This window comes from Vidua macroura, chromosome Z (genome assembly GCF_024509145.1).
Source record: "Vidua macroura isolate BioBank_ID:100142 chromosome Z, ASM2450914v1, whole genome shotgun sequence".
In the NCBI taxonomy this organism is placed as follows: Eukaryota; Metazoa; Chordata; class Aves; order Passeriformes; family Viduidae; genus Vidua; species Vidua macroura.
The window spans coordinates 26,374,105-26,496,000 of NC_071611.1; the positions used below are offsets into that span (position 1 = coordinate 26,374,105).

The 121,896-nt window shown below is 36.9% G+C and overlaps 1 protein-coding gene across 1 annotated transcript; it reads left to right on the top strand.

Moving 5' to 3' along the window:
* The first annotated feature begins 45,039 nt into the window (after positions 1 to 45,039).
* On the top strand, positions 45,040 to 120,291 carry SV2C (synaptic vesicle glycoprotein 2C). Its single transcript, XM_054003168.1, has 12 exons — positions 45,040 to 45,619; positions 62,204 to 62,384; positions 75,795 to 75,946; positions 95,557 to 95,690; positions 95,846 to 95,935; positions 100,162 to 100,272; positions 102,074 to 102,162; positions 102,517 to 102,681; positions 105,374 to 105,507; positions 106,774 to 106,977; positions 107,880 to 108,039; positions 120,058 to 120,291. The coding sequence occupies exons 1-12, from the start codon at positions 45,040 to 45,042 to the stop codon at positions 120,239 to 120,241; spliced, it is 2,184 nt and encodes a 727-aa protein (XP_053859143.1). The 3' UTR covers positions 120,242 to 120,291.
* The last annotated feature ends 1,605 nt before the right edge of the window (positions 120,292 to 121,896 follow it).

A 121,896-nucleotide genomic window follows, 5' to 3' on the forward strand; every position in this document is an offset into this window, starting at 1 on the left:
GTGAGTCAAAGCGATGCAGTGCCAGTGGATGCAACCAGTGATCCCACCAACCAAGGGGTTGCATCCAATTGCAGGCGCTGCAGAGAGAGAAGGGATTCAGCATCTCCCTAAATAGCATTCTTCATACAACTACCTCAGTCCAGTTGTGCCCCCAGTCCACATGGTTATAAAAAAGTTGTTGCCCCAGTTCCCCTATCCCCAAACACCCAGGGAAAAAACAGCTCCAGCATCATCTCCAGGCCCTCTCCACCTGCAAAGCAGCCACCACAGTCACCACAGCAAAAGAAGCTGGGAGAAGAGGCCATCGCATGAAGATCCAAACCAAAGCAACTGTCTTTTTTATATATTTTAAAGCGGGGAATTGTTGCATCCTGGGTTTGGGGTTCTGGTCTTTGTTAGTTACCGGTTCCATATGTCCTCGTGTGTCCCCCATGTCTCCCCCCCCCCACGGAAGTTAGCCCCAGGCTGCTGGCCATTGGGTCTTCTCCTGTGCCACTCCTGTGACCACTCCCCTGTCCGGTCCCCGGCAGTTCCGTGCTCATCACCTCATTCTCGCAGTCTCACTGGCCCTGAACCCCCGTGTCTGCCCCTGTCATGTGCCCATTGGCCATTGTGGCAATGTCACAGCCACGGCGTCTGTGTTCATTGGGTGGAGAGCTCCCGTCCTCCCCTGTCCCACCCCTATATCCCTCCGTGGCACCCCAGCCTCGGGGCCAGATTCATCCAAGCAAAGCTGGGAGCAGCCGCGGCTTCTCCATTGTGGCTCCTGCGACCAATAAAGTGCCCAGCCGCGATGCGGATGGGTTTGGACAATTCCCTGCCTCTTTGTTTCCTTCCCTCGCGCTGATGACAGAGTGCGGTCAGCCCACCCGGAGCGCAGCCACAGAAGCACCCGGAAGTAGCGGCAGCATCAACCCTGACAAGGAGCTGAGGTGCCAAGCAGCGTTCTCGGGAGTTGGTCAGGGCGGGAAAAGTGACGCGCCGCCGGACACCTCCTCATGTTTCATTGGGCTAACTTATTAAATTTTCAGAGATCTACTAAATTTAATGTCAAACTTTTGTAATCACAATAGGGATAAAATTAAGTTTCTGAAGTGGTACACTTCAGATTTCACTTAAGATTTGCTGCAGTCACTTATTTCTCAACATGTCGTTGATTACAGTTCTTTAATTCTGAGAGGGCTTTTGGTCTTGGATGGCACATGAACTCTGTTTCCACAGGGATTTGCTACAGTCAAAACCAAAAATACCCTTATCAAAATGGTGATAAGCAGGATGATTTTTGAAGTTATAAATATTTTTCTAGTCTCCAATATATGGAAAGAATAAGTATTTTTTTTAGATTTGAATGTTTATTATACACATACATGACTAAGGTATATACATTAAACCAAATCCATGCAAAATCTAAGCTTTCTGCATATGGTTAAGAGAGAGTTGTGAAAGGGTTAATATTTATATAGCAGGTATTTCCAATTTCAAAAGGTTAAGAGAATTAAAAATTTGATATTTAGTTACATCTATAAATGTATTCTCTTAAAGAAATGATACAATTTTCATGGTAACTGTGATGTTAAAAGGGAAAAAACCCTTTTATTTTAAGGAATTATTGAGCCATTCTCATTATTCATAGTTAGACACAGGGATTATGCAGAATATACCATAAATTGTTAGTGGGAAGAGAATTTGGAAGTAATGCCTTTTAGATTTTTACAGCACTTGAATAGCTTGTGAAATAGCTTTGAGAAGATTAAGTGTTTTTACAAACTCTTATCTATTTACATATATAATAGCTTTTTTCATATCCAAGCATCTCTACAAAGAGCAACCCCGAAAGGACATATTTGAGTTAATTTCAACTTTGCTTTTTGTATGGCTTTTCAGAAAAACACACTGAAAAAAAAAATTTAGAAATTTCATTACATTTTCCTCAAAATTCGGGAGTGTGAGAAGTCTTAAAGAAGATAAGATTATGTTGCACTGAAGACAACATTTGAGTGTCTCCTAGCAGACAGCTTTTGAGTTCCTCACAGAATGCAAACTCCACAACCTCTCTGGGTAATCTGTGCCAGTGTTCAGTTACTCTCATCATCTATACTTTAAAATAATTTAACTTCAAAAAGCCTTTTAAAATTCCTAAGCATCCACTTCTGTGCACTGCCCAAATTGGTGGGCTAGAAGCACCTTTGATCTAACAGTTATGTATTTTCTTATGGTTTACTGCAGAGGCTTTCTTCACAGCACAAAGAGAAGGCAAGTTGTTCACCAAGACAAGAGATCTTCACAGAGTCTGCACTCTGTGAACGCTCCAGAACGGTAGAATTCATCCTCCATTTCTCATCCAGCAAGCTGTCCCCTAACCTTGAACATCTCTGTGATTTACACTGTTAGTCTCTTTCTTGCATCTGATTTGCAGACCAAATACATTGCTGTTTATCTTGAGCTTTTGTTCTTTTCAAGTTATAAGCTTATCAGGAATAATTTTTTAGAGCAGTTTTTTGGACCAATACCAAACAGTGTTTGAGTCTGCAATACTCAGATACTGGGGAAAACAAATGGTCTAGATTAATAAACTGCAACTTCCATGCATAAATTGTGCATACAGCTATACATATATGGAATATTGAGTTATGGTATATGTGGTAACTATGAAGTACAATTTCAGCAGGCAACGCTAATAAAAGAGACTAAAATTTTTTAGCCTCCTAGAATATTTTTTTCACTGATTGTTGTGCTGCAACAAAACTCTCACATGCAGGAATATAACTTTAGTATAATTCTTTAGGAAAGTGGAGTCCTAATCACACAAATTATAGTTTTATTCTATGCATGTAACAAGTTTGGCAGATCTCGAGTGACCTGCCATTTTAGTGTTCAGTAACCAACTTTTTGTCCTCAGATGTTTGGCACCAAATATCCCCCTTTTGACAGTAAAAGAGTGTCAGAGATCAACAACTTTTCAGCTTTTGTCTCTGTAAAAACCCACCAAAATTCTGTTTTCCATTACTCTAATCACTACTTAAGGTTTAATATCAACCGGATGCAGCATTCTGTGGTGGATAGCTGCCCCATTTAAACAGTGCTTTTGTAGTACATTGGGTTAATGTATTATGGTTTGATGTTGCTTAACACTTGGACACATGAAACCCAATTGAAGAGCAACTATATTGAGTTGGTAGCTTCTTAAGTAATTTAATCTGCTTCTTCTGCATATTCCAGGTCACAGCTTAGGGCTTTATATTTATATAGAGATGTGGCGATTTTTAATTTTTTTATTGTGGGTTTTTTAAACTAATTAAAAATAAGAGTAATTGGATTATGTATAGGCTTAGGTTTATCCAGACTGTGAATGAAGCACAAAAGAAGAGAAGCTGTATGATATTGCTTTGAATACTTCTGCTGGTGATAGTGCTGGTAGGAAGACTACAGTATCTTTCAGACTTTCAATTTATCTATGGCTGACTTTACTTATGTATTACCATAGGTCTTGTTTGATTCAAAGACTCCATCCTAATAGTTACTAGAGAGGCACAAGAACAATCTATTTAATTCTTGAATTTTGCACTATTTTTGAAGGTCTGGCATTGATGCCGTTGAGCAGGGTGGGAACAGAGAGACTCCAGATCAGAAGGCAAAAAAATGACTCTCGTTATTTCAAATGCACCTGTCTATATATATATAGAACATAGAGAAGACTAATTTCATTGGTCTTAGCGTAAAAACATGTCACACCATTGGTGTGCAGTGAATGACGCACAGTGGCAGGACATATCTATAAACAATGTGAATAACAAGATAGATTAGAGAATTATTTACATTCTTTCCCAACTGCTTCCCAGGCTCTTGCCTGGTTAGAAAACCTTTCTCTTTCTCTCTGAGTGAGCTGAGAATATCCACATGGCATATTTTGAGTAGATTAGGATATTATTGCTGCTTAAATATAGGGGCCATCAATGTTGTTTGCACTCTAATTAGAAGTCACATGTAAGTAACATCTTGTGACTTCTTTGAAATGCTTCACATTACATAAGACTTAATTATGTGTAAGTTTAAAAAATCAGGCTAATGTTTCTAAATGATATTTCATTGGCATAATAATCATGCAGGTGCTTATATATTGCAATACATTATTTTTATTTTACTTTAGAATTAGTTATTCTTTCAGTATTTGAAGTCTAATATGATGTTAGAGGTAAGTAAATGTTGAAAATTTCGTGAAATATTTTTAAATTTGAATTAAGTGCTTAATTCAACTTTAAAAATATTTCACGAAATTTTATATTTGCTCTTTTTGTATTTGCTTCTGCAAGTGTTAAAGCAAGTAAACTTGCTGACTGAAATGTTAATGAAAGCAGCAAATATTAAGTAAATATTAGAGACTACTGGCGAGAAGTAAATCCTGATTGTAAAACTCAAATAACCTTCACAGAAACATGACCCTCAGATTCTCCTGTCAAAGGAAATGGAAAGCATTTGTGATGGTTCCTCCATGCACTTTGACTTGCGTTTTAAATATCATCCATAGGAAAATATGTATAAGAAATCTTTGTTAAAAATATATGTAAAAAATATTTGTAAAAATTCTCAAACAATACAACAATATCAACAAATTGTAAATAAATAAGCCAGCATTGTCATAGTTACATTAAAAGATGCAATTATGTACCTCTTGCCTTGTTCATTCTCAGTCTTCCTTTAAATTATATTTGCCTTATGTTCTTTTTTTCTCCTTTGTGGCATAATTTGTGGTTTAGTTGCATGATAGTGAAGCTCTCCAGGAGCTCGTGTGGAGGACATGGAGTCTTGCTCATTGTTGGTATTAGATTCGTCTGCATATTTCCCTAATGAGACAGATCCCACTGATCTTGCCCATGGAATTTTAATAACATTCAACAAGACCAAGTGCAAGGTGCTACACCTGGGTCAGAGCAACCCTGGTACCAGCACAGGCTGGGGATGGGCAGATCACAGCAGCCCTGCCCAGAAGGACTTGGGGGTGCTGGGGGATGAGAGGCTGGACCTGACCCAGCCATGGGCACTCACAGCCCAGAAAGCCACACGTGTCCTGGGCTGCATCCAGAGCAGTGTGGGCAGCAGGGCCAGGGAGGGGATTCTGCCCCTCTGCTCTGCTCTGCTGAGACCCCACCTGCAGTGCTGCATCAGCTCTGGGGTCCCAGCACAGGAAGGACATGGACCTGCTGGAGGGAGTTCAGAGGAGGCCAAAAAGATGCTTAGAGAGATTAGAGCCTTTCCTATAAGGAAAGGCTGAGATAATTGTGTTTGTTCAGCCTGGAGAAGAGAAGGCTTTGGTGGGACATAATTGCAGCCATTCAGTACCTGAAGTGAACCTACAAGAAAGATGGTGAGGAACTTTTTACAAGAGTATGTAGTGACAGCACAAGGAAGGATGGTTTCCAACTGAGAGAAGTTTTAGACTAGATATTGTTAAAAAATTCCTTGCTGTGAGAGTGGCAAGGCAGTAGTTACACAGAGAAGCTGCCGATGCCCCACTCCTGCGGCATATAAAGCCAGGCTGGATAGGGCTCTGAGCAACTTGGTCTAGCAAGGAGTGTCCCTACCCATGGCAGGGGGGATGGAATTGATAATCTTTAATGTGCCTCCAACCCAAGCCATTCTACTATTCTGTGATCCTGCACCATGATAGGTAAGATCAGATATCGTCTTGAGGTTGCTTCCAGACAGTTTTTCTGGGCTGATAAACTACTTTTCCAGTACACAGCTCAGCAGTGTTATCTTTGAGTAAGATCTTAATTTGCATATAGTAATTTATTTATTCATTCAACAAATAAATAACATTCATAAATTGCAAATATTAGAGCTTTTAGTTGCAGAAGATCTGATTTATTGCAGAAAAGAGGTAAGTTTTTATTATGAGTTCATCAAAAATGGCTTTGACTTTTGTCTTCTGCAGAACAGTATCCAATTTGTACAACTTTTATTGAGAAGAAAATTATGTGTGATGAAAATTTGTCCCTGTAGTATTTCTTGGTGTACCACAACTGTATCAAAGAAAGTACAAGTGACTCTGGTGTGGGAAAGAACATGATGTTTACCTCATTCTCAGCCTGCTCTTGCATTTCTAGCTATTAAGCAAATGAAAAAACTGTGACCTTGCTTGCTTCTGTATTTAAGCTCTCAAAATACTTTCCATGATGCTTCCCATTGTGAAATTAAAAAAAGGCCATGTTTTATTTTTTTGTTCATATTAAGAAGTAATGTTCTAAGGAAGTTGGTGTCTTTCCATTGTCCAGCTCTTGCCTTGAAATGACCATGCTTAACAAAATTAATATTAAAGCTAGTTCTGTTTCTAAGCATGTAAGTCAAGGTCTTTGAAATGTTTTCTTGTTTGGTATTGTCAATATTTTAACATTCAGTACTTTCTGAATACTGGTCCTCTTTGTGATGTTTCATAATTTGTATTCGATACATGGTGTTTTTTTTGGAATACTATTGTGATTGATATTGATAAAGATTTTATGACTGGACAAAAAGCCTGTCATTATATATAGTCGTATCAACAAAAGCAGGTTACATTTAGTGAGAACTGAAGAAACATACATTATATTATGGTCATGGCTTTCAAAGGCTGCTTGTCATAGGCTGAGGAGGAATACACTGATGAACAGGGAAAGTTGAGATGGAAATATGTCTGTGTGCTGCTAAGCCAGTTTGCAAATATGGTCTATATTTCTAATTTTCCTAGTATCCAGTCTCCTGATTATCTACTGACATTATTTTAAGGTGTATTATGCTGTTTATAAATTCATGTTAATCAAAACTCTTTAGAAGAAGTTTGAGTTGGGCAAGGGTAGTAAAGTAATTTCTGATTTTCGAGAGTATAAAATCTCATTGCTTAGTCTACAGACATCCTTTGGATGGCATCTGGCAGACCACAGTGCTACACCTAGGTCTAGACTTTTTTCCAAAAGGGTGAATGTTTCATGTACTTTGGGACGCAAATTCTTCAATATAACAGAGCATATTAGACTAGCAGAGTTTAAAACATATGAAGTGTAAAAGTGCCTTGATATGAAATATACTATGCAAAAGATAGATATTGGTCATAAAAAGGTCATAATGTCAAAACTGAGTATATTAATATGTATTAATTTTTTTCTCAGTGTCATCTCAGGTATCTGTCAGTTGCTTTTACTGACCTATCTAGTTAGTTGTTAATCTCTTCCATGAAAAAGTTCAAACCTTTAGCATAAGCTTAATAAAGTATAAACAGCTATAATGCTTATAATTAGAGTCCTGTTACCCAAGACCTGACTGTCTGCTAATGAACACAGCGGTTTTGACCTAATTATCTGGTGACACAACAACATTTTGAGTACAGTTAGATAGGATAAATGCACCATATATGTTGAGTACCAATGATGTCTGGGCTGTGTGGGTAATCCTGTGCAGGTAATATCACGACAGGTATTTTAATATAGCTTGTGCCTAGTTATAGATAAACTTTCTGGTTTATGGGCAAATTAGATTTAGATATTATCCTGGTTTTTTTAATAGAATAACAAGTAGTCTGATGTACAGACTTCAATACATTTAACTTAACAGTATTTTCTATTTTTATCTGTTTTTATCCATTTTTATCTGCCTGCTTATTCTTCCTTAGACCACTTATTCCACATCCATAAACTGCAGGTTTGCCATAAGGAATTTACTAAATTATTTTTATTTCAATAGATTTTTTTCTTTAACTGTGTAAACAACATTACAATCCCATTCAGCAATTAATCTTGTCATATGGCATTAATTTTTGTTTAAAAAGTACCTATGAAAGATATGCTGTATATATTAAAACTGAATAGAATTAGAAAAAAAAGTATGTTCATTATGCCAGCAAAAATTTAAACTGGGAACTGGGTTCATTAATCTTCTGGGAAATGTACATGATCTTAAAAATAGAGAAAAAATAAGAAAGTGCCGTGATCTACATTTAGCTCTAATTTTTTCCCAAAGTTTTTTGATGCTCTTTGCTAGTTTTGCCTTTTTGCAAGGCAGAGTAGTCTTCAAAGTTCCATAACAAGAAATATCAAATCTGCCAATATTAAAAAAGTAAGACTGAATCTCAGTGGATATGTGTATAGTGTGACATCTCTAAATGTCCTGATATGAGAACAGAGCCCTTTCATAACCCATCACAGTGCTGTAGCACTGGTCATCTGTGATGAAGAAATGCAGTAGTTACATCCAAGGCTAGTGGAGCTTTTTAGGGTGCTGCAAAATAACCAGAATAAAAATTTTCCTCTTATACATGACCACACGTTGTCGTATCTGGATGTATCAGTCATTATGGTGCCCCCAACTTCCCTTAGCCCACTCAAGTAGGAGAGTGCTATCGTCTCCATTTTGGAAATACAAAGCAGATGAACACTTGTCAGGCGTCACAGAGAAATTTGTGGACAGGGTAAACTGTATCACACTTCTGCAACAGCCTTCAATTCTGTTATCAAGTCTCTTGCAGCCTGCCCACCCAACACCAGGTGCCCCTCCTCCTTGTGCAGAAAAACTGCTCAAACCAATGTCACACCACTCTTGGGTTTCAGATTCTCAGTGGCTGGAGAGTACCCTATCCACTAACCTGCAAAGCTCAGTTTAAGGCCTGTTAACATTACAGTCTGAGTTAGTGGAGAGAAATGTCCCTTGGATATCATAGAAATGGCCATTTGGCAAGCAATAAGCAGCAGAGAGACAGCTGCCATTGAGGCTGGGGGAACACAGTATCAAAAGGCATCTAGAAACTTCAGAGCTTAAAACAGTTTGCACATAGGAGACCTCAGTGACAGCTCTTTATGAAACAGGATGTGTTAGAAGCCCAGTTGTGGTGTCTTTCTAAATTTTTTTAAGATACAATTGTCAAAAATTTTGTAGTCCAGAAAATATGTTTGAGGCTTTTCCTTATTGAAAAAATATTTAATGGCTGTTTCCAAGTCTTACCCTTTGGCTCTTTTTCTTTGACTTCAACTTTACTATGTAAAGTGCAGAAAAGTTGGAACAAAAACTAGATTTTTAATAGGAGAAACTCTTTTAAATATGCTTATTCATTTTAATTACATGTGTTTCTGTCTATTAAGCTTTTGAATTCTGTAGCACTTTGAAAGCCATTAGCAATCATTTTTTCTGGTTTTGTTTCTCCTCTCCAGTTTCTAAATAGGGTATGTTTAGGGGAAAAAAAAGATCACTCTCACTAAACAAACAGTTGGGTTATTTTCATCATTATTGAGCTAACATTGTACTTGCAATTGTATCATTCCCACTACTTTACAATGCCCTACTAATTACTCTTAACATACAGCTTTTATCTTTTGTGTTGATATATTGATTATTTTTTGACAACTCTGTAGTTTTCTGCCAGTATTGCCAGCTGCTCCTTTAAACTTCTACCATGCAAGGAACTCATATTTCTGTGAAATGTCAAGAAATGCAATTAACCTTGTTTTGACCTTTTCTCTGCTTTAAGTATACCACTTTGGATTCTGTGTACAAAGGTTGTCTTCCACGTTGTACACACAAATTGAAGTACTGAGAATAAACTTTAACACAAATTGGCTGTATGTCAGGTTAAGCATTAATATAGGTATGTGTGTGTACAATAAGCAACATAGATAAATACGTATATGTATATATTTCTATGCATGTGTATTTAATATAATGAATGTAAGTGTGATATATCTCAAATACTTAAAACCTGCAAATATATTAATAATGTATGTTGCTAGAGGTAAACAGGCTTTGGAAATTTCTCCAGAAACACTCTGTGTTGGTTACAGTGCAAACCCTTTTTTCCTCAAACACATGTCCTAAACACAAAAAGTAGATCATAAGTAAGAGTTACAAAAGATAAGGGTATTCACAGAGTACAGTAGGTCAGCTGAAACCCACTTTTCTGGTAGGGGTGGAAATTCGGTGGCAGGGACCTGAACATATTCTCCCTTCTGGGTGAGAAGGCTGTTGTGACTTGGCCAGCCTTTACAGTGCAGCTGCGTAGCCTTGCACCAGAGAAACTGCTGTGTGAGACAATGCAGAGAGAAGTGACAGCCTATCCCCTTTGCTTGGGAAGTCCTTTGAAACTCCGGCCCTCACCTTCAGTCTCTACTGTGTCTTCACTGCCCATGTCTGGCCATATGCCCCTGTGACTCCAGCCCTGACCTGCCAATCTGCCTTCATCCCAGACCTGTCTAATCTCTGTGGACTTGTCTGTCACTGGGCTGTATCTGACCTTGTTTACTGTCTTCAGATCTGATCCTGTCACTCACTTGCTGACCCAGCTTCCTGTCTTGACCTTAGATCTGCCTGGTAGCTCTGAGGATTGGATTCTTAGCTGAACCTTGTTACTGTCATTGGACCTGTCCTGCTCGCCTTGTTGGGGTGCTGTGAGCCTTTGCTCCTTGTCTCTGCTCTTGCTTGCCTTAATGTTTAGCTCCCTGTTCCCCTTGCTGAGCAGCCTGCTTCTGCTACTCCCTGACATTAGTCATAATAACCAAACCTAATCACAGACATAATTTACCTTAATTTGGATTTGTAGGTGCTCAACTTGATGATCAGATTCCTAGAAGCACTTCAGATTGAGCATCCAAACACAGGTAATCATATTTAGGCTAAGTTCTATCCCTTATTATATCTGAAGGACTTGAAAGAATATTATGTAAGTTTTCAGACAATATTAATTTGAGAGAAGCTGTTGACTCCCTAGACAGTAGAGAGGCCCTGCAGAGAGATCAAAACAAATTAGAGAGATGGACTATCACCAACCATGTAAAGTTTAACAAGGGCACATAACAGATTCTACACTGAGATGGGTGTACTGGGGCGGGTGTATGCACCTGGATGTGCAGACAGACTGGGGAATGAGAGGCTGGAGAGCAGCACTGTGAAAAGAGAGCTGAAGGTCCTGGTTGATGGCAAGCTGAACATGGTGAGCAGTGCCCTGGCAGCCAGGAGGGCCAGCCGTGTCCCAGGGGGCATCAGAGACAGCACTGCCGGCCAGGCAAGGGAGAGGATTGTCCTGCTCTGCTGTGCTCTGGGGCAGCCTCACCTCTAGGGCTGGGGGCAGTTCTGGGTGCCACAGTATAGGAAAGAAGCTATTGGAGAGTGTTCAAAGGAGGTCAACAAAGGTGGTGCAGGATCTGGAGGGGAAGCCTTAGTAGGAGCAGCTGAGGTCACTTGTTCTGTTCAGCCTGGAAAAGAGGCTATTGAGGGGATACCTCATTGCAGTCACAACTTCCTTGTGAAGGAAAGGGGAGGGGCAGGCACTGATCTCTTTACTCTCAAGACCAGTGACAGGACTTGAGGTAACTCCATGAAGCCGAGTTAGGAGGTTTAGGCTGGCTATCAGAAAAACATGTTTCACTCAGAGAGTGGCTTGTCATTGGAACAGGTTCCCCAGGGAAGCTGCCACAGCACCAACCCTTTCTGAATTCAAGAAACATTTGGACAATGCTCTCAGGCAACTTATTTAACTTATGCGTTATTTTTGGGGGTCTCCTATGCAGGGCCGGGAGCTGGACTCAATGGTCTTGATACGTCTCCTCCAACACAGAATATTTTGTGACTCTATGTACATGAACTTTTCTAGAATATTCATGACGGAGCATAAATCAGGTAATTAGAGGCAGAAATTATTAGATTTATACTCATATTTCAACTACAAAAGATGGAGGTGAGCATAATTTTACCTATCAGCAACTTCGTCCCCAGAATTATCCAGTTTCAGTGATCTGAATTTTCTTAGAGTGGTTGACTCCACTGATTCAGGCTATGAGCTCTTGAATGTGTATTCATTCAGCATGTCTGCCAACATACTCAATTCCAGTCAGAAGCTCCTCCATCTTAGAGCCAGAGAATTTCAAATAGAAGCATAGAGGTGCTATTTTCAGTGTCCTGAGGGAAAAAAAAAAAAAACCACATTTTTATTAACTGTATTATTTTCTGCTTGCTTCTCCTCTGACATCATCCTATTTCCGGATGTGTTACTGGAACAAAACAGCCATTTGGATGATTGTCTCTGTGGGCTTTCTGGAAGAAACGTTTGACTTGGAAAGTTATGAAAATGAAATTAGTAGTGAGTACATTACATGTAGGGAAGACATGTGATGATAAATAGACAGAGCTGTAATAACTAAGGCAGCTGGGAAAATACTTTGTATGGTGTTGCTCCTAGCAACAAAATTTGTAATTTGAATGTGTGTTTTCAGAAAAATATCATTAGATGAAGAAAGCTGAATTTTCTCTTCCTGTCATCTCTTTTATGTACTACTATATTTTATGTATGTGATCTCAGCCAAAAATGAAATTAGCTCAATAATTTGTAAGTTGATAAGTAGGAGATATGATCAACTGCAGCTGCACATCTCTGCAAAAACAGTGATTAATCTGAATAGAATGTTTGACTTGTTTATGAAACAACACCACAAGTCAGAAATCTTTCAGGAGAATATTTTCTATTTGGTATTTTTGGTCCAAATATTCATTATTTTACCTTACCATTTTGATGTTCTTTTTAAAAGTAGAGACCTATGTAAAATTCAAATGCACTATAACAAGTTCATCAGTCTTGGTTATAAAAACTATGACACTCTAGATGTAAAATAAATTTGATTTCGGATGAGCTTTTTATACAAGTTTTTCCATCTTGGGAACTAAGCATTCCTGATATCAAAAATTATATCAAAGAAAGAAAACAAATTGAAAACCTGCAAAACACAGTTAAAAAAATTGTTCAAGGCAAATGTTGAATAAATTATATTGACCAGAAATAGAATAATCATAGTACACATACTGTGAACATTATGATAAAATTAATTATCTAACATTGGAAAAGACTTACCGAGCATTTTTAGATGTATTCTGCAAGTTATTTCACCAGACATGATTTTATATTATCGATATGACAAAACATCATTAAGAGAGGAAAACTGAAAAGTAAATGTCCTTCAGAAATCCCAGTGTGAAGAACCTAGTCAACTTGGTGAGTTGTTACTCGTGTAAATATTTACTTGCCCTTGCCTTATATGAAAAATTGATCACTGAGAGAAACAAGATGTTTCAAATCTATCTTTCAAAAATGACATGATAACTGTAGGCTTGTGAATATGGGAGTGGTGCCATGACCACTTCCCTGGGGAAAGGGATATATATACACATATATGTGTGTGTGTGTGTGTGTGTGTGTATGTATGTATGCACACATATATGTTCATATAACTCTATGGTGCAGGGCAAAATGGTTGGATTTCAGGCTTACTTCTTCAGCTGTGGCAGCAACCAGAGGATTCAAAAATGTTTTGAATTTATGTTGGTGATTCAGATAGAATTTTATATAAAGATTTTGAAGTCTCCTTATTCTTTGAATCAGAAGTATCTTTATGGATGGACTCTACAGACATTCCTAACTTCAATCTATTTTTGAAATGTTTTATAGAATTATATTTGAAATGAGACAGTTTCTTGGAACACATTATTTGCACACAACTACAAGTACTCGTAAGCTGATTTGCAGCTCAGCTCTACTCCTGCCAAAATGCAAAATCTCTGCTAGTTTAAAAGACATAAAAATTTGGCTTCTGGTCCTAAAGCATAAAGCAGTCCAAGGGTTGCTGTCCATTTCACCTCTCATAGTCTGCTTTTGAGACCCATCCCAGAAGGGCAAGAGTGACCCAAGTTCTTTTTAGTAGATCCTTTGGGATGCATTGGAGTCACATGACACTGAATAATGGAGGGGAGGAGAGGAGAGGAGAGGAGAGGAGAGGAGAGGAGAGGAGAGGAGAGGAGAGGAGAGGAGAGGAGAGGAGAGGAGAGGAGAGGAGAGGAGAGGAGAGGAGAGGAGAGGAGAGGAGAGGAGAGGAGAGGAGAGGAGAGGAGAGGAGAGGAGAGGAGAGGAGAGGAGAGGAGAGGAGAGGAGAGGAGAGGAGAGGAGAGGAGAGGAGAGGAGAGGAGAGGAGAGGAGAGGAGAGGAGAGGAGAGGAGAGGAGAGGAGAGGAGAGGAGAGGAGAGGAGAGGAGAGGAGAGGAGAGGAGAGGAGAGGAGAGGAGAGGGAGTCTCTAAATCACCAAGTAATCATCAAATAATTTGCTTTCAGGTTCAGATTATTCTTCCTAAATGAAAATACTTCCTGAAATGTGGTCCACAAAAGCGTCTATTATATAAAGATAATTTAAATGTTCAAATTCTGTCAAGATAGCTCTAAAGATATAATAGAAAAGAATCTGGTACAGGTTTTGAAGTGCTTAATGCTCAGAGTGCTAAAGAATCAAGGAGACTCCTGGAGTTCCTGGACTGATTAACAGTTCCAGGAAAATCAGATTCTTTTCATTAACTTAATCCAGAATGAGCAATGCCTGTGCAAAACATACTTGATGTGTTTAATTGTATTAATTTTCTTCCACTTTTTACAAAAAAACTCTGTTGCAGTCCACAGTGAATCCTCCATTTGCACTGCTGAGCATTTTATATAGACTTATTTCATAATTCTTGTTACTGTTTTATCTTTGGAACTGAAGTTTCTTATGGCTTCATTCTGGTCTCTAGTTTGATTATACATACCTTCAAAGAATGGAGAAATATATGTAATGGAAAAATACCCAAGTGCCCAAAATCTTCTGAGGAATTTCTGTTAATTACAGGATTTTTTTTTTCTCTCTTAGAAATTCATTAGGACAAATACACTTGTTGCACTTCCTTATTTGAATAAAAAAGAAGTCAGAAAGGAGATGATGAATACACAATGCTGTTCAAATATAGGCCATTAACTTGTTACATATCTACATTCTATCTGAAACTAACATATTAATTAATGTTTCAGCTGTGTGGTATGTTCCAGCTTCATACTACAAACAAGGATTCCAAGTCTCTTCAGATGCTCATAGATGCCACAGGGAAGTTTAAGCCAAGTTGTGATTTACATAGCTTTTTATTATACATGTGCAAGAATCAACACTCTGAGGCACCATAAGCATCATTGAGATACCTGCAGCATTCATGATAGATTATCCATCAAATTATATAATGATTTGTTTACAGAGTTTAAATTATAATACATGTTATTTAGTATATTTTTCATTAAAAAGGTAGTCCTGGCATAATTTCATTGGAACTTCATGCCATTTATTTAGTCTCAGAGAATATATCTCAGAGGATGCAGGCGCAAATACCTAGCTACGAAAACATGGGGTCATTGCAGGGTTTCTGGTACTTCAGCACTTCTGGTACTCAGCCACTCCTAAGTTTTGTCACGAGTTTAGAAATCAAGGAGGTCCTCTCTGAACCCCGTGACCCAACAGGAGGGTCCCCATTACCCTCTTGCATCCTTATCCTTTTCCATTTCTACACTGTGTAAATTATTCTAAATTGATTCTAATCCACTTTTCCTTTGCATGTTCCCTCCATGTAGTAAGAGTGAACCTTACCATCAAGCTTTTTATGCTTTCTCAAATTTATATTAACTCTGCTTCTGTAATAGCTTTGATGATGATCCTTTAAGTGACCTAAACTACTCAGTCATTACAGCAGTGAGATCATATTATTCCTTATGTGTAAAGACAAAAAATCTTGAATAAACAAGACACCAAAGAACAAGAAAGGAAACAGAGGCTCAAGAAAATTTTCTCTTCAAGGACAGTGCAGCAGATCAGCAGAAGACCCTAAACTAGGATTTAGGAGACACATATTTAATATTCCTTGTCTAAAAAGTCACTCATTCCTGCAAATCAGATTTTGAAATTTAGACAGCAAACAAACAGATTTAGACAAAACAAAACAATTGCTATGGAAATAAGGATCAAAAGGATTCAGATATTAATAGTTCCCCTGTTGATAAAGTACTTAGCTGATCAGATTGCTCCTGCCTCCATTATGTGAGGATTTATTTAGTGATTCTTCACGTTTAATTTTAGAAGAGGTAGAGGACCTTTTGATCAGTAATAGGTAGCCTTAACATGTCATGCTATTTTGTTTCTTTTATGAGGACACAAGAAAATGTGGTCTCATAGATGCTTATTACGGGTATGAATTGCTACCATATGGACTATTTAAAAAGTGATTTTCATTTGACAAAGAAGTATCAGATTTTTCCCCTTCAATTGGCTGTGGCTAAACATAACGATATACAATCTTTAGATTCAAATTCAGATAATATCTCATGCATAACTTAAGAAAACGGAATTATTTTTCTTTTCTTTGAGAAAATCTGTAGACATTTTTTTCTGGCTCTGTCACCTGAAGTCATAATGAATTTGTTCAGTATGTTTGGGTGGCGTTTTCCTGCTGTTAGTTGTTTGGAAGAAAGGGGTGTCCAAATGCTTCCCTCAGGTCATTGTGCATGGATGTAGTCTGAAAGGTTTATACTCTGCATACTATACTGAAGTGCTTTCATGGCTGAGGTAAGCTGTTTACCATGGCAGCTCAGAGGATTCCTGTAGATCCCTGACCCCTTGCTGAAGATTAACTTCAAATGTTTCTATGTGTTTTACATCTATATTCTATTCATTTCCTATTGCTCAGTTTTAAGTCAAGGAAATTACTTGTAGGATTGAAACAGTGATAAAGGAGGAACTTGTACAAAAGAAACATGCAGTTTGGTGTAGGATCCTGGTTCTGTGAAGAATTTAACTTTAGTTTCAAGGGAAGTGCTATCTATCTTTTCTGGTTGCTATTTTAAGATGGTTCTATATGCAAATGTTACTGTGTTTATTTCCTTGAAAGGAAATAAAGGAAAAACAAATCTAAAATGACACGGACAAACATTTAAGGGTCAAGTTAAAATAAATTTAAAAAATAATGACGGCAAACTATCTACAGTATTTTAACACAGGCATTTATTTACCATATACTTTTAAAACCAGTATGGGATAAATAATATTTCAGAATCACAAGGTCTGAATTTTTCAATTGCTTTACAAAGTAACGCTACTTAGGTTTTGTTGTTCTTCAAACAGCTAGAAAGAGCATCTTTGGTTTTGTTCTTTTGAAGAATGAATGCAGTGTGTTTGTGGTCATATTCTAGGGTCATCCACTAGCAATAAAAATGTGTATTTTGAAAAATGTATTGTGTAAATATGACAGCTGTAAATGAAAGAGTGTAGATGTGTCAGAGTCTCTACAGAAAACTGACAGACAGCAGATATCTTAAGCTTAAATGAATGCATACAAAGATAAAATTTTCTGTCTGATATTAAAGAGTACTCTTGAGAACAAATTTCAGAAAGGTGTAAGCCATCAGATCCAGGAAGAGGAAAAATGGAAGTAGTCTAGTAGTGTAGAATTCTCAAACTTGAGAGGTATTTTTTTCATCTAAATTGCCAGTATGCTGGCAATCAACCTCAGGATGTCTTTCTTGGTGGCAGGAATAAGATCAGCGTCCTGCCACACTGCAGTGGGGAGGCTTTAGGGGAAGAAATTTCTGCTTTCATACAAATATTCCTCATGTATAGAAAACAGATCAGGGAGACACTATGCAGTTTTACTTCAATGATGCTTCATGGTCCCACAGGAAGCTATCTGAGCTGGCACAATCAGTCCTACAGGCTGAAGGCTCAGCATCATCATAACTCAGCCTGAGACAAGTGAGTCAGTCACTGGTCTAGGTGAAAACCCACCACTCTTTGGCATACTTTCCTTTGGTTTCTAGAGTTATTCTGAAGGCAGATCCACTCACCAGCCCATTTAATCCTGAAGCCACACAAGGGATAAAGCTGATGCTAAGAAAGTGACAGGATGAAGAGAAAATGGAAGAACCAATGTGTCTAGCAGAAGCACAGTGTTACATCAGTTTAACCTGACTATGGAACTGCACACCTTTTACTTTTGTGGATCAAATGCTTGTTTTAATCTTTTAATCTATCTTCCTTATTGCTACAAAATGCCTGCAAACCTATCTCACAAATGTCCCTCTCTCTAATGCAGAAGATAAGGAGGAAGGTGCCTGCTGTAGTGGTCATTTCTCAGTGGAATCTGAAGGTAAGGTTAAGAAAAAATGTTGAGTTTGTCCATTATGCTTTTATTACAGTGATTTTTTTTTTCCTTAGCATTTTAGTCCTTTATGTTCAAAATCTAAATGTGGTGATATTTCTTTCTTTCATAGTTGTTATATGTGCTCAAGAACTTACAGGGAGCAGATGTTTATCCTAATCAGTTTATTTCAGTAAAATACAGTAGTATTGGCTTAAGATGCATTTTATATACAGAAGTCTTCCTATTAAATAGTCAACAGTAAATGGATGGAAATTACATTTTTGTCACCCTTCTTATTTGCATAGCGCAAATAGGATATGAAAATTTTGGAATATTTTTTCTTTTTGTATGTTGTATGTGACAAGTTTAGTATACTTACTAGAGTGCTATTTTGTAACACCAGATGCAATTTTCTAATACTAGGATTACTGAAAGGGACAGAAAAGTAATAGGTGTTTCTTTTCTGTTTCTCTACGTGTGTTTCACACTTGACAGCACTCCATACATAGTTGATTCCGATTTTCCCCTGGGTAGCAAATCAATAAGCCACTTTCCTTTGCTGTTTAAGTCTTTTGCTCAACAACAGAGGAAAAGAAAAATATTTCAAAGCATATAAGCTCACAAATAGTGACAGGAAGACTCAAAGGTAGATGGACTATCAAAAATTACAACAATGTAGTGGACACACACTAGGCATGGGCAGAGTATGGGACAGGGGCAATGATGGTACCTGCCCATTACCCTACCTTTCTCCTCGAGGCATACTTTGTGGATTAATATATTCTGGAAAGATGAATCCAAACCCCGTATTTGTTAACAAAACTGGCTGAATATTTGCTGGTTTTCAAGATGGAGTCCTACCTGTTCAGTTTCTCTCACACCTTCGTTTTGGCAATACCACTGTGTTTATTACATTACAGACTTTGCCAATGCAATTGCAAGTAAATGTATACAATCATAAAGGAGGAACTACCTTCATGTTCTTTGTTCTACAGTGGCTATAGCATCTAATGTGACAAAGTTATGATGTAGTTTTCAGTCTTTGATGCCACTACTTTAAATGTAAGTTGAGTAATAAACATAATAACTTTCTACTGTCAAAAAAAGGGCTTCACAACTAATCTATTTTACCTGTTCATCCTAAAGCAATCAGTCACCTATAAACATGTTTTTCTGATGTTTTCTCAAAAGCTCTGTGGGATATAGGTCCACTATCACTTCAGGCAATCTGTTATAATGCTTTACTCTTCTTATGGTCAGGAATTTTTCCACTCGGGAAAGTGAATATTGCTTGTGGCTCTTCCTGCACCAGCATTGATCTCCACTCTCAGTCTTAGCATGTGGAGCACAGGCAGTTTTGCACTGTTGCTGCAAAGTGTTCACGTCTCGCGCTCTGGGAAGAGAGTAAAGAGGAGGGATGCAGTGATCTCTGGATGATCATCGGGCCTGTTGCAACCTGTATTGAAACAAGCAATTTCATGCGCTCTCAGCTATCCTCACCTCTCATAAAACACTGTCTTCTGCAATAAAGTGAATGCATGAGCGTCACTATTTTAATTTTTCTCTTCTAGCAGGAAAAGGATCCCCTGTTACCACGGAGGCTTCCCAGCCGTGTCGGCGAAGGGGCGGGAGGGCGTTTCTGTGCCTACCCTCCGCCGGCTCCGGCCGCTGTCTGCGGTGGGGATCGCCCTCCCCGCACGCCTCCGGTTATTGATGGTGGCGGCCGCCGCCCGCCCCGCGCCTCCTGCCGCTACCGCCCGCTCCCCCTCTCTCCCCGGCACTGCCGCAGAGGCTCCACCGCAACGCGAAGCCCACACAGCCGCTCCGGTCCGCCCCTCCTCTGGTCTGTCACGCTCGGCGGCTCCTCCGAGAGGCTCCTCGCTCCCTCCCGCAGCTTCACGCCGCGAGCAGGAGGCAGCGGCAGCTGGAGTGGAGGGAGCTGCCGCGGCTCTTCGCCGCCTGCCCCCCGGTAAGTGATGCTCCGGGCAGTAGGGCTGCTGCGACTGCTCGAGAGCAACTTTTCCCTTTTTTTTTCCTTTCTTTTTTTCTTTTTCTTTTTTTTTTTTTTTTTTTTTTTTTTTTTTTCCTTTTTTCATGCTTGACTTCAACTTCTTTGTGGGACTTACAGGGGTCTTGCTTGCCGGGGACGGGGTAGAGCTCTCTCCGGGGCAGGTCGGGCGCTAGACGGCAGCGCGGGGTTCCCTCTCATCTCCGCGGTGAGCGTGAGTAGTCTATGCTAGGCTACTGCTCACTCCAGCTCTATCCAGATCTCGGTCTTTGCACAGAGAGAGCAGGTTACACAGATCCGAGGAGGTATGAGCATCTAATTTTCGCTTTAGAATCTGGCTTATTAAAGCTGAAACTTTCGCACGCTAGGGGAGCAAAAACCAGGGGTGTCGAGGATGTTTGAGGAATACAGATGTTTGCAGATGTTGTATCAGTAAGGATGGTGAGGATAACCAAAGGTGCAGAGAGATTGTCAATTCCAGTTCCTCGGGGGACCGACACTTTCTAAGATCTGTTAAGGGAACAATCAGCATTTCAGACCTTGCAACAGAAAAAGAAAGGGGGGGGGCAGAATAAAACAAGGAGAATAACCAATTTAAGTGGTTTTGGAAACACTGTTGCTTTTGTCACTATAGATTTCCTTCAAGGATTGTCACTTGCATTGACTGTGTTGAGAAAATAGTTTGGTATTCATGACCCATAAGGGGCAGGGAAGGATTTCTTTCTCCTCAGCTTCAGGAAGGGAGTTCTCCAAAACATACTAACTCCTGTTTTGCAAGGGACTTTGGTCCTGAGATGATTCAGACATGTGTGGGGAGGAGAAAACAGAGAAGTCATAGTGATGAAAAGTATAATCCAAGTCCTAGGGTAAGGAAGAGCCATGGGATGGGGAGGATTTTCAAGGCAATGCACATCTAATTTAAAGAAGATTGCAGGATAGAAGAGCCTGAGGAATTAAAAGAGGCATAGGAGCTGGTCTGTCAGTCCTGAGTGGAGGCAGGACACCCCAGGGGCTGGAGGGCTGGGTGATATGGGTAATTGAATGTGTAGGTCACTGATTAGGTTTAGGGGCCTAATCCTGCAAAACACTGTGGGTGCAGTGTGAGTAGAGGACGAGGGTGGGAGCTGAGTCATCCTGGTTGGGGTGGGCACGGCACATCTGTACAGAAGGGAGGGGGCTGAGGAGAAAAGAAAAAGATGAGGAAGAAGCATATAAAGATAGGTGGGGAGGAGGGAGGCTATCTCATCGAAAGATGCTGAGATCACCCAGGCTTCTCTGTGATTGATAGTATCCTGCTCTCCTTTCCATAAAGGGTTAGGACGCTGCTGAGTGTATCTCTGATGGAGAGGGGAATGGATTGCAGAGGTTAGTACAACACAAGGGAAACCTACTCAGACAAACACACTTGGTACTGCTGGTACTTGGGCTGCATTGCACTGCAGTGCAGGGAGCTAACAGGAACTTCTGCCTTAGGCGAGAGAGGGAGCTGCTGAATTCATCTGTAAAGGTGGCACAAACTATGCCAAAAATTACTGCTTCTCAAGGGAATTGCAGATAGAACTGGAAGTAGAGCTGTAAAGAGATACTGGAAGGATTTCCTGATGAATTTACAATAAACCACAAAGGGTTTCAGGGGAAAAAAAAACTCCCAACATACAAGCAAAATGAAGGTCTCTGATTGGATTAATTGTAAATAGTATTGTTTTTCTCCAAATTCTCTAAGTGAACGGGTCCTGTTTTAACTGTGTCGCATATTCTCCCAAATAGAAGTTTTACAAATTTTTTTTCATGGGTTGAATTCCCCACGGGAATTTTAAATTCCCCACCATCTTGTAAAATATTTGGTTTTCCCTGTAACTGCTCATTTATTCAGTATTTTCCTGAATACTGAAAGCAGGATGGTAAACCAAAATCCATTCCTTCCCTCTCACATAGGCATTTTCCGCAATTTCCCTGAATGATAGCTTACTATTTTAGTGTTTTGTTGGGGTTTTCTGTTTGTTTGTTTGGGTTTTTTTTTTGTTGTTGTTGTTTGGGTATTTTGTTTTGGGTTTTTTTTAATCCATTTCCTTAATGTGGGAGCAAGAAATATCACTTTTCTGTATTTCAAAGAAATGAAGAATTTGATAAAATAGTCACAGTAAGTTCCAAGTGGAGTTCTACTTGGACGAAAGCTTTGCTTAGGCCAAATACAGATAAAAAGACAGTCAATTAAAATTATTGATTCATGTTGAGCCTCCAAAGATCTTGAACTGATACTTGAGGAAAAAGAAAATACAATCATTTGTTTAATGTCTGTATTTCTAAAGCTGTATTCCTATGGTGTTTCAATAAAAATGACCCTGAATATCAATAGCAATGACTAGATACAGAGTTTCTCTGATGGCAATTTGATGTTAAATTATGTGTCATTGCTTTTGGGAAAAATGGATTTAAATTTGACCAAAAGAAATCAAACCAAATGTTTTCTGATTATATATTTGAGAAATCTATTTTCTTTTCAAAAATAATAAAGGAAAGGTGTTAGGGTTTTTTTTCAGTTCAGAGCAATGTGCAAAAAAGATACTTGCAAAAAAGGAAAACAGCACTAAAAAATGTTTTGTTTAAAAAACATGGTGTTACATTAGGTGACAGTGTGAAATCTGTAATTGAATGTATATATACCTGGGAATGTAAGCTTGTGTAAGTTACTTGCACTAGTGGCAGATTTCAAATTGGCTTTTTGAAATGTGTGTTTCAAAGCACAACTGACAAAAGTTTATCCACAGTGGTCCTGATTATTCTGTTAAATCAGTGTGAATTGAGTCGTAGGTTTCAGTGTGAAATAGAATGAATCCAGCTATATAATTATCTAGGGTTTTGGTTAGTTGTGTTTTCTCTTTCTCTTTTTCTCTTCTTTTTTGTTGGTTTGTTTATTTGTTTGATCTGGGTTCTTTTTCTTGCATGAAAGTAGTATTAATAAAAATATTTCACATCCTCAATATTATAAAAGTTGTTTCAACATCACAGGCAGATCACTTGGGCTGTATATTGCTGTAAATCTTTGCAACCCAAAGTGCACCACAGGATGCATATCAATGCATGTTTAAACAAAAGCTCATCAATTAGATTAAATGTGTTTGCAAACCTGTGATAGGGAACTCACAGCTGCTGCCACTGCTTTCATATGATGTAGTGCATAACATTTTCCTATTAAAACAGAATGGAGTCCTTTGTAAAATGATTCAGAGGACTAGATTTACAGCTTGTCTTCTTTTAAGTGTTCGTAAGCAATATAAAGGAAAAAAATATTGAAAGTCTTGCTCAAAGTATTGACATTGCAAAGAAAAAGGCAATTGAATTTTCCTTTTAACTTAGCAAACTGCTTCAGTTTTAAATTAAATGTTATGTATTCTCTAGTATCTTTGTTGCAAAACACGGCGAGCCTCTTTTTCCACAAAGCGGTGGTTGATAACCTAACACCTTTCATTCATCTTTGATTTTCTATATTGCTACACAGTTCATCTAGAGATGTTCTAAACATACAGAGTACATATTCTTGTGTAAATAAATATGTTACAGGTCAGTGATCTATTAGTCAGGTTTGTTTTCAAATTACTATTTTTATGTCAGCAAGAGATAAATAAGTGTGCATGAAATAAACTCAAATGTGAATTTCTTTAGCATGATTATTATTGAAGCCTTTGTCCTCTTGTAAAAAAAAAACAAACAAACAAATGGAGGAAAGCAACATCGAGCACAATCCTTCCTTCTCTGTGATTCCAACTCTCATTTTCTCACCCAGAGGGGCTAATAAAAGTTTAAATGTTGCATACACAACAAACAAACTTGCTTAAAGGTGTATTACAGTGTAATTCGCTGTAATAATATTAAGATATCGTTAGCGTCCTTTCATTTTTGAGACTGAATTCTTACCTCTGTTTGTCTGTATTTCTGCTGACTGACTGCTGACAGTAAAGACTTGCTATGCATTAACAAAACATCAGAGACTTTCACGATTAGGTGGAGATTCCATCCAAATATTTCTAATTGAACTAAAGATGCACGATATTAAAAATACAAATGACACCTACCACATAATTTATCTGCTTCAGCACACAAGGCATATAGCTTTATATTGATCTGGGACTCATAAAAAACATGGTGCTGCTGCAGCTTCATGTTTCCTTGCCAGCCGCAAGATTTTTTTTTTTTTTTAAGGTAAAGCAGCATCCCTGTAGCTGGCTCTCTCTTTCACTGCAGGTTATTTCTGTGGTCATGGCTGCATGGGCCTAGTTATGTGCTTTGTTCTGGAGTGGAAGTCTGAGTCTCACAAGCACGTCTTGATTTTTGACGGAAAATCCATGTTACAATGCATACAGTTCATAGCAGCATTAAAGCATCCTGCAGGATTTTTCCCCATTAATGACCACATGAGGGTTTGTGTAGGAAAAAAGTTTCATGAGATGCATTATGGAAAATAATTATTTAATCACTATTTTACCATTTAACCATGGTAACTGTGGAATGGAGAGATGACTTTATTCACAGCACCTCACAGGACCTCCGTATCTTTAGCTGACACTGTTTTCATTCTGTGTGGAGCTGGAGGATAAAATTCAATTTCTGTAAGCATAGCAGTGCTTATCCCAAGATGTCTTTGTAAAATGTATTCTACCATCCCCACCTCCCTTAACCATAGAGGGTTTTGCTTTTATTTGGTCGCAGATCGCAGCTGTTGCTGCAGCCTTACAAAAAGAGGTTCCCTGTACTATTCCTAAGGCTGAAAAATTAAAGACTTCTTGGATCAGAACTGTCCTTGAGCCAGCAGCGTGTTCTGGTGGCCAAGAAGGCCAGTGGTATCCTGAGGGGCATTAGGAAAAGCATTACCACCAGGTCATGGAAGGTGATCCTGCCCCTCTACTCTGCTCTTGCCCTAGCAAGATCTCCCCAGGAGTGCTGTGTCTAGTTCTGGAGTCCTCAGGGCAAGAGTGACATGTATCTCCTAGGGTGAGTTCAGTGGAGGGTGACAAAGTTGGTGAGGGGACTGTAGCATCTCTGTTATAGAAGAAAGGCTGAGCAAGTTAGGCTTGTCCAGTCTTGAGAAGAGTCAAGTGAGAGGGAACTCATTGATGTATGCGTATTTGAAGGGAGGGTACCAAGAGGACAGACTAGTCTATTCCTAGTGGTGCCAAGCAATAGGACAAGAGGCAATGGGCAGATCTGAACTTGAAGAATGACTTTATTGTGCGAGTGACCTTGCACTGGAACTCAGAGGCTGCTCAGAGAGGGTGTGGAGACTCTCACTGGAGATAATTCAGAACCATCTGGATGCAATCCTGTGCCATGAGTTCTGGGATGGCCTAGCTTATGCAGGGAGGTTAGACAAGGTGACCCACTGTGGTCCCTCCCCATCTGAGCCATTCCTGTGATTCTGTGATTTCATTCAATATTAGGCATACATATGCTTATATGTATGCCTAATGTATTAACTACATATATATATTACTAGAGTTAAACATAGCTTTACCTCTGTTTTTTTTTTTTTTTTTTCTTTTTAACCTAGACTGATTGGTGTCTTTCATGTTTTCCACTCAGGCTCATTTGATATTAATATTCACCTGGAATACAGTAGGTGAAGGTACCAAAGGTTACCATTTGATGTCTTCTCCTATTTTTCGTATCAGCATATAGTTGTGCAGTTGCTGTTGGCTTTCTCTTTTGGGCAAAATTCTTGGTGTCTAGATACTGCTTCTTGTGAGCAGAACTCACAGACTCTCTTCATGGTTAGCTGGTGGACAGTCTGCCACTGACACTGCGTTCACTTATCCTTTTAACTCTTTCTCAGCCTATGAGCAGTGCCATACTTTCAAACAACTCAACCGTTATTTCTTTCATTAAATAAATCAAATTCTGGAAACAGAGAGAATATCAGACAAAAATGCCCTTAGTGATGTAAGACATATAACTAGCAAATTTCTTACTGTGCCTGGAAATTTTTTCGGGGTTATCTGTTAAGTGGGGAAATAAAAGGTTCGTGGGAGTCTCTGCTATGCAGATGTAATCTGCTCTTTCCCTTGGTATGCCATCTCATCACTGGTTGCAGTATACTGCAGACATAATGAAGATGTTTAAATAGCTAGTTTCTGTGGCAGTTTAGTACATCAAGATGATGCTCTGAATGAACTACAGGCATACTTGAGATTATCCTACAGTAAGGATCATGATCCGGATAGATTGTCCTCATTCAAAGGTAATTAATTTAAAACTTATGGGAAGGTTTCTGCACAATACTACTGCAGTGCAAAAGCATCATTGAATAATGTACATTTGAAGGTACACCTTGAAATTATTTAATCCAGTCTGCTTCTAAAGGCAGGGACACTTTTATAGTTAGATTGGGTTGCTCAGGGCCTTTCACAACCAAAGTTTAAGTATCTCCAGGGATGAGGACCTCAAGGCTTCTCTGTGTAACCATTCCCAAACTTCACTGGCTCATTATGAGGACTTTCTTCCTTATAACAATGTATTGGTAAGAGGGGCAAAATTGGATATACTAATCTAACCATATCTTGACAAACAGAGGGGAATGTTGCCTCAGGTAAAACTCTTGTTAATGCATTCCAGAATGTGGTTGTCCTTCATCCTTCATTTGCACAGGGTACACAGTGCTGTATAACAGTGGAAGTCAACATGGGGTCTCTTTGCCCAAAGGCTGATGTTGGTACAGAGGACCTGATTTTTCTTGGAGAAAACGTCTCTCATTATCATTTAGAAAGGTGTTACTGTGTGTGATTTTTCTAGTGTGGAATTTCATGAAAAATATTTTGAGACATGGTACCTTCAAACAGCATGGAGATAAGTGTCTCATTGAGCTATCAAGTATTTTGTAATGGCTCAAGTGTCAATTGGCAAAGGTATTCTACACAGGTGGGTTCTCCTCAGCTGTGAGAGCAGGGACACTTATTGCATATTCACATATAAGGACTAGTTTAGATCCCAGTAAATCTGACTGTAATTCAAATACGGTTAATGCAATTGCTTTCAATGGGAATTTCGCTTAGAATCTGTCAATATAGAGGTCTGTTGGAGGAAAAGGGCTAAAAAGTAATTGATCTTTTTTCCTCTCTGAATATCTTCCCTCTGATTTTAAATAGGCCTAGCTATATTGATCAATAAATAAGCTCTTGGCTAGAAAATTTGTAACCTTCTAAGATTCCAAGTATTCAGTGGTACCTAAAACTTGTATTTAGATAGAACCTATATGGTCAGCCTTGGCAGATACTCTCATGTTTATTAGCATAAAATAGCTTGTGTGGGTGTGTTTGTCAGTACCATAAACAAAAGAAATCACATCAATTTTGTAGGTGTATAACTACCTTATAAAACCTTATAAAGGTATAACTTCACCTTTAAAGAGAAAAAAGGTATTTTCTGTATGTATGTTTTAATCCTTTTTTAGACGCTACATTTGCCTGCTGATGACATGATCCCTATGGGCAACAGCAAGTATATACTTACAACTTCAGTCTTTGCTTAAATTAACAAATGGCTTCTTAAGTTCAACAGATTTCATATGGTTTCCCAAGTTGGGAAGGCCAAGACTGTTGCAGCAAAAATTCAGCCCACTTGTTGATAGAACTGAAAAACCTTTTATGTTAGTCTTTGATAATTTCTTTGGTCCATTCAGCTGGAATACTAATTCCTTTCCAGTGCTCTCCTTGCCGTCAAATGAACTGAAAAGAAAAAAAAACAAAAACAAAAAAAAAAAAAAAAAGCCAAAAAAAAAAAACCCAAACCCAACAAAAACCCAAAACCAACAAATAAACAATGTAGACATGGAGAAGTGAGGCTGCTTTTCCTAAAAAACATAAAACATAAAAGTGGTATAAGTGTTAGACCCTAATGGAAAAGGCTAGCAGTGGCCTGCTTAAATGCACTAAAATTTATTCAACTTCTGTTTCTTCAAATTTAATTCTGTATTCACTTCATATCTGAATTTGGGAGAATCTAAGTCTTTATTAATTGTAAAGGTCTTAAAAATTTTACTTATTACATGATCTTGAGGATATGAGCTATCTTCTGTTCCATAAATGTACTCCTTAAACTCAACAGATATATTTAGGCCCATATTTACAAAAATTCTTACTAGAAGACATATTCCGGTTGAATTCAGTAGACACCTGTATTAAAAATATTTAAGGGATCAGTCTTTGTACACCTGAACAACCAATCACAAACTCCCAAAAGATAGAAGATAATACAATCAGTGTAGTTCTGTGTCTTTGTTCAGAAAAACTAGAGGGCAGGGAAGGGAAAAAAGCCTCTAGCCAATGGGTCAAACACATTTTAAGAACCGGATGTTTAGAAAATAGGGGTTAAATAGATAAAAGTAGCTGTTATCAAAGACCATTATTTATTAGGTCCTATATTGAATGGAGAAAAGCTTGCTCTTTAAGGATTTTAGCAGCTAAAATCCAAATTAATAAAATACAAATATCCCGTAAGGTATTTGCTGGAACTGTGGCTTGGCTGTCTACTGCCTGTCCATGACCATGTCTGTTCATGAAGATAGTAGCTGTTCAAGATGTGGCACTACTCATTAGTAGTCTAGAAGCAGCCGTAAGGCTTTAGTCCTAGACACCTTACCTCCTCAAGGCAGTTTTGTGTGGAGTGTTGCTTGATTTTGTACTAACTTCCTTTGTAGAAACAAGAAAACTCCTGGAAATTCTCTTTCAGTTCATATTTGTTAAATGGTTAAAAAAGAGCTTTTTTTCTGTTGTAAAACAGCATTACAGTGTTGAGTATGAATGTGGAACAACTGACTATAAGCACTAAAAAAAAAAATACTGAGTATTGCTCTAACACATCTTTTGACTGAAGTGACTAAGGGACAATTCAAGACTAACCCATTCAGGGTGATTTTCTCTACTACATATAAGTAATTGCTTGGCCTATCAATTGCTTTAGAAAATATTAGTGGACTTCAAATTTTGAAAATTGAGAAAATGTCTTTCAGATCCTCAGCTAGGATTGAAATTCATTACCTGTGAGTAATAGTTATTTCTCATACCTAGCTCACCCTTTTGCTTGGGAAGATGACTGAATTGCCTCCTGTATGTTGTTTTTGCTCCACATAGCATGAAAAACTTTAAATGTTACTTACAATTTTCCTTCTCATTTTAAATGTTTCAGTTCAATTTTAATTATGATTTCATGGCAGAAAACTACCAGAAGTCACAAAATTGATTTAAGTTCTTTTATTTTCTGTCTTTAATAAATGTTTATCATTCATGTGGTCATGTGAAACAGTATAGAAAATTCCTTGCTGTAACCAGCTGTACAAAACGATTAAGTAGAATGTCACACTGCTGCTATTCTACTTAATCTTAGCAGATGGGGAAACTTTCTTTCTAGGAAATAAGTAATTTCTCAGAAGAACAAATTTTCACTGGATAAATTACTTGCTAATTTCTGTATTATAGTAACAAATGAGCATGATGACTGTCAGCTCTGTAGTCCAAAGGAAGAAAATACATTTTTCAGTGTTTGGGAAACTATTGCAAACCAACTTCTTTCAATATATCGACTGCTCTCTAAAGTAGTTTTTTCTCATAGAAATCACCAAAGAATCATTTTATTGTGTATACTTGCTGAACTGTGAGGAACTCAAGGGTATGACCTGAAGTGTGGCAACATTCCACTTTGGTGTTTCAGGGGATGTTGTGGTAAAGATAGGAATAAAATTTTTCCTAAATATTCTAGTCTTTCCATATACTTGCTTCAGGTACAATGTTTCAGAATAGCATTACTATAGATGCCAGCAAGTGAAGAAACATAAAAATCTAGATAACAACCTTAATCAAAAAATGTGTTTAGCTGAAAAATTACGTTGTTTATTCTATTGTTTAAAGGCCAAATTTACAACTACAGAATTATTTAATCCTTTTTTTTATTTATGGAAATGTTGTAGCATATAATGTCTGTTCATAGCTGGCCATTATTTAGCTTTTTGGCTATTTTTCTCTTCCTAGGGAACTGTACTTAGGAGTAGAAAAAAAGAATTTGAGTAGAAGTTACTGGACTTCGTAGTAAAAAATAAATAATTCTAAGGTGGAAATAATATGTTGAATAAATATCCTCACGGAGCTCAGAAAATATGAAGACTGTAGTGCTCTGGGGACTTCTACCAGCCAAAGTTATTTTGGGCTAGTGGTGAGATAGAAGGTTTACCTTCATTATCCAAGTTCACATGTGACAGACACAGTTAATTCTTTCTCTTAGAAATACATAAGGATTTTTGCATCCTGTGCTGAAAAGATTTTCCTGGTTGTAGGGATATAAGAGCTTTGGCAAATTTCTTCAATATTTTTCATATGATTAATCTTAAAAATAATGCAGTCAGATGCACTACTTAATTAAAAAAAAAATTCCTAGCTCTGTGGCCAATGTTGTACAGAAGCAGATTGTAGGAATTCAAAACACAGAAACCTAATTTCTAAAAAACATCCAGTGAAGGTTGTTCCCCATATATGTACAAATATATATTTATATGGACATAGATATGTAATGTATCTATAATCCTATTTATTGCTATGGGGTTGTTTATATTAATTATTTCCTCAAGGGAATAGGTTCTTGTAGAATAAGACCACTTGGTTGATAAAGTGGAAACCTTGTGGCAAGTAAGTGTTGACAGAGAAAGTGTCTGCCAGGACATGAGTAGGAAATGGAGCTGAATTATCAATTTTAATTCAAATATTAAATTTTGATGATCCTTTATCGAGTATAATATACCTTAGGTTGATTTTATTTACTGGGTACTGGGTAAAAAAATATTTTTCCTGGTTGGGAAAAATCATTTTATATTGTCCCTTTTACACGTGAAAAAAAATGGAAGCTTTTTTGTATATCTGTATTTCAATATCTAGGAAGACAAGCAAGCTACAGATTCCAATGCACTGCTTTCCTCCACTCCTGTGACTGGGAAAATAAACTACTGTGAGCTTAAGTATCCTTTCATTGGCTGAATTTTATGGTAGCTATTTTGTTTAAATGATTTCTTTTGTTACAATACTAAAATAAATTTTATTTAATATTTTAAAATAGTGTTCTGGGGGTGCAAACACTGAATGTTGTATTAACTATACAATCTACAATCTACAAAACTGTTTTCAGTGAAAGCTGATGCCCACATATTCGAGGAATTAAGCACTTAATTGATCTATATCCTGAGGCCACCACAATATGATACTTTTACAAAGCTGATTGTAAACTATAATCAATAACTAATTGGCTGATAAAGTAAAAATTTCTCTTCTAATATTGCTTTTCTTATTAAAAGTAAAAATTTATGACATCCAAGTATTTTCTTATTTTTCCCTAGAAAATTATTTTATAATCATGGCTGCTATTTTTATATGGCCTTAATTTGGACTTTATGTGCTGTTTCTTGTGCCTCTTTTGTACATATACCTCTACACACACAAGTGTGTTGTTTCTTTTCATAGTCTCCTCAGATTTCCTGGCCCCAGAGTACGCAAGAGACCTTCTTTGAGTGTAACACTGATTTCTTTCATTAGTCAGCTGACACTGGTGGCATGCAGATAATTTTCTGTCTTTGAACCAAAAATATTATCTGATTTGAGTCATCCAGGGCCCCCACTGTGGGTGGATAAGTGTGGAGGGTCTTACTGTTTCTTTTGGATGAAACAGAAGTGATAATTATAGGCCAAGTCAGAAGAGGAGAAAAATCTAAATGCTTCTAAATGCCTATTAGTAGTGTAGAACATTTAAATGATGTGTGCCCAAGCATAGGGGCGTATTAGAATCACTGGAGAGTGCAAATAGTGTCCTTTAACATGCTCTGTGAGCGTATTTGAGATGCTGATAATGGTATGATCCCTTTGTCAAGGGACGTTATTGATGTGGCATTACTTCTCTGTGTGACTGATAGTAGCAATATCTTCAGTTAAACAAAAAGCACTTGTGAACATGGTAGCACTATGCAGGCTTCTGTTCTTGATTATCTGTTGAAGGGTCATGACTGGTTCTGTTTGAGGGAAATATCAGTAAAGAGCCAGAGTGGAAAATAGGGATAATGATTAATCAGATGGAAGACATAAATTCAAGGGAAATGGCTTTAGAACACAGACAGGTCAGGATGGTACCTTTTTGACCTTTGCAGCGTCAGAGACCACTGTCTAGTGAAAGATAAAACAAAGTTGTTGAAAATGTTAAGTAATTCTTACCTCTTTGGGAATGTATGGCTTTTAAGGATTGAACCAGTGAGGGTAGGCTCCGCCTTTTAGAACATGGAAATGACATGAAAAATTAAATAAGGCTGCTGTGTACACTTTTTCCTAATGGTTTGATTTATCATATTATACTGAACCTCAGGGTTTAGAAGAAACCATAGCCAAAAATATGACTATGTATCTCCTCTGCCTAGTTTACATTGCTGTAAAAACCTACTCCTTTTAGCAGGAACACATAAAATAAGGTGGAGGTATTTTTTCATTATTAAGCAACTATTACTGATTTTGACTCCCCCCTCCCCCCCCCCCCCCCCCCCATGTTTTTATTCCAGTTCCTTTTAATGAAAATCCTTTTAGTCTGAATCAAGAAATTAGTATGTTTGGTCTCAGCAGCTGGCAGAGGTAGTATGCTATGCCCCCTTCAGAGCTGTGTGGTTAAGAGTTTTTCTTGGTGTGGTCCATACCAAAGACTCAAGAGATTTAAGACTTTTGACACTACCTGCTCCAGAAGATGTCTAATGACTCCCAGTCCCCTCTTTATGTTTGACAGAAGATAATGCTTTGATAATATATCTAATATGTTACTTGAATGGCAGCACAGGAAATCAAGCCCACGGCTCCTGAGTGCAGCAGTGCTGCAGAGATTCTATTGCTTCAGCCTTTGTCCTTTCAAGGGTTTCTTTCAATGACATTTTTCTTCCTGAATATTCAGTCATAATATAAAAATGCTGAAGTGCTATAAATTCATAATCCTGGTCAATATTAAAAGTTGTGCAGAATTTTTAATTGTTTCTCATGTGTTTTCAACACACACTTCTAGCAAACTACTGAAGATAATTGTTCTATAAAAGCCAATCATCCTGGCTTCAGTGTGAGTGTTTTATTCCAATCCAGTCTAAAACATTCATCCTTAATGTTCCTTGCAAACACCCTTTTCAGACTTGAAGGGTGTACTGTTGCTTGATGTGGCAGAACAGAAATATGAGATCACAGATAGGTAAGAGAGGCTTCATACTAAAAAGTGCAGTTCAGTGTGTGAAATGCAGTGTGTTCTCCTTGTCTTGCCAGAAAGGAGAACTGAGAATGTCTGTTTGTAGAATACACTTGCTACTTATGTCAAAAGTGAGGTTTCTAACTAGACATTCTGATAACAGCTGTAGTCAGAGATTGCTAATGAAAAATACTGTCATGTTTTGGGTTTTTTTTTGGCTATTCCTGCTGCTCTTCCAGATTAGAGTTTTGGTCTCAAGAGGCTTGATAATTTTGGGCATACCATTTTGTATGGATAAAGCTGCTTTCAAATTTTGGGTGTCTAGAGTCTAGAGATGTCTTCAGAGTTTTCAGTAGAGGAATGGACCTGTGTATAGAGAATTTTAGTCTGCTCTCAGTAGCTTCACTGTCTGCTTTTAGGGAAGTTTCATGGTCCTAATGGTAGTCTACAAATCAGGAATATGACCTTGTTGTCTGTGAGGATGCTGAGTGTCCCAACAGACTTGGTTTCTCGTGTGAGTCTCATTGGATCCCTTGCACAAGCACCTTCCGCCTCCTGGTTTAGGACCTTTAGTTGAGACTAGGCTTCAGCCTTCATGAGAGTTGCCAGGAAGTAGCAACCATGAGACTGCTCCAGGAGAAAAGACAGGACAGGAGATGAGGGGGACCACAGTGTGCGCAGAGCAGTGCTGTCACTGACGGAATATTGTCCTGAGGCAGAGCATGGTGAGAGCAACAGTTTTCGTCAAGTGTCTGGCACTCACCAGACAAAGTAGGGCAGTTATGTCCGTGATCTGTCAGGGACGTCCAGTCTGAGATTCAGGAACAGCAGGAGATAGGAGACAGATGAAGCTATATAGTGCAGCTATAGTGAAGCAGCTATAGTCAGGCAGACTTGGGGTGGCCAAGTCTGAGCTTAAGAGAGAACTTGAGCCCATGGCAGAGCATCTGGTGTACTGGAAGGGGTACTGGGTGAGGCAGGGCTGGATTTAGTCTTAATGAGGGACTAGGAATCCTGTCAACCAATGAAAACTCTACAAGAGAAGAAGCACAATCAGTTTCAAAGCAGGGAACTTCAGGAATATGGTAAACTTCACTGCTGGATGGCAAACATTTTAAGAACCAGACTAAGAATTAGGCTAAGAATAAGGTGGAATACCGAGGATCTCAGTGAATCAGAGAATTGTTCATGTCTATAAAGCACAAAGATTACCTGCTTTAAAATGAAATAGAGATGGTTTGTATGACAGAATTTATTTCTGAGATGTTTCAGCTCACCACACCTTTTTGCTGTGCCAATTCAAACATAGGGAACAGAACATTTTTTTTTTAATTGTCAAGTAGGTTGTTTTCAAAATAAGCCACAGAAAGCTTACCGAAATTGGGGGAAAAAAAATACCAGCTCTTCAATCTTCATTTTGCTGCCTTTATTTTGTGCTTTTAATGGCTGAGCACTGGTTTTTTTCAGTTGTGCCATCCATCTCTACATATTCTACCCAAGGGAAGAAAGCCACACTGAGGTTGTGTTCCGATTGTGTAATGTACTCTGAGATACAGATAAATGCCATTTTGTTAGAAGTCTAAGTTACTGAATCTGAAAAGCTTGAGTCTGCTGCATTTTCAGTACAGACTTTTCATCTGTCCATTATATTAGTCTCTTTTCATGGTTCCTTCTCACCTATGTTATCAAGTCCACAAAATAAAGGCTTATGGAGTTCAGTGAACCAAGTAGTGGCGTAAAATATAAGCTGCTGAAGCATTATATTTGTGATTTAATGGGACCCATACACCTGCAGGCACTTTGATTCATTTACTTGAAGTTTTCTTACACCTGCTGAAATACTGCATGTGCTAAGGCACATAAGCATTGTGCAACCTGCAATAATAGTGTGATTCAGGATAAAAAACTGAAGATGTGTAGTCAGCACAAAATGCAGTTTGAATCTCGCTAAAATACGAGTCTATGCTAAGTATTACAAAGTCTGTTTTTCCCAGTGTGGAATAAAATAAAGTAAACCATTTGTACAATTGGAAGTCAGTGCAGCCGTAAGTAAAATGCAGTTGGGTTTTTAGCAGCAGCATTTGTGTTTAGAGAGCATTGAGCAGTCATGATTTCCTTTCTAACCTAGTTAAGACCTAGTAGACAATGAGTCAGCCTTCATTGTGAAAAAGTAATTTCCACCTCAAACTGTTGCATTTCCCACCTGGGAGAGGTAAGATTATATGAGTGTGTAGAATCACTTTTTTTAGTGCAGCAGAACTAGCACTTTATTTGAGTATCAGGTTCCATAATCTTTAATAGCTCAGGTATATCTGAAGACGAGCAATACATTACTATGATCACAGCCCTCCAGTAAAAACACTGCATTATGCATGGTGCAGAAAACAGTACTAGAAAAACTCTAAAGAAACAGGATGAATTAGAAAAGGTTGGAGTATACACAGTACACTTTTTTTTCAGCCAAATAATTTAGAATGTATGCTGTTCTTTAAGAATAAAAGAGAAAATCTAAGGTGAATGTAAAATCAAATCACTTTGCAAAAAGATGTATAGGAGTCTTGATTGTTCTTGTACAAAAATGAAAACAATGTAGGATTGCAGGCTACTTTCAAAGTACAATAATCTGTTCCTTAACCTCCATCTTTTAGATGAGATGCCAAGATGTTTGAAGAGATCATAAACTTTAATTACTTCAGAAGGAAAAATAATCTGTAAAGCTTTTAAATTCACTTTCTACTTAAACTCATAGGATTTTTTTGCTATTTATGTATCTTATTTAGATATATTTTGAAAACACTGAAAATACCTTTTGCCTAGGTACCTCGTGTCTGCATATTATCAGGCTGCTTGTCTTACAGCCTTCTATGGATGTTTTTTTCTGTCATTCTTGATTATAGCTGAGTTCCTATATTGATGAATTTCCATGACAGAATCTGAAAGTCATTGTTACTTCTTTTGTGCAAGTATATTCCTTATCAACTTTTATGGCCTTATTATGTGTAATGATCTGTTCCTGACACACAGAGCTTTTACTTCTGTACTTACAGCTTCCTATTTTGTGTCTGTATTTTTTCTGAGCTGTTTTCTCTCAGAAGTAGTAAATTTATGGAAAAACACAGTTCAAAGAGCAATGTGTTGAAATTGCCAAATACAAATTTAAAAACATGTTTTTATACCTGCCCATGTCAAGTTTGGCAAGTGGTCTAATTTTTCTGTGTTTAAATTGCCACTATTTCAAAGTAGGAAAGAGAAAATTACTAAATATTCTGTGTAGTTTATCTAAGGAGCTCATCTTAAAAGAAATTCTTGCACTTTTGAACATTAATAATCTACAGCATTTGTTACATATTTCCTGCATATCCTAATTAATTTGCATCAAGAAACATAAATGCTATATATGGTCTAATTTTTCTTCACTAGAGATCAAGCATTTTGAACTAGAGCAAAGTCATAAACATGCTGGCATTTTTATAGCATGTTACAGGGATGTGACAAAAATCTGATATATATTTTGAATCTGTTCAACTCTCTCATATTTGCCCAGCACTTCTCCGAAATGAAATTTGTATGAAAACAGAAGACTATTTTCTTTTCTCATATGGGCAGTGGTTGCTTAACCAATTTTAGCTAACTGTTTAAAGCCTTAAATGGTCACCCACCTTCTAAACTCTGCTGAGGTGTCCTTTTGTCTCTCTCTAGTTTACCAGACTGAATTCTAAACCTTTTGTGTATTTTGTGAAAGATATATTTGTATACTGACATATTCAGCACTTGATGCTTGATTTTGATTTATAAAAATAGAACTCTTAATTTAATGTGAGAAAATAGACTTTTTTTTATGTGTCAGAATGATAGAGTCATTTGGGTGAAGAAGTAATTTAGAGGTTATCTAGTCTTAGATCTGGATTTAAATAGTTCAGAGTCTTGTCCAGTTAAGTTTTGAATACCTCCAATGCTGGGAAACCCAGTGCTCCTCTGTGTAGCCATGTAAGTGGCTGGAGACTTTACATGAAGAATTTCTTCCTTAGAATTGTCTGGAATTTCCCTTGCTGTAACCTGAAATGGTTTCATCTTTTCTTTTTGTCTTTGCCTCTGAAAAGAGCCTGTCCTTGTTGTATTTTTAATCCCTCATTAGATGATGGGGGATGGTGAATGGATTTCTCATTAAGAATTCTCCTCTGAAGACTGGGCAAAAAAAGACTTACTCTCCTTCTGCATCATGCATCCCAGACCTCTAACCACTCCAGTGATCCTCTCCAGACTGTGGTGATGGTGAAGTGCCTGAAATTGGATGTGGTAGTCAGTGTGGCCATGCAGAGCGGAAATATTCCCTTCAACCAGTGGAGAGCATTCCCCCTAAAATGACCCAGCTGTCATGGTGGAATGTGTTCTGCCTGTTAGTCACCTGAATCTGTAGGGCCATGTGTGCAGATTTTAAGAAGTGATTTAAATTTAAACTATGTAAATATTAATTTAATTCAAAGAATATATTCCCATCTTAAATTTATATTTTGGTGTAGCCAGATTTATGAGATATGGCAGTAATGTACCTGTTACAAATAACAAAAAGTAACAGATGTTAAAGATAAAGCAAAAATAATATATGCTTTGAGTGAATAGCAAAGTGACTGAAAGGGAGTATGGATGAGAAAACAAGGATGTTCAAGTACCTTTTAACATTATGCTTAGAAGCCACTACTCTCTTATCAGGATTTATTGAGCACAGCAGCTGATTCCCCATGCAGAGGCCTATATAGACCAGCATCAGATAAAGACAGAATTGGTGGAACTGAGAAGAGTCTTTAGACAGGAATGATGTGCCCCAGCAGAAATTCAGCAGAATGAAAAACTAAATGTTTTGAGAAAGTTTTTCCCAGTGGGATCTCAGAGTGTGACCCTGTATTTACTCCTAAAAAATAAAGAATGCTTACCTCTTTTATTTCAGGAAGAAAGGAAAGATACATAATTACAGCTTGTAATACAGCTTGCCCTACAAGATATCCTTCAACCTTCCCAAGTTTTCTCTAAGCTCCAGTGCTATTCTGTTGCATCTGTCAGTCTAGTATTTGTACAGTTGCTGTTTCAAAGTATCTGCACGTCACAGCTTTGTGCAAAGCTTTTTCAGAAATGGCTGCTTCAGTGGTTGAGGATTGTCCTGTTGGATTTGCAGATTTTATTCCCTGGAGAATTTCCACAGTGCATTATTTTCTTATTTTACTTCGAGGATAGGACTCCTTGGCTATTGTTCTTAGAACTTAAGTCTTGGTGCTTTTAAAATACATTTTTAAAATATATATCTATCCCCAGGTTTCCCTCTTCTTCCTTGTGAGTGGATTTTTTTTCTGCTTTCTTTTGATCTCAAATGATTCATGACTGCTGGTGGGCCTTTACATTCAGAGAAGACTTGTCTGCTTTCTGTACAGCAACAAACCTGACAGTGGCAGACACAAGACAGAAATTGCTAGTTGGTGTACTTTTGTTAGAGGGTTGTGGGTTTTTTTATTGCTAGTATTGAGCAACAAAAACTTGCTTGTCCAACTGCTTTGTGATGTTCCTTCATTATTGAAATGCAGGATGATGCTTTCCACTGTGATTCTGAGAACTGAAAATTACAAAATATATTGGAAGCACTGATGATGAAAGTGAATTTTCAGAAGTAGGTATGAGAAGGGAGATAGCCCTTGGCTTCAGAGGAAACAATTTTCTTTTGCAATTTTTTTCTACTTTTAAGACAGTCTTAAAAGTGCAGAGATATGTATGAATATGTTTGGTTAAAAAGAAGTTTTTATCAATAATGAAATTTCAACTTTCCTAAGATTTGGGTAGTCATTCAGGTAATGTGGGTAGAGTATGAAATCTCATTAACTTTTACTGATGAGACATTGCTTATGTCATTCAGGCTGGATGACATTAGATTCTTGTCAATTCCTGAACAAGAAACATCTTGTCAATTCTTGAACAAGATGCTGCATTCAGCTTGTGTTAACCACCACCCAACACAGATCATGGAAATAATATGCGCTTTGAGTGAATGGCAAAGTGACTGGAAGAGAGCACTCCTTTACTGAAGAAGGGCACAGGAAATATAGTATTCAAAGAACAAATTAAAACCGTTAAAACCGTTAAAAAGAACAAATAAAACTGTGTTGGAAAACCACAATGATCCTGCTTTGTTTTTAATGAGAATGATTTTTTTTTAGTGTTTCCCAGGTAGAAACTTGAAGTAGCGAAATAGTGATCAGATAGATTGCAAAACTGACAAAAGCAATCAAAACTCTGGTATTTACATACAGTAAGGCAAAACAATAGCAAGCATTAGATTTAAAAAAAAAAAAACCAAAACCCTAAAAACAATGGACTGACAAAATGTTCTTTGTATATGCTAATCTGTTAACAGTATACTGTTTGAAAGACAGCAAGGCATCTCAAAACATGTCCTATGTTTTGTTCAGTTACCTTTTCCTAGGAAAGCAAGCTTTTGATTAAATAAAATATGAAGGAAAGGTTAACTCCGCTATAGGGTCTTAACAGTTTTGTTGCTATAATTTAATTAGTAGGTATGGCTATTTAGTAGGTATGGCTATTTCAGTTTTGGAGCACAGTCTAGACTGTTAGAGGTGTGTTGAACTGAGTCTAATTCTAAGGAGTAAAATGTTGTTATTACAACCAGAGAGTAGGTAATATCTATATTATCTTCAATAATTCTCTTGCTGTCAGTATTGAACCTTTTTTGTCAGTAAAAAGAAAGCATGAAAAAGGCTTAATAAGAGAGGTGGAGCACAGATGAACCTTCACTCCAGACAGTGACCTTAGGTGGAACTATGGATCAAAGGGGTTTAGAAGACTGATAAGAGTGAGCTGAATTAGACATGACTGTGTCAGCATTAGGATGGTGATGCTCATAAAACTTACTGGCATTCTATCACCCTTCTTCAGTATATTCTTTGAAAGATATTTAGAGCATAGAAGTAAAGCATGGAGGACTAATATAGTGGAAGTATAAAGTAAAGAATGTCCCACCTCCTAACTTTTACCTATAATTTTCCATTCTGCCTTTCTTGGAGAATTTGTTTTACAATATTATTGCATTTTAATCACAGATTATTCAGTTAAGATTTCCTGATTTTCACTGTACAGAGTTTATACCTTTTGTCTTCGGTTTGTAATTTCATTGTATTACGTGGTCTGATTTCATCACACTGTTAGATTTCCAGTTTCTACTGCTTAAAGGAGAGCTTTTGCAGATCCTGGTTTCATTGCTTATATATCCAGCTGTAAGTGGGGAAGAATTAGGCCTATGATCAAAAGCACTGTAAGGAAAAAATTACTAGACTTATTTGTTTTTGGTGTTAAGTCTCTAAGGAGCAGTTAAAGGTAGTATTTTTTGTTAAAGGCAGATGTCCACATACATTTTGCTTTCAGGCAAGTATGTTCCTTTTTTTCTGATAAAGGTTATGAAATTTCAAGCAAAAACCAGCTAAAAGCAATTCCACTTATTTTGTTCTAATTAGGTAAATTAGTTAAATAGTTTAAGAGGAACTGGGCAGGTAGAGCATATGCTGCAGAAACAGTTATCTCTGCTGGTTTAATGAGGAAAGAAAGTAATAAAATGGGAAAAAAGTGACTGCAATGTACCATGAATACTCTGTTTCTGCTGAGTTCAGGATCGTGATGTGTACTAGATAAATTAATTCCCATGCTCATCCTGCATACTTGTGTTGTGTCTGCAGAAAGGATGCAGTGACAAATGCTAGTACAGGACTAGTGGTGAAAATACCATCCAAGCAGGGAGAGTGTTGGGGACAGTCACTAATGGTGGCACTGCAGCCTTGCAGTATTATACACAGTTCTGTCTACTGCACCTTGAGCTAGAAGAGTGCAGCCTGGGGATGTGACTTTCAACATGAGAGAAAGAAAATTTGCTCAAAATACTTTGCTTAGAAAGTTAGCTTTTAATCTGCTAACATTACCCAAAATTAATCTGCTTCACACCAGCTTTGATGCCAGCTCTTATTTATTTTAAATAACTTAATACCTCTATAAATAAATACCCTTTATTGAGGAATCTATTGTTTATTATGTCATACTGAAGTAAATACTACCCTGGAAAAATAAACAGAAGGCTTTGCACATGAAGAGATGAGGAGGAAGTTTGCAGGTGTCCTGGTGAATTTGAGCGTGGGTAGTTTTATTTTCTTAATTACTGAGAACACTTGCAAGACAATAGCATCTTCTCTTTGTGAATTAACATAGTTTAGGTGCCTTTATTTAACCTGGGATACAAAATAATTTGACAAGGTAGTAAAATTGGAAGTAGTTATGATCTATGAAATGCACATTTGAGTGTGACTTCCAGATCTGAAGACTTCATTATCTTAAAATACATATAGTTAATACCACTTTTTGGAGTACTCAGTGAGTCTTCTCACAGCTTGTGTTAAGCAAAGGTCTAAGTCTTTGTGGGAGTGAGTTTTCTCATTTGTCATACGTTTATATCATTATGGGATCTCACTGATTCAGTTCGTAATATCCAGCCTTTATTTCAGATGTAGCACAACCTATACAGAATGCTAAATATACTAAAATTTGTGAGTGTAACATAATGGAAAAGAATAAATATTAGAGCAAAAGAACACTTTGATTTTTATTTTGTGTATGCATCTTTGAGTATTTTTACAAAATGGTTTTTTGTGTTTCCTGAAGATGTATTTCTGTTTCTGGCAGAAACACTAGTTTCCTGGGATTTTTTTTTTTTTTTTTGTTTGTTTGTTTTAGTGGAAGGAATTGAATAGAAATATGGTGTTTGCTTTAGCTAAAGTCAGCAAACATATTGGCTGAATTGGTTGGTATAAAGAAGCATGTATAGCTAGACTATCATCTCTGCTTTTGCTGCTTTATGCTATTCAGGTAGTCATTAATCCTTACTCTTTCAGACTTTCCAGTTACTTACTTGTAGTAATCAGTCCAACATAATTGAAAGGGTGGGAAGCTATCATGCATGGCTGTAAATTATTCCTCTTTGTACTTATCACCTTAAGGCATGGATTTCAGTTCACTGAGAAAGCAAAGCTGTTTAAAAAAACAGTGTTGAGATTAAGCATTTTGCTTGGAAACTTCAGCAAGATAACACATTTCTGATTTTTGCCCAGACAGAAATTTTGCTCTGTCTATATGCTTTTTGATGACAGAGTTATGCTCTTAGTGAGTATGAGCAGGTGAAATTCCTTGTTGATGTACCTGGTTTATCACAAACTGCAGCATAAGCTCAGTTACTTTTGCAAATTTGACTTGAGTCTATTGAACTCATGAGGTAGGTAGGTAGGTGTACTACAGAAGAGTAAAGCATGGTTTTACCAGTGTTGGCTTTTAGACTCTTTGTCCATTTGGTATTCCTAAACTCCTGCTTTCTTCAAAATATATGTACACACACACACACACACACTCACCCTGTAGTAATAGCGAATTTGACAACTGAAAACCCTTACTGGACAAACAAAAAGGAACCAGTATCAGTCTAAGAATTAGAGGGATTCAGAGTTTAGGTTAAATGGGTTGTATGGACACTAAAATTATCTAAAATCTAGGAACACGCTGTACTCATTAACAGTCAGAAAAGTACTTGTTAGGATTTCATGGAGTTCTTGAAAGTATTTGTGGAAGGCTTCAGCAGATCCAGTGAATGTTTTGATGCATTGCATGTTCACTAACAGCTAGTAGATACTTCTAGCTAGAAGGATAACTTCTACTGAGCACCTTGAAAACTGGAAAGCTGTAATTAGAGAAACTGCCTTGGCATAAAAAATTCACCAGGATGACCTACTTAAAAGGATCGTCATGTACCTAAAGTCAGGCTACAGTTTGCAGTCATAAATATTACATCAGGACTTTTTTAAGGCTGCATTTCTCTTCCAGTAAATGCTTCAGTTCCCATTAATAGTTGAATAGTGCCATCACATTTGATTTCTTTGAGAAACAGTCAAAGTGTATGAAATTAATCCAGAGGAAGATACTAAAAATAAAGACATTTTTTACTATAGGTGAATTTCTATTATTAAAAGGCTAGGGAAATACCTTTTAGCTTCTAAAATTATGTTTATATGATTGTAGGCTTTGTTTTCTTGTATCTGAAGTGCATCACATCCTTAGTTTATCTAATGCAGTCTGTAGTTTTTCCTATCCCTCAAAACACTATTGGTCCTAAAACTCGTGTCTGGAGTATACTTCTGCAGACAGTATATGCAATAGAAAGAATAAAGGACAACTTCTTAAAGCCATTCCTTGGTCTTCTCCCATAAAGCTCTGAGGGCAGTTCACACTACTTTAGAAAGGGTAATAAGATTAGCTTCAGAAATTTCCATCTATTTTTACTCCTGCATCATATCTCACTGCCTCCTTAGTTGCATTACTGCAGTTTTTCTGAGGTAATGATGGAAAATAGATCATTAAAATGATCATGGTTAAAAATAACCTTTTCCCCAAACTGGAAGCAGGCAGTGTTTTCTTAGAAACACTGCTAAAAATCTGCAGCTTGCTTTCTCCCAGAAGGGAGGCTTCTACAATCTGTTGCAGTGTCCAGATTCATACATGTGCGCGCGCACACGTGCGCACACACACACACACACACACAGACTCCCTTAACTTTAGACACATGAGTAATGGTACAATTTTGTAATTGATTTTAGCTGTTCTAACTACAGACTGTTGCCAAAGAACGATCCTGCATTTCTTCCTTCTGTATGCTTGCATGTTGCAGCCATTTTTTTTCTCCCGACCCTAGTGACAGTGCAGATGTGTGGTGAGAAAATTGTCTTGTAGATATGCCTGAAAACTGCACCAAGAAGAAGGGAATGGTTAGTCTTCAGTCTAATAAGCAAACTGCTCTTGACTCATTGTGTCTGCACTTGCGGCTGCACAAGATCGAAAGAAATAGCAGGGAAGCAGGGAGGAGAACTGGGGCAAAATGTCTTGGTGTTTTCATGCAGCTTGGTTAGTGGGAACTCATGCTGGACTAACACATTGGGAGACGCATTAGCTGATAATATACAGTTGCTCCACTCTGCCCCTACTGTGAGTATAGATAGGGAAGAAGGGAATGTGACTTAGGTATTGGGAATCTCCAAAGCGTGAAAGTGCCACCACTTCTGCCGACACAGCTCACCACACTGAATTTTTTAAGGTGGGATTTCATATTGCTAAGACTCAGTGTGAATGCACTGTGAATGCACTGGCCAAATTCAGTCAGCTTTGAGACACTGGTACAGATTGGAGGAATACTAACTTTCTACAGGATTTGTGTTAAATAGAAGGCTAGACAGATATTTCATGGTAACTCAGAAAAAGGTTAGTGTTTGTAGCCCTTTTAAAACGGAGAATTCAAATGGGAAAGGATGTTGCAGACAGAGTCAATATTATGTATGATGCATGGAATTGCTTGGTTTCTTTCAGAATAAAACCTGATATCTGAGATTAGAGAGCAAAAAATTGAATTCTGAAGATTCTCTGATAAAGATATTAAATTTATCTTTAGCATATTTTCCTTGTAACCTGTGGTATTTGTATCTCTGAAGAAAATGCAGGTTTTTATATTTGAAGCCCTGTATACTGATGTCCAGTGCTTAAATAAAGATTGGGATGATTCTGTATCAGTGTGAGGAGGCATCTAAAAATAGCGAAGTACAAACTTTTTTTCTCTTATATTTTACAGGTTGAGTATTACAGCTTCACTTGTACCTGGGCTTTTTCCACTGATGTCCAACACGCAATAGACATTCCAAACAATATTTGGCAGGTGCCTTTGCAGCTTAACAGCAGTCCTTCATTGATACAGGATGGAGGATACATACAAAGACAGGACTTCACTAGTGAAAGGGGCCAAAGATATTGCTAAAGAGGTGAAGAGGCAAGCAGTGAAAAAAGTGAATAAAGCAGTTGACAAAGCCCAGGATGGCTACACGCAGAGGTCCTACAGTCGATTCCAGGATGAGGAAGATGATGATGATTATTATGGTCAAGGAGGAAATTATGGTGTAGAAGCTAATGATGATGAAGGATCAAGTGAAGCAACTGAAGGACATGATGAAGATGATGAAATTTATGAAGGAGAGTATCAGGGAATCCCCAGCATGGGGCAGGGTAAGGATGACATGGTAGCCTTAGGTCAGTCTATGTGTGATGAATACAAGGATCGTCATGAACTGGAAACAGAGAGGAAAGCTGATGAAGAAGAGCTAGCACAGCAATATGAATTGATAATACAAGAATGTGGTCATGGCCGTTTCCAGTGGGCCCTCTTCTTTGTGCTAGGAATGGCCCTAATGGCTGATGGAGTTGAAGTGTTTGTGGTTGGATTTGTGTTGCCCAGTGCTGAAACAGATATGTGTATACCCAATTCTGGATCAGGATGGCTTGGTAAGTAAAGTCTTCATTGTGTCTTTTTGTTATTAAAAGATTTGCTTACAGTAAGACTAAATATGTATTTGTCAATAGAGAATATAAATACAATTTTTAAAATTAAAATTAATTGTACATATTAAGAATTTAATTAATATTGTAGTTTTATTTTTAGGTGATTGTTTTCTTAGTCAGTCAGTAAATAAATCACTAAAGAGAAAGACTGCACTGTAAAACTTAATAAGGAGAGGGACAAATTATGTTCTCATATGCAAGAGTAGATGTCCAAATGAACTAATTTAAGAAAAAGCAAAACCACAAAACCAGCCCACATATGGCAAATTGGAGTCCTGTAGAAACTATATAGATGTAATGAAGAGCAGGTGATAGAACTGCATGGCAACATTTTCACATATGAACCTTTGAAATGGTGAGGTGAAATCAAATCTAGAAAAACAAAAAAATCCTGTGAAAAAGCTATCTATTACAGCCTTTCAGTCTTTGTTTTTAGTCCTTTTATACCAATGACTGTTTTCTAGCCATCCAAAAAGAATACTGTTTACTTAGGGTCAGGGTGACAAAAGAATGAAAAAGAGCCTAGGGTATGCTTTTTGTGTCCATTCTGCTGATGGGGATAGGCTGTGTCTCATCCCCTTGCCTGTTCCCTCCTGTGGTGTGGGAAACAGGCAGTCTGGGCCAACTTTTTGTGGCTTGGTGAGAGCAGCAGTGCTGCAATTAGGTCCATGCTGTTGTCCGTGTATATGCCTGCGCACAGCAGGTGAAACAAGGCCCTCATGGCGCAGGGCTGTGGAGAAAAGTTGTAGAAATGGTTCCCCAAGGAAGAGGGGAGGTAGGAGCCTGGGCAATTGGGATAGAAAAGGAAATGAAGTGTATTTGTGTAGATAAGTGACTTGTGTCTGAAGACAGGAGAAAAGGAGGAATTGCAAGAGATTCAAAAGTCTTTGTTTTGTAGCAGATGTTCTGCTTGTACCCTCCATCTTTGCAGCACGTGTTTATGTTGCAACAGATCTCATTTCAGCTTTGTTCAGTTTCCTGACATATTGATACCAGCAGTTTGTCTCTGTGGTGAAATGAACAGGGCTAATGCCTTTATTAATGTTCAGCTCTTTATTAAAAAGATCAGCTGGGCAGGGGGCTCGACGCAGAGCTCGCCCCCGCGGTTGTAGCTTTCCCAGGCAGCCGGAAGGAAGGCGGCGTGCAGAGTCGGTCACTGGAGTCCTGAGCAGCAGCTGTCCTTTCTCCTTTCCTTGTGGCACACCGGTGGCCCGAGGATGAGGAGGCGTGGTGTGCAGAGTCTGTTGCTGAAGTCCAGAACAACAGCTGTCCCCACTCCTTCCGTGGGTGGCAGCACCAGGGCTCTCTGTCTCTATCTCCCTGCTTCTCAGAGCCTAATATAGTCTGTTCTCTCTTAGGTGATGGCGATGGTTAAAAGCCAGTCAGGGGATGTGTTTCCCTCTTCCTAGCTAGGGCATTTATCTAGACTCCTCTATTGTGTTCAGTTTTTGATTTATATTCATTTTTATCTCCTAAAAATACTCCCATAATCCTAAGGGGTTTTTATTTGCATGTTAGTCCCAGAATGGCAGCGTGGAGGGGTGGGAGGCCAGGTAGTTTAGAGAAAACAAACAGAGCAATTAGCTAATTAGCATTTCAATATCGGTACTTAGCTAGAGTTAGTAGTTTTCTTTTAGTGTTGCCATGGGAACTAGGAAAGCCCTGCCCGCATCTCTGGGGAACACCTGGAAACTGTTCATAACATGTGGGTTTCAATACTGTGGAATGCAGTTTCCCACAGTTACATCTCTATGTTTCCCTCCAGGTGACAGGAACATAAGTGGAAACAGGTGAGGAGTTCTCAGATGACTGTGTCCTTTGCATTATCCTTTGCCATTTAATCATTAGTTATTAGAACTAGTTTGCCTATATATACAGTGCAGTGATTAAACTTAAAATAGAGGGAAATAAATTATTAAAATTTAATGGTTAAAGAGGCTGAATGCATATAATCTGTTTTGTACTGCTTGTTTACACAAAATGCCAACACTGTATGTGTCATGCTTGGACCATGCTTTCAAGCCTACTTCTTAAAGAAAGATGAGAAACAAAAACAATACAAACTTGTATCACTAGATAAATGTCAATGTGTCAGTGCAAATAATAACATACAATGCATCTTAGAAAATGAATGCCCAACTTGCTTTATTAACATGATTTTTTTCATCTAGTCCTTGGCAGTTGATGGTATCTTTAAAATGTGCACCTCAATTTTTATAATTTTTGTAATTTTTATAATTTTTTAATTGCTAGGAAAAAAATTATTTACCTCACCCCCATTTTTTAATTACTGATAAACCTGCTTGTTTTACCACAAGCAGCCTTCTCAACAAATGAAAGAGTCAAATTTGTCTTTGTTCTCTAGGGTGATAAAATGTAAGAGTAACACCCAAATCTCCAATTAATTCATATTGCATTGTATTTTCTACAAATAGTATTCTTTCTGAACAACTGCATTAAATATTTTGGAGATGTTTGGAATTGGGAGTGGGGAGTATTATCTCCACAGCAGTAGGGGCCGTAAGTATTCATATCCACCTGTTGGGGTCTGACCCATGTCAAGAAGGTTGAGGATTTCCCTGTCACTAGATTTCTTATGATGCTGTCTGGAGATGTATTGGAATAAGTCTGTAAATGTTTAACTAAATTCAGTAGAGAAGCAGTTAAGTATGCCATAGTTACAAGTATGTGTGTGTGTGTGTGTGTATGCATGTGTGAGTATGAATGAGGCTTGTTGACAAAATTAAGGTAACAGCTCTGGAAAACTCAGCTGTGCAAGTAATGTATTGCCATGCCTAAAATATAGAAATTGTAATATATCTTCCTTTTGCAATATATAAAACTAGCCTCTCTGTTGTGGTATTAACAAACAAATAATTACGTACTAAAAGATTAACATACAACAGCAGGAAAGAATGGCAATAAGCAATTTCTTTCCCAGTGTGTATTGAGGACATTACAACACATGACAGTTTAAGCAATAATTTCACCAAAAAAATATATTTCTTGCCCATTGTTACTAAAAATATATCACAAGCTGCAAGTCATCAGTACACTAATGTATGTATGGCTTATAAACAGAGTAGATATACTGCTTGCAGTAGCAAGCTTAATTCCACTGATACAAAATATTCATTGTACCAGTGAATGCTTCCTGAAAGCTTTCTTATGGTGTCATAACTGAGCCCACACAACCATGCATTTCAATTACTTTGCACTTGCAATTTCACCGTATAATTACATCCTAACTGGGGTCTTCCAGACAGGCATAATTCTTTTTGTCATTATTAGAATTCCATAATCCAGAGGATTCTAATACTATTTAGAATATTAAAGTCACAGGACTAATGCTAAGAGTTATAAGGTAAAATCTGTACACATACACAATATTTATTTTTCAGGCAATTTTCTAGACTAGATACATGCTAAGAACAGCTTAATTTGTCTTTGAAAAAGCATTCATTGATTTAGTTGTAAAAACTGATTTCTTGTATATCATGCCATGACAGTTTACTAGGAAACTTGAGCTAATTAAAAACATGTGGCAATATTATTGAGCCTCCCTGTTGCATTTTTTATTTTTAAAAATTCACTTTCACAAGGACTATTTCCTAAAATCCTTCCATACTGACCCTTGCATGAGCTTGAAATCACTGTTTATTGATCACCAGCAATGTCTCAAAGCATAAAGTCGCATGACGAGTGTGCTGGTGCCATGAACTAGCCTCAAGTTGTCTTGAATTAAATAATAAACCAATATCTTTTTCATATCAAGTAAGTGGTTTTCTTAAGAAAAGGGCAGTTGACTAGTCCTTTTTATCCAAGATTATAGTGACATGTCACAGAGCACGAGAGAAAGTGTCCCTGCCGTATATATAATGTGGCTGGACTTGCCAACTCCTGCATTTAGGTGGATTCATACTGGCCTTTTGGGTTCTGGCACTGATGAGGCAAGACTGTACCTTCATGAGACAGGTTGTAGGCTCAGGTCTAAAGATGTTACTTTAACTATTTTCCCACTTGCTTGCCTTATCTCTTTGCTTTTATCAGTCAGAAACAGACTGATTTTAGGTTAACTCTCTGAGCTCTGATTTGGGTATACTTTTCTACCCAATTTTTCTCTGTCTTTCCATTCAGATTGTTCTTAAGTTTTATTGCAAGAGGTTGTTTTTTGTTTTTTGTTTTTTTTTTTTTTTTGTGTGTTTTGTTGTTGTTGTTGTTGTCGTTGTTGTTGCTGGTTTTGTTTTGTTTTAATGTAAGATTTTTATTATGGCCTTTTCTTTCCTTAGCATCTCTGTATCTGAAATACTGAAACATTGTTTTTCCTAAGCTAGGCAAAGCTAGTCTTTTCCCAGCTATATCTGATGCCATGCTCCTTCTGACCGTCCTGTCACTGGTTCTCCCGTGGGACCTGTAAATGCTCCCCCTTGTGTGTAGGACCCTTTACAGCTGCACTGCTGTCACCATGGTTAGCAGTACATACAGGCTGACTCCTGCTCAGCTGGTCACGAGGCCACTCCTCAGCATCAGTTGGCACCTTTTTCAGACAGACACTATTTTGTACTTCGTATGCAATCATAGAATAGTTTGAGTTGGAATGGAGGTTTAAAATATCATGCAATCCAAACCCCCTGCAATATGCAGGGACAGCTTTAACTCAGTCAGGTTGCTCAGAGGCCCATCCTCTTCAATAGGAGAAAAAAAAATTTCAACATCTCAGCATTTCATGATCATTTTTAAATCTTTTGGTTTTATTTTTTGCATGTGTACCATTAGGCACTCTTATTTACCGACATCTTTTAAAGAGGCCAGTTGCTCCTCAATGATTTCTAATGGTCTCCCTGGTCTATTTTGAATTCCTATATGATCCTCTGTATGAAATCTAGACTGAATGATCACTGGAGGGTGAATAGTCTTTTACTCTTACCATTGTGTTAACCTATGTGTTATTCAAGACTTCGATACAGATTCACAGACAGTACAGTACCAAAACTAGAAATAATTTTTATATATAAAAGACATTCTTAGCTGATGAGTCAGCCTAAAGACATTTTCTTCCTTCTAAAAAACACAAGTATTGTGGTAAATCACTGGACTGATAATGCAGGTACTGTGAATATGAACAGCAACAAACAGTTTACCTTGGAAATAAAATTATTTTCTGAAACCCCACATTTAGTGTCACATAATACCTTGATCTAAGGGGTTTTTTCTGTTATTTTCTGAACTTAATAATCAAATCTTGTGTAGTATTTGTAGAAAGAAGAATATAATTAACATAACTAGATCTTTTGGACAAAAGTAGTTCTCAGTCTGGTACAACAATCTACCAATTCTGTATTGATTACTAACTTGCATGTATTTTTAAAATATTCATGTATCTACATGTCTAGTGGGATTATTTGCTGGTTAAGAGGTTTGAGTTTTAATAGATTATCACAGAACTGTCCTTACACCACAGTGAGTAAAGAGTCTACTGCTGATGTAAGTAGTTATCTGTGTATAACATTTTTTGTTGAATATTGGTATAGGTCATTAGAGATGGATGAGATCTCTTCCATGTTACTGCATAAAATACAGTGGTAGAAGGGGAATGTCTTCTGGTTATATTCCAGTTATTAGTATGGTACTGCATTTGTTATGACACAATACACCACAAGTGATATAAAATAAAGAAAACCCTGTTTCTTTATTTTTTACTATGTTATGTTGATGATGACCTAGTAGATGTACTCTAACACACATGAAATTTGTATGAATTTCAAAGTAAAAAATTTATTCAAGAGAGCACAGATATAAAAAAAGTTAGGTATTTATATATGATCTGGTATATATACACAATAAAAGTATTTCAATAAAGACTATTTACCAGGGCCATATCAGACGTTTGCTTGCGAGAAATCTCACTGAAATAACAGTGAGAGTCTGTTGCACTTACAGTTAATAGTAGTAATAAATCTTTAGTAGCAATAGAAATATTTAGAAATAGAGCTGCAGTCTAATGTATTCTAAATATTCCAGAACAAGGTGAAAATTGGTCTGTAGGATTAATGTCTTACTCCTTCAGAAGGAGATGCCAGAAATTCAAACACCATCATGCATGCTGTTCACCTTTGGTACAGTTCAGCTCCCTTGCAAAAGACATTATCAAAGTCCTCCTACTGCAGTGCTTTTTCCATTTCCCTTCCAAACACAGTTTTTTGAGGGAGAAAAATTAAGAGATGGATCCTTTCAATTTCTAAACTGTTACAATATATGGACAAGTGAAAATGGTGGTTATGTCTGGTTTTGTTTTCTGAGGGGAAAAGGGGACAGTGGAGAGAATATACAATGTGATTTTGTCTGTTATGACCTGGACTAAACCTGTATCACATGGAACATCATGGACTGTCATGAGACAGGAACTGGGAGCACAGATTTAAACCATTAACGAAATACAGTGTACTCAGTCCTCTGTGCTGGTGCAGGTTCAGACTGTAAGCAACTATCTAAGATGGGTATCATAGCTGCCCTCCTTTTCTGAGTATGATGTTGTTCCCCAACCACCTTGTTGAAGCCAGTATTAAGAGGGTGAACAGACCCATTTCAAATGTTTTGCCTCTTCCAGGTTGTTTCTGCATGCAGTTTTACTGCAAGGACCCATAAGGATCATTGAGCCCAACCCATCGTCCTGCTCAGGAAAGCCCCAAAAAACACACCTGAGAGCCTGAGAGCATTATCCAAACACCTTTTTAACTCTGTCAGGCTGGTGCTGTGGCCACTATTCTGGGGAGCCTCTTCCATGCCCAACCACCCTCTGTGGGAGGAACATTATCCTGGTATCGAACCTAAACCTCCACTAGCACAGCTTCATTCCACCTCCTCTGTCATGTCACTTGTCACCGGAGAGATCAGTGCCTGCTCCTCTGCTTCCCCTCGTGAGGAAGGTGTAGATTGCAATGAGGTCTCCCCTCAGACTCCTTCAGGCTGACCTCAGCCACTTCTCATAAGGTTTCCCCTCAAGACCCTTTATCATCTTCACTGCCCTGCTTTGGATACTTTCTAGTAGTTTAGTGTCTTATTTTTACACTGTGGCAGCCAGAACTGCCCCCAGCACTCAAGGCAAGGCCACCCCAGAGCAGAGCAGAGTGGGAGAATCCCCTCCCTTGCCCGGCTGGTGATGCTGTCCCTGATGCCCCCCAGGCCCCCAGGAGGGCCAGCTGACCCATGTTCAACTTTCACATCCCTTTCCAAAGTGCTACTCTCCAGTTTTTAGCATCATTTATTTGCATAGAAAATTAAAGTTAAATAATTTTTCTTGTAGTTTTCTTCAAATCTCTGTCAGAGATTGAGTTTGTCTAAAATAATCTAAAATCCTTGGGCTGCTTTTTTGCTCTTGACAGGTTTTTTTCTGGCTGTGCCCATCCCATCACAGATCAGTAATTTTACCATGTCACATAAATTTATAGTCCTACAAAAGTGGCCAAAAGAAGGAAATGTTTCCCAAAGGAAAAGCCTGAGGGCAATATTGATTTCACACATTTAATTTGGCTGCCGCCTTCACTTTTTCCTCCCTTTCAACTACCATGGGATCCTTGGTTGACAGTACATCACTTCTTAAATCAATGTGTCAAATAGAATTTTTTAGCCAAATTGAACATTTAAAAGATGATGGTGCACTCTCTTCCAAGTCTCAGTTTGGTTAAATCGGCAGCAGAGTTTAGTATAATCTTCAACCTTTCAGATTTTTGCGTAGCTTTGAATTTTGCATCTTGCATCAAATGCCTAGCTATGAAATGAAACAGAGAATGTATGAGTTTCTTGTCAAGATGAAGAAATATTTTCACAGTGAAAGTGGTAATGAACTTCCTTAAAACATAGACCAAACATTTTTTAATGGCTTGGTCATCACAGCTGGGTAAGTATCTTCCTATGCATTTAATTCTTAAATTTAATCAATCAAGAATTTTTGAGCCTGTCAAAATTTGACTTGTCTTTTTATCTTACACTATCAGTATGTTGAAGAATTGAAAGAAAATGGTCTGTTATTATAGCAACCATTTGAAATAGCTTCTTATTCCAGACCTTTGGCTTGTTTAAGGGAGTGTCAGTGCTGAAAAATATGGAAAAAAGAATTTTAATCTGGTCTGTCTTCATTTTACTGCAGATGTAATTCTTTCCGTGATGAATGCATCAATTCTCACTGTACACACTTGTTTCATTTGTTTGAACTATCAGTTTATGATGGTTTCAAATGTATGGAATATCACTGCTTTCATAGCTGATGCAGAATCAAAGTGGTGGTTATACAGTATTATACAAAAAATACTTACACAAAGGAATAATATTCACTGATAAAAGAGATACATGAATATGACACGTATGTTTTTTTAAATCTTCTCTTCATGCAAATGCTTTTTCAGCAATAGCTGTAATTGTAGTTAAACGTCTGTCCAGGATACTGTGATTTATTGACATTTATAATAAAGTCTCTTGTTTGCATTTAGTCATTCATTTTTCAATGCTTTGTCAGCCCTATATAGACTGAGAAGTATTGATATAAGGGAACAATATAAATGTAAGATTTTTTAGTTTTACATACTACTAACAGGCCACAGGAGTCTGGGAGGAGTTACTCACAGATTTATTATGTGAGCAGAACTATGGGTAACTTAGGAAAGTTCTGTTCGTAATAATTTGGTTTTTTACTAGGCAATCTCATATTTTATGCTCAGATCAACTTTACTTACTACTCACACTGCTAGATGGGCACTTCCATACTGCTAACTGGAAAATGTTGTTCCCTGGCTCTACTAAACCTATGACATGTTTACACAGCATCTACCAATCTGCTTCAGCTAGAGGAAAAAAAAAACCAAGAGGTTTTGATGATGCATTATATATGTTGAGTTATTCTTGCTTAACAAGTAAACTTTACCCAGGAAAAACATGTAATGGACAAAGTGTTTTCAAAGACTCACAGAAACCTGTTTAATGGGCAGAAAGGTGTTTTTATATAGCTTTTTGAGGGGATTGCAGAAAGCTGGGAGAGCACTATAAAGTAGAAAAATTAAGAAAATGGTGTAAAGTCAAACTGGCTTTACATCCATCATGTTAAAGAAGATCTGCATTTTCAGTGACAGGCAAAAGTGGCTATTTGCAAATTTCTTCATGTCAGTCTATCTGGACTGAAATTATTTGCTTTATACTGGCAAGAAGTGGAGCATCTTATATTAATTTGAAGGAGTATGGATAAATATAACCCATATGATATGTGACTCTATTGCGCTGCATATTGCTTTTGTCTGACATTTGTCAGACATGCTCATTTTCAGAGAACAAGTATTTTCCTAATCCATTAGATTTCAGGGCAATTTTCAAGGTAGGTTCTGATGTTGCCACTAGCAAGTCATGTTAAATGGATATTATAAACTTATAGACGCAGCAATCTAAAACATTTTCCATTTAGACACTATAACAGTGCCTCCTGGTACTATGGTAAATACATAATTAAAAAGCCTGTTTAGCTTCACCAGCACCTCCAGGTGTATTGGCAGCAGACAGAAGATAGTATTCTGATCCATTATTCTTAATTCTGATGTTGGATTATTTAATCTGTTTCATTGGCTCTAAATTGGAAAACAGAAAGAAGATGTGGGATGGAAGATATTTTTTTCACTCTCATGCAGCTCTGTGCTAGGTGAGCTGGCATCTTCTCAGACAGTGGCAAATATGTGTGTTTCAGACCCTTATTAATTTTGGTAACCTGTTTCTGAACAAATTCCACCTAATTCAATGTCTGTTTCTGAAAGCAAAAGGTTTGGTTAGGTTTTAGGGGTTTTTCTTGGGTTTTTTTTTCTGTTTTGCTTTTTTTTTAGTATAATTTTTCTTCCCCCACCCTTCCAGTTCATTGGAATAATGATAGTAACAGCTACTGTATGGACAGAATGAAATAAAAAGAAGGTATTTTCTCCCATTTATGAGGAAAGAAGTTTACTTGCACTGGAATTTAGTTACAGAAAACAGACTTAATGGCTGATTGAACATGAGAAATAACCAATGGTTAACTTAAATATTGAACAGAAACAACTGAAATTGTAGTTTCGTTAGTTAGTTCTTAATATCATGTGTTTTGATTTACTGCTTTGGATGCATCTGTTATTAACATAGATTTTTATGGCTTGGAATTTTTGTTTTAATTCAACAGTAATTAAAAGTTAGTGATATTCATGGGCTCTGCTCTGTTTAGGGTCAGAAGCAGGACTAGTTGAATTAGAAATTAATATTCAGGCAATAAAACATGTGGCCAAAATGAACAGTTTTGATATGAAATGAGATTATTAATGTAGATGACTGCACGGGCAATTTAAAGCTTTAGTGAAATATATATTTTGGCTTTGAAATTTAATTAATCCTAGCTTATTGCACAGTGTTATGCACTGTTCAAGCATACACAGCATTTATAATCATTCTGATTCTCAGGACTGCCATGGAAGTGCATTTCAAATTGCAAAGTCACAGCAATTCCTACCATGACAGGGTCAATTCAGAAATGGACAAAGACTACATTGAATTTAGCATCTAAATCTGAAAGCAGAAAAATCCAGAGGAACCTCCACAGCTGCAGTGGGATAAAACAGGAATTAGGGGGGCTAGGACAGTTTAACTAAGTGTGTTTTACCCAAAGCTTGTCTGTTAGGATTTTCTTGGTAGTGCCAGAGGGAATTGTTGGATCAAAGGAAAAGATAATGTGAAAATAGTATGTTCAATGATAGCACCTAGGGAATCTGTCAACAGCTTCATGTCATCACCTGGGATTACCTGAGCTTATGTTAATGTCTGTGCTCTATATATTGCATATTGGTAGCTACCATCTTGTAAAATACTCTTTATATGGGAAGAAAAATATATTGGTTGCCTTTTACAGTTCCACATTGATAAATTTGAATGCTGATTGACTATTTGTGTTGGAAATAGCAAGAAAATAGTGCTTTAATCTTTCTTTGTATAATGCACTGTTGATTCATCTATCCAAGTAATATCTGTATGAAATAGAAGTGTGACTGTCAGTATGCAGTTTATAAATTATTCCAATGAAGAAATGGAATAACTCTGATAAAATTTTATTCTGATAAATCTGTAATGGAATAAATAAAAATTATGCTAGCATCCGGTAGGAGATAATATTTTTTTTAAAATACTTAAGTTCTTGGCATGATAGCATTTTAAAAGTAGAAGTGATGATGACAATGTACTGCTGCCTTATCAGAAAATGCAGCTGTGCAGAATATTCCTCAGCCTAGCAAGTAATCTATTACCTGTCACAATCTCTGCAGCTACTGATCTTCTTCTATTAATTTATTAATTTATCTAATTTGGATATGAGAATAAGCAGAAGCAGTTATTCCTTTTGTCATTACAGTGTTTCAATTAAAATAATATCTGACTACACAAGAATGTATGTTACTAATGAAATAGTAATCCAAAACTGAGTATTATTTCATTATTAAAAAAAAAGTATCAGCACACCTGCTAGTGTAAATTTTAGATATATTGTAAGGTGAATGTCACTGTAAGGAAAGTGAATAGCATGCAGAAATATAAAGCAAGAAAATATGATATTTTTTCAAAATGAACTGATAATATAAAGGTCTAGAGCTATATCACCTTGCTCTGCACTAAATATTTAAAATAAAATTAGTTGCATTAGCCCAAGGAAGGGAAATATGGAAGCAAGATGCTTCATGATGGAATTTAATTGAGCCTTATGCCAGAAGCACTGCAGGTTGTAAATCTCACAACTGAGGTACAGGAAACTAATCAAAATTTAGCATATTAGGCATATAAACATAATGGATGTTTAATGGATGTCAGAGAAAAAAAAAAAATCCTATTAATAACTGAATGAAATTTGTGTGAATAATTGTTGTGGTCTCATTTATTTTCAATGGACAGTATTTCTGTTATAGAACTAGAAGAGTTTTGATCAAATGTTTCCAGCAATGAGTTTTTTCATCTTTGTGATTTCCCTCAGGATGGATCTACTGGAGTAGATTCCTGAGACATGCAAGTTGTGTTGCTGGGGAAAAAAATAAGTGGTTTTGTTTTGGGCTTTTTGGGGCTTGTTTTGTTGTATTCTTTTACTTTTTTACTTCTTGTTGTTGTTGTTGGATTTTTGTCTTTCTTTTAATTTTATTTTGTTTTCTTTATTTAATGGAGAGGATAGAACAGTTCTTACTTCTCCTTTTCGTCCATGAAAAAAAATTCTTGGCTACCACAGGAGTTCTTGGTCAGCTGCTTTGTAAGGCTAAACTCATTCTAGTAGTCTGAAAGATGCTGTGTACACATCCCTTTAAAAAATATCTAGCCACCTGGTAGCCAAAGTGTGTGCATAGTGTAAAGCAATTCCACACTAAGGTTTCCTTGTCTGAAGAGGATGTAAGTGTGTGTTATGTACATTTATGCAGTGGGTGAAAATCATTGAAGTATGTAAGATTTCTTCTGTGGAAAGAAAATACACGTTTGTTAAAACTTGTCAAAAGAACAATAAAAGAGATTATTTGTTTTAGCATGTTTCTTTGCAGCTACCATCTGCCTCTTCTCAGTGTTTTTCCAAAAATTGACAGAGTTTTAGATTACATGTTACCTTCTGGGGAAAATCCAAGACATATGATATAGATATCATTCAAATCCCTTATATTTTAAAATATTTAAAAATATGATCTAAGATCAGACTGGATATCAAACCAATGTGTTCCTTCCACTGTATTAGCTGATTTCTTTAGAGGCATAAGTGTGCAAAAAGAAAAAGAAAATCAGCCAGTCTTGTGGTTGGTAGTAGCTGTTCAAAAAAGGAGTACTACCCTCAGCATCACATGCTAGGTTGACATCTATATACATATATAGATTGACCAACAACATGGTATTTATTTTTTACATATATGAATTTATGCAAAATGTAATGTATGAATTACGAAAAATGTGCAAAAAATTTAGTGTAATCCACAAGAGATTTATGTTCTGACCTGTGGCATAGCATAATAAACAAGAGTTACAAAGGTTAGAAAGGAAATGCTCATGATAATCTGATGACAATAGAATTGTTATTATCATCTTATCTCATTGGCTACTTACATTTGTTGGGTGGTTGTTCAGCTATTTTACATGGTTAGAGTTCTCCTTTGCCATTTCTCACTTTTATGACTTATTGTGAATATTGCTGCAGGGTAAAATGATCTTAAGGAAATATTTGGAAGTTGAGAGAAAGGGCACTTTACATGATGAAGGGTGTAAATTTTAGTTTACTAAAGTAAACTAAAATTTACTGAACTAAAGAAGGGAGGAGAACTTCAATCTACCCCAATCCTAGCATTTGGTGCCAATGCCAACAAGAGATGCCCAGAATCTGGAAAATGTTCAGAATCCAGCAGGTTTTGATAAGGAAGAAGTTCTTCATTATGAAGGCACTGGAAGAGATTGTACAGAGAAGCTGAGAATGCACCGTCCCTGGAAGTTTGCAAGGCCAGGGTGAATGGGGGTCTGAAAAATCTGGTCTATATGAGGAGTGTCCCTGCCCATGGCAGGGGGGTTGGAAATAAATGGTCTTTTAGGTCCCTTACAACTCAAACCATTCTATGATTGTATGAATCTCTTACAATAAAGAGAGACAGAAGATACAGAATAGAAGTAAGACAGAAAATGTACTGAAACATGTATTGTTGGTAGCTGTAGTAGGCTCAGGATGGAAGGGTTACAGATGTTTGGTCAAGGAGAGGATTTGTGCAAAGACTACAAGGCAATTAGGAAAAAAATTGGAAGTTAATATAATGGGAAAGAATAAGATAATGCTGCAGCTCAGAGAGCAGCTTATTTATAGCAGTTTATTGACAGGATGAGAATATTATTTTTAGCAGCATCTTTTGAATGCTCTTTAGGAGAATTACATCAGTATAAGTGTCCAAAACACAGTACAATGACCAAAGGATTTTTCATCTAAAAGAAAGGTTATTTTTTTTTAAACTCAAGGCTTGGAAACATTTTTCTTTCATTGTTCAAAGTGTTTTGATATATTTGTGCATCACAAGGAATGTAAATTGGTAAAATTAGGATTATTTGCATAGATATATTTCAAAGTTATCTCTATAAAGAAATAAAAGGCTATTTAATTTGTCTTCTCTATTTCTTATATTAGAATGCTGACTGGGAAAACCCAATAATACTTATGCAGAAAAGAATGTAATGAATTTCACTGTAAGAAGAAAAATTAACTTTTTTCCTTCTTGAAATCTGTCTGCTAGCAATGTAGCTATTTGACTATCTTTGTTACATTCTTTCCATTCCTATTGACAAGCAAGAAGCAGATCTTTGGATGGAGCCTCTAAACTGCTTATGAGCAGTGATCCACCTGCAGCATGGTAAAATAACCTTGACCACATGAGAGATCTTAAGGCAGTTGAATGAATATGCTAAATTACCCACCAATCTTTGTCTCTTTAGGAGCAGAAAATACATTAGCCATGTGCATTTACAGGAAAATCTCAAGTAGTGGAATAAAATTTCCGATCAGAATGAAAAAGCTATCCAATAAATGTCTGCTCCTAAACACTTCTATACGGAAAAAGAATATTGTAATGTCTGTGTCCTTCCTGAGCTAAAGAAGGTAAAGAAAGATGTCTTAGTAATTCTGCAAATTCTAGATTTACTTATATTATCATCAGTATTCTTTGATGAAAGTCTAAGAAACCAGCAACATCTAGAAAATATCCATTGACAAAAGTTATTTTCAGAAGACACTTAACTGTTGTTCTTATGGAGTTTGTTGCTTTAGCAAGTCTCCTGTGATGAGCAGCATTGGATCTGTTATCTTACCCTGAGATTTGATGCAGCTCTGAGCAATCTGTTTTAGTGGAGGATGCCCCTACTCATGGCAGAGGATTGAAATTTAAGGTCTTTAAGGTCCCTTCCAACCCAAACCACTTTATGATTCTGATTCTATAATCTTGTTAACATACAATATAACACAATGTGTATCCTATTTTTAAAATATCCTATTTTAAATTATGTCTCATAAGGAAACAGTAGTGGAAACTACACAGAACATGAGAGGGAACAGGGACAATTCAGGGTGTATAAGACCCTGCAGATGTCAGCACTTCAGATGCTATCATCTGTAATTCCAAGAATAGAAATACTGATGAGTAAACTCTACAGTGATTCACGTTTAACCAAACACAGGAATTTAAGTAGGTTTTTTTCAGCTTTCTTTAGCATCCAACAACCTTCTGCAGGTCAAAGGTGATTCTTTTGGAGGCCAGAATTTCACAGCAATTAAGAGTCCAGTAGAGATGCTGGAGAATTTGTCCATTCTTGAGACTAATCAAAAGGAGACATATAACAAGGATTTCTAGTATTTTAATTACTTCTAGCACCTTTGTAAGTAATTCCTGCTCTAAAGAAGATGTAGAAGATGTAGCAATATGCAGAATATAGAAAACCTAACCTGGGAAGTTCAACAAGAAATTAGATGGAAAAAGAATTCCACATATCAAACAAAATACAATGTTAATGGTTCTGTCCAAAACTTGGGACAGAAGTTACTTTTTCCTTCTGACAATCTGCTCAATATGTTGTACATATTTGTCAAATGTTCCACAGGGTGTTTGGAAAGGAAATTATGTACAATGTGCTAAGATGTGAACAATCAAAATGTTAAATTTTCAACTTATCTTTCTGTGAGAAAATACATGTGGAAACACAATTTATGTTAAAAAAATATCACCCCAATATTTTTTTTGCTATGTCATTTTAATAAATGTTACTGTATCTGTTCAAAATTATTAGGAGGGGGGAACACGACAGAAAAAAACCCAAACAAACAAACAAAAAAAAACCCAAAAAAACCCCAAAACAAAACAAAAACCAAAAAAAAAACATAAAAAAGCAAACCACCAAAACAACAAGTCAAGAACATTACAGTGCTTTTGCTTTGAAAGGACATTGATTTTTAAAATAAAGAAATACACTCATGTAGGAGGGAGAAAAACCAAACAAGATGGATGTCTTTGATTCTACAGATCTCAAGTGGAAAATGTTTTATAATCAACTTTTTTTTTAGCACATATTACTCCCAGTGATCCCAGTATTTAATCTTCTGCAGGACTGCTCAAACTCTAGAGATGTTCAGACAAATTGAATCTGTAGGGGAAGTAATTTTTTGCAATATTTAACATGAATTAATTTTAATTCTGAGGAAATAATGACATTTTCTCCTCCTATTCAGACTTATTTGCCTGCACGTTTATTGTTTTAGCCAGACGCACCTTGTTTAATATTTATATTAAGTGTGTCTGGTAACAAATGACAAAGACAGTAGGAAATCTGTTCTCTCTAGATACATTTGCAAAACTGTGCATATAATTTCTATTCAGTGAGAAAGGATAAAATCACCTGTATACTAATGTTTTTGTAAATATACAAGGTTAACTGATTTTGGTGTGGTCAATTATGTAGCTCACAAAATATCTCTTTTTGTATTTTTGTGTATTGCAGGGAGTATCGTGTACCTTGGGATGATGGTGGGGGCATTCTTCTGGGGAGGCTTGGCAGACAAGGTGGGAAGGAGACAATCACTCCTGATATGCATGTCTGTCAATGGATTCTTTGCCTTCCTTTCATCCTTTGTCCAGGGCTATGGCTTCTTCCTCTTCTGTCGCTTGTTTTCTGGATTTGGGTAAGCTCCTCTGGTTTTGTTAATTTTCACAATTCTGTGTGTTAATAAAACTTTTCTGTTTGCATAAGAAAATTGTTTAGTGTAGAAATACAGTCTGTGTCAGTTGTGAGAGAAATAAGCAAGGTAGCTACTATGCTCCTAAATAGCAACCTGAAGGGGAAAAATTCTGGGGGAAAGACACAGACTGAAAACTGTAAGATTGAGTTTGTTCTTATATTGCAAAGGATTTGTTTTGTGAACTTGATCAACTTGCTTAACTTATTTTATGCCTCAGCTTCATGTACAGTATCTTGTTCAATCAGCAAAATAACACTCTCCTCACAGGTGTACGCTGTGATTTTGGTAATATTTTTAAAGTTTCTAATATCTTTGTGTGCACAATAATGTTTTTAATACCATGGCATCATGATAAATTTAAAACAGGGTCCTAAATTGTGTCAAATGTTCTCTCTGAAATATTGGAGTTTAGGGACCTGTGTTTTCTTTACTTTTCATTTAAATAACTTCTCAGTGGTCAAATTTATAAATTTTAAACTTTTATGAGCAAAGATGGAGTTAGATAAGTAAACTACTACGAGGAAACCTCTACGTTTACTGCACACTTGGATAAACAAGAGCTCTGTTCTGCAGACTGCTTGGTTTAGCACTTCTGGTCATTGCTTGATTCAGATTAAGACTCCTAATTCAGACCACTATCAATCTTTGGTATGCTGAATAGACAGGATCTGGTGAGAGCACAGCAGCTGAGCTGTAAAGTCATGCACATGAACTCCACTTCTTTAATGGTTTGTTGCCTTTATGTTATGTAGTCATGGCAGTTGTGTGATATTTGTGTTTTGAGAAATCCTTTGAACTGGTCTGAGGTAGGCTAGGGCTTGACATGAATATCAACAAGAAATTACCATAGCACTCAGTAATTTTAAACTGATTTAAGAAGAGGAATGGAAGGACAAGAGGAGAGAGAAAAATGTGAGGAGTCATCTAGCTAGAAGAATCTCCTTATTTTGTCACCAGATTTTCAGATATGACTTTATAAGACAACAAGGAGAAATAGCAATATTCTCCTTCCTGAAAACCCCAAATCCCATAGAAAAACAAAACTTTAAAAATCCCCTATCATAAATCACCATCAGTTCTAGGAACTATGTTTTTTCACTCCATGCACAAACACTACAGATCATGTTGCATGACACTTTCACTCTTCTGTGACCCTGTAAAGTCAAGAAGCTTGTTGTATTACTGCTTAGCCTGGCCAATTCCCTGGGGCAGGTATGGACCCTTATGCTACAAAGGTTTGTTTTATTGCAGACTGAAATGGCTTTAACCAAAATTGTCCCCTGTTTTTGAAATGGCAAAAATTTTTTTTTTTATGCCTCATGGAAAAGTTGCCTGCACCATTTCCTCCTCACTTGTCCAGGAGCTTTTACAGTAAGAGTCAGTGTCTGTAGCTTTCCTTGTGATACATGTATGTCCTTGACTGGGAACCATGTTCTCTTGTGTACCCAGCTTATGATTAACGGTCCTTGAAGGAGCAGGCCCTTCATACCTTCATCCTACAATTTCCCCACTCTGTTCAAAGTCCCCTTACCTTATCTTTGAAAGCTACATGAATAGATCATAGATAATTTATCACCATGTACTATATTTTAAATGGAGTCTCCAAAACAAAACAAACCACAAAACAATCAAACAAAGAGAAGAAAAAAGACAGCATGAGCTGCAGAGTTGTTCCTCATAGCAATTACTGCAGAGAGAGGTTCATGGCTGGCTCTTATTTGCTGTTTTCTTTAAAGATTATATTTTTCCCCTGAATAACTCCTTTCAGATTATATCAGGGTAGCAGTGTGAAAACCATGGGGCTTCTAGAAGTCTTTTTGCCAGACCCTCAAGATGAGGAAAATCCCATCTTGATAAGTGTTTGCCCTTTTCTAGTCAATGAGCACCTCACAAAATAGCCACAGTTTCTCAGATATGGAGGATAGTGGCTTAGAAACCTTGTCTTCCAATTCCATCGGGACGCACCAATGTATCTTACCAGGTCCCATCAGCCTGTGTACCTTCAGGCTAATTAGATGTTCTCGAACCTGGTCTTCTCCTACAGTGGGATGTTGTCATTCTTCCAGTTCCCCTGCCTTGCCTCCTGCAGCTGATGTGAGTGGAGCTCTTTGTGATGAAGACTGAGGGGAAAAAAAAAAGTTGTTGAGTGCCTCAGCCTTCTCCATATCCAGGTAACCAAGTCTCTGGTTTCCTTTGGGAAAAGGCACACATTTTCCCTAGACTTCTCGATGACATTCCACTGTACCTCTGTTTTTGAGGGAGGAATGCTTTGTTCCAGTAATTTTGTGTGATTCAAAGAACTCAACTATGGAATTAGAATTATTTCAAGGAAAGAACTGAATTTTATGTTTTAAAGGTAAAATATCGTTGTTACTCAGACTGGAGAGGAGTGGGAGTTTTCTGAAGGGGCAGAGAGTTATCTGGAGAATTTATTTTAATTAAAGATCATTGAAATATTAAGAAGTACTCAGATGATATAAAATCACTTAGGTATGTAGAGTTTAAACTGCTCCATTATCTTGTAGATAATTAAAAAAAAAAAGATTAAGAAGCATGAAAAATAAAACCAGTATCTGATAGATGATTTCATTTATTTTAAAAATACTATAAAATATATTCTTCTCATAATCACTTGCAGTGAAAATGTGTTTATTAAAGTAAAATATTCAAGGAAAAAAATACCCCTTCAAATACTTTTCCCCCCATTTTTAATCTGAAAAAAACCTAAAACTAGTAAAACTTTTGCAGGTAAAAAAAGAGATTTTAAATGCAAACCAGTATAAATAATATCAAGATACTGCTGCATAAAGAGTATCGAGACTTACAAAATTCTGAAATGTAAGCGTCAGCTAGACAAAAGAATGAAGAAATGTTGGAAAGGCTGCAAAATCATTTCCTTTTCCAGAAAATAATATCAGAACCATGATGCTTCCCTTGATCAACTGAAAATCAAAACTCAAACGGAAATTGAGTCCAAAAGCTTGTAAAGGTCTAGGAGGGCTTTAGACATGGTTTCCTACAAAGTGAAAAGATCTAGAAAAGAAACTGTAAGTTGTATTCATCATTAGCCATTGGGGGAAGGTGCAAATATTTATCAACAAAAAGCACCTTGTTGTATCTGTCTGAAAATGTCAAAGGAAAGTTTCTCTGATACAGAGCATTACTCACAACATAGCTGTTAACTTGAATGAAGCTGGAGCTGTTGTCTGTTCAACACTACCACTGTGAAATATTATTCTCGGCTACAGCGTTTTGTCCAATTTCTATAAAACATTAATCTAAGCTATTAGTTTAATATTTTTGATACTTACAATTTTAGATGAAGTTTTTTTTTAAGTACAACAACTAAATTTATAATAAAGTGATTAAAACCACAATACAGTTTTGTCTTATCCCACTAAATTTTAATTTGGTTGCTTCAAGATATGCAGAGATTATACAATCTGGGGATGGGGGGGGGTGGAAATCATGCTTATCCAGCCCAAATATTACTTCTAAAGAAAGTTTGGTTTCTAAAAGAAACCAAAGTTTTCATACAATGAAAACTAGCTGAAATAAATATCCTGAGGTGAATTACAATTTAGAAATTTTTCAGACAAGTTCACATGTTTGCTCCTGGTGGAAAGTTATTCCTTCTTCTGAGCAAAATAAAAAATGCTAAATAAATGTGTCCTATTTTAAAAGCACGCAGTATTTCCAGGCTGCAAAGATTTCTTTCAATTTACCAAAATTGCCAATTTGGCCAAATTTCTTCTCCAAACCCACAGAAAAATTAGGAAATACAGGTTAGATATTGTTAACTGATATAACTAAAAGCTATTAAGAAGCTTTTCTCCTGCAAACAAAAGTCTTTCTCAATATGTATTAACATAATATTCCTTTTCAAGACTGCTTTAGACTATACTTCATTAAATCTGAGACCTTCAGACAGTTCTTCATCCGTCCTTAGACAATCTCTAAACATTCCTGCAGTACTCCTATATTACTGGGATCTACCACAGAGTGGTGGTATCACTATGGTAGAAAAAAACTTGTAATTCAGATATTTTCTAAAATTCTTAACTTTTTCATGGGGAATCAAAAGTTAGCAAAAATCCAAAACCATGAATGTAGTTTCTTGTAACTTGCAGTTTTGAGGGGTTGCCTGAGTAAGTCCACACACCCCAACTTTTACCAGTAGTTATGTATACTATGTATAGTAGCAAGAAATGCTTAGAGTTGTATATCCACCCCTTAGAGACTATGACATGAAGGGTGTACAATCAGTCTATATACATAACAACTGCAAAAATGTTCCAACAGAGATGAAGACTATGTGGAAACAGGACAAGATTATTGGCCTACACAAGCAGTTCCTTCAGGAACTTCAGATCTAGAACAACATCCAGCTTTTATAATTTTATGTCATCAGTATTTAGTATCATGTTGTATTTATCTTTTACCTCCTCATATCCACTTGTTCCACTGTTTTTTCATGAAGGACCTTGTATTCTCTCACTCTCAAAATGTTGTAATCTTCTGCCTCTGATTCCTCTTCAACATCCAGCTGTGTCCTACCCAGGGCTATCAGTGTTTTTACACTGTGAGCTAATGAATAGCTCTGCAGGTGACTGGCTTCAAAGCTGACAGGCTATGCCAAAAGGGATATACACTTCTCAGTGAAGCCAAGTAAGCAATTGGCAAGGTCTGAGCTTCACAAATAGCTTTGCTTCAGTCCTTACACCATCAACTGTGGGTGAAGGTTGATGAGAGGTTCTCAGAGAGAAGGGGGTCTTCCCTAAACCTTCTCTTCCCTTCTCTAAGACAGCATTCTTATGAGGAAAGGAAGATTATAGAAAAGGGAGAAAAGAGAGGAAAAGACCAGACAAGGGTAAATAAAGAGAGACTACACAACAGAAAAAATAAAAAGAAAAATTATAGAATCATAGAATTATTTAGGTTGGAAAGGATCTTTAAAATCATTGAGGTCAACCATCAAACTAATACTGCCAAGTCCACCACTAAGACTTATTCCTAAGCACCTCATGTACACATACATTAAAACCCTCCAGGAATGGTCATTCCACACTTCCCTCAGCAGCCTGTTAGAATGTTTTGCAGACCTTTCCATGAAGAAATTTTTCCATTAAGAAATTTTTCCTACTATGCCATTCCTGTGGTACAGCTTGAGTCTATTTCCTCTCACTCTATTTTTTGTTACTTGGAAAAGGAGAGACCAACCTGTCTACATCTCTTTTCAGGTAGATGTAGGGAGTGATAAGGGTGGTGGTTGGTTGTTTTTTTTTTTTTTTTTTTTTTTTTTTTTTTTTTTTTTTTTTTGGCCAGCTGAAAATCCCCCAGTTCCTTCAGCCACTCCTCTTAGGACTTTGCTCCAAATGTTTTGCCAACTTTGTTGCCCTCTCTGAACATGTTCCAGCATCCGAATGACCTTCCTGTGGTGAGGGGCAAAAAACTGAACACAGGATTTGAGGTGTGGCCTCACCAGTGCCCAGTACGGGGGACAATCCCTGTCCTGTTCCTGCTGGCCACACCATTGCTGATCCAGGCCAGGATGCCATTGGCCTTCTTGGCCACCTGGGCCCACCCTGGCTCATGTCCAGCTGCTGTCAGTCAGCATCCCCAGGTCCTTTCCAGCCACTCTGCCCCAGCCTGTGGAGCTGCCTGGGGTTGTTGTGACCCAGGGGCAGGACCCAGCACTGGGCCTTGTTGAACCTCACACCACTGGCCTCAGCCCATGATCCAGCCTGCCCAGATCCCTCTGCAGAGACTTCCTGCCCTCCAGCAGATCAGCACTCCCACCCAGCTTGGTGTCATCTGTGAACTGTCTGAGAGTGCACTCGATCCCCTTGTCCTGATATCAATGAAGGCATTAAACAGGACTGGCACCATTACTGAGCCCTGGGGAACAGCACTGGTGACCAGCCACCAGCTGGATGCAACTGCATTCTCTGCTGCTTTCTGGGCCCAGCCAGCCTGACAGTTTTTTACCCAGTGAACAATGCAGCTGTCCAAGTCATAGGCTGCCAGTTTCTCCAGGGTAATGCTTTGGGAGATGATGTCAAAGGCTTTACTAAAGTCCAGCTGGGCAACATCCACAGTCTTTCACTCATCCACAAAGAGGGTGATCCTATAATAGAAGGAAATCAAGTAGGACCTGCTTTTCACAAACCAGACCCATGACGGCTGGGCTTGAATCCCTGGTTCTCCTATATGTGCCATGTGATGGTGCAGGCTTGTCTGCTCCATGACCTTCCTGGACACCACAGTCAGGCCTGTAGTTTCCCAGATCCTTCTTCTAACCCTCCTTGTAGATGGGCATCATATATCCCAACCTCTACTCAACTGACGCCTCCTCAATTAGCCAGGACTAAATGATGGAAAGTAGCTCAGTGAGCACTTCTACTGGCACCCTTAGGAAACTTGGGTGGATCCTATCCAGGCCCAAACATTTGAGCACATCTAAGTGATGTAGTGGGTCTCTGAACATTTCCCTTTGGATTGTGTGGGCTTCATTCTGCTTCTCTCTGTCTCCCAGATCAGAAGGCTGGGTACCCTGAGAACAGCTGATGTGACTATTGAAGATTGAGACAAAGAAGACCCCAGTCTTTTCTTCATGCTTTGTCATTGTGTTTCCCCCTTCATGTGAAAAAGGCTGGGCACTCTCCTTAGCCCACCTTTGTTGTTAATATATGTGATATTTAATACCACAAATATATTTATTGAAACATTTTTTTTTTTTCATTTTATAGCAGTAGATAGGTTAAGAACCAGTTGGGCTTTGGCTCTTCTGAGTTTCTCCCTGTTTGACCTCATGACATCCCTGTACTCTTCCTAAGTAGCCTGCCTAGTCTTTCATACATCATAAACTCTCTTGGATTTTTCTGGAGTTCAGCTCTCTGTTCAATCAGGCTGGTCTTCACCCTGCTGGTCCAAATTTCAGCATGTGGTGACAGCCTGGTCCTGCACTTCTAGGATTTAATTCCTGAAGAATGTCCAGTGTTCCTGGGCTCATTTGCCAACCACAACTGCCTCCCAAGAGACTTTCTCAACCAGGCTTCTAAACAGGCCCAAGTCTGCCCTCCACAAGTTCAAGGTACATGTTCTCCTTGCCAACCTCCCTTACTTCTCTGAGAATTAAAAGCTCTGTCATTCTGTCATCACAGTGGCCCAGAGAGCCTCCAACCATCATATCCCATCACCCACTAGTCTTTCTCTGTTCACAAACAACAGGTCCAGTAGGGTGCACTATCTTGTTGACATCCTGACCAGCTGTGTCAGGGCATTATCATCCACACACTCCAGGAACCTCCTGGACTGGTTCCTCTCCACTCTGTTGCTTTTCCAGCAGGCATCTGCAAGGTTGAAATCCCCCACAAGAACAATGGCCAGTGATTGTGAGAGTTCTCCCAGCTGCTTCTACACTATTTCACCTGCCTTTTCTTCCTGTTTTGGTGGTCTATAGCAGACATTGACCATGGTATTTGTCTTTCAAGTAAAAACTTGAAGAGTGAAAAAGAAGAAAATCTACAAAAGAAAGAACCCATTAGCAATGATTTTGTGATTACCAATACTAGCATATGTGAAAGCAATTTATCTGACGTATCTGACAAATTCTTTGCTATTATATGCTTGAATGTAAATTAAACTTGATTTTTTAAATGGTGTTGGGTAAATACGGGGAATTATTTATTTGTCAATTCACCTTTCATCAGAACTGACTACTGTAGAGTTCAGTAAATTATCATGTGAATCATTTTTACAAGGACTCTCTTGCTATTAATAGCACACAGGCCACTTATGTACCTGCAAGAAAACTTCCTTATTATTCATAGTCCAAAGAAACACTTGTATTTAAAAATGGGTACAATGATCAACAAAGCTTAGTCTTTAGCGTGATGCAGTTTTCTAGGTCTTTATCCAGCAGTTCTCAAGGAAAAAGTCGATCTGTTTGCTCACCATTAAGTACTTTGCCAGTCTAATGGCAGTTCTGAAAGGAAAACAATAGAGATATTTTTCAATGAGACTTATGGCGCTGGGGTAGAAAACTGTTAAGAACTGTTATGTACAGTTGAATGTGCTCTTTCTAAATCTCTGAATCTGTGTTTTGAGCTCTATCACTTCTTATCAAATAGCAAATAACAAGGTGACAACTTGCAAATGCCATCTCACACAGACACTACCTATTTTTAGTCTGGATGTTGTTCAAGTTTGAAAGAGAAGACAAAGTATTTCAGAAGAACACCATCCTACCTTGTATATTTAGTATTCTGTAAGTATTCTGTAAGATATTTTTTTCTTAATTATCTCTATTCCGTTAATGCTTTTGCTTTCAAGCCCCTTTGACTAGTGAATCTGCAAATAAACAATAGCTTCTATCTGAAGCCAGAGGTTTCTGAATGCCTCACAGATGTGTTTTCATCCCAGCTGTCACACTGTGCAGTTGCTAAAATCTGTTGTGACAAATCACAGCTCTGAAGGTAGATTAGCAGACATTTATCATCTTTGTTTATAACAAAGAAAAGGCAAATGTATGTTAGCTTATTGTCTGTTTCACTGAATCCCACTCTCCTAAGGTACACCCCGTAAATCTCCTTTTGGTATCACCTTTCTCACAATTGCACAGAACAAATATGAACTGAGAATGTACATAAATACACATTCTCTCTTGCTCTGCCTACTTATGATGGGGTTTATTACACAAGATGAAGAATAACTGAAAAGATCATTATTTGTCATTCTTTTGATTGACATTTATGCTATTCTCCCACATATCAACAGTACGTGCAGTAGCAAAAGGTTCCTGCTATTTCCTTAGTGTTGTTCTCGCATATATTCCTACATATTTACGAAAAAAATCAAGGCTGAAAGCATGCATCCTTTTATTTCACATGAAAAGTCTGATTCTTATTGAGTGAGAGAACTTATTTAATGATTTTGGGCCAAGCTAAATGAAGTTTTGCCTCCTGTTGGTATTAGACTCTGTCTCATTAAAGAATGTGTTATTCAGGAGACAGATATCACTCATGATCATCATCCCAGAAGCTTAGGGTTAGGTCAGTGGGTTTTCTAATCCTCTAAAAAAATGTTCAGACTCCACACAATTTATCTGTGAAGATATGAAAAAAAGTACTTAGTTTTGTACATACTAACAGGATACATACTTTTTGTGACCCCTAAGGAAGTAGTGCATGGACTTCTCTCTGTTATCTATGGGTAACATGTTTACATTCACTGCTTTGGTTAGGGTAACTGAAGAGATAACAGAAATGAATAAGAGATGAGATATAAAAGCTTCAGCTTGTTTGAATAATTTGTGTTTAAGAAAATTAAACTCCTTCCCATTTTCAAAATGAATGTTCTTCTCAAGTCAAACCCACAGTTTTCATGGGCTTTCCATCTGCACAGGCAGACATACCAAGAGAAGAATATAGTTTCACATATCAAATTATTTTCTGTGATGATGAGCCATATAATTTACAAACACAGTAACAGTAAACAGCCCACTGTACCAGAAGCAGACTTAACACTGTATCCTGTGGGAAAATAGCATTTGCATTTTCCTTAAAACAAAAGATGAGGTCTTCCTACGGAAAAATTAGTAGCAGTTCTGCTTCTCATTTTACTTGAAATGCACTCCTGTGCATGGCACCATACATTTCACAAAATGTTGGTGGGCAACAACGAGGCAGCTACTTTCAAACTTACAATACAAAAATGTTGAGAATCAAATTTTGTTCTTTCCCTATAAATAGGGAAGGACTCACCTGGAGGCACTGAATTATTAAGGGTTTGTATGATTGCAAGTGAAGATGGGATCTAGCCAAAGTTTTCTTTTTTTAAACTGTAACAATTATATTCTTCCTTGCAGCTGTTGTGTGATTTATTGGTGGATTTTTTAAAATATGAGCTTTTGATAAGTTAATTCATAAATAGCAGTAGTGGCTGAAGGATCTGAAAAATTCTCACAAGAGAGTGATGGAAGAAGTTGGAGATACTCTGATCTTCTCTTGCCCTAATCTTTGAGAGGCAGTTTATGCTTCTACTAGCAGTGTTCAGTATACCAGATAACATATTAATTCTATAATAGAAAATGACTGTAGTACCAAGCACAAGTTAAAACTTCTGCAAGTCAGGAAGAAATTTCTTTGTTCCTTAAAAGAGTTCTCAAGGTCCACTGAGTTTTTAAGGTGATTTCTCATTGTTGGTTGGTGTGAGAACAGTTGTAGCTGTTCCTACTCTCCCTTCCTGCCATCACTTGCTCTAAATTTAGGAGCAAGTTTTAGGGAATGGAGGCATGGCTGCTGTCACTTTTGAGATTGTCTAGCATTAAGAGCAAAAGAACAGTCTTCTTAAAAGCAGAAGACTGTTCTTTTGCTCTTAATGCTAGACAATCTCCCCATCTCCCGTCCTCCCCATCTCCCTTCTTGCTCCTCCAGTTTTGCTGTTGATTAGCCTTTCTAAGATTTTCATAATCAATTTTTTGTTCTTGTAGTAGCTTTATGATACAGGAGGAGCTTCATAGATACCAGTATGCTAAAATGTTGTAGCAGGATCAGTCTGTACTTACATGAGGCCAGAAGCATGAGTTTAACCAGCTGAGAAGCAAATTCTCCATTCACAGCTTTAAGGTGCAAAAAAGTGCACAACTCACTTTACTACACCATTGCTGTGAAACGAAGACCTACAACTCTCCATAGCAGCAATTTTCCATATGACAGAGTACATCCTCTATTTCTCTTTTAAACTCTAGACAGGTTATTTTCACTGTTTAATCAATACAAACATACTATCTGGGCTTTAAAGAATTTCTTACCCTATTGGCATACTCATTGGAAGTGTCAGATAAACCAATCAGTTGGAACAGAAGAACTGTGAGTTTTCAAAGCTGATTACTTTTTTCCTGCTTAGTTGCATATCCTAAATAAACATTTTTATTTTCTGGCTCCAGAATTCCTTTTACATGTATAAAAGGTCTGTTTTCTAGCAAAGTTGTCCTATTGTTTTGGACAGGGCTTCTTCTGTAGCTTTGGAGTACCATTAGGATGTAGCATATATGTCAACCTATCTGGATCAGTTTTAACGGCTAAAGCAGCATTTACTTCTCATCATCCATGATATAGTTGGTTCATGCTGACAGGTGAGAGATGCCTTTTTAGCTACTTTTGGTCAGGTTGTCTACATTTTTTGACAGTAAGACAAGGTAGATTTTCTCAACTTGAAGCATCCACTCAATGGATGCCATGAGCAACCTATTAAATTAGGTCTTCTTGAAAGTGGGCACCTATAACTCCTTATCAGCACTTTTCATCTTTGTCAGGAAAGAGGAAGATCTTGTTAATGATTCTACTAGTAAATATTTAACCTTAGAAAAGAAACTCTAACTAGAACCATGAGTACTCTATTTGGAATATTGTGGAAGTGCAATTCAAAGCCATCTCTTCACTCTGGAGAGTTTACATCATAACTATAATCCTTTTATGTTTATGGAACTGGAAAGCACTGAATCCATAAAAGCACTGAGACAGCAGGGTTTCCCCATCATAGGAAAATGAGTTGTGGTTCTACCTTTGGCCATGCCCCCTCAATTTTTCCTCAGCCCAGACTTCCAGGGAAACCCCAAGGACATTGTCCCTTGTTGTCTGTGACAGAGAGTTTCCTAGTGAAGGCTTTCAATATTTCTACCCATGAGAAGAAATGGCATACATCTTGTTAGCTGTGTATGTAACAGGAATTCCTAGAGGTGTAAACCTTTGCATTACCAGAAGAGCCTTTAACAGCTAGTAGGTTCAGCTATGCAAATGAATTGTTGTAAAGCTAAATATTGACCAGCAGTATTTCAGAGAAGACAAGGCTTCAGGATGTCCTAATTGGACCCTCCAGTACCTGAAGGGATCCTGTTAGAAAAATTGAGAGAGACTTTTTACAATAGCATGTGGTGATAGAACAAGCAGGAATGGCTTCAAACTGAAAGAGGACAGGTTTAAGTTAGATATTAAGAAGAAATTCTTTCCTGTGAAGATGGTGAGGCACTGGAACAGGTTACTGAGGAATGTCATGCCATCCATGGCAGTGTTCAAGGCCAGTTTGGATGGAGCTGTGAGAAGTCTGGTCTGGTGAAGATGTCTCTATCCATATGAAGGGGTTGTAATCAACTGATCTTTCAGGTCCCTTCCAACCTAAAGCATTCTATGACTCTATGAAGAGATGTACAAAGGAAAAGAGAAAACAGCAAACAAGCTGTAACAAGTGTAAACAAGTGTAACAGCCAACCCAGTACTTCATAAAAGTACATGAACATATATTAAAATAAACTGTATGGCTATGGCACTGAATTTTCTTAGTGGTAAAATACCATTTCTGTATTCATGTTTCCCTTATTAATATCTGTTTAAAACTGTTTTGATGTTTGCTGTTTGCTTCCAGTTTGGCAGCTCCCAGATGATATATAAATTTGCACTTATCTTTGAAATTCACTTAAAAATTCAAACCATGCCATATATTGCTTTAAAGTATGTAATCTGAAGGTATTTTCTTAATTGGAAAAATAAAATCCACAAGCACTTGTCCTGATGTAGAACTTTTGACAGCTTGTATACATAGTGAGCAGGTAAAGATAGTACGTAGTGAGCAGGTAAAGATAGTAAAAGATTACTTGGAAACTGGTACCAAACTGCTACCAAAAGTGATAAATATTTTGAGTTACTTTAATTTTTGTAAAACCAAGTTGAATTAATTTTTTTTTTTAACAACTGACCTTCAGACAATGTTTGTTTTACCATGAAAAATGAATATTATATGAATGCATATGCTTTTCATAAAAAATTAAGTAAAAAGCCAGCATGGGCTTAGGTATCCATGTAGTCCAACTGAATAGAATATGTTTTGAATTGTGTGTAAAAAAAACCTATTGACATTTAGTTACTTCTTGGTTACCTAAGTCATGGGAGGTAAGAGAAATACCTATTACGCTTTGGGAAAATGATTAATATTAGAAGCATTAGAAGCAATGTATTTTAACACTTGTCAGTAGGCTGTCATGATTTTGTAATGGTGAAAGTCAAGACTTCTCACTGGTTTCTCTGTTCCAGTGACTGACATATTGACAATTACCTTGAAACATTGAATGCAATAAATAGTACATAGAATTTTCAAGGAAATATTTGACAAAAAATTTCATCCAAACTGATGAAAGTTTTCTCTAGAGTTCCCCAATATATGGTGCAATTTGAGAAAAAACACTTGCTAGAGAAGCTGCTTGTATTTGAAGTTTTTGATGACTGCTGCTACCAGCTTGTTCAAACTTTATCTAGCTGTTACTCTCTTGCTTAATCCATGAACTGTATCTCCTTTTAGGATTGGTGGAGCCATGCCAACCGTCTTCTCCTATTTTTCGGAAGTGCTTGCTCGGGAGAAACGAGGTGAACACCTGAGCTGGCTCTGTATGTTTTGGATGATTGGCGGCATCTACGCTTCTGCAATGGCTTGGGCAATAATTCCTCATTATGGTAAGAAATGCCATAGAAGAAAGAAAAATCTCCTTGTGATTTCGAAGTATTCTAGTATGAAAGTAAAGATCATGAACCTTGATAGCTTAAAGAAGAGTCTTTATGTCTGTTTTTGAACTACTGACTTAATTGACAAAAATAAATTTATTCCTTTTGGAGGATATAGTGGGAATAGATTGTATGTCAAATAATAAATAATTTATTACAAGATGCAAAATTTCACTAATATCCATATTTATTCAAAATTTTTAAATTACTGAAAACCTATACACATGAAAATTTAATTGGTGTCATTGTTAAATCTGGAGAAAAGAAAGTAAGAAAGTAAGAAAAAGAAAGAAATTAAGAAAGTAAGAACTTCCTTAATGTTTGCAGTGCTGAAATCTGAAATTAGTCTGAAATTAAAGCTGTACGGAATGTTTCTTAGTAGATATTTTTAATGGTGTAAAAACAGATAAATGGAACACTGCATTTAAATGCTGTAGGGATGTATGAGGGCAATGGCTGAAGTTATACTCACATAAAATATAAGCTGCTTTGTCAAAGAGCTCTTTAATTGCTCTGTCATAGTTAAACATAATATGGAGGTATAGATTCAGTTCTTTGTCTCTTGTGCTTGCATTTTAGAAGAATCAAATGCTCACAGGTCTCCAGGGTTGCTCAGACTGCTCAGGGGTTCTTAAAAATCAGCTTCTTAAGCAGTTCTCTCTGGCAGGCCTCAAGTGAAGTAAAGCAGCACTGTGAGCTGGCATCCAAAGCAGCTTCCTTTAGCCAAGCAATGAGGTTTATCAAAGCTATATTGTGAAGTTTTGCTTGAAGTGATGGGAACATTTAGCAAGTGATAATGTCCAGAAATAAATTATAATAATGCAGACTAATCAAATACCTAGACTGTTGCATTAAAATTATTTTGTGGTTCAGTCCACTAAACCTGAATCTCTATCTTCAACCTTGCCTTTTGACTTTGAACTGCTGGAAGCAAAGAGAGGAATTTGTGCTGACAAAGCACAATATGGATTTTTTTTTCCCAAAGTAGTAAATTACTCTGGATGCCAAGTACTTTTTTTCTTTCCTATGGACTTTTATTTTCTTTATCTTTCAGTGGAAAATACAAACATTATGACAAACTGCTTTACATAGGTTGTCTAATTTAATATAGATTTTATAAATAACTATATCCTTTACTGAGGTGCTTTTAGAACATCACATGGTAGTATATTTTAATATAGTACACTTACACCAAACTACAGGGAAAACATTTCTTCTTTGTTTAGCCGTGGAAGAATATCAGCAACAAAAAGGAGTGCTGCACTGTGGTTTTTTTGTTGTTCTTGGTTTTGTTGTTGCTTTTTCCACCTGCAAAAATATTTCTTAAATAATATAAGACATGAGAAAGTAAAAAACAATTTCAAAACATAGTATGCTTTAGTGCTAGACATACAAATCACTACTTCAGTTTATTAAGATACGTTAAAATTATCAAAAAAGGGCCAGAAAAATCAAGCTATCAAAAGAATCCTTTTTCAGAGTAAAAGAAGTAAGTTTGTACATCATTTTGGCAAAATTAAACAGAACATATTTATGGGCTTTGATGAGGTCTTAAAACTATCTTTACTTTTAAATCAGACTGTTTTGTTACGTTTGAAGTCTAAAACCTAGTCTTAGTCCCTAATATTAGTGTGAAATCTCTCCAGTTCAGACAAACTCTTGTATTGTCATAATGCTGTGCCAAGCTCTCAGACGTCACCAAGGGCTCCCAGGGCAAACCCTGCTCCAGCATTTGGGGAGTGTGGTCACACATTGCTGTCCCCTCCCTGAAACATTCCAGGTCAAGAAAATGCCGGTTCAGGTGTCTACACCATTTGTATCACATGCATTTACAGGGAGGCTCTTATGGTATTTTCTCTTTTACTATTTCTAAATGATTTCTACATTAATTTATTTTGCCAGAATTAAGCAGAGATAGAGATTTTCCTCCAAATCCCTTTCTGTCCTTCTCATCATTCACATCTTCAGTGAGCAGGAAGCAAAACATAATTATAAACTACCCATCCACTTTTAAACTGCATTTATATTTGTGCATGGGCATTTCTGTGTTCTCTGCTTCTCACTTGAGGACCTGACAGTGTTTCGTTTTCTCAGCTGGACTCAGAAGTTACTCAAGAGCAAGGAATGAAGCTCCATCTTTAAAAAAAGCAATAAATGTCATTGAGCATGGTGGAATTACCCTTCTATTAATAGAAAGATATCAGGTCACAACAGTAGAGTACTTTTCTTCCCTTGTTTACCAATGTATTCCTTTCATTTGTACTCCTTATACAAGCCACTTTTAAAAAGTCCTAGATTCATAAGTATACATTATCTAGCCCAAAGCAGATAGTGAAGCTATGTATGTATGTTTGCCCTTTGAACATTTAGCTGTATCTTTCTGGGAGAAAACACAGATTACTCTCTATATGTAACAGTTTATCTCTGTTGTTGTTCAAGAAGCATAGCAGAGTCTGAAACAGGAGCAATGCCCTGGAACACAAAATAAAGTGTTGATAACTGTTGTTTTGACATCAGCATGTTGTTAAATGAGGGATAAGTGTGATGCAGTAGTACAGTCACCACATATGGAAAGGCTAACATCATCTGGAAGACGAGCATCTCTGTATCAAGGCTTTTTGATTTATATATCTGTTGGCCATTGTTTAAAAACTGAAAGGTTGTGTAGACTTGTTCAAGGTCTCCTAAACTGACTCCAGGCTGTGAAGAAGAAACATCTGCAGAGAAATGCTTCTAATTGCAACTAATTTTAAAAGTCCCAGATTAGACTGCTAAAAAGAAATTCCTCTCTACAGTGCTTATATCAAACTAGATAGGAGAAACAACAATCATTCTGTAAATACTTCTGCAAGTGCAATTTTAATTTTAGAATCCTGTTTCAAGGTAGAGTAGTTCAAAGATGTCAAAGACTTTACCTGTATATTACAATAGTGTTCAAAAATATTCATTTTTCAAATAATGAAGAATCCTAAGAAAGAGAAATTTTAGTTTAAAATCCAGATACTGATATCTTACAAAACGTTTTACACCAAATTTATTTTTTAGTCTGACAATAGGAATGAAAAAGAATTATGAAAGTTGTTTTATCAGTTATTAAAAAAGAAAAAAAATCTGTGCCATGATTGTAAAAATCTGTCTCAATTTTTATTGTAACATATCTCCAAACTAAACATCAAGGGAAGCTAGATAAGGATTTCAGTGTCCTTAGCCTATCAGTTTTGATATTATGTCTAATTTTATGTGTTTTGTCTGTAAGAGTCATACAAGCCTTTTCTGGCTTTATGGACTATAGGGAAATCTTTTGAAATTTGCAACATTCCCTAGAGTATTTTACTTAGTCATAAAAAATATTGATCTCATTGGTTCTTAAATCTTATGCTTGAACAAGGAGTTCTTGACCAAAAAGAAATTAGATTGCAAGGTAGAGAACAGGATTGTGCAGGTATCCAGGCTGTTACAGCATAAGCTGCAAGTGGAACCTGAAGCTTTTTTCAGACTCTCACACCCCATTTCTGGTATTAACCAGAGAAGAGAAGAGATAGCCATGTCAAATGACATTAGTGAACAAATCTCCACTGTATAGCCAGAGACAGAGACATTACCTCCATAAATATGCAAAAGATTCCAATTCAATTAGGCTCCATTATTCCCTAAACCACTTCAAATTTAATAATACAGAATCAAGGAAATAGGAAAAATACTTCTTTCTAACACATTCAGTACAAATAAGATGTAAGTTTAAACATTCTTTCAGAACACTGTAATCACATTGCATGAGAGACCTTCACCTGAAGTATTCATTTTTCATCACTTTTTTCCTACTAAATTGAGGACCACTTACTTGTGTTCATAAGAGAGGTATTTAGCAGTATTAAGGAAACAAATTTGGAGTAAAAAAGTGTGGAATAAGAAGTCTAAGGAAATGGCATTCCATTTCAGAAGTGAAGATTTCCTGCCTAGGTGTAATGTGTCTCTCTGGTTGTAAGCGGGAATGTATTAAGATGTTCTCTATTCCAACAGAGTTTTCTATTGCATCAGCAAACAACTGGTGTTTTATTCTCTGACTAAAAATCACAATTACAAACTATAAACTTGTCACCAGTCAGAAATTATATTTCTACTTCAGTCATTAGAGTTTTACTACAGAAAGCCATTTTTTCCAGAATGTGTTTTTCTTTTTTTTTGAGAGGAAGTTCTTTACAGTAACAGAACTTAAAAATACAGACATAGAAGTGTCCAAATAATGCACTCACTCTTGACTTGCAAAGCACTGTATTTAAAATATTAACAATAACTTCTGTTTTAAGAATTTTTAACTATGTCTCCTACTGGAAATTTTTGTATTCATTTCCTGGTCTGTAAAATATATTCATTTCTATTCTCTCTGAAGGTTTTTGCTTTTTACTTTTCTCCTGTCAATATGATTAAATTAGTTTAAAAGGCAGAAACTGGGACTTTATTTAGATAGGATAGAACTTAAATTTTAAATATGGTTGTTATAGCACTAATATGAACTGGCAAATATATTTACAGAATCTTCATTCACTGGATGTTGTCAAGGGCACATGAAACTGCAGACTATCCTTAACAGTTTAGAACCACACTAAATTCACTAGATGTACCAATGGAGACCTGTTGACTGTTCTTAATTCTACTCTCCATAATTAGATAAGTCTTTTTTTAGGCCCAGGAGTCCATAATGGCTTCTATTTGAGTGTAAATGTGAGGACAATGGACCAGTCTGTTTTTCTTTTGAGTAAGAACTGGCTTGCAAAGTGGCCTGAAAAATATTTCTCAGTTTGTAGCAAAAGATTGTTGTGGTAAAGCAATTCAATTCATCTGAAGAAATTTACTCTACTGGAAATGAAAGTGATACTTCTATCACCCTTTATCATGGTGGCTTGAGAACATCTTTTGCTGTACTTTCCATGTCATGTTTGCTTCATTTTTGTGTCATCCAACTGAAGATAAAAAAGATAAACCTATCTTCAAAACAGCAATGAAATCCCCTTCTGCATGAAAGCGTCATGAACTGTATTGTAGCAAAATAGACAAGGCAGCAGAGCTGCATGCAGCAACTATGCAGATGAGGAGATAGATTCTGGCTCATTGTGCAACTCACAGCATGCAAAGCATCAGGCAGTGTTAATGGAGGAATTAACCTCGCAGCCTGCTGCAGATTTAACTGAGAACATGATGGACTAAAACTGTGGCACAGCAATGAAAAAAGAAAACCTTTTAACTCCCGTTTTCTATCTGGGTTTTTGTTGGGCTAAAGGTTTTCTCAGTGTCACAGAGCAGCAGTGGTATTGGGTTAAAAATTCCCACAGTATTGCTATGTACTATCTGTGGGTTAGAGGCTTAGGGCACAGCAAGTACTAGTGCTTGATGAGCAATAAAAGCTGAAGGATCTTAGGAGGCATCCATCTTTCAGCACTTCTGGTGAGCAGACCTGGATCCTTTTGAGTGGTAGGAGCTATTAAGTGTGGATTTACAGAAATTGATCTGATATTTCTGTCAAGGGATGGTAGTACAGATAATGAAAAAGATTTTATAATGGTCTGTTAGTTAAGCATCTGAATGAAAGTGCTATGAAAGAAGTAAAACCTCAGGCACTGAAATTCCTGTTGCAGGGGCCTTTGTGGATTCTGGTTTGAAGCAAGTTGATGCAATGGATGTCCCTCAAAGTTCCCTCACCCCTGTTCTATTAAACAGATACTATTCCTTCACTTTGTGTTGGGGTAGACTAGAAAATAGCAAATAAAAAAATATTAGAATTTTTTAAAAAATAAAAAAAGAAGGAGAACTGAATATTCCCAGCACATGTAGGAAAATGCATGTCTATCAAATTATTCTGGCTGGTAGCTCCAGATGGAAGACAGAAAGCTTCTTGGCCAAATAACCCTGCACTGGTAGATAAAGAAATTTGTAAGGTGGTCCTTATTTAATTTTTAAAATTCTGGACTCTCAATTTTAAAAATCTCTGACTCCTTAATATTGCTTTTCTTTCCTATTGTTTTCCTCAAACATGTCTTTAAAAATCTTCCTCTTCATGGTAGTTCAGAACAAATTAATGCCATAGCAACAGCTATTTGGGCAAAAGCTGAACCCAGGGCACCATTTTCTATTATACGGTAGTTTCTATTTTTGCAGAAAGTATCTGAATTTCATTAATTATCCTCTACAAAGAGAAATGCCAAAGAAGATGGCGTGGGGAAGAGAACCATGAATTTTTTCTCAGCTGTAAAAAGCCCACGAAAGTGCCAAGAAACTTGCAGAGTTTGAGATCAATATATTGTCCTTTTTTAAGACTTGGAGGAAATATGTGAACCAAAATTTAAAACCAAGAACAAATCTTCAAATTTGGCTCAAACAACTTCCTTTCTGATATATCTTCTGTCTTCAGAATCAGCCTTCACAAATGAAAAATACCATTTAAGGTTTAAAGAAGTTAGAGCTTTGTTAAGGTTGAATCTGCATTTGCTATGAGACTGTGTCATGCTTGTATAAATGGAATAGATCAGACATAAATGCATCTACTACGTCATGCAACATCTGTTGATCTGTTTTACATCCTCTAAGAGGCAAAGTGATTGATCCCCAATGCTTCCCCCCTGCAAATACTTAATGCACTTATATTAATCAGGTATTCTGCAAATGATGCTTTATCTATACTTTTCAAAATCTGATTTAATTAAAGTGTGTACAAGGCAGTTTCAATATTAACTTGAGTTATCAACTTCTACTTGTGAATTGTTCCTCATTTAAAATAATCCTATTAAATTATATTCCACTGAATGTGTACTTTTAAAAAATCTTCATCTTTAGGAACAGCAATAATGACAGAGTACAGCAGAGTTTAGAAGAGCTGCTTATGCAAATCTCCCTTAGCAAAACAAACCACTTTATCAGTTTTTTTTTATTTTTCTGTGCTGTAATGCAAGGTTTGATATGGTCATTTCAATGTTTATATTTGCAAGCCCTAGAAGTTTAAGTAGCTTTTAGCACATCTACTTAATGAGCACTAAAGATGCTCATCAGTGAACTTCAAATATAACCTTTTCATTGGCACTTCAGGCTGCGGGTGAAAGAGAAAATTTGTTTAGTGAGAGGTTCAGTAAAAATCTAGCAAATTGTTTTGTGAGCAAAGAAGATATGAGGCACAGTTTTCTAGGGGGTTCTGTCAACCACCTTTTGATCCAGGTGAAATCCCTTCTGCCCTCTCTTCCCATATGTTGCTTACAACATTGCATCACAGCAGTCCTTTTAGTTTGTCCTTGCTTTTTCTAGATCCCTTTCTACTATAGTCTCTACAGTTCCCCCTTCTTTCCCCCAGAACTCTGCTATAAGAAACATTCAGATACCCACACTCTCACCATACTCCCTGGTGCAATACAGCCCTGCTCTGGCCTAGCTGCTCTCAGGTAGAAAGCAACTCGTTTTGGCCTGGGACAGACCAGTGCCAAAGCAAATGAATTGGGTGGCTATGCTGCGTTCCCCATCCCCAGGTAGGCTCCAGCATCCAGGAAGGACCACTGATATCTCATGTCTTTTTCTTCATCTTCTGCTGGACTCTCTCTTCTCTGCCTGGGCAGTATATTTCACAAGGCTTTGGAGAATGTGACTATTTTTGGGACTATTACTTCCTTGACATTTGATTGAAGTAGCTTAGTGGATTTAAAGAATGCTGGTGGAGGAACTGACAGACAGGTGAACAGACTGTTGCCATAAACATCATTGTTCAATGCCATAAACATAATTTTCCACAGAAACTGTAGTAATAGTTAATCATTCTTATGACAATAAAATTGTCAACTTCTCAGCCCCATTCTTACTGAAAATTCAGTTTCCCACAATAAATTGGCCTTGAGTATAATTTAAGGAAAATTACATCCAGGTTAATAAAGCTGCCTTACAAACTTGTTCAGATTGACCAGCAGAAGTACCTGCAGTGTCAGACATTAACCTTGCTTTTCACATCTAGAAACAAGACATTAACCTTGCTTTTTACATCTAGAAACAAGGAAGATGCTAATCTGTTAAGATTTCTTTATTAATATTTTTAAAGTTAAATAACAAAAAAACTCTGTTTAATTTTGCAGCTGTTCTACAACAGATGAAAAAATCTTGAGATAAAGCATATACAAAAAAACATTCATTTCCTCTGGAAACAAAGAAACATTACTTAGTTCAGTCTGTTACAAACATTTGATTCCTTTATGATTCTAGACTCTCAAGGAAGTTATGAAGCTGTATAAAAGAAAGAATGTACAATAATTCTCTGTTTTCTTGATATATTGTGTTTTCATTGTTTCCTTAATAATTGCATTTCAAACACTGTGACTGTCTGCTCACAAGCAAAATCCATCTCCTACTGCCACCATGACAGACCGAGAATTCTTAGTACTGATTTCAGCGTGCAAAAAATATTTTGTTGGAAGTCTGACCAAGGTTTGAATTCAAGACTTCTAACTCATGGTTCACAGTATGTATAAAAAGGCCCTATAGTCTGTGCAGTAAGGCCAGAAATGTGACCAGGCTTGTTCAATTGACTGCTGTTAGATTAATTTTTTTTTTTTTTAAAGAGAAAACAAGAGGCAAGTAAAATAGCAAAAAAAGGAAATAATACTTTAATCACAGCACTGAAATGCTCATTGAAAGTAAGATTTCTCTTGCAACACTGTTCAAACAAATAAATATAATAGTTAAATTCTGAAAGAGTTTCTTGAATTACAGAGATATTCTGTTGTTACACTGCAGCAGCACACAAAAGGTAGAATGCGTATCACTGATAAAAGACATGTCCTTTTGGTATTCTTCAAATATTGTTCCAGCATTTCAATTAATGTTTTGTTTCTACGTTAAGCTAGATAAGGAGGCCCCATTTTCTTTTCATAAGGTACAGTGTTTCATTGTGCCTTTTACTGATTGTCCTTTTTGATTAATTGCTTCTCTTTCCTTCTTTTCCATGAACCCATTATTTAAATATCCTTAGTCCAGATGCACATAAATCACTGGGAGTCCTGGAGCAGGACAAGAACACTTACATTTTCAATTAGTTTCCACATCTAACTGCTGCTTTTAGTAGTGTCTGCAACAACTCATTACATTACACCATTTGTAATCTCATGGCTGTGGATAGACGGTGGAGGACATCACACAAGAATAAATAGATATCATTGTGTCTGTATTTTGTATATGGGTAGGACAACAATATGAAGAGATTTTGTTGCAGACAAGTGTTTCCTTATAGACTTCATTCATAATGGCTACTGCACAGGGCATTTGACAACTTTATATTGTCTTCGTATGGAAGTGGACTCTGTCTACTCTCAATGATTTACTCTTTTTGTATTCTTAGGAACTGTCCAAACAGACGCTTCAAAATTAATACAAAGCCATTTTTCAATTCCTAAATAAAGTAGTGGAAAACTACTAAACACACGTAGGAAAATTAAGGTAAAAAATTTAACACAAATTTAAAGCTACATACAAATGAAGTTCTGTGATGCCACAAAGTTCATACAATGTTTGAAGCACATTTTAGTGGCCTTTGGTTGCACAGTCTTGGTGCGAACATTAGCCATGTTATTTTAAAGCCCTTAAAGCAGCATTTCTGTCTCCCCCACTTCTGACATTAATTGCATCTCTTTGAACCATCATCTCTGAAAAGCTTGACATAACCTTTTCTTAGACTGACAAGCCTCTAAGTTGTGATGTTGTTAGTGTTGTGGCTGGCAGATTTTACTCTTTGTTTTGCAGATTGTGAAGAGCCTTCATTGAACAGCTGCACAGAGCCAGACCCAAGCCAGGACTTTGTAGAAATGCATGAGTACATAAATCTCTGGGGCCACTGACTCAGTCAGCCAAACAGTCAGATCAATTATGTGCCACAGTTCTTGTAATGAGATTTTCAGCTACATATTAACCCTTGGTGGCCTATTCTTTTTTTTTTATTTATTTATATCTGAGTACTTAAAACATCATCTTTACAGTTGTAAGTCTTGATTGTAAACTTAATGTAGTTATTGAATGGATCTTGTTCATACTGGAAAAATACATTTCAATTTTTATGCTCACTTTTATCTGGTTGTCAACCTAAGAAAGTTCAGCTACTGCTGTTTTTTGATTGCAGGGTTTTCATAAAATGCTTCTAGGTCATATGGACATGAAAAAAATTAAGATAAATAAATCTTTCTTCCATAGTTAGCCTTAGTCAGCTATGTAGTATTCTAAGTCAATGGGATTACAAAGGCATTAGGAAGATTCAAAATGTATATATAAAAGAACATCAGAGCAGTAACAAAAGTATTTGCTTCCATAGGACTGCAAATGGTGCCATATAATGTAGCTTTATATTAGGTCTTTAACTAAAATGAGAAAATTTTCTATATCAAATTTACATGCAGAAATGTGACAAAAGCAGACATTTAAAGTAAAATAAAACTTTTGAGCTTTTGATTATGTATCACAGCTCTTTTCATCTGAACCCTGGACAAAAGTTGACCTGTGTTTTTCTACACTCATTTCTAGCAGACTTGGGCAGTTTACTCAGAACAATGACTTAAGTTTTAGCTTTCATATTTTTCAGATTCTGTACTGCCTTAGTGTGCAACTCTGAACTGTATATAAGGTGTTACCAAGTTCTCTTCATAGGGCAGTTAGACAAAAAAATCCCTTTCCAGCCTGAGAACCAAGGACCACTGCAGTTTCAGGCCTAAAAAGATTTTAAACCTTTTATATCAATGGCGAATTGAGGAGAGCAGTCTGGGAGGATGGGACTTCATAACCTGAACCTGTAACTGGACAGTTAACCCAAATATATAAATGGATCAAAACTTATTAAAGTGTGAAAACTCATGACCAGTCATCCATCTTGGGTCCATCTTGGGTAGAACACCAGCCGAGCTCTTGTACTGCCCAAGGTGCATCCTTTGAAGGCCTTTTAATAAATACATACTTTATTCCTTTAACTCTGCCTAGCCACTATTCCAGGTCAGCCTCTTTAACCATCAGGGCCATGAGTGCTCATAAGGGAAGTTCAGAATCTTCTAGCCTGTAATGTGCATATTTACTTAATTTAAACAGCTACACAGTATTTCTCATTTTAAATTTCAGGAGTATGCAATCCACTTAAGTTTCAGGAGAGATTTTGCACTGATTTGTATTTTATCAACTATGGGGTAGAGCAGAATAAAATTATTTTGAGAATGCACAAAGTAGATTATTTTAGAAACACTGATTTAACATCTAAGTAGAAGATTAGAGATTTGCCATAGCAAGCTTCCAATTTCTGTGATCATTAACCAAGAACTCCAACAAGTGAGCATACACCCACTTCTCATATATATAATGATACTTGCATCAGAAAAAAGCCATGTTGAAGTTACTCAGGCTCAATTCCTGGTAATGGGTGCCTGTAGTCTGGTTAAATGACAAGACAGAGGCAAAACTCTTAATAGTGATCAAAGTCAAGATGCTGTAATGTTGTCTTGAAGTGCTTTTTTGGCAGGTTTCCAGTCCTACAGGATAGCTGCATTGCAATTGCGTTCAGAATTTCTAAGGTGCAAAATTGTATCCTGCTTGGTGCTGGAGACATTACACCAGCATGACATCTTAGCAAAGTGCATTTCCACTATTTCTCTCTTGCTTGAGAATGGAAACTTCTCAGTGGCCAAGGTTAAACAAAAAGAAGTACAAAATTGCAGACCTGTCTCCAGTCCTCATCAGTGACATCCTTTGTTCCTTTCCTCTAAGTGGAATGCTTTACCCTTATTTTCATGAAGAGTCATGTCATTGGGTGCAATGAATAGCTGAAGCTGGGATCAACCTAGGAAAGGCTCACAAAGTTCTATATTGTAATCACACATCAGCCAAACACATCTCCTGGGTCAAAAGGGCATTGGATAACAACCCTAAATCTCTTAGGAATGAGGTGCAGGCATAACAAGAGACTATGCAGAAGCTTTGGAGAAATTTGATGTGTCTCAGTTTGGAGACAAATTTAGGAGGAAACACTCTGAAATTAGTGTTTCCTCTGAAGAGAAGGGCTCCTTTTGCCAATGAGATACGAATACCAGTGGGTGAAAGTGAAAAAAAAGCAAACTGTTTATTAACAAAAAGTAAACAATCAAACAAAAAAACCAAAAGTGCACTTGCAAGCACAGAAAAGGATTGAATAACTGAGACACTGAAATTTCAAACCCTTAAGCCCAGCCCTCACCAGACTGTGTGGCTGGGAGGCAAAGATGGTGGCTGCCCTCTTTGTCTCAGGGAAGGGGCGGAACAGGAGTTTGTGCAGCTGCTCAGGCAGACTAGATGGGAATCTTTCTGGTGTTAGTCTCTTCCTTGCAGCACGAGAAACTGGTGGGTTTTAGTGACCTTTCTCATGTTGGTTCAGCTTCTCTGAGGTCTGGGGTTAGCGGCAGCCCCCTGCCGGCTTCTCTAAGGGACTGAAAAAAAAAATAAACAAAAGTCAAAACAGTTCAAGGGAAAAAAACAAACACAAACAAAACAATAAAAATCCCCAGAACACCACCAAAAAAACATGAAAAAACTGCTGAGAGGATTCCCAGTACAGCCTCCAGGCGAAGGGAAAAAAAAAAAAAAATCTTGCTTCAAGGTAGCAAAAACTAATCCAACAAAAAGAACAATGTAGGATCCCAGTACTCTGCCCCCAGCTCACCGAAAGTGGAGGTTTGAACAAAATCCAGCAGGAGATCAAGGCTCCCGGCCCCACCCCTGGGGCCATCTTAAAGCTACAGCAGCCATTTCTAGGCATAAGGGAGATGATTAGGGGAAAAAGTATAATAATAAAACCATACCAAGACATGATGCCTATATTTTCCCTCTCCCCTTATGGGATAATGGCTTTGCATTTCATGTCAATGTCTTTCTTTATGGATTTTTTTTTAAGTATAGTCTCTTCCAAAACTATCTGTATTTTGGCTCTGATTAATATCTTATTTTTATACCTCTTCAGTGTTACTGAGGTCATACAGCATTGTGTTAAGATTTAACCTGGGTAAGTATTACTGTTCCTATTTTATAGATAGAGATGCATCATACAAATATACAGAAAACCACAATAAAACCCTACAGACAGCCAAAAACTTGCCATATAATGGGATGGTATTATGGAGGGTGGTGGCTTGGAGACAAACTAAAGGGCATAAACGTGTATGGCTCTATGCAAGACAACTTAAGAGGCAGAGAAATCTTCCTCTTCTGTCTATTGTTTTGATGTCAGTTAGTTCCTACACCTACCATTCAAGACAGAATGTTTTCTGCAAGTGTTCCTAAGCAAAGGCTTTTTGTTTGTTTTTAACATGCTGTTTATCTATAGGGGTGACAATTTGTTTTAGTGCTGCTTTACATTAGTTAAAATGGAATTTGTCCAGCTCTGTGAACTGTAAGTCAATGCTCTTGCTATCATACATTCTCAGTCATATAGGAAGAGCTGAAGAGGCAAAAACAATTCTGAAAATACTATAAGCTGCTTCTTGTGAATGCTCTTTACTCTTTTGCCATTGTTTGTTATAGCTGTTGGAACATCTATACCTTCTGAATAGTTGGGATAGTCCCCTGAAGGAGACTATATAGGGTGAATATGTAGAAAATGTATAATGGTCAATTTAGATTGCAAGCCCTTGCTATCTGGTTTTGTATAGCTTCTCTTCTGCCCTGTTAGACTTCATAACATATGAATAGATAATGAGTGATTTTGACATATTCATGTCTCTGTTTTATGTGGTTGGCCCAGTAGCCTTCCCAGTAAAGAAAATTGAAGTGCAAGGATAGCTTCCTTTGTTCAACTCAAGATACAGGCATGCTGTTCCCATTAGGCCCAGTACTGGCAACAGCCTGCTTCAAGACTCTACAGGTTTTAATTTTTATCTATTAGGGAGGCAAGAGAGATTCTGATTTCATAATCATAAATAGACCAATTATTAGTCACCCCTTGCCACTTCTAGCTTCTGCCAAGATTAGATAGATAACATGACCAGACTATTGGGTACCTGCAGTTCTTTTATTAGGGATACTGCTTTAATTCTCTTATATGATTAAGTCTGTTCATCTCTTCTTCATTTTAAGTACTATCTTCTTGACTGCATTGACTGCTGTGAGTCACAGCATCCTTAATACAGCCATACTTCAGGGCCAAATGAAAGTCAGATTTCAGACAGACCATTTCAAACCATGCACACAACGACTTACAAATTTCCCTTACCTTCCCCCCACATCCACTTCCACCCCAGCATTTTTAAATATTCTGATTTGAAACTATTTTTTGTGGGTTCTTTTTTTCCTGTCAGGCCTCATACATTAGCATTTCCATGCAAGTGAAAGCCTTACTTGTCATTACTAAACCTCAATTTTGGGCATATATCATATCACATCATGTCATTTTCTGAAGTATGAAGATACACAAACATCCTCCTTAATGAAAAATAAAACTTTTCAGGGCAGTTCTACAGCAGGTATTAGAGAAATTTAAAAAGTGTACTGTAAATGTCATTGATCAGAGGTACTACATCTGGATTACAGTGCTATGCAGGAATATATTTGATACTATTTGAGAACAAATTATTTTCTATGCAAGATCAGTTCTTCTTTCAGCTGTCCCAGCGACTGTCAGAATACAAAATACTGCCATGGGAGTGGCTGGAGACCTGATTTTCAATGGTCTTGAGATAAATATCAATGCCAGCACAGAGGAGTGACTTGGGTCTGTGCTTACAAACTCCTTCCTCTGTGACAGAGGAAATGTGTCTTTAGAAAATGCTTTGTTCCTTCTCATCACATTTTAAGTGTCAGCAGAGCAATTCTTAGTCTAATATGTTTGCAAAATACATCTGTTGAATACTTTTACATTCTTCTTCCATTGAACTGGTGATCCTCAAAGGCTAGTTGCATTTAGCTAGAGAGCCATGCACCTTTGTTAATTCCCACCATCATGGCCTGCCACACTTCAACTATTTCATTTCCAAATTCCTTCTTCAGAAATTACCAGCAGCTGACGTGCTGAGACTAGGTTTGCAGAGTATCTAACTCTTTATACAGGCTAAAAATAACATTGCTTTTCCTAGGTGATATTAATAATTTAATCACAGAAAAGACAAGTGTTCTACTATGTGCTACTGGAATTTCACAGTAATATAACACAGAAGAATTCTGAAGAAATCATTTCTGCAGTTGTATAAAATCATAGTTTCCATCCAGTTTTGTAAATATGTGTAGCAGATCTTCTTCAGCTACATAACTTACCTGAACTTTTCTTTTTTTTCAGTGATGTTTCACCTTTATTCTAATGAGTAGCACTACAATATATGGTCTCAAATCCTAGACGACATTGATAGTTAAAATGGGTAATGCCAGGCCAGAAAAAATATAAATGCAATAATAAGGTGCTTAAATGATGCAAGCTTCAAAATGCTTCCAGACCTCATAATTTTGCTTTAGTTCAGATTTGGGAAATATGCAACAAAACAGCAGAATTTGATAGTAAAAGTCTTCCTGCAAGATTTTTATTATTTATTTAATAATTTTTATAAAAATTATTATAATAATTGTTCTTTATAAAATTATTATTTATAAATTTATTATTTCTAAATTTATATAAATAAATATTTATAATTTATTTAATATTTTTTATTTATTTAAGTTTTATTTGTATTGAGTACAGTAACAGTGCCACCAAGTGACAATTTAGAGCAATCATGCTTCTTAGTTACCGTAAATATTTCAAACAAAAACATTGAGAATGAAGGCTAGAAAGCTGATTTCTGACCAAAGGTTGTGTGGTAAAACAGAAATAAGAAAAGTTATAAAATCATGTAAATTATTATTTGGAAGAATCTGTGAAATCTATGAATTAATGTAAGTTCATTGGTTCTCTTTCTCCCCCATCTGTAATTTTAAAGTATGTTTCTGCATCTTTTTGATCTACTAAAAGACAGAAATCTATGAAAAAACAGGTTTTGGCAATTTATGATACTGTCATGAAACTAGTTTCTCTTATTTGTACTGAACAAAAATTCTCAAAATGCTCAGTCTTTAGCTAACCATGCCATAAAATCACAATATTTGATTAGATTTTATTTGCCAACTTTAGTGTCTTAGAAAGGCGTTCACAACTTTATTCCTCCGGTATATATAAACTGTCTCCTTGCCAGCCAGTATTAATACAGAGCCTATAGGCACCTATGTTTTTCAATGCCCACATTGCAGTTTAGTGCAACAGGTATGAATTTATAGAGATCTATGATGTTCCTTGCAACCCTCACTGTGGAAAGTTTAGCAAATCATCCCCATAAACCTGTTCTCTAGTAATATGTCTACTGTAGGAGAGGATCCTTGTGATTGAATGTAATGTGGGCAGATTTCCCTCTGCATATATTCAGAAAATCTATGACAGATTATCTTTTCTCTCCTTTGGAGCAAGAATTTTATAATATCTTTTTGATATATTAATATTATGGGGCTGATAGTATGCTGTTCTGTGAGACAAGATTTTGTTGACATTGTGCTCAACTCATAAATTGGTGATTGGATACAGATTAGCATCTTGTACATTTTGATTTTGCTCCACTGTGTGCTCTTATGTTTCTGTAATCAGTCATTGCCATGTCTGTAATTCACTGGCCTTTTCCAGCAGCCAGGAGAGCAGGAGGGTGGTATTTAGCACAAAGGTTCCTGCAGTAGCTTCAGATTCAGCCGTCAGAGGTTTTGGGTTGTTCTACAGTACATTACTCTCAAGATGCATTTGGGACAAATGTTTTTCAATTCATAAAACATTGTGACTTGCCCTGTTCTCAGGATTAATGACTCTTGAGTACAGCATAGCCAGGGAGCAAGGGTGAAGGTTGGCTCCAGTTTTGAGCAGTGCACTGAATGCAGCCATGTAGTGCTGCTGTGCTTTTGCTATTTTGCCATGAATCAGGGGAGAAGGAGATTGACTTACAGCCAAGAACACAATTTTATTTACTTCCAAGACTTGCATACAAAGGGAATGAAAGCCACTTTGTGAGCTAAATTCAGAGCTGCTCTAATGGCTCCATTATCCAGATTAGCTCATGACCTGGGGAAAAAGGATGTGTTAAATATAAAAATAAATCCCAACTTGCTGTGCATTTGAAATACATGTTTGTTTTGCTGATCTAGTGGTGGTGCTGGAATAGATGGGAGGAAAACCTCCTGAAAGCTCTGTGCAGCTCCAGCTTTTTTCCTACAATTTTTTTTTAATAATAACAACATTTCTATTTATCATTAATTCAGCAGATACATTAAATCACAAGAGAAATTGCAGGAACTAATACAGTACATAGTGAAAAAGATGGAACAAAAGCAATAAAAACTATAATGAACATTTCACTTGACATGTCCCTCAGGTATTTTGAGGAGTAAAAAAGATGTTTTGTAGGTTGTCACAATGATAACAGAATGAACAGTGCATTTATTGCTCTTAATTAAGTGTAGTATGGTTCACTTATATTAATAAATGACAACTAAAAATAAATTACCAAGATCATTTTCCAGGACTCGCTACAGAGCACAAGATGTTGCTGGCTTTATAACAGGTATAAAGCCAGGTTGATTTCATTTACTGCAGAACTGCCCTTTTGTACAGCTCAATCTCATAAAACATAAACTGGAGCTGTGAAAGGCAGATTGCCTAACTATACCAGTGGCTTCGTGTATTTCTGGAACAGTTTCTAGTAACAACAATAGCCAGTACCTTGGCTGATACTGAACATTCTGAAAGATGTAAACTCCCATCCTGTGTTGCCTTCCCTGCAGCACTAGCAATTGCACAGCTGCCCAGGGATTCAGATGAACTCACTGATCAGAGCAAAAATTAACTTCACCAAAAAAATATTTCACAAATTCTGCACCAGGTGCTTTTGTTCTATACTTTAAATTACATAATGAAGAATATGATTCTAATTATTAGAATAAAATGTGTACACAGTATCCAAAGCACACGTATGGTCTCTAATTGCTTCATTAACACACTGTAAACCTTTCTTTACTTCCTTCCCTTCAAAATTTAGATGTAAAATAAACCTACATTATTTAAGACTTGAAATTCCATAATATCAAATGTTAACATTTTCCAAAAATCAATAAAATGTGAATTCTAATACAGTTTTATGTCTTTGCTTTTGTTTTGTTTACAATTTTATTTGTAAATTTTAATTCCAGGTTTTATTTTGGAATAAAATTTGCCATTAATTTTTAGGCATCTTGGTTTAGTTGGAAGGATATTTTGAGCAGTAAAGTATGTCTATATGGAGTCTTACTTGAAAAAAATGACATAGGATTCCAAGATAATTGTCAATGCTCTTACATATTTTATCCCTTTCTCCCTGAGGCAAAGGTGGCAGTGCTAAATGGCTGCAGAGCAAAGTGATATAATTTCAGAAACATAGGAAGTTTGTAGGAGACCAGAAATACACACATTCTCACATCTACTCATTAAGATGTTTCACCAAAACATTGACAAAGAATAAAAATAAATCATGGGTTGATAGTACTTTTCATGTAGTAGTATGTAAGTACATTAATGTGAGAAAGAAAATTTTTTCCAATAATGTGTTTATGATCCAGAGCATAGAATCTTTACATTCCAAAACACACTTTTCATTTCTCACATAAATACCTCCTTTGAAGAACTATTTAATAGGCCATTCGGTACTATGTCCTACCAGTTGTATACTGACATCCAGAGGGATTTAACTATATATTTTGCCTAGAAAAATCAGGTAGCAAATAATAGATTAATCCAGTATATCAGTTCATTACCCAAGATTTCATTTTCTTCCAGTAACCTCCTCTGTCCTCTACTATCATTCTTATATTCCACTCACCTTTTAATAAGTTATCCTTGAAAATTTTACTTGAAAATTCCTGCTGTGCTGAAGCCAGAATAAAAGGCCAGGTAGTTACCCAAATAATACTTTTTTCTTTCTTAGGATAAATTCTTAGTTTTCTTATAACTTTTCAATAGTCCAGTCATAATATACCAACCAACCAGATATTTTATTAAAAAGCTGAACTAGCAGTCCTCCAGTTTCACATGGGTGATTCTTATTAACAGTATCTAAATCAACTTTGTAGAAGAAGTTAATATTAAGGAAAGCTATGCAATTCCAGAAAATATGTCATTTGTGTGTAGACTTTTAAGTCTCTCCACTTCCATTGTTCATAGAAAATTATTTCTTTGTATATATATTCTTATGCATGGTGATGATGTCCCTGTTTGGTTCATATAACTACCTTAATATAGATTTTGCTTAGAGAATTGAAAGAAGCTTCTTCATCCCTGCACAAGAAAGCCTTTCATCCATAATACAACCACTTTCCAGTATGGCTAGTCATACAAGAGGCTAAAAGTCATAGTGTAAAACTATTTTTTGGATGACCAATATTTGTGGAAATATATCAGTCAGGCTTCATTTAAATATAGGTATCATTTTGCATGTCCAAGAAGCAACATATAAAGGATAACACATGTAATACTCAAATATTTGTCTACATTTTGTGAATTTCTGCTTCCACAGGATGGAGTTTCAGCATGGGCTCTGCCTACCAGTTCCACAGCTGGCGAGTATTTGTGATTGTCTGTGCACTGCCTTGTGTCTCTTCTGTGGTTGCCCTCACCTTTATGCCGGAAAGCCCACGATTCCTGCTGGAGGTATAACTTCCCAAACAGTTTCTAGATTCCAATGAAAATTATTTCTTTTTTATATCATGACATCTACCAAACAGGCATTTAGATAATTCAGGAGCTATAGGTAGTAACTCAATTTGTATGTATGTTGCACTTTAATGTTTTGTTCTAACATTCAGGTTGGAAAACATGATGAAGCTTGGATGATACTCAAACAAATTCATGACACAAACATGCGTGCTCGTGGTCAGCCCGAGAAAGTCTTCACTGTGAGTATTGCTAAATACCTAAATAAAAAGTATTTTGAATTCCTACTGAAATTGTTATATATACAACGTCTGCTAAGAAATCAGCCTTTGGCCAGGATATTCATGAGTGTATGAAGCCACAGCATGATAATTTTATATGGTGTACCAAGATAGTTAATAGATTCTATCTGTGTTTTATTTACTAAGTTTTGACCCTTAGTAATAACAGTAGCCACATAATAGTCCAAATTAGCTAGCTGTTGTGTCTTTAGGATTTGAAATTTTTTCCCATTCTTATCAGGTAAAACAATGGATTTAAAAACTACATCTTAATTTCTATTAAATTGTAATTTCAAACATTTAATATTCTCAAAATGTCTGGGAGGTTCAAATTCATTTTGTTGAGGCTTAATTATAAAACCCTATTTAAAGTATTGATGGGTTGTTTCTATTGGAAGAGAAATTGCCAATTCAAAAATGGATTTTTTTATAGCATCTTTGTTATTTATGAAGACTATACAATCTTGTCTTCCTGGATACAGTAGGATCAAACAGCACTTTCTTGCTTTGAAATCCAGTCGGCCTCTCCATCTTGTGCAGAGCTGTGGTAGTATGTGCACTCTGCTCCCTCAGAGCCATGTATGGGATGTTTTTCTTCTTCCAGAAGCTTTCTTCTTATTTTAATGCACATGTAACTCAATTAAGAAATCCTCTTAAAGGTTCTGCATTTGCAGGCAGTCTTGAGGAATGACCATCTGACCACATAACTTATATTCCACTGAGATTTGCAGTTTGCTGCCTTGAATGTAGTTTCCATTTCTTCCATTTAAACCTTTCCACAAAGAAGCTCAAGAATTCCTATAGTTAACTTGAAAGAAAGATGGTAGGCACATTTACCATGTTAAATCCACATTTATTGGTACACTGGTGACCTACCCCTAATCCCACCTAATCTAATTTTTTTTTTTTTTTATTTAATTTATGAGTAAAGGGATTTGCCTAACACCATACAGATATGGTGTAATTTCACAATTGGCTCTTGCTGATCTGAGCAGCTTTCAGACAGAATATGCCTGCTCCTGGTGACTTCAGAGGTTTTTTTTTTTTCTGCTTCTATTGATATTCATCGACTGATTTCACAGTCAGCCATAGTGCTGACCCTGTCCCTCTTTATTATTGGTTTAAGCACAAGAAAGAAGACAGAAATGTGCTAGGAGAAAATGTGGGCGGAAGGATAAACCTCTCACGTCACTTTGACGTAATTGTAATCACATCCTAAAGCAGCTGTCGAGAACAAAACAAAGCACATGCTTGTTGTTTCCAGCTCTTGTGATCTAGCAAGCATTTGTCTGTATGGTTGTTAAAAGGTGACACTCAGACACTTTGTCTACAGTCACCTTTGTAAATTGGTCAGCCATTAATTTTGCCAGTTTCTGCCTTGAGCATTAGGAAAACTCTACTCCATATATCAAGTTGATACTAGAAATACTGTGCTGTGTGTCAAGGTCAGACATATATAGAAGTCCCTATTTTTAGGTTGCATTAAAATGATTAGAAAATGCATCATTCTCTTCTTTTTGTACAACATCAGCACTTCATCTCATAAAACCCAGAAAGCAAAGAAATTATGCTTAATTTGTTTGACATATCCTTTTAGTTTCCATTTTTTCTGTTAGTCCTCAATATTGTGACATTTTTTCTCAGTAATTTATTCATATACTTCTAAACTTTCTATACTCCTCATTTGCTTATCCAATGCCATTCTATGACTTATGCTTTACTATTTTCCTCCACTTAATGTTAGTTACACCAGACACACTTTGAGAGTATGTTTTCTGACTCTACAGATGATGTAACTTTTTTCCATTACACCTATAGTTTTAGTGTCATTTTCTTTTATGCATTTTCCTGTATTATATTGATTTAATCTTTTTCTGGAAGTTTTTTTTTTTCCCCACAGGTTATGTTTATTCTTGTTACTCGTATTATTGAGGGGATTATCTTCAAGCCTTTAGAAAGAGATGGCATCAATTGACAAGTAGTTGGGTTTAGAATTAATCCAAAATGGAATATTCTGGTTCCTGAATTAATTTAGAGGGTGGCTCTTCATACTTTGAAGAATTTGTCCTGAAAGCAGTGACACTAACAGACACCAATAAATTCAATCATGGAACTACCAAAGTTAGATGTTTATGTACATGCTTTATTATCTTCCTGGGTTTTTAAAATACCTATTCATTAGACCTCTTGGTTTAAATATTTAAGTTAAAAAAAAAAAAAAAAAAAAAAGCTTGCATCCTTAAAATCAAAATTTTCTCTACTCCTCAATTACCATGTATTAATTCCTTTTCCTGCAAATATTTCTCTCTGCAAAAAGTCTTTATTTTTTAAAATTATAAACATTGCATATTTCCAACCATTGCTTTTAAAGAGAAGCATCATTTTCATTAAAATAGGTTTTCTTTTCTGGGTTTGGAAAAGAAACACTGGCATGCTGAATTTGCATGTTCCAGATGGACTATTATCCTGACTCAATAGGACTTTCCATATGTTAAAGAACCACCAAGACCAGGGAACTTTTGTCCCAGACGCATACAGTGGTCCCAGGATACATATGTTTCCCTCAATCTCCACAGCTCCAACTGAGTCTGGTGCCCAGTACAATGAAAATGCTGACCCTGAGCCCACAAGAGTGAGATTCAATAGGCATTTATTTTCTGCCTAGAGATATGTAAGGATTTTTTTATGTAGGAGATATCAGATAATTTTTGAGGACTTGACTCAGTCTTTTGTATCATATATTTCCTGAAAGCAGTTTAAGAAAAGCTTGAGATCAGTGCAGTGATGCGGACACAATTATTGGAAGAGGCATGACAAGAAGTTTACAGGCTTTTGATAGTCATGATCTGGCAAAACAGCAAGCTGTAGTACTTCAGAAATGAGGGCAGTATACCTCAAACTGTTTAGTGGGCTTTTCTGTGTTCTTGTTCATGGGATGATGCTGCTGTTGCATCTCAAACAGTATACATCTGTAAAACCAGTGGGCTCAAAACTTGACCTTTATCATTAATATTGCTATTCCCTGATGGCCTGTAATCCACTGTGATACACTGGAGGTGGGGGCAGGGGTTGTTCTCATTCTGTTAAGAAGAAACAGAAATTATGTCTAACTTCAGAAACTGCAGCCAAACACCAAACATGCAGTCTCTTGCTCTCTTCTTCCTTCTGTGTCAGTCCCTTTCCCTATTTTATTAATGTTCTTTCTGTTCTCTACTCATCCTAAATTCTGGATGAATACAGTGCCTTTTGTGATATGACTGAAGCTGGGATCAGAGTAGAAACTAAAACAAAAACCATACAGCAGTATATGTTTGTCAGATCCTGTGTCTGGAAAGACCATGGCTCTGCCATTTAATTTTTATTTTTTCTTTAATTTCTTTTTTTTCTTTAATTTTTACTTTTACTCGCTTGTGTATCGGAATCTGGTTCTGCTACATCCTGGTTCTGCTGCACAAGAGAGTAAAAATAAAAATTAGCATTGTAAGATGCATTACATTCCCTGTCACTGGTAATTCAGTATTTTTCCCTGATGTCTGTTTATCTCATTTCACTTTAGATAAGTAGATGATTGTTCATAACAGCAATAGTATGCATGGTTCCAGATAATTTCACCTAACTTCTTCTCTCTTCATTAAGTTTAACACTAGTGTGTTACTAGTGTTTAACACTAGAAAAAATAACAAAATAATAAAAAGGTTGTCCAACTACTAATTCATGACCTTTTGAATACTTCTTTTTTCATTGCTGTGTCTTTAATCAAACTACTTCCAAAAATGTTGTGATAGCAAGTCAGAAACAATTTGAAGGCAAATTCTGGCCATGGTTAACTGGTGGATGAAATATATGTTTTATCTTTTGAGGCATTGGGGGTATATACAACAGCTCTCTAGAGGTATATGACAGCAACAGCTTATTGTAGCCAAAGGAAATGTATCTCCTGCATGCCTTGAACATAGAGTTTTCTGAAACTGTTGCATCCATAAAGACTTTGGCATTACAATGTGTTAATATTCCTTTATAAATCTAAAACACGTCTAGTGTAGACCCAGGTTGAGTATCTGCTCAATTTTAGTAGATGGAGTGTAATAAATCCCACCAATAATCCTCCATAGGCAGTTCATGATTCCGGAAACTTCAAACTTTTTTTTTTATTACATTTTTTTCAAACATTCTGTTTTTATTTCTAGGTTACCAGAATCAAAACGCCTAAGCAGATAGATGAGCTCATAGAAATTGAGAGTGATACTGGAACTTGGTACAGGAGGTGTTTTGTAAGAATCCGCACAGAGCTGTATGGTGTAAGTAACAACATTTCTCTTGATTCTGTAATTACCTTCTTCCTTTCTAACTAACTTTCAGAAATGAGATGGATTTGCTAAGCTCTTGCTGTTGATAGCTGCAATGGTACATTTTCCATACAACTGAAGGAATCAGGAACCCGTGTAAGGTTTTGGTTTCCTGACCCAGAAAAAATGCAGATGAATCATAGAGCTTTATCCCAGCTTCAGAGGAGATAAATGCTGCATTGGTCCTCACAGAAGTGATGGGTAATGAATACATGATGATATTCATAAACAGCACAAAATAACTATGTATTAAGAATGTGGATCAATATATACGAATGGAAGGTGGTGACACATGAGGAGATGAAAAATTATCAGGAGGAACATGAGCCAGACACATTAGTTAAAAATGATAAATTCACTAATAAATTGTGTACATTAATGCCTTTATAAGGCATTGTATCTGCATGTAATTTTTAGGCATGTCAAATGTTCTACTAGAAAAATATTTTAGAGCTATTTCAGATTTTAATACAAGCTTGCTGGGACTGTGCTTCTTATCCTTTTATTAATTTTTCTTTTTGTAAATTTTCTTTTTGTAAAACCAAAATTACATAGTATCTTTGAGCCTTGTAACAAAAAATTGAAACGGTCCTCATTAATTAACCTTTTAAAAGTTCAAAACTATCTTTTCACAGCTATTAAAAATCTGTCATTTCAAGCTCTCTAGAACTATGATGAAGTGTTGTAAACCAAGGTTTGTCACAAAATTACTTTGTTAGGAAAAATCACATTTTCCCCAGGGAAAAGAAAAAATTCCAGAAACTGTCTACTTTTGCAATTACTGACCAAAAATGGAGCACTTGAAGACTAAAATATTATTATTCGGCATCTTACTAAATCAGTTTTTAAGGAGCTGCAGTTTGGTTGGCTCACATCCTTGTTATACATGAGACTAGACCCTGGGTCAGTCATCATTGCATGATGTGTGTTGGGACCTCTGAGAACAGACTGCCTCTTTTCTCTTTCTCTCTTTCTCTTCTCTTCTTCTCTCTTTTCTCTTCTCTTTCTCTTTCCTTCTTTCCTCTTTCTTTCTCTTTCCCTCTTTCCTCTTCTCTTTCCTCTTTCTCTTCTCTTTTCTTTCCTCTTTTCTCTTTCTCTTTCTCCTTTCTCTTTCTCTTTTCTCTTTCTCTTTCCTCTTTCTCTTTCTCTTTCTCTTTCCTCTTCTCTTTCTCTTTCTTTCTCTCCTCTCCTCTCCTCTCCTCTCCTCTCCTCTCCTCTCCTCTCCTCTCCTCGGAGAGAGATGAAAACACCATTTTCAGTCATTCTGCCATACTGTCTCTGACCCTGTGGTAGTTCCACATTTTCCTGATATAGTGCAGGCATCAATTTCTAACCACGGTTTGTTACAACAGATCACACCATGATTGTATCCCTGTTTAATTATGAAATATAGTTTGTCTAATACTGGGAAGTGAGAAGAAAACATTTCTGAGAAAATCTCTGGTTTATTTGAGAAAGTAAACTGAAGTTGTCTAGAGATGAAGAAAGTTTGAGGTGATCAGAATAAGGCTGAATTGTAAACAGTCCACACTGGTTACAAAAAAATTTATATGAGACTACAATATGTTCTTCCGCTGAGAAAGCAAATCACATCCTGGGCTGTATCAAAAGAAGTGTGGCCAGAGAGCTGATTTGCTTTCTCTCATGCCCTGAAGAAGTAAGCAAGTAAGAATCAAATATTTTCTAGCCTTTAAGAAAACTGTTCAAAATAAGTGAAGATATGTAAATAAATGTGTTTCATAATGATTTACAGATTTGGTTGACATTTATGAGATGCTTCAACTACCCAGTGAAGGATAATACGATCAAACTTACAGCTGTGTGGTTCACCCTGTCTTTTGGGTAAGAGTGGTTGAGATTAAACCATTTTTTATAGTCTTGACAGACAGAAAAATCATCTGTATGTAAATTTCTGACACTATGGTAATCTGTTTTATTCAGGATCTTTCCACAAAATGCTATGTTTGTCAGTTAGTCTGTTCTTGGTTACAAACCTGACTCATCAGGAATACCCTCTTTGAAAAACTGACATCTTCTGGTGTCAGCATATTTCAATAATTCTATATTATGGAGGATTTTATTCTGATGGAGAAACAGCTTGATCACATAAGTGTCCAAGGGAGCTGCTCATTCACACCTCACACAGATCTCCGAATGAGTGAAATTGGTGCCTGAAGTTTTTCTGTTTTTCCACAGCTACTACGGCTTATCTGTCTGGTTTCCTGATGTCATTAAACATCTGCAGTCAGACGAGTATGCATCCCGAGTGAAACACTTCCGCAATGAGGAGGTCTCACATTTTGTCTTCAACTTCACACTGGAAAATCAGATTCACAGCAATGGAGAATACATCAATGACAGGTCTAGAGGTTTCCTAATATCTTGGCTTAGTTGGAATAAACAGATGCATGTTTTAAAGCTCATCCTAATAACCCATTTTTTTCCATGAGGTAATGATAGATGGTTTTGTTACCCTTTAATGACTATTTATTTCTGTTCTTAATTTCGTATGACTCATGAGCATGAGGAGAAATGTACATGCCCATGTGGTTCCTGTGTAAGGATCCACCATGCAAACCCAGCTTCCTTGTCTTCCTGCAAAACAGACCAAAAAGCCTACATCAATTTTACTTCCTTTCACAGTGGGATTCAAAGGTTTTCAGATCCAACATATGCAGTATATTGTAGGGGGCTGGGCAAAGATGTACTTTCATCTCTGTTGCTGCTCCTTTTTTAATTGATGAAAGACACTTCTGTGAACAGCCTGAACATTGGGAGGTTAGGATCTTATCACAGAAAAATGAAAACTAAACATTACCGTAAACCAATGAAAAGCATGAACAGCTCTGAAATGGGAAACACCACTCTGGCAAAGCCTTTTGTGATTTTTTTTTAGCCAAAGGCAAATATATTAAGGCTATATCTGGACTTCACAAATAACTAGATAACTTAGGGGAAAATTAAACACAGCTGGTTTAGGTATCTGGTTTCTATTAAGAAATGTACAGAACAACCATGTGAATAGTCTGCTTGAAGTCATGATAATGAGTAATTATTATTTCCATGCAAAAATCTGTATGTAAGTTAATAAAATTTATTATTTGTGATGATTTAGTAGTAGTACTAGTGCTTCAGTTTTGACATAAAGGTTTATATATTGAAGAAAAAAACAGCCATTATTTAATTTTCAATAGCCATAGCTTCCAAGTCCCACTCCTTTCCAGAATATAGATATTCTCCTAAAATCAAAGAACTGTCATTAACTGAGCTTGTATCAATTTAAACAGAATACTCTTGTAAAACACTAAATCTAGCATTAATTTATGTTAAATCAGTAATTTACTCTTCCAAATATGCAAATTTAATGTGCTTCTGACAGTTATTTGGGATTCACAAAATACTTTCCAGGACTATGAACCCATTTGTTATCCTTGCTTCATAAATGTTTTAATACCCTACTCACCCTCAATCTCACTGTTTCCTTCATGTTCTTTCTTAATGAGAACATCCATCAATACTTGGTTTTTTAATACATTGCTTTCCTGTTGGGTTTTAATTCAAATCATTGTGACACCAATTTTAATGTAGTCACATACTTCCTGTACAAAGTAAAAAGTGCATCAGAAGAATGTAGAACATGTAGTCTGTCATTTTTGTTTCAACTGACTAATTTACTCACTATATTTTCTTTGTTCTCCTCTAGAACTAGTCTACATTTTAGAATGGAAAGTGCTGTATGAAAAATGATAATGAGTAACTCCGGCCTGATTTTAATCAGTCTGTCACAAATGAGAAATGATATAGTAACTAAAACTAATAGACTGAAAACACTATTCTTCTGACCAATACAAAAAGAGAATTCATTAGTTAGTTAGTCACTTACTGTGGAAAATACTACTAGCTTTTTCTCTCCTTTCTCATAAAGATGTGGTTCCAACAAATTTATTTGTGAGAGAATTTAATTCCTGTTCCTTTGTAGATAGCATATTTTTTTGTGTTCCCATTCCTACTATTGTTCATCTTATAAGAATAATACTTAGCTGGTGACACTAGGTTTGATTAGAATAAGGTCGGGTCTGTGTTTGGAAGAAAAAACTGCACTTTTTTTCCACACCTTCATGTGAAATAAAAGACATCCCAAAAATAATTATGCCAGTCCACATATTTGTTATGGTTGCTGATGTTAGCATAATCATATTATGTGATAGAATTATACTAAAAATGTCTTACTCAAAAAAGCATTGTTTTAGTCTCATGATATTGGGGTAGAAAGTTACTGTATGTAATATAATTTGTCACTGATTTTTCTATTTATATTTTGATAAAATCTAGGTGTTAAATGAGAGTCAGTAGGAAGGAGGATGTTCAGAGATTTAAAAAAAAAAAACCTGCCAGCAAATTGTTTATGTTTTATTTAAATAGTAATTATAATTAAAATTGTGTCCATAGGTACAGAATTAATGAGGACATACTTACAGTTAGGTGTCTAGCTGTGTAACTGGCAATGTAACTTTTTATTCATGTTATAACCATTTTGTGAAAACAATTTTTAACACAAGTATGTTTTTCATTTGAGCCTAACCCAGTAACCAGTGTGTTCCTCTGACAAACCAACATGCTTTTAAAAATCCTTTATTTTCACCTTGTTGGTATTAGCAAGTGTTTGTTTATTCCCAGGGACTGAATTTCTGAAGTGTAATCTCCCTGTTTCCAGGTATAATGTCAAATTACTAGCAATTGTGATTTTACAAGGCTGTCTCATGAATTTCATGACATTAGTTTTGATTGATGATTAAGGACAAGTAACAACAGCAATATTATCAAATAAATTATGTTACCAGTTTGGGCCAGTAACTATGTGTTGCTATTTATCTTACTAATTCTTCTTCTGAACAATAGTATTCTAGAATGAGTTAATCATTAATCACATCTTCAAAATGCATCAAAGGATCCATTGTTACTGGGGTTGAGTTTTTTTAGATCTGAATAGCTGCATCTGTTGCTATTTCAAAACTACAAAGGTAAATTGACAGCAATTCTTTGTATTGGGCAGGTTTATTATGATGAAGTTTAAATCAGTAACCTTTGAAGATTCACTTTTTAAGAACTGTGTTTTTGAAGACATTACTTCACTGAATACATACTTCAGGAACTGTACTTTCGTGAATACCACCTTCTACAACACAGGTATGAGAGAGAGCCTCAAATGTCCATTGGTCAGATGCATGTTTTCATCTTACATTTACAATTTCTGGATTTCTAATAAGACATACAAGAAGTCCTTCTGTATAATAATAATAGGAATAATAATTTATAAAAAGCAACTAGTTTGTTACTACAGAGAAGTGAATGGATCTCACTGCACAAGATATACTGCAGGCCTAATATTGACTCAGAAAATGAATTATTTATTTTATTCACATAATAAGTGATTTATTTTTTATCTTTGATTTCAACCATCTCTGAAGAGATTCAGTCTGGAGAGAAGAAAATGCGTTTTCTGTTTTACTGGTAGCTTTAACTATGTATTTTAATTTAGTCCAAAAGGGACTGGTGAGATACTTTGTTCTGTGTGCTTGCTGTCGCAGGGGAATCTGAGTATAGATTTCAAATTACCTAGTCTATATTCTTTCCCAATCTCCTAAGTATTGTGACAAAAATATGAATCCATATTTTCATATGTTTAAACAGAAGACATCCTCTTTCTGCAGTTTAATAAAACATAACTGAAAGTAGAACATGGCCAACTAAACTTGTTGAAAAGATGAGGCACTTCTTCCCACTTTCCTGTAACTACTGCAATCATAACCGTAACAGACCTAGGTTTCAGAGCAAGCAATGACCTTAATGTGGAAGGAAGGGATTCTTGGTTCAAGTTTATAAGGCTGACAAGAGGAATGGGAAAATAAAAGGAATATGGGGTTAGTTCTCTGGAATGGTATTGGCAGAAGAAGTAATGATACAGTGTAACTCATCTATGAAGCTGAAGATCATGAAGCCTTCTCAGAAATGAAAATCAGTTTAAACTGAATTCCACAGGAATATTTCACTTAAAGGAAGTCAAACAAAACTGACTATAATTGACAGTCTCATCAGGAAATAGAAGGCCTGATACTGAGAAAGACTGAGTCATAGAAATTTGCAGATACTGAGAGCATTTTATGCAAGACCAGCTGGTGCTGAAAGGACTTAACAAATACAGTCCAGGCAGGGTAAAATACAGTAATATAACTTCCTAATTCCAGACTTTAGTTGGTCCTTTTCAAGAACTTTGCAAATTTTTCTAGTAAGATAAAAACTATCAAAATTACCAGCAGTAACTAGTGCCCTTTTTTCAAAGCTGTGAAAGCTCCAAATGGTTATTAAATTTGCTTGAACTTGAAATATTTTTAATCAAAAGTTGTACATGGATTTGGCTGTTAGCTGAAATTATTCTTTTTCTTCTTTCCACAGATTTCGAGCAGTATAAATTTGTTGACAGTGAATTGATAAATTGCACATTTTTTCACATCAGGACAGGATGCCAGATTTCTTTTGATGATGACTACAGCGCCTACTGGATCTACTTTGTTAATTTCCTTGGAACTTTGGCAGTGTTACCAGGAAATATTGTATCCGCTCTCCTGATGGATAGAATAGGACGGTTAACAATGCTAGGTAGGGGCTTCACTCTGGTACAGGGAACATCAAAAGTAACGTGTCCTCTTTTCAAGGAATTTGGCTAGAGAAATGAAAAACATTCTTTCTGTAGATATGTAATTTATGTGCCAGCATAAATACTGTTTTTAAAAGCCCCCAGTTTTGAAACTCTAGGGAACAAAAGGGATCTGTAGCCACCTCTACTTGCTTTTCCACAGATATTACAAGACCATAACCTAGGCATTTAGAATGAGATTTTGGAGACTGATGACCATTGGTTTATCTTTGCTCCAGCTGAAAGGAAAGAAAGGTGTGGACAGGTGACCCTCAGCTAGTGGAGCAGCTCCTGGAAAGTATCAGCTGTTCTTTGTCTGTGATCTATTTTGCATAGGAACACAGTTGAAAGGTGTCTCCTATGGATTGTCTACAATAAGAAATCTGTTTTCAATTTACTTAAATAACTATGTGGTAGTTCATTGTCTTTATTTTCTAGGACAATATCTCTATATAAACATATATAGAGATTTTAATGGGTATATATATATACACATTAAAATAAATGCAGCATTTTTATTATAATATATGAACAGGTTTCATGTAATTGCAAAAGATGATGAACAAAGAATAATGGGAGTAGTTTTGCTCAGGCGTCTTGCTTTGGGAATTCAAAGAGGCTTCCAACTTAATACTTTGTGATATATTTTGATATGTGAGAAGTCATATTTTTTTCTGTAACCTCCTTTCTTCAACATTTGTCTTTCTGTCTGGCCTTACCAGTAGAGGAGATCTCTTCAGTTTTTAACTCAAATATTTGGGTCACTTATTTAGCTACACTGTGTGCATAGAAATATTAGACAAAACAAAGGTTATTCTTTAAATACAATTCCACTACATGTTTCTTTCACCTGCCTTGTACCTAGGTGGTTCCATGGTTCTTTCTGGCATCAGCTGTTTTTTCCTGTGGTTTGGGACCAGTGAATCCATGATGATAGGTATGTTGTGTCTCTACAATGGCCTCACCATCTCAGCATGGAACTCTCTAGATGTCATTACTGTGGAACTGTATCCTACAGACAGAAGGTATGTGCAGATACACCTCCCCTAAACTCACTGAAACTATGTACCAGCAGAAATGGCAAATAGAAATTATTTTGTATGGGCCTTACAGAGTTAGTGATGTTTTGAGAGGGCCAAATTAATAATATTTCCTATGAAAAGCAAAGGGAAACAATGAGGAGTTTTGAGCAATTTAGTATGTATTTTGCATCAAATATCTCCTAATCAGGAAAATACCATAAATGTAGTTTCATTTGAAAGCAGAAGGTCTAACAGCTACTCTCATTTAAAACACAGCTAATATTTCTGAAAACAATAATAGAGTATCTTTGAGTTTCCTGTAGTTTAACTGTATATAAGGACAGTAGTTTGTCCAAACCAGAAATACAGCTGCATTTGACTGTTGACTGTGAAATGGTGGGAATCATGATAAAAATCACTCTCGGAACCACCCTGTGCTGCTAATCAGTCTGCTATGAATTTGTATGCAGGGCATCTAGGAATGTACATTAAGTGGGTAAAAACTATCTTGGGCACTGCTCTTGACTCTTCAGAGCTCTTGCAGGAAATCTCAGGACAATTTTCAAATCCTGCATTGCTGCTAGATGACATGGGTTGGGTTTTTTTTTCAGAAAAAGGGCACTTTTTAATCCTGATCTTATGTCAATTAATGGATAAAGGAAGAACTGTTGGGTCATATTCTGTTGTATGGGGAGTGCAAAAATGTCAAAGCTGCGCTTTAATAGACTTGAATACTTCTCCTCTTTCAAATCCCTAAAAATATTTAAGTAAAATTGCCCAGATTCCTAAAAAAGGACATTGTATCCTTTCCCTTGTTGCAGTGCTAATTATTATGTAATTCACTACATATTTGAAATATTTCCAGTTTATGAATCAATGATGCCTTACTGGCAAGTGTAATTTTTTGTAAAGGAGTTACTCTTGTCTTTAACATTAACATTTAATCTCTGTCCATTAAGAGATTTAGAAAAGTGTAGACTGGTGTCACAGTTTGATGCTGGCGCAATGCCAGAGGCCCTATGAAAATACACCTTCCCAAAAAAATGCTGTGAGATGCAATCAGGAACAGAGCAGAGCAGGCCCAAGCTTAATAACAAAGGGAAAAAAACTTTATTAAACTACTACTACTATAAAAGACACACACACACTAAATCCAGGATGAAAACCTTTCAAAACATTCCTCCTTCCCCCACTCCAATTCCAACAAAACCACAGTGAGACACAACTCGGACCCTCAATCAGGTTCCCACCCTTCAGTTAATCAATACTCAGTCCATCAAGGAGAGAGGAGCCTCTCCTGTGCCATAGACCTCCCAGGAAACAGTTGCCACTTCTTGTGTTTCCATGTCACACATGGCAACCGCCCAGAGAAAATCTGCCAGCGTGACACTCTCTTTTCTGTGTCACAGAGCTCTCACCACCGTGCATTGCATGGACAGACTGCCCATAGGGTGCGGCATTGGTTTTTGTTGTCCCCGGCTGCATGCAGCTCTTGGGAGCCTGGCTGTGGCGTAGCTTCCACGTGCTGCCGGGGTTTTCTGCCGCGGGTTCCCGGACACGGCTCCGTGTCCCGGGCATGTGGGCTGGTCAGCCACTGTAACCGTGTGCTAGGGATCCGGTAAAGAGGTAAGGAATTTGTCCATTTACTCCGTGCTGGGCAGGAACGGTTTATTGGTCACGTGGCGCGGTTCGATGGAAAGACGCAACCGCTCCTGGCACTCGCATGGGAGAAAATGGCGCCCAGGTGCCGGCGGGGTAGGGTTTTATGGGGGGGCGGGGCGAGAGGATCCACGGCCTCCTGTCCAATGGGGCGGCTGCCGTGGCAGTGACGCCAGAACAGCGACCAACCGAGACGGGGCTGGGGCGGTTCCCAGGTCCCTGGGCTAATGGGGATGCGGGATCAGGGTGACTGGCACGGAACTCTCTGGCCAGGATGGGGAGTGGTTACAGGAGTGGCGGCAGAGACGCTCCAATGGCAGCCTCGGAGTGAGTAACTGCGGGGGGGGGGGGGGAAAACACGGGGGATGCGCAGGATTACAGAATTTGGCTATCTAACATAAATTAAAAATCCCTAATCTAAGCCCAAACCCTAGGATGCAACAATAGGGCTCTTTAAGAATGCTTTGCCAAGAACCAAAAGAACAACATTTTTCCTCCCCTGGGGCCAAGGGTCTCAAGAACAGAGATCTTCTTCTGCACTCCTGCACTTGCAGCTGCTGAAGCAGGTCACTGCCACTTTCTTGGCTCTAACTATTGCATCCCCCTAAAACTGCAGTCTCTGTTGCAAGAGAGATTGGTTCAGTCTATGGCTATACAAGAAAAGTCCAGCCAAAAGCCACTCCATCATCTCCTCCCACCTAGAATTCTTTTCCCCATCTTCTGATGTCTCAGTCCCAGACTGTCTCCTTTCTATTCCACATTAAAGAGGAATAGTGTTTTGTAAAGCTTTCTTTTCTCAGGAAAGGGTTAAAAGTCTCAGGCTCCCAGGACTAGGACAGCTGAGATCTCACAGCAGGCTGCCAAACTCCCACACTCCAAGGCTGGGCACTTGTCTCCCCTCCGCAGCTCTGTCTTCTCTGCAGCGACTTCCAGGTGCCTCCAGGCTCTCTGTCTCTTCCTCTCTGGGGGGGCTGCCTGGGACACCTCAGTGCTCCTCTGCTCTTCGGTCCTGGGGAGCCGGCCTGGTTCCCTTCCCTTCACCCCCTGCCCCCTTCTCCCTCTGGGGCTCCGGCCTACCTCTCCCAGGCCGCCTGGCTTCCCCTTCCCCACCCAGCCTGTGGCCAGGCAGGGGAGGTCTGCACTGCACTCTGACTGGAACTAAAGAGACAGTTCCTCTGGGAGTTCTTGCTTTTAACCCACTGTGTTCTCAGAGGCGTGTCCATGCCTTCAGTGGTCAGTTCAAATGCCAATATCCAACCCTGACCACTCATTGGTTTGACTACCAACTTCCTGAGAAAATTCACTTCCATGTCAAACCATGACAACTGGCTTCCCTGTTTTCCTTTCACTGTCTTTTTAAAATTATGTGCTTCTTCAGACAAGAAATTGATGTCCACAGGAGACATCAATTATATTGTATCAAGTAACGATATTAGTCTATTTATGAATCCCAAGCACTAAGTGTTAATATTAAGTGCTAGTGTTTTTAATACACCTCAGGAAATTGCTCTTCTGGCAAGAATTCTTCCACCATCCAAATGCTATGATATAATTCTAATAAATATCCTGTAGAAATGACCATCTTTTGTGTATTCCTGAATATAACAGCCACATATGTTTTCCTAAAATTAAGTAAAGTAATTGGAAAAGTCATTGCTGTTAATGGAAAAAAAATACTAGGAATTATAAAAAGAATGTAATTTATATTTATCTATATATATCTATACAGATGTTAAGGCATCTGTAGTTGTATCTAATGGTTGTTTTTCATAGTTTCTACTAGCTTTGGGATTATAGCAATTTCTTACTCATCTTTTCTCTATTTAAAAATCTTTTGTATACAAGAATAACTATGCAGAAACAGAAACTTAATTGAAGCTGAGTTGTTTTTTACAACAAACCAGAGAAAAAAACTTGTCTCTTTGAATTATGAATACAAAAAGGTTGACGGGTGAAAGTACCTGTGCCTGGAAAGACTTTGTTGACATACGCTGTAGATGAGGCTTTTTCCCAGAAGTTCTGATAGTGATGGAACCATGACTGCTAGTTTTTGCCAGCTTGGTTATAAGTAAACACCCAATTCAAGATAATTTTTTAGACTGGGGCAAAGCTACTTCTTGTTTTGTAGAACTTTTTGAAAATTAATACCTTCAGGGACTCAAATAACTTGCTTACAAGAATTTTTTGTCTGTTGTTTTTTTTTTTTATCCAGACTAGCTTCAGTTTAACAACCAGCATTGCTCACCTCTCCTAGTCCTGGAGACTTCTCAGACTCCTGTGATCTCCATAACCAGGCACAGCTTGCCTCTAGGGCTGAACAGCCTTTCTTGGCATTTGTGTAACATGAATCTTCCTGATCCGCTTTTGCATATGAAATCCTTCGTACTTAAGATGATCTCTTTTGCTACAAAGCAAAAGCAAAACAAATTCCAGAGTGAATCTGGTCCTGAAACTGGCTTCCAGATTCTCCTGTAAAGGGAATCTAAATACAAAATCCTTGCTCACTCTGTGAGTATTTAATACTATTTTCTTACAGCCTATGAGTGAGTGAAATGACCACAATTGTGCAGCAAAGGGTAGCTGGAGGTTGGGCTCAAAGATAGGTGGGTGGAAGGAGGCCAGTTCATGCTACCATGCACAAGAGGCTGGAATGGGTAGCCCCTCCTTTTCCTCCTCTTGGAGACCAGCCAGTTGCTGAACTGTAGGGGCTTTGCCGGTGTCATGCAGTATAATATGAAAGGTGTTTCATAAATTGTACTCTAGGTATTTAGGGATCATACTGGCTTTTAGCCAGGTAGGAGTGTGGTGAACAGTTTGGCAATGTGCACTCTATGTGATACAGAGCACACATTTCGGTTTATTCTTCATCAGTTATGGTTGCTTCAAAATCTTGACAGATTTAGATTCTGTATAAATTCACACTCATCTACATATTTGTATTTTAGTTTACTGATCCCTAGAATTGTGGTAACTACATAGTTTGTCCTACTTTCTTGATGAGTACTGCCAAATTTTATGCTATTTTAGGTTAGCTTTTGCTTTCACGTTCTTCATAAAACCTCAGCTGGTTTGTACAACTGCTGTAATAGATATTAGAGGATGTATAGATTTCAAATGGTTCTCAAGTAGATTATGACATAGTGTTAAAATGGAAAATAATGTTACTAATGTTATAAGTGGGTTTCTGTCTTCTAGATGATATATATATGAAGTAATTAATAATATTTTGATAATATTCTACCATTTTTTAAATTTTTCAATACACAATTTTTAAAAGACACTCATGATAGCTAGATATAAACTAGCTAGTGATTTCCAACAAGCAAGTAAATTAATACAACTCAAGAATGTAAAGAACTTACGTTTTTCTCTTGTCTCTTCTCTTCTCTTGCCTTTTACCTTATATTCTTAATGGACTCTGCTATCCATCAGGAGAGGAAATCTGTAGACTGGAGTGTGTGACACCAAAAATTCCAGTCACTGAGCATTTTAGAAGGAGGAATGGGTTGGAAGTGTAACTTCAATATAGCTATAGGTACCTAGCACTCCAGCAGCATAAACCTGAAGGTGCTAACCTGAGCACCTAGAAAATATGAAATGCATGCTTAAAGACCATTTTGTTAGCTTTATGTGACTTGCTTGCATCGTATGCAAATTCTGTGACAGAAGTAGGGATTTTATCCTTTCTTCTGACAACACTCCGTTCTCTTAACCCTGAAACTGTTTTCTCATGTTGCAGTCCCCAGTCTTATTCACAGTGCATCTTCCAACTTCTCTAGCAGATGAGGGAAACTAAGTTTTCTTCACTACATCTATATTTTACCCTCAAGCCCTCTTTGTTCTCTGCATTGGCAGAGTGATGCGGAAAAAAAATATTGTGTGATGAGGTAATTGCAGCTTGTGTTGTAATGTGTGTGCCCAAGGGGACTGCAATAACACTGCACAGTTTCTCAGCTCTGCATGTAGTATAAATATGGATGGAAGAAAGCTTAAGCTCTCTGAAGAAGGAACTTTAGGACATTTTTATTACTTTAAAAAGCAATTTTTACTTTCACATAAGTGGTAGGTATCTTCTTGTGAACTTGGGAAGCACTAGCATTATAAGCCAAGATTCTCATCAGGGAGATGATACAACAAATAACTAAAACCTAAATAGAAAGTGGAATAGAAATAGATCATTTCCCACATAGAGAATAAATCATATTGTATCAGATAACCTACAATTCATCATTTTTCTATGGCTGCCATAAATGTGAGTTTGAATCTTGTCCAGGAATACTTAGAATTCAAAGTGAGCCATAAAATTAAGTTACCCTGTTTTGCCTTTTTTTAATGCCTCTGAAAAAATTCATAAGGATTTGGCCACAATTAAGAAGTAAGTCTCCTATCTTCAGTTCATGATTTTTAATTTTTTCACTTCTTCTTGAACCCTTAGGATCTATGCCCAGAGCAATAAATATTATTCTCACAGTATCTTATCTCCAAGTTTGTATTAGCATGGATGTCAGAAGAGAAACTTTCTATTCTTTTGAGTCATAATAGCATTAATTGACTCACAATAGATTTCCTGACAGCTATTTTCTACTCTCATCCTGTGGATATAGTTCGACTGCATTTTGCTGAAATTTTAAAGTTTTTAAGGCATGACCTGCCACACCTATGCCTTTTGCAGTAGTCCAAGGAAGGAAGGTAAATTATATGGTTTTACTTGCACAGTAAGCACTATAATTGATCAAGCCATGAACTACATGATATGTAGTTCTGTATGAATTTTTTAAGAGAATATAAAAATATCTGGACATAGAAAATTGTCCATAGAACATTTGGATATTCTGTTTTAATGCTTTACATATTATCAATTCTGACAAAATTTTGTTGTAACTTGATGGTTTTGTAAATTGATCTGGCAAGAAAGATAACAAATATTTGTGCTACACATTAAGTATCACTCTGCTGCAGGACAATGAAGTTTTTAGATATTTTATCAGCAGTGGAAAATTGGATCTGAAGTATTTTATTTAGGAATACAAGCACCTGGTCTAAGAAGAACATATGTGGCAATCAGGAAACGAGCTCTTCTAATCTAAAGGCTTGGATAATCCCTCTATTTTTAACTGTTTGGACTCTTGCCATCTTTATGTGGACCTTGGATGAAAGGAAGCTAAGCATTTTTCTTTGTCACAGCTTTCTCAGCAGCAGAAGTAAAATACATTGTGGAAAATTCCTTTTCAGTAACATCCAGCTTTCTCTTAATGCTGACATTTTTATAAAAGACATTTGTATTTTTCTCCTATCAATACTAAATTCTGTATCTGGGGGGTTTTTAAAGACAATCCTAAATTGATTAACCAGCATTTTCTTGCTGAAAAGACTGAAAGATTTCAGTGAACTCTCTAGCTGGACAAAGGATTCTTGTTACTTATGACTGGTCTCCCTTGACCAATAATGAGGATTACTCATGAAGTCAACATGACATTTTTGTGCAAATGTTTGTCCAATAATTGATCAACACAAAGAAAATGGGTGTGTATATATAAATCGTCCTATTCCCTTGGAATTTTTCACTTAATTTGTTCATCATGCTAAGATGATATATCACATAACTGTAATCATTTGCTGACACTCTTGCACTTTCCTCAAACACTGTAACAGAGACTGTTCTAACGCTGCAAGAGACTATAGTCATACACATGTGTGATTTTTGCATATTTATTTCCTGGATATTTTTATTTCCCAGGATTCAGGAGAATTAATTATAAAAGCATGAATTAATACAGATTTTAAAGAGTTTGAATCACAAACCAGTGTTCTAAGAAGGATGTTTAAAAAAAGGAAGAGTCTGAATTTGCTACCCCTAGTGCTCCATAATGGTTTGACACCTTGTTCTGACTGTAAGTACAAACACATTCAAAATTGAAAGGTATAAAGGTATAAGATTAAACAGTGACAGTGTTTTTCAGGTACATGTTGTAACAGCAATTTACTTAAGCCTGTTAAAATCTTATTGTTCATGCCAATTACGTGCTTATTTTAGGCAAAAGGACATACCTGAAATCTGCTTAAAGATTAAAAGATTGAACTTCTGGGTTGTTCATTTTTTAATTATCAGGACAGCTAAGGGCGATAAAATGAGCTTACTTTTTCTTACTTTTAATTGTTTATATTTTGATAACACTAATGGGACTAGACTAATAAAACCCCCTCACAATCAGCAAAATTCTATAAGCTCAATTTACAAACCGAACTGGATTTAAGTGCAAAAAATTACCTTAATTTTGTTCAGACAGAAGAGGTATTGTATGTATTACAAAATTACTTTAGAACCCGATATAGTAATGTTGGGTATATAACAATAATAGATCTAAAGAACAGTGACATCAGAGACTAGAACATGAAAAAAAATGGTTCAATTGCTCAGAAAATTGTATTCAGACCACTGTCATAACTAGTTGATATAAGCAGCTAACATCTGTGAAACAGCTTACCTTTCTTTATAAAGTAATATAAAACAACACTAAACATAAGTAAAATATCCCCATATGTTTTGTGCTATTGTTTTTCCAAAAATTTCCTACCTGCATTTATCTGAATTTGTTTTAGCTGGATCTGTGTATTCTTTGGGAAGTTCTGGTATCTCTGAATATACTGAGGCTGTTGATGACTAGGCGTCTACTTTCTCTATGAGTTTTTTTCTGTTTCTGTTATTCGAAGTTAAGTTTGATTTTACATCAACATTGACAACCAAGAAAATCATATTTATGTGCAGACTCTGATCACTACCAGTCACCACCATAACTTTAGAAGTACTTTCTGTGAGTAAATAGGTGGACATTAGAACCATTCTGATTTTTTTCCTTTCCTTCTTCCCTTGAGTTCTTCTGAATAGCTGCAATCTCTTGTTATCCTATCACATAAACTCAGTTTTCCAGTCCAGCTGTGTTGTCTTTAACCTCTTTCCACCTGCTTGCAATACAGCCTATTTTAACAAAGTCCTTTCCTCTTCAAGAGTTTCCTGCCTGCATGCTTTGCACAGCTCTTCAGAAGGACCTTGACAGGCTGGAGATGTGGTCAGAGAAGAGCCATCTGAAATGCAACAAAGACAAATGCAGGGTCCTGCACCTCAGGAAGAATAACAAGTACAGGATGGAGACAGACCTGCTGGTCTAAAATGACCCTGTCTGAGCTTTGAGGTTGGACCAGGTGACTCACTATGGCCCCTTTCAACCTTACCCACTCTGATTTTGTGAACCCTACAAGATCCATCAGTCTGGGGCTCCTTCCCTCTCAGTAGCTACACCCCATCCTGGGTCATATTCCTCCAGATATTTTGGGCTTTATATGTCCCTGGAGCACAAATGTTTCCATGCTAGACATTTGCTTGTTTTCTCTTAGGCTTTGGAAATTCACCCCAGTAGGATGGCTCTTCTTTGCGTCCTTCAGTGTATCTCATGCTCCTCCTTCAGACCCATTCCTCCAAAGGTCATGCTTAGAATGGGCAGGTTTTAACTTTCTCGTTTCTCCTCTGAGGAAGGCATTTTCAAGGAGCTGCTGCAAATGTTTCTCTGTCAGATATTTCCAAACACAACACTTCCCCAAATGTCCTCATCTGCTGCTCTCAGCAATGTGCTCTCTAGCAGCCCTCAGAGGTCCTGGCTGCTGGAGGATTGTAATTTTCAAAATTGTTATGTCCAGGGTGTGCATGTTTAGGTTTCCTTAACACTAAGTATTTTGCAAAAGTACTGCATGTTCAAGTAAATATATATAAAACAAATAAATAAGGACTTTGAACATGTAAGAGACATATCTAGGTCTCTTCTACTTGTTTTTTCCCCCAGATTTTTTGGATAGTTTCTACTCTGCTGTAGAAGTGACCAGTCTCTTTTTCTTTAGATACTGCTAATACTTAGTGTCATACACTATCTGGATGGATGCCATACTTTACACAAAGAGGAATTGTGCTTACTTCAGACAAAACAGTAATTTCTTTGCTAAATATCAGACATTTCAAAGAGATTAAAATACTGCTGGGGAGTGCAAGAGACATATTGCCAAACTAATAATACATAAATATATAATCATCCAGTTAAAAAAAAAAAAAAAAATTGTGTTTTGTCCCAGATTCAGAAAAGACACAATGCACAAAGCTGACACTAGAACACTATCAACTCTTCTGAATTTTCTTTTATAACATTTTATGTAAGGAAACTGACTTTGGTCTGCAACAATGGAAAGTAAATATTTAACGTAATGGAAAAAAACTATTTGAAGGTGTATTAATTAGTACATTACATGTCTTAATTCTATTCTGCAGACATTATTTTAAATTATTTAAGAATTCAACAGGAAAGGCACCATTATTTCAAAATGACACATTCTGAATCTTGTTCAGATTGTGGAGTTGATTTTGTGGGTTAACTAGGATTATGTTTCTTAGAGAAAACCACAGTATTTTAGAAACATACAAGAAGCATCTAGACCTAGTCATAATTCTTTTGATGAAGGGTCCTCAAATATACCAGGACTGGTATTATTCTGAAGCACAGTAGCCTGGACAGGGTATGGACAGTGCTGAAAGCCTGTATATCCTGGTCACCTCTCCTAGACTGAAGCTTTTATATCTCCCTTAGCATACAGCTTGGAAGCATGACACCAAAAGACCTAACTGATCTACACTATTGAGATACAGATTTGCCAAAAAGCAGAGGAGGTAAACTCTGACACTCTGGGCTGTGGCCAGGTCAGTCAGTTGCTACAGACAGAGGATCTCTCATGCCTTGATATAATCATTTGCAGTTTTCAAAATCAAAAATCTGTTCTGCAAAGTGCATTGAGACATTATATCCGTGCTCTCAGCTCTCAGCTAGGGTCAAGTGTTCTTCAGGTTGATTCTCTTGGCTCCTCTTTAGTAGCTCCAGTAGAAGCTTTTCAAACTTCCTAGAATTTCAGTCTACATCTGAGCATGAGACTTCTTCCTTTCTCTCACAGGTGCTTCAGTAAAATAAGTAGAGCCCTTTTAAGTCACTTAGATCACTAGCATTTCTCTTAATTTCTGTTGTTTAGACTAGGGCTTTTAATTGCAGAGCAAACAAGAAATATTTTGTTCTGAAAATTAGAACAATTATCTTCTCGATTTTTTAAAATTTTATCCCAGCAAACACAATATGAGTTCCTCATAGACTTTCTCTCTTTAATTTCTAAGAGAGCTGAGAAATGTTAGAGATTCTACCATTACACAGATATCTGTTAGGAAACTTTTGGTAGGGCAAGCTTATTCCTGCATCAATGAATCATACAGTCATGTCAAAGCACAATTTAAATTGTGGCAGTTTGCATAAGACACCTATGCAAGAGTTACAAAATAATAAAAATACTTCAGACTACTAAAATGACATCACTGTAATGCAAGACTCCACCTGAATTACCACTGTCATACTTTCTGTTGGCAATCTATTTCCTTTTTCTTTTGTCCAAAGTTTATCAGATATCTCTTTCACCCAACAAGTTTTTAGATACACCCAACAAGATTTTAGATACCCTATCTTCTTTACCTCTAATAGATGAACATTCATTAATATTGGAAGTCTCATTAGCCTTTGAAAAAGCACTGTTTCAACATGTCTACTGTCGCTGTTGAGCAGAGAACTCCAAATTAGAAGGCAAAGAGAATGAAATCCGATTTATTTCAAATGCACTGCTCTATATATAGAGAACATTGTGAGGACCAATCTCATTGGTCTTAGAGTAAAAACATCTCATACATTGGTGTGCAGTGAATGACACACGGTGGCAGAACATATCTATAAACAATGTGAACAACAAGATAGATTAGAGAATCATTTACATTCTTTCCCAACTGTTTCCCAGGCTCTTGCCTGGTTAGAAAACCTTTCTCTTTCTCTCTGACTGAGCTGAGAATATCCACAGTGTACCACCTGTAAGAAACTCAATTTTAAATCAGTACCCTACAATGATCATCCTTTAATTCTGATTAATAATCATCACACAGATGATGAAGCAGTTCTCCTTTGGGAGCTACTTGACATGTCTGCTCTCCTAATGTAGCCATTTAAGTCTTACTGAATTTCCATTTGCAAGTTTCATGTTCAACTATAGAGGTGCAAACACACCTGTTCAGTCATTCATTTCACATTTTGATCCCTGAGGCAGAAGAATGAATTGCCTCAATGAAATACTGTAGCAGCTGAGCTTTAATTTCTCATTTTAAATAAGAGCACAGAATATGAGCACAAAATTCTTATTGGCATAAATTTTTTTTAAGCTATTGGAGCTGTACTGATTTATTTGTGCCGAAGATATGTCTCTTTCACTTGTATTTTAACTTTCTTCTGTTTCCTCTTCTAGGGCAACAGGCTTTGGCTTTCTGAATGCACTGTGCAAAGCTGCAGCTGTACTTGGAAACCTAATATTCGGTTCCCTTGTTGGTATCACCAAAGCAATACCTATTCTCCTTGCTTCTACTGTTCTAGTATGTGGAGGTCTGGTAGGACTTCGGCTTCCTGATACAAGAACCCAGGTGTTGATGTAACTGGAAAAAACATTCACTATTTATTTCCTTCTTTGTACAAATGCCATTCTCCTGACGGATGGTGCAAAGGCTTCAGATTCTCAACACATAGTAGAGTGCTCAAATGCCAGAAATCAAACTCAAAAGATACTTTGGAGTAGCAGAGATTTAGCAACCTCTGTATGAAAGTTTTAAATTTCACTTTTGTTTGCTTGCATACTTTGTTATTCAAACCCATTTCACCTTGAAGTGCAACGCTACCTCTTAAAACAGTTTTGGTGTCATATCCAGGAAGGTAAAAACCATACTGATAATTAGATATTTAAAATGCAAGCAGTCAAATTATTTCAAAAACACATGCTAAATTTGGCCATGACATTATGAGCTTTAGTAACAGTACAGACATGCAAGTCAATTACTTAGCAGTATTGGTGCAGGGAATGCTAATGTATCAATGCATGCAACATTTAGCAGGAAACTCAACTGATTGCATCAGTACTGGAAACAGTGACCTTCTGCAGCTGTGCTTAGGTGATAAAAACTTGTGGCAATGACTCTTCCTTGGGAAACATTTTTAGGCAGATTCAATCTAAGCAAAGATTACCAACTGCACCCCATACTGACTGAGGAGAAGGCAACAACTACTGCAGGGAATTTAAAAGTCCATATAGGTATGCAACAGAGAGAATAACAAAATCAACATTTTCACTTTTTGCTGCTGATGTTCCAGAAAACTTTTGTTTTATTCTCACTTGTGGCATCTGGATTATTTTTTTCCATTTAAATAAGTGAATTTGTCTTATTCCAGGAATGAATGAATGCAAATAGTTTTGCTGTTGTTAGTAACAAAAAGGAAGAATCAGGCCATTGAACTATATGATAAGGATGATACTTTCAGAGGTTTATTTGGAGTTTATATATATAAAGACCTTAATTCTTTTCATAGTTTCTACACTTCTTAATATAACCATTTTCTCAGCTAATTTTTAATAGTTCCAGAAATGTCTGACCACTTAATGCTTTCAAATATATCTTTGAAAAGCCACTAAGAAATAAACCATGGCAAGGCTGCAGGGAATGCTTTTATTTGACCAAGTGCATAGATGGAAAGCAAATGGTAGTAAATACATTCCTTCTATGCTGTAGACTGTTCAGATTACTGGAAAATTCCCCATCAGTCCTAATGCTATGCAAAAAGTTATGGGATCTCTTTAAAATATCAGCATTGCAAATTTAATACAGATACATTTATAAAATCATCAAAGAAAAGGGGCAGGTCCTCTGAAGACAAAAACTGTCATTGCTTTCATTGGAGCCAAGACAACTTGTATCTGCTGATTAACTATCTGCAGTTTCAAGTGTGAACTAACAAATTTGCTATAAAATATATGGAACTTTTTATTCAGTATTTTTTTCTAATTATATCTGACAGCATTTATTAGGTAGATGAAACATTGCAAAGCAACTAAGCTTTCAAATAAGGTCATCATATAGTAAGCTAGACCTTTTTTCATTGATTTTTCTCTTGCTCTTAGATGTGAACTTGGATTTAGGTAGTAATATGTGGCACTGCAGTCTTTATCAGTTATCATCTTTGTCATATTAAAAGAATCAGTAAAAGTCTATGTAAGAAGATCATTCAACATATTTATAGCTCACTGTTTAATCTACTGATT

Coding starts and splice junctions, on each gene's coding strand:
- SV2C (XM_054003168.1), top strand. CDS start 45,040: ATGGAGGATACATACAAAGACAGGACTTCACTAGTGAAAGGGGCCAAA. Junction 62,385..75,794: donor CGCTTGTTTTCTGGATTTGG/GTAAGCTCCTCT, acceptor ATCTCCTTTTAG/GATTGGTGGAGCCATGCCAA. Junction 106,978..107,879: donor AGGACGGTTAACAATGCTAG/GTAGGGGCTTCA, acceptor CCTTGTACCTAG/GTGGTTCCATGGTTCTTTCT.